At 52.8% G+C, this 110591-nt stretch overlaps 8 protein-coding genes and 1 non-coding gene across 22 annotated transcripts in view; 6 read left to right on the top strand and 3 right to left on the bottom strand.

The window, feature by feature from the left end:
* Positions 1-3197: 3197 nt before the first annotated feature.
* ARPC1A (actin related protein 2/3 complex subunit 1A) lies at positions 3198-26804 on the top strand. The gene is made up of 10 exons (XM_040263199.1): positions 3198-3353; positions 8998-9090; positions 11290-11394; positions 16934-17156; positions 19439-19546; positions 21102-21314; positions 23621-23696; positions 23911-24104; positions 24920-25010; positions 26406-26804. Exons 2-10 carry the CDS (start codon positions 9027-9029, stop codon positions 26442-26444), a joined length of 1113 nt encoding a protein of 370 aa, XP_040119133.1. The 5' UTR covers positions 3198-3353; positions 8998-9026; the 3' UTR covers positions 26445-26804.
* A 4806-nt stretch (positions 26805-31610) lies between these two features.
* Positions 31611-44350, top strand: ARPC1B (actin related protein 2/3 complex subunit 1B). Its single transcript, XM_040263065.1, has 10 exons — positions 31611-31707; positions 38007-38083; positions 38801-38905; positions 39337-39559; positions 40528-40635; positions 41457-41663; positions 41749-41824; positions 42718-42923; positions 43639-43729; positions 44031-44350. Exons 2-10 carry the CDS (start codon positions 38020-38022, stop codon positions 44067-44069), a joined length of 1119 nt encoding a protein of 372 aa, XP_040118999.1. The 5' UTR covers positions 31611-31707; positions 38007-38019; the 3' UTR covers positions 44070-44350.
* A 1305-nt stretch (positions 44351-45655) lies between these two features.
* Positions 45656-55549, bottom strand: PDAP1 (PDGFA associated protein 1). Its single transcript, XM_040263105.1, has 6 exons — positions 55215-55549; positions 51700-51791; positions 50374-50484; positions 48609-48730; positions 47519-47670; positions 45656-46398 (listed from the first exon to the last, which is right to left on the bottom strand). The coding sequence occupies exons 1-6, from the start codon at positions 55225-55227 to the stop codon at positions 46340-46342; spliced, it is 549 nt and encodes a 182-aa protein (XP_040119039.1). The 5' UTR covers positions 55228-55549; the 3' UTR covers positions 45656-46339.
* BUD31 (BUD31 homolog) lies at positions 55313-62674 on the top strand. Of its 5 annotated transcripts, XM_040263133.1 has the most exons (7): positions 55345-55571; positions 55714-55821; positions 56892-57011; positions 57368-57489; positions 60513-60635; positions 60855-61021; positions 62435-62674. In XM_040263133.1, the coding sequence occupies exons 4-7, from the start codon at positions 57396-57398 to the stop codon at positions 62483-62485; spliced, it is 435 nt and encodes a 144-aa protein (XP_040119067.1). In that variant the 5' UTR covers positions 55345-55571; positions 55714-55821; positions 56892-57011; positions 57368-57395; the 3' UTR covers positions 62486-62674. The 5 variants fall into 5 exon arrangements, with proteins under 5 accessions (XP_040119086.1, XP_040119067.1, XP_040119058.1 ...); XM_040263152.1 differs by lacking the exon at positions 56892-57011 and having other exon boundaries at positions 55313-55571; XM_040263124.1 differs by lacking the exons at positions 55345-55571; positions 55714-55821 and adding an exon at positions 55575-55692.
* On the bottom strand, positions 58569-73690 carry PTCD1 (pentatricopeptide repeat domain 1). 2 transcript variants are annotated; one of them, XM_040263057.1, is made up of 9 exons: positions 73586-73690; positions 72090-72570; positions 70538-70678; positions 69112-69330; positions 68297-68398; positions 66888-67574; positions 65667-65783; positions 64850-65032; positions 58569-63272 (listed from the first exon to the last, which is right to left on the bottom strand). In XM_040263057.1, the coding sequence occupies exons 2-9, from the start codon at positions 72546-72548 to the stop codon at positions 63090-63092; spliced, it is 2091 nt and encodes a 696-aa protein (XP_040118991.1). In that variant the 5' UTR covers positions 72549-72570; positions 73586-73690; the 3' UTR covers positions 58569-63089. The 2 variants fall into 2 exon arrangements, with proteins under 2 accessions (XP_040118991.1, XP_040118984.1); XM_040263050.1 differs by having other exon boundaries at positions 73514-73589.
* Positions 73691-73783: 93 nt separating this feature from the next.
* On the top strand, positions 73784-85963 carry CPSF4 (cleavage and polyadenylation specific factor 4). Of its 5 annotated transcripts, none has more exons than XM_040263080.1 (8): positions 73784-74096; positions 76979-77029; positions 77488-77640; positions 79262-79357; positions 79709-79802; positions 80883-80955; positions 82418-82513; positions 85075-85963. In XM_040263080.1, the coding sequence occupies exons 1-8, from the start codon at positions 73994-73996 to the stop codon at positions 85141-85143; spliced, it is 735 nt and encodes a 244-aa protein (XP_040119014.1). In that variant the 5' UTR covers positions 73784-73993; the 3' UTR covers positions 85144-85963. The 5 variants fall into 5 exon arrangements, 3 of the variants coding, with proteins under 3 accessions (XP_040119014.1, XP_040119024.1, XP_040119011.1); XM_040263090.1 differs by having other exon boundaries at positions 73827-74096; positions 82421-82513; XM_040263077.1 differs by having other exon boundaries at positions 73851-74096; positions 82343-82513.
* Positions 85964-86752: 789 nt separating this feature from the next.
* ATP5MF (ATP synthase membrane subunit f) lies at positions 86753-91825 on the bottom strand. Of its 4 annotated transcripts, none has more exons than XM_040263181.1 (5): positions 91753-91784; positions 89357-89484; positions 88258-88365; positions 87556-87672; positions 86753-86892 (listed from the first exon to the last, which is right to left on the bottom strand). In XM_040263181.1, the coding sequence occupies exons 2-5, from the start codon at positions 89361-89363 to the stop codon at positions 86864-86866; spliced, it is 261 nt and encodes an 86-aa protein (XP_040119115.1). In that variant the 5' UTR covers positions 89364-89484; positions 91753-91784; the 3' UTR covers positions 86753-86863. The 4 variants fall into 4 exon arrangements, with proteins under 4 accessions (XP_040119115.1, XP_040119123.1, XP_040119107.1 ...); XM_040263189.1 differs by lacking the exon at positions 91753-91784 and adding an exon at positions 89758-89837; XM_040263173.1 differs by lacking the exon at positions 89357-89484 and having other exon boundaries at positions 91753-91825.
* Positions 91826-100551: 8726 nt separating this feature from the next.
* Positions 100552-100623, top strand: TRNAW-CCA. Its single transcript has one exon. It is a non-coding gene; the product is annotated as a tRNA-Trp (tRNA).
* Positions 100624-105735: 5112 nt separating this feature from the next.
* LOC120879822 (zinc finger protein 501-like) overlaps positions 105736-110591 on the top strand; it is a 6641-nt gene continuing 1785 nt past the window's right edge. Inside the window, exons 1-4 of one of the 2 annotated variants that reach the window (XM_040262828.1) lie at positions 105736-105865; positions 107408-107492; positions 108041-108129; positions 109357-109483. In XM_040262828.1, the coding sequence (XP_040118762.1) occupies positions 107459-107492; positions 108041-108129; positions 109357-109483 (250 nt within the window). In that variant the 5' untranslated portion in view covers positions 105736-105865; positions 107408-107458. Of the gene's footprint in view, positions 105866-106111; positions 106182-107407; positions 107493-108040; positions 108130-109356; positions 109484-110591 lie in introns of those variants that run through there. The other variant, XM_040262821.1, reaches the window with a different exon arrangement.

Genomic DNA, 110591 nt, shown 5'->3' with positions numbered 1-110591 from the left:
TTAGGAACATGATACTTTGTATTCATAAGTATGCTTATATGCTTGCTCTTCTAAGTATGGTATTTGTGACAGTATGCTATTTACATACATCTGAGACTATCTTACATCCCTAGACATCCCATAAACTGGTAAATGAACTGGACCATCAGCCTTTGAACCACTTTGCTGAACACCTAAAACTAACACAACGTTGTAAATCAGCTATGCGTTAGTCACTCAGTCATGTCTGACTCCATGGACTGTAGCCGGCTCCTCTGTCCCTGGGATTCTCCAGGCAAGAATCCTGGAGTGGGTAGTCATTTCCTTCTCCAAGGGATCTTCCTGAGCCAGGGATGGAACCTGGGTCTCCCGCACTGTAGGCAGACTCTTCACGGTTTGGGCCACCAGGGAAGCCATGTGAGACTGTCTTACTTCCCTAGACACCCCATACACTGGTCCCACCCCTGCGCTACAGAAATGAACTGGATGATCAGCCTAGAGTGGAAAAATCTGCATGTGTTTCTCAATCCCTCTGCACTGAACCATATCCAGCACTTGGGACAATATCTAAATCATAAGGATTATTAACACAGAGTATGCATGCATTTATGGTTTTGTCAACTTTTTTTTTTTTTTTTTTTACTTTTTGGCCACATCACATGGCATGTGGGATCTGAGTTCCAGGACCAGGGATCAAACGCACACCTCCTGGAGTGGAATCACAGAGTCTTAACCCCTGGGCCACCAGAGAAGTCCCTGGTAATTTGTAAGTTTTATAGGCATTGATTCAATAAAATTTTTAAGAGTCTTGTGGGGAATAGGTGGCTAGCATTAACCCATGCAAGAGACAGAAGTGGAGGCAGATTGGCAGTAAGTGCTCACTGTCATTCAGCTGGTGGCACAAACAAGAACCAATCTTCTTACTCTCCAAATCCACCTTCCAGATACTATATCAAAGGTTTCCTGAACAGAATGAAATTCTTAGATCTTTACAAACACATAATCTTTCCAACGTATGATTGGTTATGTTCTTGATGTTCCTATCTGTACAAACCCCCTTTCCCATTCACAACCGGGAGTGACCAATTGAAATCTCAAGACTGTTTCCTTTACTCATCGTTTCGTTCAACAGACATTAACTAGGCACTTCCAGGTTCGAGATACTATGCATCTCCTTCTACGTAAGACATCTGTGAACTGGCTTCACCCTAGTCTCTAAGTTCCTTGAGGACAGTGGAATTTCACCCACCTCTTCTGCACACTGCACGAAATGCCTGACGATACGTGGCACTTGGTGAATACTCATTGTTTGATGACTTGAAGCTCGATCGAAACCCCAGTCTAGTCCTATTCCTATGTCCACTGAGGGGGATGGGACAAGACGGCAGAGTAGCAGGACCCTGAGTTCACTGCCTCTAAAGAGCTCATCAAAATTACAACTAATTGCTAAACAGCCATCGATAAAGACGACTGGAACCTACCAAAAAAGAGATCCTACATCCAGACATAAAGAAGAAAGCACAATGAGACAGGAGAGGCGCACTCTTGATAAAATCAATTCCAAATGAATCAATAATGCAAATGAAATCATCCACAGCACTGTCCAACTGCTCCCTTCCTCCTGTTCCCCATTTCTAAGTACCAACTTCCCTGGAATTGATTTTTTAAAGGGCACAGTCCTCATATTGGATACTAGATTAGGGTCATCACAGTAGTCTAAAAACCACACACTAAGAATAACTTGTGAAGTGAAGTCGCTTAGTCGTGTCCGACTCTTTGCAACCCCATGGATTGTAGCCTACCAGGCTCCTCTGTCCATGGGATTTTCCAGGCAACAGTACTGGAGTGGATTGCCATTTCCTTCTCCAGGGGATCTTCCGAACCCAGGGATCGAACCCTTGTCTCCTGCATTGTAGACAGACACTTTACCGTCTGAGCCATCCCAAGGTTCTTACACCAGACCATGATGGGATTAGGGGGCGATGTTCTGGACTAGGAATTATGTCAGCATTGCCACTGATTTCCATCAAAATCTTCCCGGAGTCTCAAAAACCTCTGGCCCTGTTTCCTCAGTTATAGAACATGATGGTTTCACTTAAGAGCCCCTGAGGAACTAAGAGTCTACCATCCAGAATGGCTCATAAAATATGAAAGAAAATGCATCGAATGGTAAGCTTTGTTTAGGCCGAAATGCAAAATATTAACTCAAAAGATAGAATCAATGATGAACTTTAAAATGTCTCATTGTTACTCTTCTGGGGCTAAATTATTTCTTACCTTGTCATTTATCATAGTCTGGTATTACTGATTTGTATGTGTCCCTCTCATTTACCCAGCCTATAAACCCCTTCAAAGAAGGAACTGTCCTTTGTAAAGAGGTGGGCTCTAACTAAAACACTGATGGTATTTTGACCCTGGGTAACAACTCTACATACTTCCGGATTCGTTCAACTGACTTGGAGACATAGGAGGAATCCTCGCTTCCACGTGCGGTCCTTCCCCTGCCAGGATGCTGTCTCCAGGAGGGAATAATTAACTGAAAATGATCTTTCCACTCTCATTGTGCCCTAGAACGCCCTAGGACCAAAGATAACTATTTATTCCAGGGCATTAGCGCTGAATAAACAGCCCCGGAGAAGACAGTATGTGTGGCTGTGAAGCCGGGAATCTGACAAGTTCACTGTGGTGAACATCACCTGAGAAGTTTCCGGGTCAACCGCCCCAGGGACAGGAGAGCTGGTCCATAATTTCTGACTTCAAAGGCAGCCAGTCTGGTGGAAAGAGGGGTTCAGGTCACTGTCTTCCTGAGTTCGGGGGACGGCTGAACTCCCCCAACTCCTAGGTCCTGTGGCGCCAGCTGGGGAGCAGGGAACGATTCTGACCCAAGAAGGGTAGAGAACGTTCCTTGGAGAGACCTCCACAGAGGGAGGGGGGGCTCTGAAGTGAGGAGGGGAAAAAAGTAGGGATTTGTCGGTCCGTTTGGCTCAAAAGGTCCCAATTCTCAGGAATTCATTCCGTGACCAAAGCACTTGTGAAAGCGCCAAGGCTCCACACTTCGGTCCGCGAGTCTCAGGACATTTTGCGAGCAAAGCACTGAGGCCCACGCTGCCCCGCCACCAGCGGCCAGCGGTCTCTAGACGCAAACTCCCGCGAAGCCGCCCGACCCTTCCCCGCAGCGCGCGCGCCCCAGGACGCGCGTGCGCCGACAGTCCGCGCCGCCGCGCCGCGCAGGCGCCGTGGCCACTTCCGGGAACTGTCAGCCGCTCCCTCTGGGCCTCGGTCCTCCGCCCGCGCCCGCCGGAGCCTGTTCGCGTCGACTGACCAGAGTCCGCGAATTCACCGCTCCGAGCCCGTCCGGACGGCCCCGATCCCAGGTAAAGGGCAGCAGGGGCGAGCTTCGGGCCCTGCTGGCCTCCCCTGGCCCGGGCCTCGCTCCCGATCTGTACCTGCGGGGGCAGCAAGGCGGGGGCTTAGGCCGCGGGGCCCGGAGGCGGCGGGGAGGGGCGGGCCGGGGGAGGGGGCGGGGAGGCGGTGTTCTCTGAGCGGCCCGCCGAGCCCTGGGGTCCCCACACGCCCAGATCCATCTCTCAGCGATTTCCAAGCTCCGATCCTCCTCCAATGCCAGCATGAAAGATTGCTTCTCCTGCGCTTCCATTGTGGGCAATTTTCACAGGCGCTAAAATTGTAGTGAATGGGATCACCACCCCCACCCCTATCGCGCGTCGCGAGACACAGTTCATTCCTTTCTTCAGCGTCTAGAATAGGGTCCCTGAGCGCAGTAAGCGCCCCTGGAATGTCTGTTCCTGTCTAGGGCAGCCCTGCATCCTTCAGCTATAGGGGGAACCTTTCCGAACCTGCGAAGAAGCCTCCCCCGAGTTCTTTAAGAATCTCCCCGCTTGAGTGCCGCCTTCCCCTAAGTCATGGTCGACCCCTGGCGCTCCTAGTCCTCCGTGCAACCTTTAGCACCTTTCTCATTTCTAATCCTCGAGTCGGACTGCCCAGCCTCCCTCCCATCCCGGCACCATCACTGCTTGGATGACCCTGGGAAGATTGCTCGTCTGAATCCCCGGTTTCTCATCTACATTAATAAGATCCTTAAGGGGTTTCTGAGGCTCCAGTGAGCTTATTTGTTCCTTAGTATGTGCTCAATTAAGTTTTATTCGTGCTTCTTACATTCTCTGTGTGTCTTCCCTTCCTCTTCTACCCTTCTCCCCCCAGATTTGTGGACCAGAGAAGTGTCAGATTTATTTATGTTTCTGGCCCCAACCTGGTATTGCTCCACTGCTGGGAATATGGTAGGCCCTTTAATACACTGTGGGCTTCCCTGGTAGTTCAGATGGTAAAGCATATTTATCTCCTGCCTGCAATGCAGGAGACCTGAGTTCGATCCCTGGGTTGGGAAGATCCCCTGGAGAAGGAAATGACAACCCACTCCAGTATTCTTGCCTGGAAAATCCCATGGTCTGAGGAGCCTGATAGGTTATAGTCCATGTGGTCGAAAAGAGCTGGACACGACTAAGCGACTTCATTTTCTTTAATACATTGTAGTTTAGAATCTTTTATTATAAAGCCATCTGTTTTCATACTGGGGCTTTAGAACCAGAAGGCAGTGCTAACCTACTTTTATCTAATTCAACTCCTTGCCGAAATTACCTAAATTATGCTAGTTCTGCCCTCTTTCTTTAATCAGTTTTTAAATCTAGCCTTTTTACTAAAAGACCCTGGGTGTTTCAAGTATCTATTAAAAAAAAAAAAAAAAGGAGAGAGTATCATTCAGGAGGATATTTTTGCCACGTGAGGGAGTAGGTGTTAGTGGCTGCTTCTACCTCAAAGTATTTGGAGACCTTCCAAGGTTAATTCATCTGCTTATCACAGTTAAAGGAGGGGATCATCTTGGAAAAATAAATCTCCTGCTAGGAGGGAGAGGATCAGTAATTCCATCTAGTTAACTAATCCTGTGCCGAAACAGGTTCTGCCTAATGAGGTTTAGTCTGCTGGTTGAGGCTGGAATTGGAACCTGTCTCTGAACATTGTAGAGGGTGTGGTGACCTTGTCAGAGTACCTGGTATTGTTGGGTTGGGTGATGAGAGCAATTAAAAACTGGATGAATCACAGTCTTGAACACTGACCTTAAGTAGGGAACTGACATCCCTACTGTACAATTACTTTAAAGCTCCAGGGCCAAGAAGGTAAAGCCTGTGTAGGTGTTTCCAATTCAGAGGGTACTCCCTGGAGTGTATTTCTGGGGCTGGTTCAAAAGCCTTGGGTCAGAGGGAGAAAGGGAACTCATTTACTGAGTATCTCTTTGGCGGTAGGCTTTGAACCGCATGTGTTCACGTGTTTTCTCATTTAATCCTCCTACCACTGGCCTTGCGATGTCAGTTCTATGTCCATTTCACAGATGAAGAAAAATGAGTTTTGGAGATAGCAAGTGACTTGCCCAGGATTTCCTGGCTAGTGTGTGTCAAAGCCAGGATTCAAACCCAGGTCCCCTTGGCTCCACTGCCCATGGCACAGGTGATAGGTGGAGACTCAAGTGGTAGGTAGAGAAAGGATCTGAGGGATGGAGGGGTCCCCTGGAGTCATATCGTGCTACAAAGAAGTCATTCTCTCCCTTTCCATGCTGGCCATTAAAAGGTCATCAGTAGAAGTTTGTTAATATCATCACCTTTTTTGTCTGTCCCTTTTTCTTCTCTCTGTCCTCAATAAGACAAGCTTTTTTTTCACTTAAGTAGAAATCACAGTTTAGAAATGATAATTATCACCCTAGGACAGAAGGTTTCTTTTTCTTGGTGGAAAAAAAAAAAAAAAACCCAACCTGTCATTATTCTGCTTTCACTGGGTTTCATGAACACATGCTGTGTTCACTGGTGGTGTCTTATGAATTGGACGAACATGAATGTTGTCTTGGTCTACAGACTTAAAATAGCCACATGATTATAGAAGTGCAGGTCCTGAGTGTAGGTCCAAATACGGAACCTGAATGATATAACAAAATTAGAAGTGCAATTTTAGAAGTTAATTATGCCATTGAGTAAATGTTTGCCTCTTTTGAAGGCTTTGCTCCATTGCTTATAACCCTGAGTTTTAGAATGAGAAAGCCTTTTTCTGTGCCTTTTCTAACTGTACACAAAATGTGTGCTTTTATTGCATGTAGAGATTTACATTAAATTATTAATTTGCAGGTCATTTTTTTTTCAGTTTACAAATGAGCCTACAAAATGTGCCATATAAACTAAATTGCTTTTAGTTAAGGATATATTTGTTACATATCTTTATATAATGTTATTTTGAGTAACTGAGTAAAGCCTTTTGTAATGGGTAAGCATCAGAGAAAAAGAATTACGCACTGAGCATCTGGAAATTTATTTTTCAGAAGAAATGTAGGCAGTCTCACTTGAATTCATTAAAAAAATTTAATTTTCAGTTAGAGACTTCATCTGTGAGTTGCAACTTGCAGAACATGGACAAGGGGAAAAAAATGAATGATCTTGAACTTCCCCGGTGGTCCAGTGGTTAAGAATCTGCCTGCCAGTGCAGGGGACATGGGTTTGATCCCTGGTCCACAGAGCAGCTAAGCCCATGCACCACAACTACTGAGCCTGCCTGCCACGACGACTGCAGCCTGTGCGCCCTAGAGCCTGTGCTCTGCAATGACCTGCTCCCCTCAACTAGAGAAAGCCCTCCTGCAGCAGTGAAGACCCAGCGAAGTCATAAATAAATAAATAAATAATTTTTATTAATTACCTAAATATGGTCATTCTTAGAATAGAATGGAAAACACTGACATTTCTCAGCCAGTTCAAGATATCAGATGTTTTATTTAAGGGTATATTTATCTCTTTTTGACCCTTGGACTCCTTGACAACAATTAGCAGAGGCATTTCCTTTGCTTTCCACTGAGATTGATTTCTGCTTTGTCTGCTGAATTCTTATTGTTCACCTCATAACCTTCTGGTGGCCTTCCCATTCATTTCCTGCTTGCATCAGAATTCCTGTCTCACATTTCTGTCTCCACCCTAAGTTGACTTGACTTGCACTTAAAGCATAGAATCTTTAGTGCTGTGAGACTGCCTCTTAGAAATGATTTTAAGTGGGGGGCGGGGAGGGGGCCTGGCTGCTTTGAAAAAAATTCTATTTCAGGTAAAGGTTACTTCATCAGTCTATCTAGATTTGGATGCCTGTAAAACAGAGAATTTGATATGATTTTTTATTTAATGACGTTTCACAAACTCTGCTTTTCATTTATTTAGTTACAGTAACAAGTTTAGAGGATAAATAACAAACACCTGCCTAATCTTCACCAGTTGTTAACATGTTGTCACATTAGCTTTTATACATCTACTTTGTTGTCCTGAAGGAATGAAAATAAATTACAGAGGACTTCATCGCTAAAGGCTTCATCTCTATCTCCTAAGAGAACTTCCCCGGTGGTCCAGTGGTTAAGAATCTGCCTGCCAGTGCAGGGGACATGGGTTTGATCCTACCTGTGGCCAACCGTTATCATAGTTGGGCTTCCCAGGCGGCGCAGTGGTGGAGAATCTGCCTGCCAATGCAGGAGACTCAGATTCCATCCCTGGGTCAGGAAGGTCCCCTGGAGAAGGGAATGGCTGCCTTCTCCAGTATTCTTGCCTGGAGAATCCCATGGACAGAAGAGTCTGGCGAGCTACCTTCCATGGGGTCTCAAAGAGTCGGACATGACTGAGCGACTAACACACACCATCATAGTTAAGAAATGGAAAATAATTCCATGTTATGTGATGCTACTGCTGCTGCTAAGTCACTTCAGTCGTGGCCGACTCTGTGCGACCCCATAGACGGCAGCCCACGAGGCTCCCCCATTCCTGGGATTCTCCAGGCAAGAACACTGGAGTGGGTTGCCATTTCCTTCTCCAGCGCATGAGAGTGAAAAGTGAAAGTGAAGTCGCTCAGTCAGGCAAGAGTACTGGTAGTCTAACTTCAAATTTTTCCTATTTTACAAAATATATTTTTGATGGCTATTTTAAAAATGTAGATTTACAGTCAAGTTTCATTTATCAGATTTGGTTTTTATAGCTCATTTAATCTAGAACAGCCACCCCCAGGGACTTCTTTGGTGGTCAGTGGTTAAAACTCCGAGCTTTCAACAGAAGCAGCAGCAGTTCAGTCCCTGGTTGGGGAACTAAGATCCCACTGCTGCGCAGTGTGGCCAAAGAATTTAAAAACTAAGCGTACAATTCAATGACTCTTTTTAAAAAAAGAAAGAATTGTAAAACAGCCACCCAACCCTGACTCCCACCTTTTTTGAATAGTCCAGGTCGGTTCTTTTATAGGATGGCACACATTTCTGGTTTTAACTGTTCCTGCTTTATGTTATTTAAGTCCACTCTCCTTTATTTCCTATAAACTGGAAATTAGGTCTAGATCTTGAATGGATTTAGCATAAATGTTTGGCATAAATATTTCATAGGTAGGTTCACCATCTCTTTTATTACCAAGCTTCCTCATGGTAGCCCTGTGTCCTGTTTTCATGGCACAATTATTAACAGGGCCCGTTCTGCTCTCTTGGAAGTATTAAGTAGTCACTACTTATAAGTGGTGATGTGCACTCCAAACTGCCTCCCTTCAGGAAGCCCGTCAGATTATATTGTCCCACTACTTAATGATATTAAGATAGATTACTTGGCTAAGGTGGTGACTGACAGATTTTTTTTTTTTTGTAAAGGCATGGTTTTTTTTGTTTGTTTGCAGTTAGTAAATAATCCATGGGATGGTCTTTTGAGACCGTGAATATCTCATACCCCAACAGTCCTTAACTCATGGTTTTAGAGTCCTTTGATGACCTTTGACAGAATAAATTCCACAGTGGTGGTTACAGTGCTAACTGTATTTAAATGATTAAGATTTTGAAGTTGAGATTGATTCTCTTTTTAATGAGAGAATAATGTTTTATTTATCCCCAAACATTTCAGGATCCCCAGACAACTTAAATATGGGTTGCCTACTATTTTAAATGCTTTTTTCTGTTTCTTGTTGCAGCTTTCTATCCTTTGAAAACACTAAGAATAATGTCCCTGCATCAGTTTTTACTGGAGCCAATCACCTGTCATGCCTGGAACAGGGATCGTACCCGTAAGTATTCCATTGACTTGGCTCCTTTATCTCGGTGCCACTGATTCTCTTAGATGTTGGCATTTTGAAGAATCACATATTTCAGTGTCATATGTAAATGGGGACATAGATCCAGAGAGCTAGGTCAATCAGCTGGGATTTTGATGAGGATTATTTTGAATCTGTAGCTTCACTATCTCTTTTAAAGCAATTCAGACTTGGTTTACTTTTTTTTTTTTTTTTTAATGAATTTATTTATTTGGCTGGGCATGTGGGATCTTTAGTTGCCACATGTGGGATCTAGTTCCTTGATCAGGCATCAAAACGGGGTGACCTGCACTGAGAGCACCGTCTTAGCCACTGGACCACCAGGGAAGTCCCAGTTTGCTCTTATTTTTAAATAAATCTTTGGCACATAAACAGTATACTTCAGGTTGTTGTTGAATAAAGTGAACACCTAGATATGGGCCTCTATATGGATATTCTGGAGAAGGCAATGGCATCCCACTCCAGTACTCTTGCCTGGAAAATCCCATGGATGGAGGAGCCTGGTGGGCTGCAGTCCATGGGGTCGCTAAGAGTTGAACACTGCTGAGCGACTTCACTTTCACTTTCCACTTTCATGCATTGGAGAAGGAAATGGCAACCCACTCCAGTGTTCTTGCCTGGAGAATCCCAGGGACAGGGGAGCCTGGTGGGCTGCTGTCTGTGGGGTCGCACAGAGTCGGACATGACTGAGGCGACTTAGCAGCAGCAGCAGCCTCTGGATATTTGAACCATGGCGGAATGGTGAATCTAGAGCTTCTGCTTTGTGATCACGTCTTAAAGCTTCACAGCTTAGTTTCCTATAATTCTGTCTCTACTGTCTCATCTAAAAATAGGGTTTTGGAGTATTTCCAATTATGTTTAATAGAAACATAAGTTATAATTTTTCTCATTTAAGCTAGTCAATATACTCAGTGTCTTAAGTCAGAGTTTTTTGTTATGCCACATTCTAATCTGAAACGTAGTTTTCAGGTTTAAATTTGGATTTGGATTTTGAAATCCCTACACACATCTTGGAGATTTAAAGAAATATGTAACTGGCTTCCAGAAAGCACTTAAAGTCTTAGAATTCTAGAGCTAGGTATTTATTCCGTAGTTTCATCTTTAAACAGATGTGGCTTTCCTAAGGAGTGAAGAAAAGGGGATACGATAGATGAGGGAGCTGTTAAATGATTGACCTAAAGTTTGGGTCATAGACTTTAATTTTAAGAAATCAATTTTTATTTTTTAAAAACGGATGAACTAGAAAGGAGAAAAATATTGTATAAGTTCAAAAAGTCCATTATATATGTATATTCTTAATATTTTAGATTGGTCGAAGAGATTTCTCTTAAAAACAGATTTGTATTTTGTGATTTATATTGGCTTTATTGTAAAGAAAAACTTCATTTTATCAGTAGAATCAAAGGTATTTTTCCTTAATACACTAGTGGTTCCTGTTTCGGTTCGTGATAGCAATAATAAGAACCTACAAGCTATTTGCAGTGTTTCAGCAAGTCTACAGAAATTAAATATTTATCATTTGTAACATTGGACAGGTAAACTAAAACGTCAAATATTTTACTGTGGACCAAAATCGTATCAGTTAAGTACAGCAGCATTGTTTGTTTGTTACTGGTTAGAATCCTTAATTGACAGTTGTGTATGTTTCTAATAAAATGAAATTTTTAGTTTCTCTTTAAAACATTTTAAAATATGGGCTCCAAGTAGAGGTAAAAATAATAAAGGAATCAATTCTTCAGGGGCCAAAATTGGAAACCGTTTTCTAGAACTGCCTTCCCATTCCTTCCTTCAGTCTGTTTTTAAAATGCTCACTGTAGCAATTCCCTGGTGGTCTAGTGGTCATGCTCCAATTCAGGAGGTGCCGATTCAGTCCCTGGTCGGGGAACTAAGATCCCACATGCTGCCTGACATGCCACCCAGCGAGGCCAAAAAAAAATTTCTTTTAATAAGTAAATAGATAAATAAAATATCCACTGTAGGAATTCCCTCGTCATCTAATGGTTAGTACTCCATGCTTTCACTGACAAGACCTGGGTTCAGTCCCTGGTCAGGGAACTAAGATCCCCACGAGCCATGCGGCACAGCCTGAAAAAAAAAAAAAAGCCTACTGTAACAGATACCTTTCTTGGTGACAAGTTCAAATATTAACCTTTGACTTTTTTTTTCCCCCAGAGATCGCCCTTAGCCCCAATAATCACGAGGTCCACATCTATAAGAAGAACGGGGGCCAGTGGGTGAAAGCCCATGAGCTCAAGGAACACAATGGACACATCACAGGTAAAGAGAGTGGGCTCAGGGCGGCATTTCCCAGCACTACACACCCTCGTAGACAGAGAGCCTAGTAAAGTAAGTCAACCACCCTACTCAGAGTCGCGCAGCACTTCCTGAGCTGTCTTTAGAAAACTTGAGAAAATGTCCTAATAGTCACCTCGGTTTTGAAGTGTGTCTCTGAGTCCCGCTGGTACCCAGAACTCTGCTAGTGTTACTGAAAACACAACCTCTGGGGACTAAACAGCTTAGATAGAGATGAGACGTGAAAGCGAAAACCAGACAGCACGTCAGCTGGGTGAAGCTGCCAGCCAGGCCGGGTTCGCAAGTCCTGAGGGAACGCCGTGTCTTCCAGGACTTTCCTGTATGTTGTTTTTGGGGCGAGGAAGAGATTCCAAAATATCGAAAAGGACAAAGAGGAGTGTAACAAATACCCATATTCCTGCCACCCAGAGTTAGCCACTGTTTATCTTTTTTCCTGTGCCAGAAAATTTGGGAAACCAAAGATTAGATTATAAGAAGCGTTATTCTAGATAATGGTAACGCACCCTCTCAGCCCCATCCCCATTCCTGTCCCCCAGAAGGCAGTCTGAAGTTTGGTATGACATTGTCCCCGTCTGTTTTTTATAGTTTGACTTGCATGTCTATGTGTTATCGTTCAGTCACTCAGTCGTGTCCACCTCTTTGAGACCCCATGGACTGCAGCATGCCAGGCTTCCCTGTCCTTCACTGTCTCCTGGAGGTTGCTCAGACTCATGTGCATTGAGTTGATGAAAGTGAAAGTCACTCAATGGTGTCTGACTCTTTGCAACTCCATGGACTAGTCCCTGGAAGTCTCCAGGCCAGAATACTGAGTGAGTAGCCATTCCTTCTCCAGGGGATCTTCCCGACCCAGGGATCGAACCCAGGTCTTCTGCATTGCAGGTGGATTCTTTACCAGCTAGGCCACCAGGGAAGAAGTATGTAGGTGGAGGTAGATCTAGTTGATTGCTTTTACCCGCTGGTTAGCATTCCATGCCTCATTTGTTTACTCATTCCTGCACTGAAAAACATTTATTTCCACTTTTTTCTTGTGACATTGAAGTGCTAAATTGAGCGTGCCTAGGAAGATCTCCCGGAGAAGGCAATAGCACCCCACTCCAGCACTCTTGCCTGGAAGACCCCATGGATGGAGGAGCCTGGTAGGCTGCAGTCCATGGAGTCGCTAAGAGTTGGACAAGACTGAGCGACTGCACTTTCACTTTTCACTTTCATGCACTGCAGAAGCAAATGGCAACCCACTCTAGTGTTCTTGCCTGGAGAATCCCAGGGACAGGGGAGCCTGGTGGGCTGCTGTCTGTGGGGTCGCACAGAGTCGGACACGACTGAAGTGACTTAGCAGCGGCAGCAGCAGGAAGATCTCCGTCCAGGAGTGAATGTTTGTCTCTGGGAGACTTGCTGCACCTCAGGGCTATGCAGATCTTAGCCTTGTCAGGTGTCGTCAGCTCGCCTTCATCCCACCTGCCCTGACAGGAGAGCTGGTCTGCCCAGGCTTGATAGAGTCGGACTGGCCAGTGGGTGAGCGGCGGTCTCTCTCTGAGTTGTATTTCCCTGGTTCATAGAAAGGTTGCTGCTGCTGCCGCTGCTGCTGAGTTGCTTCGGTTGTGTCCAACTCTGTGCAACCCCATAGACGGCAGCCCACCAGGCTCCGCCATCCCTGGGATTCTCCAGGCAAGAACACTGGAGTGGGCTGCCATTGCCTTCTCCACATGGAAAGGTTGAGCGGCTGTTTACTAGCCACCCAGGTTTTCTTTTTCATGACTTCACTGTTCATAACTCCTAACCACTCTTCCGTTGAATTTTTGTGTCCTTTTTTCTTGTCAATTTGTAAAAGACTGGATCTTAAAGCATTGGTTCTGAGGCAGATTCCTAAGTGTGCAGTAATGTTCATCTTTGACAAAAACTCTCAATGAATAGCTGGGGAAAGGTAACATCAGAGCAGTGTTAAGAAAGCGTCAAGCAAAGGAGAGAGAAAAATGGAGCATTTTTACAAAGGTTTTCAGAACTTGGTGAACCGTTTCTTGATGCCAGATTTCAAGAGAATGTATTACTGTGCTGGGAAATCCTATCTGACGGCTTTTTTTTTTTTTTTAAAAAAAAAAACATACTTATTGCTGTGTTCGGGAAGAACTCTTTATTCTTTGACCCTTAACTACTGTAGTTTCTTTTTTATCCTGTTTTCTGGCTGAGTGATTCAGCCTGTTTTCTTTCAAGAGTTTGGCTAAGCGCATCCAAACTTGCTCTCCATAACATTTCACGTACAAATTTCTCACGTCTGTCTTGAGTCTCCCTTCTTCTCGCAGTACTTTTTGCACTTAAGTGGGCAGCACAGGGACTGATGGTAAATGTTTCTTTTTTTCAATTGGGACCCTTGAGTTTTGCCTCTGGTTCTGATTAGCATAAAGATATCCTTCCCCCATCAGAGAAAAACAGCATATTTTGACCTTCTGCACCCCTTAGATTGTGTCCCCAGCAAAAACTCATGACTGTCCCTTCTGGCTTTGACCAGTGATTTGTGTGTGATGCCAGTCAGGGGCCAACTGGCTGTATGACCAAACTAGCACCAAAGACATAATTTCTATTTTGGTTGCTGTTTCTTTCCCACGGCCTTATTTCTATGAGGTTTGGCCTATTTCCATTAACTCCCTTTGCCGGTGGCCTTGCAGCCTAAAAATAAGCACACTCATATTTTAAATTGGAATTTTAACATTAGGAAATACTGAAAAAATGAGAAAAGGCCAAGATGAAAGACCAAAGAACTAGCCAAGAAAGTGAAATAGTTACGTCCTTTCTCTCCCCTGCTTCTCCTTTGGAATCCTTTGAACTTGGGCCTGTTTTCTGTCCAGATGCTCAAATGACATTTTTCTTTTTTAGATCTGAAAAAAAAACTGTTGTTGGAAAAGTCTAAATATAACTCTGTGGCAGAAGACCAAAGATCAGACATACTTTCTCAGAGAGATAGTAACTATGGAAAAAGAAAATGCCCCTCTGAAGTTTTTTAGAAGAAAAATCCGCTCAATAATAGAGAGAGGAAAAGAATATGGCATGCATCAAAGGATGGCAGAGTTCTGGTGTTTTTCTTTGAGTTTATTCTTTTTTGTTAAATATTTGATCACCATCTCTTTTTTAAAAAAAAGATTTTACTGTGGACAGTTTTAAACAGATGGCATATAAGAGAGTAAAGCAATGAGCCCCTATATACCCATCACTCAGGGTCAGCAATTACCAATTGGTAGCCAGTCTTGTTCTCAACTCACTTTCCTTCTTTCTGTTCTGTTTTCAAGCACATCCCAGACATTGCCTCATCTCATATTTTCAGTTCCTGTCTCTAAAAGATAAGGATTCTTCAAACAATAAATAACCAGTACAGTCGGTTGTTTTCATTGGCATCCTCATAAGGTACACACATGGTTGTGATTAACTGATGTCCCTCCAGTTTACGGGTTCCTTCTTTCTTTTCCTTTGCTGTGGAAACTTGAGAGATCGGGTTGTCTATCTGCCGTGTTTCCCAGAGCCTGGGTTTTGCAGACTGCAGGCACTCGGTGCTTCACAGGTTTCTTTGTCCTCTGTTTCCGTGACTCAGTAGTTGAGGTTAGGAGATGGCAGGTTGATGAAGGAGGCACGTAACGTCAGGCCACCTTTCTTTCTGTGATGTTAGCGACTGTTGATGATCTTTATCCATTAATTTAGAAGTGGCTGCGCCGTGGTAATACTCTCTAGCATTTCCTCTCTATTAAGCGGAATGCATTTATAAAGGAGACGCTTACCTTCACCTACTGTCTGGTTATCCTGGGATGCAGTTTGTAAAGGAAAGACGGGACAGATGCTCGAGTCCTTTCCTTTTCTTTTGAAGTCTTCTGATGGCAGGAAAACAGGAAAAAAAAGACGCAGCACTAAATTAGCAAGAGATGAGAACTGGCCTTTTACTGACCGTTTGCCTTCCTCACTTTTTAACAAGTATGTGTTTTTGCATTACATTTCTGGGAATTTATCACAGATCATTTTAACCAAAGCAAGAAGGTATGTGCCTTAATCTTCATGCCGATTTTATCTATTCTATTAATAATGTGATTGGAAACCAAACATACAAAAGGATGTTTTGGGAAATTATTGTGATGAGATCAGTGTTCTAACATAACGTATAACCACTGCTAATTTACTGAAAGCAGAAGAAAATGTTTGCCATGATATTAGTGTCATTTGAGGGAGGAACATGTGTAGATGTGAGATGGAGTAGAGCTTTTTTTACTTTCCTCTATGTCCCGTTGTGATGTGTATCTTGTGATAATATGTGGGTTTGCTGTTGTAGTTAAAAATAAAAATTTAAATCTAATAAAGAGGGCTGCAAAGCTAACCTGTAATGAATGGATTTTAAATCAAAAATGCACATCACTGAGAATAAACTCCCCCATCTTTTTCCCTTTAGTGGTATGAATAATTGAGCTGACTACTCCGGTAGGTGAATGAATATAAACTCCTCACACTCCTAAAGTCACTGCGATTTATGACTAATGGAGACTTTGATTCTTATTTTTTCATATAACTGTTAAGAATGTTGATTATTTTTAAGGAAATACCTAAAATAAAAATTTATTAGTGGTATTTCTATAACTTTAATATTAAATTATGTTTATAGAAAATACTTCATCAGTAAGTATAAAATGGCTGAGTCATAGCAGATTTTACTCTTGGTGTATAACAAACTGACCTTGACTTTGGGATCCTTCACAGAGGCTTCCCAGGTGGTACGAGGGTTCCACTAGTGGTAAAGAACTTGCCTGCCAATGCAGGAGACTTAAGAGAGGGGGGTTTGATCCCTGGGTCGGGAAGATCCCCTGGAGGAGGGCATGACAACCCACTCCAGTATTCTTGCCTGGAGAATCCCGTGGAAAGGGAGCCTGGCGGGCTGCAGGCCATGGGGTCGCAAAGAGTCAGACATGCCTGACTGAGTGTGAGCAGTCCTGACTGTTTAGGACTCTTCCTAGTTTAGATACAAAGACACTCAAAAACTCTCACAGAACCTGTATCATATAGGAAAGGTATTTTGGTTAGTTTAAATAGCAGCTACCTTCAGAAGAATCACAATTGATATTTTCCCCTCTCTATACTGAAGGTCGTTCACTCTGTACATTGCTTTATTTGAATGTCATATTGTAGACTTTCAGTTAATAACCGAGGTCTGTTACTGCATAAGTAAAGGTACTTTCAGACCAAAAGGAAAAACCAATCTAGTAATGAGGGAAGACATCAGAATTCTAAAGCCATGGGAGTGGGTGGTAAGAATGCCCCTGCTTGGTTTGGAAGCTCCACGGTTATAGAGCTCTGTTCTGCGTGGCCTCCAGAGGATCCTGAGCCACAGAACTTTGCAGAGGAGCGTCCTTGCCTTGGTGATCAGGACCATTGGTGGGGAAGGACGGGCTGGGGAGGAAGGTCCCAGGCCCACCTGCCAGTGGCCTGTCTGTCGTTGCTGGCCAAGTGGAGCAAGATGCCCACCACTTCTCACTTGCAGGTATCGACTGGGCTCCCAAGAGTGACCGCATCGTCACTTGCGGGGCCGACCGCAACGCTTACGTCTGGAGTCAGAAGGATGGTGTCTGGAAGCCAACCCTGGTGATCCTGAGAATTAACCGGGCGGCCACTTTCGTCAAGTGGTCCCCGCTAGAGAACAAGTTTGCCGTGGGCAGCGGAGCACGACTCATCTCTGTCTGTTACTTCGAGTCTGAAAATGACTGGTGAGCACCATCCGAGTATTTTTATTTCTGTCTGTGGAATTGTACATTTGGACCGCTGTGTCCTCGGTGACTTCTTGAGGCATTGGGTACAGGCTTAACTATAACTTCAGCTCTTCCACATCCAGAGATTTTTTTTTTTTCTTTGAAATTCTCCATTCTGAGCATTTTTCCTTCTTCTGAGTACAAGTCCAGTCTCACATCTTCCTCACGTTAATATCAAGCTGTAGTTCCCATGTTCTGATCTCCTAACTTGTTTTCTTTAAGATGCTACAATTCTTCTCACTCTGCACTGTCTACATTGTTATTTTCTTCCCCTGATGTATATATATCATAAACTTGAAAGAGTCCTCATGCCCTAAGGAATAGTTTTTTTTTCCCCTATCTCTATTAACTTTAAAATATCTAGAATTCCTACAGAGAGTAGTATTCTCCTGTCTTTAAAGTTTGCTAATGAAATCTGTGTCCTGGTAAAACATTTTACTTATCTAAACTGTTGAAGTAAAAATTGACCAAAATCTCAGAAATAAATCAGCCTGTTGTACATTCTTTATACTGTAAACCACTCATAGCTGATCCCGTCAAAATACCCAGGTTTATTTTATGGCTAAGTAACTGATTTTAACTACTCCTTCCTGCTCACTTTGATAAGGAAACTGTTCTGCTCTACCCGGCACGGCACGTGTTCAGAAAGGGTGGTAAATAGCCTCCAACATGGAATTGTCATTTAGTGTGAAACTGGCAGTGTTTGTGTTTGTACTAAAAATAGCCGAGTACACAGTATTCTTCGTGTGTCCCTGTCTGAGACAAGGAAAGGAGGGGATGGTCATGTTACATTTTGTAGTTTAGTAAAACCTCAGAAATTTTGATCGTCTGTGAATCTGCAACAAGACTGAATTATGAATTAAAGACTTGCGGCCTTTCTTTCAAGCCCCTGTTAAAATAAGGATAACAAAATACTACCTGCAAGAAATTGTTCAGAAGGTTCACTGTAACAGAGGAGAAGCAGCATTTGGCATTTTTATTCACTGAAAACCAGTTTCAGTGCAGATAAATTGGGCTCAACTGTAGGACACAGTAGTGTCCCTTGAACAAGACACGTGTTCAGTGGAATGTCTCAGTTATGGCACGATGTTTCACTGGTGGGATGCAAGTACTCTTAAAAAAACCTCTAAAAGCCTTTAATGTAAAATAAATGGCACAAAACACGTCAGAATGCTGTCTGTTTTCCAGAAAGGCCCCTATGAGAAAGATTCTCTAGAAAAGTAACCTAGCATTCAGCTCAAGAGTGAGTCTCCCAGCTCCTGAGTAATAGAACAAGATTGGTTTTTAAGCAGCAGTTTAAGGATAGAAATTGAATTAGGCCAGAATAATGACTGATCTTAGATATAAATAAACTATTTTGGGGTTGTTGTTTATTTTTTTTAGAATCTTTTTTGGCATGTGGAATCTTAGTTCCCTGACCAGGGGTTGAACTCATGCCCCCTGCATTGGCAAGGAGGAGTCTCAATCACTGGAATACCAGGGAAGTCCATACATGTTTTGAGTTGAGCTTCAGAATTAGGCTTCCCAGGTGGCTCAGTGGTAAAGAATTCACCTGCAATGCAGGAGTTTCAGGAGACCCAGGTTCAATCCCTGGATTGGGAGGAGCCCCTGCAGAAGGGCATGGCAACCCACTCCAATATTCTTGCTGGAAGAATTCCATGAACAGAGGAGCCTGGTGGGCTACAATCCATGGGGTCACAAGAGTCAGACATGACTGAAGCAACTTAGCACGCATGCACAGAGAATTAGCCAGAGGCTCATATTCAGCAAGAGGTTCTACTCATTTCTTGACTTTTCTGTGAAAAAATAAATCTGCAGCTTCACAGAGACTTAGAAAGGGAAGGAACAAATCACTGAGTTATTTGTAATAAAAATTTAAGTGATGTCAAACCTCCATTTTTATTCCTAAGGTTAGAGTCACACGTAATCTGAAAGTCCATAGTGGGGGGCAGTGGTACCAGAATTAAATCTACAAATACACTCCCTGACGAGGGTCCCCTGGTAGCCGGGAAAGTTCAGAACCGGATGTTCCGGTGAAAATGTCAAAGGGTGAAGAGGAGCAGAAGGGCCGCTGAGGGTCCCCCTTCCTTGCTTCCTTTATAGACACACCTCTCCAGCAGAAGCCCGGCGGCCCTGTGAGAGCCCTGTGGAGCTGGTTTCACGTGGTGCATGTCTGTGGGTCATCTGGGGACGGTTGCTTGATGTGTGGGTAAACTGAAATGGGTTTTCTCCTTTTGTAGGTGGGTGAGCAAGCACATTAAAAAACCCATCCGCTCCACGGTCCTCAGCTTGGATTGGCATCCCAACAACGTCTTGCTGGCCGCGGGATCCTGCGACTTCAAATGCAGGTGGGAGCAGGCGAGGGTTGGCGGCAACCTTCAGCTCCTCGTTCTCCATCCTTCAGCAAGTGTTCATGTGGTTCCTTTCCTTTGTAAGGGACTGTGCCAGGCCCCATGAAGCACTCAAGAGATGAAAGGAGCTTGTGATCTAGAAAAGGAGTGCCAGCAAGCGCGGAATCAGGAGGCAGAAAGAAGAGGGCGAGGAGGGGCAGGTGGAGGGGCTGCAGGGGCCAAACCAGGAAGTGTCCTCCGGCAGAGCATCCCCGGGCGGCAGGTGGGGGGTGCAGGTGCAGGCCCCCCACCCCCACAGGTCGTTTCTCATCTCACAACCCTGGCAGCAGACTCAGCGCGTTCCAGAGTGAGGCTGAGATGAGCATCAGGTCTGAACAGGGCGCTGCTGGGTTCCTCCTCAGTTGAAGCTCTTTATTTCTCATGAGCATGGGGCTGGAAGAAACAGGGCCACTTTGCTGAGAGCTTTAAGGATCATACAGTGTAATTGCTTTTTAAAGCTGTTCTTTATCAAGAAGGCTTTTTTTTCCCTCCCCCTTTAGCCAAAAGAAAAGCAAATATATGTTGCTTCGTTATTCGCTGGTTTGTGGGTTGGGACATGGGGGTGCAGCTTTCTTTAGTAAGCTGTGTGGAGACATTCCAGAAAACCTGTCTAGTGATTTATATCCAAGAATACCCAAGTTCTTTTGGTTTGTTTTTTTAAGGATGTGTGTAAGAATTCGGCTGTGGGATAAGAGGGCGGTAGCATCAGGTGCTTTGGGGAAAATGCTGACCCTCCTACTTGAGAAGCAGTGTAGCAGTTAGGGTTCGGAAGTTTTCAAAGAGAAGCTGTACAAGGAAATGGCACTGGAGGGCGAAGGGACTAGAAAGACCGACTCCCAGCTGTCTCCAGCCCTTCTGCTTCCCACGTCTGGGTCAGAACAGCCTCCCACACAGAATTAATTCTTGGAATTAGAGGAGACCGATGACCCGAGGCTGTAAAGGACCCGCCTTCATCCCAGACGAGCCCTGCCACCAAGGCTGGATGATGACACTAGGGAGAGCTTGCCCCCTCAGCCTCCCTGGCCGCCCTTGGCTTTCTCTTGGGATGTCCCTTTCTTTCTTCAAATGAGTTAGCACCAGTGGTTTCCTGCAGGGCTGCAAATCGTTTCCTGTCTCCTGCCGTTTTTCCGTGTGGGCTTCCTGGACCGCTGTTGTTGAGAATGATGGTGGTAGCCTCATTTAGCAGAGTCCGCCGTGGGCTGGGGAGGGGCAGGCAGGACAGCAGGGTCCTCCCCCAGATGCCCTCCAGGAGGGAAGGGAAAGGGCTTCTGTGTCCTGCGGATGCTGTGCCCGAAGAGCGTGCCACACTTGTACTGGCATGGAGGCAGCCGGCTGAACCTTCTCCTTCCCGAGAACTGCGTGGGAACTCGCCCGTCGTCAGGGTTTGGGTTTTGCTGAGTCGGCACCTTTGCGTCTTGGGGTGCCTGCCAGCAGCTGCCTGCGGCCTGTTTCTAGTAGTACATACGGATGTTTTAATCCCCTTTTTCCTTCTCTCCCTGCCCTTAAACCACAGAGTGTTTTCTGCCTACATTAAAGAAGTGGATGAGAAGCCAGCCAGCACGCCCTGGGGCAGCAAGATGCCTTTCGGTCAGCTGATGTCCGAGTTTGGGGGCAGCGGCACCGGCGGCTGGGTGCACGGGGTCAGCTTCTCGGCCAGCGGCAGCCGACTGGCCTGGGTCAGCCACGACAGCACCGTGTCCGTTGCTGACGCCTCAAAAAGCGTTCAGTGAGTGTTAGCCTTTGTCTGGGCTTACAGAGGAGCGGCATGGGGTCTCTTCACAGCTGGCCTGAGGCCACCCGGCCCTGGTGCAAGTGCAGGACATGAGCGGAAAAGTCCCAACCGGGCTGCACAGCAGCCTTTAAAGTCACCTTCGCACGTTTAGATGGTCCGTCTGGGGAGATTTTGAAGACTCAGGTCTCCCTTCCAGAAACACTTCTTAATGGAAATGCCCGTCATGAATCCTCCGAAGGAGCCTCCTGGTTTGCTCCTGGTCCCAGAGTTCCTTCGGGTGGCAATTAATCCGTCCCTGAGAATGCCTCACAGCATGTGAGTGTCGTCCCACAGCCTTAGATGAAGTGGGAGATGTGTTCTTCCTCTCTGTGGTCGGTGGGCACAGCTCCATTCACCCGGGGCCTTGGTGACAGCCGACCCCTGGGAGCCAGCCCACCCAGGGTGCGTGCTGGAGTGGCCAGGGTCGCAGCGACTCGGGGTGAGGAGGCCCCAGCTCAGCCCTGAGGAGGGCGTCCTTCAGAGCTCGCGCCTGCTGCTTGTGCCTACTGCTCGTGCCTGGAGGGCAGAGGGGGCGACCGCAGTCCTTGCTGCTTATGAATCTCCGTTCTTTTCTGGCGCATCCTTCCATTGGCAGCTAGAGGGAGCCAACCCATAAGGGTCTCCTGACCTGGCACCCTGTTCCGGGAAGCCGTCACATCTGACTCCCCCTGCCCCATGGCGGCAACAAGGTGATGTTTCAAGGAGAATGTTTTTTTTACTACTTGGATTGAACTGGTTGGTTTTTGTTTTGTTTTTACATTTTTTTAAACATCCCCGCTGCATCTTAAATTACATCGTCTTCGAGACGATTTTTCTGCACGTGTATAGACACACACATCTTTTCATTTTCAGCGCCAATGGGATTATGCTGTGCATCCTGTATAGCAGTTTGCTCCTTGTCCTTCAGTCATGTTCTGATGTCATGGCTGCTTGCTTTCTGTAGTTCACTGTAACACATAATGAGCTCTGAGCAAATGCTCACAAGCCCCTGTCTACCTCCTACTGGCTTATTTGCCTTTTCCGGTGCTGCAAGTCAGATTACATCCTTCACCCTTCTCCATCTCAGACATAAGTATTTCATGTAGTAAGAGCTAGGTAAGCCACAGGAAAGCCTCGGATGAGGTGTTAGGACTTTAATCCAATGCCAGTCATGCTGGCGGAGGAGGCAGTTGGAGGTTGCAGGGGTGGCTTTCACGTGGAGCTGGGTGACCTTCCCTGGTGGCTCAGTGGTGAAGAATCCTCCTGCCAGTGCAGGAGATGCAGGTTTGATCCCTGGGTCGGGAGGAGCCCCTGGAGAAGGAAGTGGAAACCCACTCCCGTGTTCTTGCCTGGAAAATCCCATGGCCAGAGCCTGGCGGGCTGCAGTCCATAGGGTCACAAAGACTCAGACATAACTGAGCACAGCCACGATGCATTTCTGGGGCATTTGATCCTCCGTCAGTCAGCACGTTTGCTGCTCTATCTATCATTTCTTGGCAGATGGCCACGAAGCATACATGTGCCCACACACATGGCCCATTCATGTGTGAGGTCCTGGCTGGCCAGCGCTGTTCTGTTCGTCAGTGGCCATAGCTGCAGCCCCGGTGCCTGACGGGCACAGACTGGACTTCCATGAATGTCTGTGGTCCCCGCCCACTCAGAGCCCCTGTGAGCACAGACGAGGATGGCGTCAGAGAAAGGCCTTCAGTCGTGAGTGACAGTGACAGTCAGCTCTAGGAGGCCAGAGGGGGAGCCCTGCAGGCTGCAGTGGCGCCGGAAAGCTGCCTGTGGGGCTGGTGAGGCCCAGGCTGAGTTTCAGAAATCAGGGTGGACTTCAGCTGGGCAGGAGGAGGGCAGGCGGGTAGTAGGGAGCCAAGGCCAGGGTGACAGAACCAGGAGGGGTGGGCACAGCCAGAGGGGCAGAGGCCCCTGCTGCTGCAGGTCACCTCGGGGCTCGCCCTGCTGGAGATTGCTGGAGGCCACAGGGCTTCTCTTAAAAAAAAAAAAAAAGATTTATTCACTTTAATTATTTGGCTACACAGGGGCTCAGCTGCCGCATGTGGGACCTAGTTCCCTGCAGGGGATCTCATCCGGGACCCCCTTCATTGGGAGCACGGTCTTAGCCACTGGACCCCCAGGCAAGTCCCCACAGGGCTCCTCTTAGGAAGTGTCCGTCCTTCATGCTGTGACGCCCCTTGAGAACATGTCCCCTGTCACCCCCTGTGTCTGACGAGGCTGTGTGGCCCGTTCCACCGTGTGTTAACCGGTGTTCTCGTGCTCAGGGTCTCAACTCTGAAGACAGAGTTCCTGCCCCTCCTGAGTGTGTCTTTCGTCTCAGAGAACAGCGTCGTGGCTGCTGTAAGTATTTCTCTTATTTTCCCTCACGTGCCCTGCGTTTCATTCTTGAGACCAGGAACAGACCGTGCGCTGAGGCTGTGTGCCCTGAGGCTGAGGCACAGGGAACAGCAGCCTCGTGGAAGGAACGCTTCCAGAGGCCTCTGTGGTGGGACCGTGCCGCTGGGGGAGCTGGGGGGCGGCCCCGCAACCCAGCCTGACCGCTCCCCCGTTTCAGGGCCATGATTGCTGCCCCATGCTCTTTAACTACGACGACCGCGGCTGCTTGACCTTCGTCTCCAAGCTGGACATCCCCAAACAGAGCATCCAGCGGAACATGTCGGCCATGGAGCGCTTCCGCAACCTGGACAAGCGGGCCACGACTGAGGACCGCAACACGGCCCTGGAGACGCTGCACCAGAACAGCATTACGTAGGTGCCGCCCGCCCGGCCCGCCCAGGGGGCGCCGCTCCCCTCTGCTTCCTGACGGGTCCCGTGACGGCCTGTGCCCTCCGCCCGGGCGACCCTTCAGGAACAGGGTGACAGGAGGCTGTAGCTTCCCGACTGCGGGCCCTTGTTTCCAGCTGGTCACAGAGAGCCAGCTCCACCCGTACCCCGTAGTCAGCCTGTCCTCCACACGCAGAGCACGGGCCGTGCCCTCAGGCAGCCTCTTTCTTCTGAGTCTCACTTTCCCAGAATCGTGACAGGAGACCGTCCTGAACATCGTGTTCCTCTCGTAGGGAGCGCCCGGCAGGAAGGGCAGTCAGACCCTGTCTGAAAAGTGACTGTACTTGGCATTTCAGTCCTAGATTTCAAGTGATGTGTACAAGTAAGATCATTCCATTAGATTCTCAGCAGCATCACGGTGGACCTGAGGAGCCAGGTAGATTTCAGTCATGCTTCAAGAGGCCTCTAGTTTGTTCAGAAAGCCTGTCCCGACTGTGGCCGTGCCCGGCCGCTGCCCCCCCGGGGCACGCGCTGTGTGGCCCGGATCGCCCTGCTTCTCTTTACATCCCTGAGGTTAATGCCCATCCTTAACATTTCCCTGTTGGCAGTCTCTTTCTTTTCTGGATGCCTGGTAATAAAAGTCATCTGAGCATTTTCTGAGTCAGGTTGCCACAGACTAATAGCCACAGGCACCTTAAAGGAACTGGTGGACAGTTTCCTGGAGACGCCGACGCGCGCCGAGGAGGGCTGGAGTGCCCGTCCACCACGCCCCTCACAGTCTCGCTTGTGCTTCCTTTCAGTCAAGTGTCTATTTACGAGGTGGACAAGCAAGATTGTCGCAAGTTCTGCACTACCGGCATCGACGGGGCCATGACCATTTGGGATTTCAAGGTATTGTTGGTGCCTCTCAGAACACGTCTCATTGGTGCCTAAACTCTTCTTGTGAGAAGACTGTTCCCTGTGCCTTTAACCCAGCCGTCTCCTGCAGCGCAGGGCAGGAGCGTGGCGCGCTGGGCTGCCCCCGGGGGCTGTTAGCCGGAGAAAGCCGCTCCGTCTCACTGAGGTGTCCGCACAGTCCCCGATGGGGAGGCAAGCGCTGCTTTCGCAGCGGGCCTGGGGTTGGGCCCAGCCTGGTCGAACTCTGTAGCTCTGTTTTTATGATCCACACCAACTCCTCTAACCAGCACTCGCTGCCGGCCTTCAGGTGCTGGGCCCGGGGGCTGGCCCTGAGGATTGGCCATGAAAGGCCCTGGAAGGACTCGTCTGGCAGGAGAGAGAGGAGGACGGGGTCGGGGAGCTGGGTAGGGAGGAGTCAGCACCTGTTTTCCCGCTGGGGAGTGTGGGGTAGGGGGTTGCTGCACAGACTGCCTGAGCGGCCTCTTCAGGTGGGTGGGTTTCAGGTAGAAAGTGGTTTGGGCTGCGGGTGTCACCGTGGGCCGGGCAGAGGCCTCTGGAGGAGCCTGGCATGTCTGCAGGCAGCAGGGGCGACTCTGGAACCCACTTGGAGAGGCGCCGCTATGACGTGTGGGCGGCCTGGGCTCCGGGTCTAGTGAACAAGTGACCAGGACGTGCCTCCCGCTATGGTGGGGGGTGGCCAGGAGGTTCTGGACCAGTGAGACTTAGGGGGCCAGATGGAGGGATGTTGTGAGTGAGGGACAAACCCCAGAGGCTTCTGTAGCCTCCAGCTTCGGGGTTGGGCGGGTGGCGGGGAAGGTGAGGAGCCGGGGAGGAGAGGCGGACCAAACCTGCAGAAGTGAACTGTTCACAGAACTCTGCCGCTGCCTGTCGGGCTTCCACGACGATTGATGTTTCTGCCCCTACAAGTCTCTCCCCCTTGTTACCTTCGCTGCTTTGGGGCGGCCGCACCTGTGTAATTAGCTCCACCTGGGCAGGTAGTGCCACCCTCCTTTGATCCCTGCGGCCAACCTGCCTTTCTTGTGCACACGCGAGCGTGTCCTCCTCTGTGATCCGTCCCTCTGTGAGCCCACGCTCAGTGTTGTGTACCCGACTGGCTGCGTGGGGATTACAGACGTGGGAGTGCCTGCCATCGGGGCACTAGAGTGCGGGGCCAGCGACACAGATGATAAGCACATACGAGCCTACTCTCCTGGGGTGTGCCCGGAGCCTGTCCCCAGGCCTGGGGACGAGGCAGCGCACGGCCTGGAAGGACCAGCAGGGGGCGCCCTGCCCTGGCGTGTCTGGTCTCCGAGGCAGGTGGGGTAGAGGGTGAAACGCCAGGCTGGCCAGTCCCCAGTGACGACCCGTGTTCTCCCCGCTGCTCCCCAGACCTTAGAGTCTTCCATCCAGGGTCTTCGGATAATGTGAAGCTGAGCGAGCCTCCAGACCCAGCATGAGGACGGACCGGCTGCGCCGGGGCAGCGCTGCTGTTGCACGGGGAGGGGAGCCCGCCGCCAGGAAACACTGAAGACGCACATGGCGCAAACCTCGTTGTGTGTTTTGTTTGAATATAATTGGTGAAAGTGTTGGTTTTTTTAAAGCAGCAGTGATTTGGGTTTTGTTTGGGGGGTTGTTTTGTTTTGTTTTGCAATTTCATTCCATTCTTGACCAAAGCTTCTCCTTAAGTAGTTTATTATGGAACGTTGTCAACACTAACTTAAAGGAAGGGGTGGGGAGGTATGTAAATTGTCTGCTAAAAAAAAATTAAATAAAAACACTGAATATGTTTCTGGTTTTTATACTGTTTGCATTTTTAGTAGGGAAATGTGGGTGAATTCTTTGTCAGACTAGTGAGTTTGGGGGGTAGAATCTTAGACTTAGTTTCCTGAATTGAGCCATCTGGTATACCCTTCAACCAAAAGAACCATTTCTCTAGTGCAGTCCTTTAGCCCGGCAGGACTTGGGCAGAGGAGGCACCCTGTTCCCAGCTCGTTTAGAGACGGCAGACAGACAGACTGACCTCCCTCTGCCAAGCCGCCTCTTCCCTGTGGGTGTGGTGGGGGCAAGGTGTGCAGTGGGAGAGAAAAAGCACATGTTGTCATTTTGGTTTAGAGATTATTATACCCAAACTCAGTTATCTTCATCATAAGGAGAGGCCAAGTTTGACATTTCAAGGCTAAGACTCCTGAGAGGCGCAACAAAGAAAAAGTGACTGGCGGAGAAAAGGAATACAGCTCGGCCTTGAGTGTGGCCTGGCCGCGGGCCCAGAAGTGGAGCAGTGGTTCCCACATGATGCTAGTACTAGTAACGCGGGTAACTGTGTTCTCAAAGGACATCGTGATGTTCTGAAAAGAGCATATTTTTGCCCTGCTGCTGACCCACGGGAAGCACCACTTCCCTCCCGGAGGGAATCCCGGCCCCTGGGCACCTGCCTCTGTCTGTCTGCTGTAGGAGCTGGAGGAGGAGCCTGGTTCTCCCCTGGAGCCTCCAGAAACCTCTAGCACCCATTCAGCCACCGAGGCAGGCTGTGGGCCTCTGACCTCCAGCGCTGAAAGAGAAGGCACCTGCGTGGTCTCAAGGACCACCCGCCTGTCTCCCCGTCTGTGTGAGTTGTTCCAGCAGCAACAGAGAAGGAGTCCACGGGGTCCATTCAGGAAAGGGGAGGAGGGAGTTCCCTGGGAGTCCAGTGCTTAAGACTCGCACTTCCATTGCTGGGGGATGGGTTCGTATCCTGGTCGGGGAGCTAAGATCCAGCAAACCGGGTGGCGCAGCATAAAAAGAAAGGGAAGAAATAGGATCGGGAGAAGTTTTCCAAACAGGGTCAGAGCCCATCTGGAGGTCGTAGGAGAAAGCATTCTGCACCATGTGGAGTCAGTTCTGTTTCAGACACACAGGGGAGTGGGGAAAAGGCCACAGCGTGTACCCATGGGGGTCGTGACCACAGTACAGTTCGAAAGCCACTAAGGTAGAGTCACTCACGTGAGTGGGGCTTGATGAGGAACCAACACTGCTGGTTCTTGCTCCATCCAACACGGCAAGGTGTGCCTCGCACCAAGGTCCCTGTGCCAACACCAAGGGGAACGGTCGACAGGCATGCACTCCTCACAGCGGGCTTGAAACTGGGACTGCCACATTATAGAGATGAAAAAACTCAAGTCCAGAGAGCGAGTAAGAGCTGGTATCTCCAGAGCCCCGGGGGCAACCGCCAAGCATGCTCCCTGCTGGGCCGGGGCAGGGAGGGGAGCTGCCTGGCCACCCAGCCCCGTTCCGTCACCACATTTGGAAGATGGGTGCTGTCACTGAAACCAGGAGGGGATCTGCCCCCCGACGCCCCACCCCTGGCAATACCTGTGGGGTCTCCTGGTAGACCTAGGTTTCTCATTGAGCCATGTTGATTGATAGGGACAGAATAAAGAGACACAGTAGGTGATTATTTAAATAGTTAATTCCATGAGGAGACTGTAAGTAGAAAAAAATATGGGACGTGAATCTGAGTGAAGTCCCGGAGTTGGTGATGGACAGGGAGGCCTGGCATGCTGCGATTCATGGGGTCGCAAAGAGTTGGACACGACTGAGCAACTGAACTGAACAGCTAGCTCTGTAAGCTAACGAGCAGGTTTGCTTAACCACAGAACCAAGCAGGCTTGCTTGGTAAAAAACCATGTGACAGACACACGAGTCTAGCCCCCAAAACAATGAGACAATGGTGGCGTGAGCCCCACATCCTGCCCAGTGAGCTCAGAAAGGTAAGGATCCCTCGGACATGCTCTCTGCTCACAGGAGAAACAGTCATTGGCGGCCGTGTCGGGACAAGCAACTCCCCTGCCCAGCCTGGAGGGGGAGCTGATGATAGAAGAAACAGGTGTTCTCCCCCTCCCCACTTTCCCTTTCATTATAAACCTGTAGCCCACCAAGTTCTCTGGCTGCAGCAGCCCTTCACCCACCCGCTTGTAAGCCTCACAAGCCCCCTAATAAGTTACTTATTATCTATCACTCTGTGGAATTTTTTATGCACTGAGACATAAAAGGGTGGTATCAGAGCTCTTCAGAGCCCCCAGATGACACCGCATGGCTTCAGCGTGGCTTGGGCTGTGAGCAGGCCCAGGTTGAGGCGCACTTGGCATGTGTACCCGGCCTCCGTGCGGCGTACCTTGGCTGTCCCAGGCTTACCTTGGAAGAAGGCTTAGGGTCTCTCCTCTTTCTTCCTCCCCACAGGGTACTGGGTGGCATCCTTTGATCTCAGGGAGAGACCCAGGGTCCCCATCGGGGTGGGGCACGGGCTGAGACGGAAGGAGAAGGGGGTGGGCGCTGCTGGAAAGACTTGCCCCCTGGCCTCCCACTGCCTGGGCCGGCCCACCACTGCCTGAGCCCAGAAGCCCAGAGCGAGGCTGCCCCCTTGTGACCGGGAGGCAATAAGGGCAGTGCAGCGAGGAGGAAGGAGCAGAGAGCCGGGGAGGAAGGAGTTGGTGAGCCCGAGACCCTGCGCCAGCCCCGGGCCCACAGCCCTCCCTGAGTGGGCCAGCCCTGAGGAGTCGGCAGGGCAGGGCCGCAGGGCTGTCTTCTTTGGAACCCTGAGAAAGCAGAAAAGGGAGTGTATCGCATTTTCATCCCAGGGAACTGGGGGAGGCATATTCCAGGAAGACACACATCTCTGAGTTCTTGGAACTCCAGGTTCTCCCCACCCAAGGACTTGCTCCACTGGAGGCTTAGAGCACTGTCCCCCAATGGAGCCATTTCAAATAACATCCCCCGTTGCTTCCTAGCTTGAGGTGTGTTCCCCGTCTCTTGGGTCTTCCCACAAGGACTGCAAGGCCTGTGAGGTAGGCTAGCAGGGCTTGTTAGGGCTCAGCCTCACTTCACAAATGCGGAAACCCAGGCACTGTAAGAAGAGCAGCCTGAAGCCACACTCCAGGTCAAGCGGCTGAGTCAGAGCTGGGTTCAAACTTCTGGCCCCACGGGTTCCGTCATTCATTGATTCATTTGGCAAATGCCTACCGAGTGCCTCCTGAACGAATAACACAAACACGCTTTCTGCTCACAGTCAGCTAGCATTGGCTCATCAGAACAGCTCAGTTTCACAATGAGGGAAAGGGAGGCCTTGGGTGTGCATATTTGTTAGAACACTGCTGGGGATGAGTAACAGAGAAACAACTCAGAAGTGGATTCCCCGGCTCACGTATCTGAAACCCCTGGAGTCAGGCTGAGCTCAGGCTGCCGTCGGAGGTTGACCAGGGAGGGCTGTGGTCATTTCCTGGGACTTTCTGCATCTCCATCCCCACCACCCTGGCTCTCCCACTCCCCGTGTCATCAGGCTTCATTCCAGAAGGTATTGCTTTCTCCTCTTCATCAAAGAGGATGAAGGATGACTGCTTTTCTCCGGTTCTTCATCCGAAGTCCTGGGCTTTCCTTTGACCAACTCTTAGGTCACAAGTCCAGGACTAGGGGATTGGGTGAGAGCATTGCAGGGGGAGGAGGCCACCATCAGAGGTGGGGCTCAGTCCCACCTGGGGGTGTTCCCTGGGCATCTGCAAAGCTGGGGAGAGGCAAGTGGAATCCAAGGATGCAAGTGTCACCTCGGCATTGAAGTGCACGTGTCCTTATGGGAGGGGGCGTAGCTGGTACAGATCACTTGAAACTTTTTTCTGACTAAAGCCATCACTTATATTTGCCATGGCTGGATGTGGTGGTGTGGAGTTGGGGGTGGGGGTCCTGCTAATAGCCCCTCAGTGTCTGCCCAGAGCCAGGAAGGAGCTAAAGTTTACCAAGCACCCTGTGTGCTCATCTCAAAGTGCTCCTCACCTTTGGACGCATTTCCTCCTCCTGGCCACCCGCAGCTTGGGATTGTGTAATGGGAGCCAGGACTGGTGAGCCCAGGACCCTGTTGAGGGGGTCAGGGACAAAGTGACCTAAGAGACACTGACTCCTGTCCTGCAACATAAAGGTAAGTGGGCCAGGTGTGGAGAGGGCGTGTCAATATTCCAGGCAGAAAGAACAGCAAGGGTCAAAGCCGGGAGACATGTGGGTGCCCGGGACCTCCTGAGACCTCACACCATCCGCCCATGCCACTTAGTGTCTGGCTGAGCGGAACGCTGGGGGAAGGGCCACCTGCCGGTCATCCCCATTGATGAGGCAGGGGGCAGGGATGGAGAGACGCCCCCTGGACCACCTGGCCCAAGACCCACCACATTCAGGCGGCTGCGAGTCCGCTGTGACTTAAGGACGGGAAGCGGTCGGCGGTGGAAAGAGGGTCACGAAGTGGGCCCTGGGAAGGAAGGGGCTGGACCAGCCGAGGGCGGCGCCCCCGTTTTGACGTGAGGACCCCGGCGGCAGGCCGGCGGCTCGGACTGCCCCTGATTGCCCACACGCCCCGCACATGCGGAGGTCTGGTCCCCGCTGGGAGGGGGCCCGAGGCCGACAGAGACGTGCGCCCCTCGCGGAACCTCAGTCTCCCCGCCCGACGCGCGGAGAGGAGAGCATGCCTTCCGGGCGGCCCGGGTGGGCGCGGCCCCAGGCGTGGGGGGAGGGAGGGCGGGCCCGGGGCTCCCCGCCCGCCGCCCGGCCCCGCCCCGTCCCCGCGGGGCTGAGCCCGGAGGCCCCGCCCCCCGCCCACGAGGAAGTGGCCGCGCGGCGCGGCGCCCAGAGCCGGTTCGGCGCGTCGACTGCCCAGAGTCCGCGGCCGCGGCGCCCCGAGGTGAGGGGGGCGCGGGGGCGGCCCGGAAGGGCGGGGTCCAGGGGAGCGCAAGGAGGGGGCGCGTGCAGGTGGGGAAGGCGTTGCGGGGGGTCGCCAGGAGATGGGGGGCCGCGGGGAGCTCGGGGACAAGAAGGGGCCACTGAGGGCCCCCCTGGACGTGAACGGGCGCGCGGGGCGCGGGGTGCTGGCGGGCGGGCGGGCGGGCGGGCGACCTCCTCCGGTCGAGGGCGCCGCAGCGCTCCCCGCACTCCGTGCCTTCGGGGCGCGCGAGCCCGCGCGTCCACCTCCGCGCCCGGCCCTCTCGGCCTCCCCTCTCTCCCGTCCCCCCACCCCTGACTCTGCCCGGCCGTCGGTGTCCCCCGTTATTTCGAGCCGGAGGGCCCCCACGCCCAGTCACTTCCCCTCCATCCTTCAGCCTTCCGGGTTCCTCCAGCGGGGAAATGAGCTGGCGCCCCCGCCCGCCTCGCCCCTCCTCCCTCCCTCCTTCTCTCCCGGCCCCCAGCCCGCCGCCGACCCCGGGGCCAGGTCGAAGGGGTCCGATCCAGGGGGGATTGCTCGGGTCCGGGAGGCGGACCTCCTGAGCTCGCGGGCGCTGGACCGGCGCGTTCCCAGCGGCCCCTCTCTCGCCGGCGGCCCAGGGACCGCGGCCAGGACTGGGGCAGGGCCGGGACCTCGGGGCAGCGACGGTGACACAGAGGTTTACTGGCGTGAAGCAGCCTTAGCGGGCCCGGTGTAGACGCGGAGCTGGAGGGCTCTCCGTTTCATCTGGGCTCTCCTGGGAATCACCCGCACTCCCGCAGCCTGGCGGGCACTGCTACCCGGTGGTTAACAGCACCCTGGGCTGGCAAGGTCTTCCAGACCAGAAGCTGCTAAGAGCGCCAGCGTCTTCCTTCACTGGCCACTGACCTTAGCAAGCCGCCTAACCATCCTGGGCCTCAACTTTGCTTACCGTGAAAATGAGGAACTTTCAAGCTGGGAGGCTTACATGTGATCATGTGTGTAAGACACTTGGCAGCGTGCCAGGCACACACGGGGCTAAATGTGCGCTGTTATTGTCCTTGCTTTTATTATAAGGCCTGCCTATACACTTATCACCTCTGAGATTTAGGGTCAGAATCCCACACTGTGCCGTTGTAGGAGCTGGTGATGGCGCACACTTTGGTTTTTGTCTGCATCTGTTTCTTACTCCTTAAAACAAACACTAGAAGAGTTCTTGGGCTTCTCTTAGGGCATAAAAGAGAATGTATGTCAAAGTCCTGGGTAAATTCTGGGCATTTAAAGAAGCCAAGTAAATTAGGTAATTATGTATGTGTATATAAGCCACACGTTTTATCCCAACGTGTTTGCTGTTTCTCTTTCCATGTTTGTAGTCATCTGCATTTTTCTATCCTGTCACCATTATAAAGAGAGTTACTATGAACATGTTTGCTTTAAAAAAAAAAAAAAGGCAGTGGCTGTGTTTTTTAGCATTTAAATGAATTTATGCCACAAAAAAATGTTAACAATTTTTAAGTTCCTGTTAGTGTTATTTTGTTCCGTTTGTTTCCACCTGGTTGGTTGGAATTGCATGTTACCACACTGCCCTTCAGAGAGACTTAACAAATTAGCAACAAATGAGAATTTCTCCACAGTCTTGCCAGCATCGAGTTTCATGTGTTTGGGGGTTTTGTTTGTTCTGTATTATTTTAGCTAATGCTTTATGGTGCCTTAGGATGATTTTCACTTGTCTTGCTTGACTTGACTTTGCCTGGCTTGTAAGACCTCAGCAGTGGAGTTGGGGAGGAGGGATTGGTTGGTCTTTTGGGGTGGCTAGGGTTGTTCCACACACAACAGGAAGTTGAGTAACAGCTCAGCACGAGTGCAAAATGGCTTGCTGGCAGCTCCCTCGAGTGGCTGAGCTGGGTGGGGACTTCCCAGAGTGTCTGCAGAGCAGAGTTCCTTGCTCCAGGCAGCTCCTGCCTAGTTTAGCCTCAAATGCAGCCAAACCTCTGGATGCAGAAAAGGCCGGGCTGGCGAAGCTTCTCTGAAAGCAAGAAGGAACCTACACCCAGTGCCTCATCCAGCCCCAGCCTTTTCTGGATAGAGATGTGGGGGAAACATTGGCAGGAGCACCCAGTCAATGTCGAGAGAGTCAGAATGTGAACCCAGCGTGTAAGGAAAAGACGTGAGGCCTGAGACCCTTGGCTGAGCAGCTGGGAGCTTCACCTGGTTTGCTTTGCTTTGGAAGGGAGCTGTATTCTCCCCAAATCCTCACAGAGGACCTTTTAAATGAAAGATCTCTGAGCTTTTCGGATCATGGACCCGATCAGGAAAAAACCTTGAGTGCATACTTTCCAGTAAATATTTACAAGTTGCATATATGTACCAGTGAAATAATAGGGCTGGTCTGTAAGGAATAAACTAAGATAGATGTGATTCATTCATGCAATCACAGTCAAGCAGTATTTGCTGAGCACCTGCTATGTGCCGGGCACTCTAATTGGTACTGGGGAAGCACTTACGAACAAAACGAACACCCCTGCGCCCATGGAGTGTATGGTCCCACCCCAGTATGTGGTCCTTGGCACCTCCTGCCTGGACACCCAAAGCTCCTCCAGCCATCAGGCTGCTGTCCTTTCCCTGTACCCTCAAAGCCCAGCCCTGGGTGATACCCCCGTCCATTCGTCCTGAGCACCACCGTATGCTGGACATGGGGGAAGGGCTACCTGGAGCACAGAAAGATCCTGGCTCCAGGTTGGTAGCGGGCAGCTTGGAGCCAGTGGGGTAGGTAGGGGTGGAGTAGGGGGAGTCTGTTGGGGTTTGGCCGTGCTCCCCCAGACTCACTGTTTCCAGGGTGATGGGGGCACGGAGCCCTAGTCATTCATGGGCTCCCAGTCACAATGCCATCCCCAGGGCCCCCTCCTGTCTCTTTGTCCTCGACAAGCAAGTGGGTCCCCAGAGCTGGCTCAGAGGCAAGGTCACAGGGATAAGTGGGTAAATGTCCCCGGGCCACGGCCTCATCCTGCCTTAGTCTCCACCAGAAGACAGCACTGCAGCATTGCCTTGTCCACACCCTTGGGCAGAGCAGCCCCCAGGGCACTTTCCTCAGCCGGGGTGACTGGCAGGCAGTGGCACCCACCCCCAGCCCCTTGGCAGGGTGGAGATTTCCCTGGGAATGATGAAGGCACTGTTCCTATGGCTGGGTGGCCTGGTGTGAAGGCTGCTTTCCTGGGTCTGATCACACGGAATGATCCCCTGATCCAGGAGCCAGGAGGCTGAGCCCCAAGGCTACAGTGGCTGGAGAAGCCACACCCCTCCCTGGGCTCCCACTTCCTGAATTGTAGCCTGTGGGGGATGGGAGGCCCTGCTGGCTTCAACTGCTTTGCAGAAGTTATGAAAAAGGGGAAACACGTCTGTCTTCCTCTCTCCCACTCCTTTCAGCTGTACCCCCTCCCTGCTTTAAGGTGTGGGTTAGTAGACTAGGGAGTATTCCTATCTGAATTTATACTAAAGTGTGATTGGCTGATAGGTGTGCTCTGAACCTGCTTGTCCCACTGTGCTACTGTACCTCCCTCTCACATTGAGAAATTTGGGGTCCCAGGAAACAAATGGCCAGGGCTCCCCGAGTCCTCTCAGCTGTGTTATTTGTCCTCTGCAGACCCAACCTCTCCATCTTCATAGCCTGAAACCCTGAAATGTCACTAGACTGTTATGAGTCTGGCCCACAGGTCTGGACACTGTCACCAAGAGCCCACAAGGGCAGAGGTACCCGGCCACACAGCAGGACTGGGACAGAACCAGGAAGTCAGGTTCTGCTCTGGCTGAGTCTAGGGTCCAGGACCCCTGGGGTTGCAGCCATGAGGCTTCTTTCCTTCTGGGCCACCTAGGGTGAAGGGCTGGGGGATGGTCAGCCTCCCCTGGAGTCAGGGGCCAAGAAGAACCCGGCTGCATTTGGAAGTGGGCATCTAACCTTAATATCCCCACCATGACCGGTGACCTAAGGGAAAGGGGGCCAGATAAGCACAGCTTAGTGGACAGGCCTGGTGCACCCACCCTGCATCTTGGCATCTGCGGTGTAGACACGGATGACCCCCTGCCCGCCCAGCCTGGATGCAGCGGAAGCACTAGGGGAACCCCGTCTGGCCCGCTGACCTAGGCCTGTGGCTCCCAGGCGCCACTTCCGGGGCCTTTGCTTTACACAAAAGAGGCCTTATAAGGAGACAGAGGCTGGGGAGGCAGCCGCCCTGGGAGCTGCGTGCTCATGTGTGTGTGTGTGCAAGGCTGAGCATGCATGTGTGGGGGGGGGCAGTCACACGTGTGCAAGGCTGACCACGCACGAATGTGTGTGGCCTCAAGCCTGGCTGAGTGTCCACTTTCTCTCTTAGCAAAGGCTGCCCGAGGACCCACTGGGTCTGGGGCTGAGGGACCAGGCGAGCCCTGCTCAGTCCTGTCTGTACACCTGTGCGTGCCTGGCCGCTGCTGCCCCGGGAAATTTGCAGGACTTCCTGCTATAAATTAAAGTGGGATTTGTGGTCGCTGAGCACCAGAGTCCCCAGCAGCACAGTGGGTGACACCGCAGCTTGATGGGCCCCAGCTTAGCACTGTTCCTCCCTCAGGGGTCTTGGCTGAGACCCCCGCTGGGGGCAGAGAGAGACCCCAGGGTTCCAGCAGCACCCCAGCAGCCAGGGACATCAGGGCTCAGGCCTGGGCTGAGAAGTGGCCTTCCCAGGGCCCAGCCGTGGGCCACAAACCTTCCAGTCAGATGGGGGAGGTGGCTGAAGGCCTGGGGACACCCAGACATGGTGGGGTGGGGGTGCTGCAGGTCTGGGCAGGTGGCTTCCCCCCAAGACTACCGCCTCCACAGCCGTCATCTGGGGCTCAGGTTGAGAATACAGGAGGGCTTAGAGCTGGTGAGTGCAGAGCGCTCAGGAAATGTTGCTTGGCCTTTTCTTTTTAACATTTAAAAAAATAATTTACTCAGGCTGGACGCTAATGGCAGTAAAAAACTGTTCATCAAATATTTATCGAGCACTTACTATGTGCCAAGCATTTAGGCGCCAGGGGTAGCAATGTGAACAAGATGCTCAGAAGTATATGTCTCCATCAAGCGAGTTACATTCCAGCAGGGGGAAAAAGACACAGCAGTATAAAGGAGAACAATGTAACCTGTGCTCAGTAGGGTTATCTGAGGGGAAAACGAGGGACTTGAGAGTCCCTTGGACTGCAAGGAGATCCAACCAGTCCATCCTCAAGGAAATCAGTCCTGAATATTCACTGGAATGGCTGATGCTGAAGCTGAAACTCCAATACTTTGGCCGCCTGCTGTGAAGATATGACTCGTTGGAAAAGACCCTGATGCTGGGAAAGACTGATGGCGGGAGGATAAGGGGACAGCAGAGGATGAGATGGTTGGGTGGCATCTCTGACGCGATGGACATGAGTTTGAGTAGGCTCTGGAAGTTGGTGAAGGACAGGAAGGCCTGGCGTGCTGCAGTCCATGGGGTTGCAAAGAGTCAGACATGATGGAGCGACTGAACTGAACTGAACTGAACTGGGAGAGTCTGGGGCTGGGGTGGGTGGCAGCCTGGATCAGAAAGCAGCCTTGAACGCAGACTTGAATGCCAGTGGGGAGGGCGGGAGCTGTGTAGGCATCTGGGGTGAGAGCTTTGAAGGCTGAGGGAACAGCTGATGCGAAGGCCTGAGGTGGGTGTGCTCAGGATCAGCCCCTGCCGGGAGGCCCACCCTCCACAGGTGAAGCACGCCGAGGGCCAGCACATCCATTCTAGACCAAGAGCTGCCGTTTCATGAACACCTACTATGTGCCAGGCGTGATGTGTTATCTTATTTCACCCTCTTAAATCTCTGGGGAAGCGGGGGAGGGCAGGATTCCTATTTCCATTTTGCAGATGTGGAAACTGAGGTTCAGAGAGGGCGAGTGACGTGCCGGGGTCACACAGCTGGCAAGCAGTGTGGCTGGGCTCCACCCTGGGCTCCCTGTGACTCTGGGAGGCTGAGGCGGGGAGAGAAGGGGTTCAAGAATGTCCACTTTGGGTCTTTCCAGATGAGTAGGAGTTTGCTGGACAGAACAGGAGGGGGGATGTTTGGCGGCATGGAGAGTGTTAGCACGTGGAACCGGCCTCCCAGGACCATCAGGCTTGACCTTACCTGCAGAGGGAAAAGAGCACGTGCAAAAGCCAGCAGGAGGGGGCCTGGAGGGGGACGGTGCTCCACCCACGGGGAAACTGAGGCACAAGTGATGACACCCTCCCCCGAGGCCAGAAAGGGTGCTGACCTGTGTTCCCTCCCTGTCTTGGGCACAGGAGCCAAGCAGCCATGGCCTATCACAGCTTCCTGGTGGAACCCATCAGCTGCCACGCCTGGAACAAGGACCGTACCCGTGAGTCCCCAAGGCTCCTTGTGCCAGCTGCGCCCCTGCTTCACCCCCGACCCCGAGATCCTGAGTGTCAGGAGAGAAGGGACCCCAAGCAGGGTAGCCAGGCGAGCAGGCCTTGAGGGTTGGAGGCCAGAGGGCAGCCCCGCTTGTGGTGGGCACTACTGGGCGCCGGGCAGGTGGCCTGTCCTCTGCTAGTGAGGGCTTGGGGGTGGGAAGTGTAGCCTGCAGTGAAATGAGCTCCGAGGGAACAAGCAAGGTAAGGGGAAAACGATGGAGCCGGGGGCTGGCTTCGAAAGGGTGGCCCGTGAGGCCTCTCGGGGGAGGTGACATTTGCACGGAGACCCGAAGGAAGTGAAAGTCAGCGTGCAAGTGCAAAGGCCAGGGCGGGTGCAGCGACCCCAAGGTCGCAGAGCCTGGGGTCATCAGGAACAGCCCAGAAACCGTGGCTGGAGCCTGGTATCCCCAGGGGGCAGAGCTGGGGGGTGGGGGGAGGCAGGGAGAGCTCACAAGACTGCCTTAGGGATATTGGGGGTGGTGGACACAGGTGAGGAGTGGCCAAGCCCTGAGGAGGTGTCCCAAGGAGGGGGGGTGGGTCCAGTGAGACCCGAGGCAGAGGAGAGGCCAGTAACGAAGGACAAGGTACTTCCCGGGTGGCCCGTGAAGGGGAGGACTCGTGGCGGGGAAGGGGAGCCTGAGCACGTCTGCCCGTCTCTCCTGCAGAGATCGCCATCTGCCCCAACAATCACGAGGTGCACATCTACGAGAAGAGCGGGAACAAGTGGGTCCAGGTGCACGAACTCAAGGAGCACAATGGACAGGTGACAGGTGGGTTGGGCTTCTGGGATCACCCTCCTGAACGAGGGCAGGGCAGAGCCAGGCCGTCCACCTACTCACGGTGTTAGGTAGGAGAGTTTGGGTTGCAAGCATTGATAACAGAATCCTGATTCAGACTGGCTTAAGTTATAAAGCAGTTACATGGATGGGTTCATGTTACTGAAAAACACAGATGTTTGAGGGCTTCAGGAAAGGCTTGATCCAGCACGTCAGCATTACCAGGGACCCATTTCTATTTTTGTCTCTTGGCTTGGCCTTCGGTGTGTTTGCTGATAGCTGAGAGAGCTGTAACACCCCCAGTGAACTCTAGCAGCACCCCCTGATTCAATCCTGATTGTGACCTCGAAGCCCCTCCTCTGTGGACACTGTCGAGCCACCTCTGCTTGGATGGCTTCAGCCTAGTCCTTCCTCCCCCCCCACAGGCATTGACTGGGCCCCGGAGAGTAACCGCATCGTGACCTGCGGCACAGACCGCAACGCCTACGTGTGGACGCTGAAGGGCCGCACGTGGAAGCCCACGCTTGTCATCCTGCGCATCAACCGCGCCGCTCGCTGTGTGCGCTGGGCCCCCAAGGAGAACAAGTTCGCTGTGGGCAGTGGCTCCCGTGTCATCTCCATCTGCTATTTTGAGCAGGAAAATGACTGGTGGGTGCCCGGGTGGGGTCAGCGTGGGTTTGGAGGGACCTGGGGCTGCAGACCAACAGGTGGTGGGACAGGAGGGTCCCAGAAAGCCACTGGACGGGGAGTCAGGACCCCTGTTCACAGGACCCGAGAAGGGTGTCCTTTCTGGCCCTTGGCAGTGAGGCGAGGGGCTCTCTGCACAGCGCCTGGCCTCCCCTGGCCCCCTCTAGTAATAAGGGCACAAGCCACACCAGGGCCGCTTCTGCGGGCATCACACTAAGCCCTGCACACGTATGCAATGACCCCCACAGCCCCCTGGACTGGGCGTCTGCTGCCATCCCTGGTGGCGGTGGTGGTTTAGTCGCTCAGTCGTGTCCAACTCTTGCAACCCCGTGGACTGTAGCCCACCAGGCTCCTCTATCCAGGGGATTCTCCAGGCAAGAATACTGGAGTGGGTTGCCATTTCCTTCTCCAGGGGATCTTCCCAACCCAGGAATTGAAGCCGGGTCTCCTGCACTGTAGGCAGATTCTTTACCGACTGAGCTATGAGGGAAGCCCCGCTGCCATCCCCACTTTACAGCAAAGGCCCCAAGGCAAATCACCTGCCCACGGCACCAGTCATCACGCACCAGGGCCCACTCACAAGCTCCAGCCATGTCACGACCTTCTCTCCGGGGTCGCTGAGGGCAGAGGCCAGTCGGGAGCTTGGACTGGGATCCGAGAGACTTGCGTTCAGGTCCCACCCTGACCAGTGAGCAGCCTCGTGACTTCTCCTTAACCCACGGCCCCAGGGTAGTTGCAAGGTTGAAAGGAGACCAGGGGTGGCGCTCCCATCCAGGGAGGGACCCAGCTGGCCCGGGCCCTTCCCTCCTGGGACCTCTGCGGTCTGCAGGGCCCAGTGGGAGCCTGGAGCCTGAGGTGCTGAGGTCTGAGGGCGCTCACCTGTCTGTCCCTCTCTCCCCCGCCACCTGTGTGACCGCCGCCATGTCCAGGTGGGTGTGCAAGCACATCAAGAAGCCCATCCGCTCCACCGTCCTCAGCCTGGACTGGCACCCCAACAACGTGCTCCTGGCCGCCGGCTCCTGCGACTTCAAATGCCGGTGAGGGCGGGGGCCCTGCCATCAACACAGGATTCATCGGGGGTCGGAGGGTCAGGGGAGACCTGTCCTGAGAGCCCCGCCCTGAGAGCCCCGCCTTCCAGACCAGCTCTGCTGCCAGCGAGGTGACCTGGGGCCTCAGTCCAGCTACTGTGAGGTTTTGCTCTTTGAAGGATTGTTCCTGGGTCCTCTGTCCGGCCTGTGGGGAGTCTTAGAAGGACATACACCTTTGCCACTTAATGTCAGCAGGATCTCTTTTCTAGGCCCTCCTGTCCTCATTAGAACCTCCCACTCCTTCAGCTTCCTGATTTTCATCTGAGGGGAAAAGAGTGGGTGTTTTTATTCACACTGAGATATAAATGACTGAGGCTCGGACAGTCTCTGCCTCGTCATCTTAAGACCTGGAACACAGAGACTCCAACTGCCTCTGGCTGTTTCTCACTTTGGGCCCAGCACCCCTGAGTCTCCCAAGGCCTCTGGCTCCCAGCTCCAGGCAAGATGGCCTGCATTTCTGAATCGCCCCTGGGCAGTGAGGCTACAGCAGGCACTAGAGGCCCCGGGCATGGAGCGGATTCGGTCCTGAGAGCTCCCAGGACTTGTAGCTGGGAGACCTCCTGGCCCCACTCCATTGCACAAGTGTGCACTGAGGCCCAGACTTCTCCAAACATGAAGACTCAGGTCGTGAAAAGCCAACCCTGGTACCCACAAACTCAGCTAGGTGCTCTGGCCTCAGCAGGCCAGTTTGGGAGAGCGGGCGGGGGCGGGAGTCCCTTCTCGGGTCCCTCCCAGATCCCATCCATCCCCTTTTCTGCCTCTCCCGGCAGGATCTTCTCAGCCTACATCAAGGAGGTGGAGGAGCGGCCAGCACCCACCCCATGGGGCTCCAAGATGCCGTTCGGAGAGCTGATGTTCGAGTCCAGCAGTAGCTGCGGCTGGGTGCACGGCGTCTGCTTCTCAGACAGCGGCAGCCGTGTGGCCTGGGTCAGCCACGACAGCACCGTGTGCCTGGCCGATGCTGACAAGAAGATGGCGTGAGTACGGGTCACTCGAGTGGGGTTGTGCCCCAGCACCGAGAACCAGGAGCCGGCGTGGCTGACACTGTGCTCTCTCTCTCAGTGTCGCCACTCTGGCCTCTGAAACGCTGCCGCTACTGGCCGTCACCTTCATCACGGAGAACAGTCTGGTGGCGGCGGTAAGGAGGGGGTCCGGGAGAGGGGCTGGTGACAGCAGGTCTCCCAGTGGCCCCAAGATGCCCAGGCAGCCCTCAATTTGTCCCTGCTCATGCCTCTCCTGCCTCCCTCCCTCCCATCCGTCCGTCTCTACTCGGAATAGGTGGGGTTACACTGGGGTAATGACAACCACAATCCCCAGTGGCACCGACTGCGGTGGCCTAACACGGGAAACGTTTGTTTCTTGCTCACTTTGTTCGGTCTGGGTGCTGGGAGAGGGGCTGTCTCCCATCTGGAGACGGGGGACGTGGGGAGCTATGCCCTGGGCCAGACCTTCCTGCTTTTACATTTTATTGGCCGATGGAAATGACAGGGCCACACCACACTCAAAGAGTGGGTGCTTGTGGTGGGCGGAGGCAGGTGGGGGTCCTACCGTGTGCCCAGAGAGGTGCCACTCTTCCTCCGCCCCTCCCGCCCAGCTCTGTCAAGTCTCTCTTCAGGCCTCAGCAAACTTACTGGGGTCCCAGGGGGATCAGGCCCACTTTGCCTAGGGAACGGTCCAGCCGTGTCTCCCCCAGAGCACATGTGACTGTCTGGATGGGACGGAGCTGCTGGCCTCCCAGGGAAGTCCCAGAGCAGCTTTCTCAACCAGATGCTGGCCTTGTGGGCGGAGGGGGCCGCTCCTAGGTGCTCAGCCCCAACATCTGGCCCGTTACTATACGCGGGGTCCCTGAGCGGGCATCGGCTGCCTGGCACTACACCCATGCCCTGCCTCCGGCACCGCCCGGATTGGTGGCCAGGGGTGCCTTGGCCTTGCACCTCCCCCGGGGCCTGGGGCTCCCCTAGAAGAAAGTGGGGGCGCTGCGCCTCCGCCGGCCAGCGCTCTAGTAGCACCCCGCCCTGCCCCTCGCCGCAGGGCCACGACTGCTTCCCGGTGCTCTTCACCTACGACAGCGCCGCGGGGAAGCTGAGCTTCGGTGGGCGGCTGGACGTGCCCAAGCAGAGCTCGCAGCGCGGCCTCACGGCCCGCGAGCGCTTCCAGAACCTCGACAAGAAGGCGAGCTCAGAAGGCAGCGCGGCGGCGGGCGCCGGCCTGGACTCGCTGCACAAGAACAGCGTCAGGTGCGGGCGGGGCCCGGAGGCGGGTCCACTTAGGAAGGCGGGTCCGTCTCTTCTGGCGGCGGGACTAGTATTAGGCGGTTGGCGAGCGGGCAGCCTCGCTCTGCAGCCCTGGGACGGTGTGGGACCGCCGCAGGGCCGGGTGTGCGGGTCTGGCGGGGGGCTGGCAGCGACCCACGGACTCCTAGCGGGCCGGGGCCTGAGCTGCAGCGGCTCTGGGGCTAGAACCTGGTGGGGAGGCGCGGAATGAAGAGTGTGGCAGCGGTCTCCTCGAGAAGCTAGGGTGGGATCGGAGCGAGAGACCCTGAATCCTGCCAGCTGTGGGTGTCCGCCCCGTAGCAGATGAGCACGGCCAGGCCTTGACCCTTGTCTGTTAAGCCCTCCTGTGGCCGCCGGTCCCATGTCTTCAGACCAGACCGCTTTGCTGACTTTCCAAGGCTCTCTGGAACTAGCCGTGCCTCCTCCCAGCCCCACCTTTGGCTGTTTCTCCCCATCACACCGTGTTGTCACTGACTCCCTGGGCGCACGTCCCCTGCCCACGCCGCCCTGTGTCCCTTGCATACAGACTGCTGCTTGCCTCTAGAGTAGACTCGGGAGCCCTGTCCTCTGTGATCCTTCCCAGCTGGGCGCACACACCTCACTGGAGCGGGCTCCCCCAGCAGTCAGGGGGCTCCTGGAGGGGAGGGTGGGATCTGTAAAGCCCTGCTCCTCTTTGCAGCCAGATCTCGGTGCTCAGTGGGGGAAAGGCCAAGTGCTCGCAGTTTTGCACCACCGGCATGGACGGCGGCATGAGCATCTGGGATGTGAAGGTGAGGCCTGACCTCCACCCCTGCCTCCCCCAGGTCCCCAGGGCGGGCCCCCTACCCCCCACCTTCTCCCTGGCAGCCACCTGGACACTCTAGCCCTTTGTCCCTGCAGAAGGGCCCCTCAGTGGAGTGAGGACCCCTTGGCACCCTCTGCAGTACGTTCCTTCAGGGCCAGGATTCAAACCCAGGTCACCTGACCCCAAAGGGCGGGTTCTGTGTCCGGCGCCAGGTCCCTGCGGGTGGTGGTGGGGTGTCTGCAGGACAGCTGAGAACCAGCCTGTCCTTCCTGCTTGTCTCCTCCCAGAGCCTGGAGTCTGCCCTGAAGGACCTCAAGATCATGTGACCTGCGAGGAGTGTGCTGCCCTCGGCCCAGCTGCTGAAGCGGGTCGGGGAGGCTGAGGGCCGCTTTGCTGAGTTTCTAGGGTACCGGGTGGGGTCCCCACCAGGGCTGCTCCCACAGGAGGGGAGGGACGGGGAGGGATGGGAGGCTGCTGCTTGGCTCTGGAAGGAACGATTGTTTTTTTTCTTGAAGAAATGCTTTAATTGTAAAAGCTGTTCTCAAAGCACTCTGGTGCTCATGAACTGCTTCAGAACGTGGAGGTAATAAAAACGCAACTGTAGACACGCCGGCCTTTGTGTCTGGAGGAGGGGTCAGTCTGGGCAGGGCACTGGTAGCTTCCTGTCGTTTGCCAGCACAGCTGATCCTCACACAGAGGTGGCTCCCCTGTGGTTGCTTCCCGCCGTCCAGCCTGGGAGCTGCCAGGACCCGCCGTCTGTCACTGAGCAGTCAGATGCCAAGACTGGGGACTGTACACTCTGGGCTGGTTCTGGGCTTTGAAGGAAATTACTGTTTCTCTATTTGATGTTTGCGGTTGGTTTCTCTAATAACTGCTCATTTTTTAAGGATAATCCCCCCCCTTCCTATTTTACTGGGTTTTTTAAATCACATGGTTTTTAGTCTAACTAGGTAATGCGTTACATCAGTAGATCTTCTAACAGTGAGCTAGGCTCACATTTACAGGAAAAATGGTACCTAAAGGTGGCTCCTCTCCTGCTGTTCTGGGGCCTCTCTGTTCTCAGGATAACCTCCGGAGTTGGAGACCCACTGATTCTTTTTTAAATCAGGAAATAAAAACTCTAAGTCCCCAGGAGACAGTTCAGGCTATATGGATCCCTATGTGCCTGTGCGATCAGCTGCATCTGACTCTTTGTGACCCCATGGATGGTAACCCTGTCCATGGATGGCTCCTCTGTCCATGGGATATTTCAGGCAAGAGGACTGGAGGGGGCTGCTATTTCCTTCTCCAGAGGCCCTTCCCCACCCAGCGATCAGACCTGCATCTTTGGCATCTCCCACCTTGGCAACCAGGTTCTTTACCACTGCACCACCTGGGAAGCCCTCCAGCTCCCCATTATTCTTGAGCAAACCTGTGCCTGGCACCTGTTCACCTCTCAGGAGGCTGCTGTTTGGGAAGTGGCATCCCTTCCAGAGGGCTGGCTGCATATGTGGCGGAGTCTTCAGGAGCCCACGTGACTGAGCCAAGCCTGGGTTTCCCGACCGCCACCCACCGCGAACGAGGTAATAACAGGTAAGGGCCAAGCAGCAGTGCTGGGTGTTGGGTTGCTTCCTCCCAGAACTGAAATCCTGGGGCTGGCACCACCAGGGGGCACCAGGAGGACAGGACTCAACGCCGCACGCAAGCCCCTGGCCCCTCTGGCTTAAGGTCCCTGCGTGGTTAAAGGAGAAGAGACGGGTGGCTCCTGTATGCTGCGGTCCTGGATCCTGGCTCGGATGCCCGGGGTCCAGTCCCTGTGCCCAGGATTGGTGGCACCGGAACCCTGTGAGGTGGGTCTGAGAGGGACACAGGGTCCTGCTGGGTGCAAACAGCTCAGGCATGGGGGCCCCCAAGGGCGACCACAGAACCAGGATTACGATAATGTCAAGTTTAATTTGCCAAATATACAAGTTGGATTTGTGGAGCGTGTTGTGCCTGGGTGCTGCACAGTAAACAGGTTTCTCAAAGTGATCCGTGGGCAAGGTTACGAACCGGCCGGGGCCTGGCCAGGGTAGGGGACAGGGAGTGGGGTGGGAAGGGCAGGGAAGCGTCCGTCAGAGGGGACTGGCCAGGATAAGCCGTGACCCTCAGGGACCCATGGGCACAGGCTGCCAGCTGCCAGCTCCTCTGAGCACCCAGGGAACACAGACCGGGGGGTAGGCAGACAGGCCATTGCAAACTCGTCAGCAGCTACGGTGGCCCCATCCACCCCCCGCCTCTCAATCTACCAGACGAACGGAAGCTCCTCCTAACCTACCTCCCAGGTGCCCCCCAACAAGGGTTCTGAATTCTAAAAACAGCCAAAACATTTGAATGGTTACATGTGAAATGCTGTCCTGCATCTTTCTGTCTCAAAGATAGCAGCTGCCCCCCCCCCCCCCCCCCCCCCCCAATCCCCCCAAACGATTTCCGTGCCAAGATGAAAAGGAGGTCCCAGGCCGTGGGGGGCTCCTTGCCACGAGGGGCTGCTGCAGCGGCGCCGGAGCACAGGGCGGGTGAGACGCAGCAGAGGTCCTGGCAGCACGGCCCAGTTCCCTGGTCTCTCCTCACACAGGTTCTACTTGTTCAGGGAGAGAGACTGCATTCGTTTTCCTGACAAGGTCGCATCATCTTTTGCTGAGAAGCAGGAAGAGAGAGAGTCACACAAAACCACCCCTCCATACACATAGCCCTGCACACCCCAGAATCAGCGAAATGTAGGTCCAGGAGGCCTCAGACAACAGTCTGTGCAACTGGCTCAGCTGGCAGATGTGGAAGAGACCCAAGAAGGGCCCTGTCTGACGCCCTCCCATGGAAGCCACCGGACCCATGTGTCCAGACATTCTTGCTGAGTTTGGGTGGCTACCCGCCTCCACAAAGGCCCACCAACACGCAATCTACTGGGCAAACAGAACTCCTCCTAGCCCGCTCCCAGGAGAACTCTTAATTCTAACCTCTCCCTGTGACTTCTGAAGTCTGAAATCAGCAACATTCAAGCAGTCACACACGAAGCCCTTTCCTGCTTGGGGTTTGTGAAACAAGCTCCTGGTGGTCAGCTGAGATCACCTGGTATCTCCAAAGTGGTGATAATGCCCTGGGGCGTCTCCAGGCCTCTAGAATGCAGGACAGCAAGATGCCCAACACTCATGGCTCCCCCACAGATGGAGAAAGGAATGCACAAGGCCAGAAGGTCCTGAGACAAACGCTCCTTTAAACCAGACCAATTCCTCACAGCCAACCTGGCCTGGGAGAACCCTACCACCTTCGACCCCACTGGAAGGCAGGCATGGGGAAGAGGGACACCTGGGCCAGATTTCATCCGGGAAGCCCAGCCCACCACACCCTCCCAAGCCCTCAGACATACAGTGGTGATGCCAAGCAGGTCTCCTGGCTATACAAGGCACCAGAGACTTAGTGGAACCTTCTAGCCTCGAAAGCAGGTGCATTCTGAGGCCTCCCTCAAATGCTGCGGACATTGCTCTGCTGAGATCCAATTCTCCTGCTGCTGGACCCTTCCAGAATCCTGGGAGGTGGTAGGCAGGAACGCCCACCTCCATCTGACAGTGAGAAAAATACATACACACACACAAACACACACACAGCCTCCCGAGCAACACATGCACACAGCCTCCTGAGCAATCTGGCCCAAACCCACCTCACAGCAAGACATCGAAGTACAGGGCTTCACTCCATCCAGAGCCAGGGTCAGGCAGCCACACCAGTGGCTCAGACGGCCACACCAGTGGCTCAGACTTACCTTTCCTCTCTTCTTCTTTCTTCCTGGCAGCCTCTTCCCGCTGTTTTCGGATGATCGCCAGCCGGGCAAGGTCGGCCTTGGCTTGCTCTGTCTTTCCCGCTAAATGCATCTTCATGTAACGCTCTTTTGCTTTCTGCTTCTCAATTTCCTCTCTGTTTAGATAAAGAGGTGTCACAGGGGACATCTTCCCCACCAGTCAGCTGAGCTGGAGGCGGGAGCCAGAATCAAGGCCAAGCACTGGGGCTGGGGCCAAGTGCCCCCTCCCTGACGGACACTCACAAGCAAGTTAGTAAAGGCCGTCTGTCACTCTGCTACCTTGGGGGGTGGGTGGTCCTCAGTGGTGAGAAGGCAGTTGGAGGGGGAGGGTCTTGGGCAGCCTTCAGTCACACCCCAAGCTGATGGGCCTTCCCCGTGGGGTTTACAGAGACCCTATTCAGCTCTCATGGGGTCAGCACAGCAAGGTGGATTTAAATCAAAGAGCACAACCAGGAGAAATCAGGGTGGCTTTTCCTAGCAGCCCACAACCTCCTGTGAGACCCTAGACATCACCAGGTAGGCATGAAAACAGAGATGAGCCGTGTGCGGAGCACTTTAGTCCTCAGGTGCGAGCCTCACACCGCCCACAGGGAGCTCTCTGAAGCCTCATTTTCACCTGAGATGAGAGAGGACTGGGCAACTGGTGGGTCTCCCCACACTGCCCATCAGCACAGGCCCCCAACCCCACAGCCATGACGTCAGGGACGGACGCAGGTTCAGGAGGATCCGATCAGGCTGGATAAGGGAGGTGACCTGGAGCAGAGCTTCCTGAGGGAGGGGCTGTAGCATGACTGTCCACATCCCCAGGGATTACCTCAAGTGTAACGCTCAGGTCTGAACCTGCTGTTGCATTTTCCCTATGTTTCCACTAGTGAAAAACTTTTTTTTTTTCCTCCCTTTTTCGAGAAACTTCTAAAGGGCCTTTAGGGAATGAGATCACATAGAAATAAACACTGTAACTGGAGCCCCCACCCGACCACTGGAGACCTCAGGGCCCAGAAGTGAGGGCAGAGGAGCTGGGGCCTCAGCCACGAGGCTCAGAAACAGCAGTTACCTTTCTCTCCGTGACAGTTCCTTGGGCCCATCCAGGTCCAGCTGTGTGACCTTTTTGGTTGTCTGTGCCACCCGGTTGGGGTTCTCAATGTCAATGAGCCCTTCCACGCCTTTGCGCTTTTGCTAAGATAGGACAAGAAGCCGGACATTGGAGAAGCTTGGTCCTGTAGTGCCCGAGGGTCACCCCCATCTCCACAGCCTGCCTGGACTAGAACAAACTGCTCCTCCCCAGGCTGTGTGACGCTGGGCCCAGCCTCACGGTGGGAACAGCACTCAGGTGTGTCTGCACCAGCCCAGGAGATGCGCGGGAGTGTGTGTGACCAAGTCCAGCCTGTATCGTGTCCGGGCCACCAGGGACCATCACCCTAGTTTCACAAATAGCAGAGCAGAGACACAATAAAATGCCTGACATCAACCAAGAAGTACATGGGAGACGTGAACCCGAGCCCAATTCACAAGCTCTCAGCACAGAGGTACTCCCTCACTTTGAGCTCAGCCTCCGAAAGCCGTTTCCATGGAACCTCACACCTGGCTGCTAGCCATGCTGGGTCCCCAGAGTAGTTGCTTGTGGGGAAGTGGGACCTGGGAACGAGCTCAACATCTGCAGACTGGGGAGGCGGACCTGCACCCTGCACCTCCCAGCGGCCCAGGGAAAGTGTAGAAAGTACTGAGAGCACAGGTGTTTGATGCAACAGGTTTGATCAAAGTTTCAGGCCCTGTCAACCCAGCTGTTCTCTTTAAGAGACCAGAGAGAGAGCTTCCAAACACCTGTTCATCAGAGCACTGTACAGAGCTCTAGGCACCTCTACCCAGCCGGTACGTGTATATACCTCACCTAGATACCTGACATCCCAAGTTTAACTCATCTAAAACAGAACTGCATACTCAGTGCGTTCCTCTCCACGAGCCCAGGCAAGGCCTTCTCTCTTTCCCCTTAGCCCCACCACCCCAACCCCGGACAAATTCCAAAGAGTTCATCTCTAAAACACAGCTTGAATCTGCCCACTTTTCTCCACTGCTATTGCCACCCCCTTAAGGCAAGTTACAATTTCTTGTCTGGATACCTGCTACCAGCTCTTGGCTTCTGCACTCAACATTGTACAACTCACTCTGCAGATAAAAGCAAATCTAGCCCATATTCCTGCCTGGAGAATCCCATGGACTGAGGGGCCTGGCAGGCTGCAGTCCACAGGGTCACAAAAGAGGCAAACATGACTGAAGTGACTAAGCACGCACGCATTGGTCCTCTCTCTCGCCCACACCCCACTTTACCAGCTGCCCACTACCTACTACGATTAAACCAAACCCCTTCACAACCGCACAGGTGCTGCCTTGCCAACCGCTCCTCCTTCATTCCTAACTCCACTTCTTACCCACCAAGTCACAGCCCCACTAGCCTGTTCCCTGGACCTGCCTAGGTTGTTCTGACCCCTGGACTGCACTTGCTAACCTGGCTGCCTCAACGACTCAGCAAAACAATTTTCACATGACTGGCTCCACCTTGTTTTTCAGACCTCAGTTTAAAAGTCACCTTCTCGCCATGTACCACTCCTCAATCCTGTATCCTCAATCGTGGGTCATCTTATTCCTGATACTTCTGGCTACCTGAAATTACACTGTTCGTGGACTTCCTTATTGTCTGTATCTTATTACAGTGCAAACTCTGAAGTGTAAGGACTCTGCACGTACCACGGGGACTGGGAAACAACTGACGAACGTTTGCTGAATAATGAGTCCAGGACCCAGGTCCCCATCAGACTCAGTACCTGGTAATCGTCTTCTTCATCCTCGCTCTCATCAGAATCTAGGGATTTCTTCTCTTTTTTCGGGTCACCTGCAGCCCCATCTCCACCTTCTTCTCCTTGTTCCTCTTCTTCCTGTTTCAGAAATGGGCAATCTGAGGAATCAAAAGATGCAAACCAAACTCCCAAGACCATGATCCTCCCATCCCTCCTGCCCCAGATTGTGAACCTTGAGAAATTAAGCCCCCAGAAGGCTAGGACCAAGCATGATAAGAGTCCTACTCTGCTACGCTGGCCCCCATGGGGGACCTGGGTCTCAGGCAGCCTACTCACTTGGCTCCACAGCCTAGAAGCCTTTCCCAGTCCAACCAACCCCTCACACAGCCATGCGAGGCCCTGCTCCTCTTCCCAGCCCAGGTGCCTGGGGCCGCCTCGGTGCGCTCGTCTCCCGGAGTCCACAGGACTTGGCTGTGGGGCTGGAAACCACAGTCCTGCTCGGCTTCCCTCCCACTGCCCCTGCTTCCACATGCAGCTGCCAATTTGTACTCATTTTCCCAGGCAAGCCTCCTCCTGCCCCTACTTCCCACTCCCAGTCAGGGGCGGGTCAGTCACTCCAAACTGCCCACAAAGATGCCCTGCTGTGCCGCCTCCCTCTACCTTTCTTGCCTCCCTCCTAGAAACATCCTTTACAAAAACCGTAAGCATTTTCACCCCCTTAGCTCTTGCCCACACATTCTCCAAGGTCCTGCTCAGCCGCAGGCTGCTCCAGCAGACCCTCCCCGACCGCGGCTTCTCCCTCACACGTCACACTTCGGTCATCTGCACTGACAGCTCCCTGTGGCCCTCATCCACGTGAGGATCTAATGGTGTGGGAGGGTCACGGACACCAACAACGGAAACATGCTCTGTTTCCTGAGAGTGGGCTGGAAAAAGCACCGAGGGACAGAGGGACCTCCTAAGCTTAGACTGGAGGGGAAGGGCGGGAGTACCAGTGAGGGGGGCAGGCAGGAGGGGGTGCTAAGCGCGAATGGCACTCTTGTCAGTGGCGGGAGGGGGAAGGCAGGGTGTCAAGTCCCAGTGGGGCTGGCGGAGGCCGGATCACACAAGGGGGGTGCGGAGCGCCTGCGCTGCAGACATGCAGGGCCGTGGCGAGGGAGAGCCCCCACAACACAGAAGCAGGGACCCACTGCTGAGGAAACAAAGCTCCAAGAGGTCAACCAAAGGCCCACCGCCCACCCCCTCCAACCACACCCCAGGTGTTGACTTCCTCCAGAGGACGGGTGGTCCTTGCCCGGCCTCTCTGAGTGCCACCCTGGGCCACTGGAGTGGCCCGAAGAGTCGCGTACTCACCCTGGCCTTCTGCTTTTCAGCCTGGAGCTGCGCATCGATCTCCTCAGGGCTCGTGTACTGCCGGGCCCGGCCTTTGTGGCCTCCCTTTCTCCCTGCACAAGGACCGGAAGTTTACGAAGGCAACAGGAAGGCAGCTCCCTTGATTGCCCTGAACTGCAGACTGTGTCCTGCTTGAGGTGCTCTCAGCAGAGGCTGCCGACCTCCCTTGCCCTCACCAAGACCACCCACCCCTGTACCTCCCCCTCACCTGTTCAAAGGGACAAAAGAGGCGACACGTGATCACCTGATGCAGCCCCAAACCACATGCCGGATGCGGCTCCCACCCCTGAGGCCTGTGAGGGGATCCTGGTGGGGGGCACCACAGAGAGGGATCAGCTAAGTCCCCTGGTCCCTTCATCCACACACAGTGGACTCAGATGCAATCACGAGAAGGGGTAACCCTCACCCCTGCTGTCGCTACAGTGCTCTTTACTTGCAATGCTCTGTCACAGCCAGGGGCTCATTTGATCCCCAGATTAAACCTAAGGTGTACATCATGTCTGGTCACATTTTATAGACAAGGAGACTTAAGGCTAAAGCAGAGTGGCCAAGAGCACAATGTTGGGGTCCAATCCCCGGGTTCAAATCTCAGCTCTACCACTTAATAGTTTTGTGACTCTGGGCAGGTACTTAATCTTTGAGTCTCAGTTTCCCTACCACATAGGATTGTTGTGAAGATGGATTTGTTAACTTATGTGAAGATGTTGGAGCAGTGTTCGGCACTAGATGAGCACTACAAAATAAGTTTGCTATAATTGTTACTCTTCTACTCTGTATATATATTGGGTTGACCAAAAAGTTCAATCAGGTTTTTTGGTAAGATGTTACACACCCACCCACCTCCCAATAATACCTGGTGTTGGGGGGAAAGAAAAAACAAAGCTACTGGTCACAATGACAATTTACTACAGATGCAGGGAATATAAGCTACTTCGTGATTATTTAAGTGGTATTTATGGTAGAAAGGGAAAACTTAAAACCTATACGGGAAAACTTAAAACCTATACGAGAAAACTTTCTGTGCTTAGAGTAGAAACACAATTGCCAAACAAAGGTAAAGTTGAAAATAAAACTGATTACCTTCTAAGAGTTAAAAATGTGACTAGCAATTTAAGTTCATCACAGAGAATCAATTTTATAGCCTGACTCTCTCGACACTAGACTGACCCCTGCGCCACAGGCTTCCCAGGTGGCTCAGTGGTAAAGAATCCACCTGCTAATGCAGGAGACACAGGTTCGATTCCTGGATTATGAAAATCCCCTGGAGGAGAAAATGACAACCGGCTCCAGTATTCTTGCCTGGAAAATTCCATGCAGAGGAGCCTGGCAGGCTGCAGTCCATGGGGTCGCAGAGTTGGACTTGACTGAGCACACACACACACAAAGCCAACAGCCAGCTTCATAGCAGGGCGGCACCTCCTCAGCTGGTTCTGGAGGATGCTGGGGGCTGTGGCCTGGATCCATTTCACCTCTTCTGGAAGCTGCAGCCCACCTGGTTTCTCATGACTCTCTCTGAGAGCAGAGAATCTATAATGAGGCAGCCAGAGCTGCTCTGAACTCCAGAGACAGTAGCAGAGATACTAGCCTCCTCTAATTTCCGAGACAGCAGCTGCAGAGCCATAATTGGGCTGCTACAGACCACACCACCCATTTTTAATGACTACCTGGGATTCCCAGGGGTGTCTCAGTCAAGGATCATCAAAGTCCTATTGTGAGAGATCGTTTGCCATCCAAAACCCCAACATCTTTTCTTGCCCTCTTAATGTTCTAAGGAATAGAAACAGCTCAAAATTGACTACTACAGGCTCTGACCCTGCACGTCTGGCTGTGGGACACTGATCTTAACTTGGTCTACAGTAACTTTTATCAGAAGCTCTCCACACCTTTGAAAATGTTTCACAGGTTTCATGACAAAGACAAAAGTTGGTCCTTGGCTCTTAGAGAATTTTACACTTTTACATCTTTATGTTCTCTCTTACTTTTCAAGCAAATTAACACCAGCAAGAAATGTAAATGTCATCTGCCCATGAAGCTTTCAGAAGCCAAAAGGCCAAGTCATTTAAACAAGTATTCCTATTTAGGATTTTCTAATTGTAACCGCCAACCTTGGCTCAAAGCACCTATTAAGTAGGACTCTTAGAATTCTGGCACCAGAAGTGAAAGTTGCTGTCGTGTCTCTTTGCGACCCCATGTACTACACAGTCCATGGAATTCTCCAGGCCAGAACACTGGAGTGGGTAGCTTTTCCCTTCTCCAGGGACTCTTCTCAACCCAGGGATCGAACCCAGGCTGGTACCCCTAATACCCCTCCTTTTGCAGAACATAAGACTGAGTGACACAGAGGAGACAAAGCTCTTCCTACCACGGAATAAACCACTAGAAAACTATGCTTAAAGAGATTCAGCTCTGAAAACCCCAGCATCTCTGGGAGCAGAGTCAGGAAGTCATTTAGGTTTGAAAAAGCTCCAAGCAGATCTTCCTGTGGGCTGAGACACTTAACCAACATGTCACAGAAGAGACCAATATTAACTTAACACCTCTTCTGCGCCAGGAGTAGCCAGGCACGGCGAGGGCTCTATGTATTTACGACCCGGATCCCAACTCTCCAGGCTAAGGGTTATTAGCTAGGTGTTCCAGATGGGGAAAACAGGCTGGGAGAACTTGTTCAAGGCCATAAGGCTAGACAGTGACACAGCTGGGCTTCAAGTCAGGCACTCTTGACTCAGGGGTAAGAGGGTGGAGGACGGTGTACAAACGTACCGGGGAAGCCATGGATTCTTTACTTTCTTGACCAAGGAACTGGCAAAGTCTTAGGAGCAACAATAGAAAACGCTTACTGGACACTTAGCCACTATCAGCACCATACAGCGCCCTCCACGTGGATCACCTACTTCGAGACTCGCCATCAGTATTATGAGGTAGATACAATCATACCCCTATACTTGCAAAAACACAGGGAGGTTATGCGGCCGGCTCAAAGGCCCACGTCTAGCCGCTCGAAAAGGGCAGTCAAAGCTAGGTCGGCCAGGCTCAAGAGCATCCAGCTAGGTCGCAACAGGCAAGCCTAGCTCGCCCAGCGCCCGAGAAGGCCCACGTATTACGCGCGAGGCAGGCGGGCCCGGCTCTGGCGCGGGACGCGGTGACTCAGTGCCCGGCGTGCCCGAAAGGGCTAGGAAACTCCAGACCCCACCCCCCCAGGCCCGGAGGAGCGCGCCCTAGATAGGCCATCCGGGTGGGCGAGGACCCAGAGCCTCCAAATCTCCTCAGACCCCCGAGGGAGCGGCTCGAGGCCACCACTACGATCCTCGGTTTCTCCAGCGGGACAATTGGGCGTCGAGGCCCAGGCCGGGCCCTCAGCCGGAGCGGACGTTCTCCCTCCGAGTCGCTCTCCGAGGCGCCCGCGGGCTGACTGGACGGCGGAAGCCGGACTCGGGCCGCTCCTCGAGGCCCGCGGGCGACACGCGCCCGCCCCTCACCTCCTTTAGGCATCGCGGCTCCGGCGGCTGCGGCGGCGGGCGCCTCGAGCTGACACCGGAACCGGAAATTTCTCGGGCTCGACTTCTTCCGCCCGGCCAGTTTCCCGCCCCCGGCCCCGCCCCCCGGCCCCCTCTCAGCGGGCCGCCGCCGCCGCGAGAACCGCGGCCCTCAGGGAGGCCGGGCGGCCCCACGCACCGCCTGAGCCCAGGCTCGCCCGCGCGCTGCTGGGCAACAGAGCCCCTACCAACCCCGCCGTGCGAGGCGCGTGAGCCTGCTAGCCCACCCCGCCGGGCAGTGCGGACGAGAGGAGACCGCGGCGCCGGAATTGTGCGCAGGCAGGGCTGCGGACACCTAAGGTGACGCAATCGCCGCGCTCCGTGGGGCGGGGCTCCGCGAGGACCTCCTCGTGAGGAGAGACTTGGGGAAGCTGAGGCGGTGGATACGGAAGGGGTTTGTTGCCTCGCGACGGAGGGCCTAGTGAGTGTTTCCCTTCTCTAGGACCTTGGTAACGGCTGGGGGCCAGGGGTCGGACGTCTGCGTTGGCCCAGAAGGCGATCTGAACACCCGAACTGGGACAGGTTCGGGCCCCTGGACCCGAAGGTCGAAGTGAGTTCCCGAGACTAGGAGGCATCTTGCTGGGTCCGCGGAGGGCATGGGAAATTTGGGGGTTCCCTTGCTTCTAGGCTTCCCCGCCCTTATTTTTCGCTCATTTCCCCCCTCGCCTAGAACGTTTGTTGTCTAAATATTGCTTTTCCTTGTAATCCCGGTTCAGATGCCGTAGTCTCCCTGAGCCTTTTTACAACCCGGGTTGTAGCCTTCTTCACTCAGCTTCTTCCGAACGCCTTTCGGCCCTCCGCCCCTCCCGAGCGCTACCACCTTTCTAACACCGCCCCACATCTCTTTCTTCCTGACCAGGTTGCTTCTTAGCTGTTACCTCCCATGGGAGGCGTCCACCGCCTCCCAAGCTGGGCCAGGCCCTCAACTCTCCGCGGGTCTTAGTTAGCAGAGTGGTCGTTCCCTTGTCTTTGTCCAACCAGCCCGTGCTCCTTGAGACAGGGACCAGATTCCATTCGTCTCTAGCTTCAGAGCAGGGGAGACAAGTGTAAAGACTCGGATTTGGGAGTCAGGAGCCCCCGATGAGTCAAACTCTGCCGGTTCCCAGCTCTGTGCGACCCTGAGTTTGATCTTCTGTAAGGTTGTTGCTGAGAATTCACTTGATAGGGCCAAGAGGGCGGGGCTTCGTAAACAAATCAGGAGGGAGGAACTGAATGAGCGTGGGAAAGGAGGAGTCTGCTCTGCTTAAAGATAATTAACATGAGTTCTCTTTTAGTGTATTTTTTAAAATATTTTGAAAATATGTATTTGACTGCACCGGGTCTTCGTTGAGGCATGCAAACTCTTAATTGCGGCATGTGGGAACTAGTTCCCTGACCAGGGATGGGACCCAGGCCCCCTGCATTGGGAGCTCAGAGTCTTAGCAACTGGACCACCAGGGAAGTCCCACCCTGAGTTCTCTTTGCTGGCTATGAAATGCCTTGCGGTTTGAAAAATGACTTGCTAGGTAGATCTGGGCTGGTCTTGTCTTTGGGGTTTACATGACTTCCTTTATATAGTATGTTTGTTGGGTTTAAAAGAGACCTTGGCAATCCAGTTAATAGACTGTCGTCACCTTATAGACAAGATTGAGGACCAGAAAGGGAATGTGACCTCTCCAAAGTCATAGCTGGACAAGAATCTGAGCCTGTAATTGAAGAGACCTGAGATCTTTCTATTACTCTTGGGAATCAGACCCTAAGGTACTTTGGTTTCACTCTCTTTAAACACTCAACTTTGCTCTCCCAATCAGTCTCCCTCACACTGTGTTGTAATTCCCTTTCCACTTTGCATTTCCTTGCTAGAATAGCACCTTCTCAGGGACAGTGTGTGTCTTATTCTTAGTATGATAATAGCAAAACTCTACTAAGCACACATTAAATACCAGGCACATAACATACAATCAGGCCCCACATGGCTCCATAAGTAGATTCTCCCCATTACACAGATGAGGAGACAGACGTCTGGATATGAATGTGCACCAGAGTTGTGGCTTGTGAAGTTCTCTGGGGATCCTGAGGCTCAGAAACCAATTCATTTTAATTTTTTTTCCCCACAGATTTTTGCAGACTATCTTCTGGGAAAAAATGCCTAAAGTCAAAAGAAGCCGGAAAGCTCCCCCAGATGGTTGGGAGTTGATCGAGCCAACACTGGATGAATTAGATCAAAAAATGAGAGAAGGTGGGTTGGGGAGTTCCTGTCTCGGTGGGCTGTGCCCCAAGGATAAATGGGAGAGACAGGCTGCACCACCGAGGCCGCCCGACACTGGCATATTCTGTTTGCTTTTTAACTGATAAGTGAAGTCGCTCAGCCGTGTCTGACTCTCTGCAACCCCACGGACTGTAGCCTAGCAGGCTCCTCTGTCCATGGGATTTTCCAGGCAATAGTACTGGAGTGAATTGCCATTTCCTTCTCCAGGGGATCTTCCCAACCCAGGGATTGAACCCAGGTCTCCCGCATTGTAGACAGACGCTGTACCGTCTGAGCCACCAGGGAAGTAACTGATAGGAATACCATAAATGCCAGAAAGTAAGATAATACAAATGAGAAGGTCCTCAAAAATGTTTTTGAGTATATAAGACCTTTAGGGAGTATAGATCGAATAGTCTACTTAGAATTATTTACTGGTAGAAGTATATTTAAAATCATACAAACTATATTTACTTGGAAAATCCTGTTCTTTTTCACTCCGGATTTTCTGAAGTGTGTGTGTTTGGACTTCGCTGTGGGCCTGTCTTCTCGCGCTTTGCTCCGCGTCCTCTGCCAGTTGTCCGGAGCGCACAGTCTTCCCTTCCCCCGTGTTAGGTGGTCCTGCACTCTGTGAAGCCGTGTAGTGTGCAGTTTGGGGAAATTTAACCTGAAGCCACAAGCACTGTTGGCCCTGTTGTTGTTCAGTCCCTAAGTCATGTCCTACTCTTTGTGACCCCATGGACTGCAGCACGCTGGGCTTCACTATCTCCCGGAGTTTGCTCAAATTCATGTCCGTTGAGTCGGTGATGCCATCCAACCATCTCATCCTCTGCCATCCTCTTCTCCTGTTGGCCCTATCACAGTGTTAACTACTTACTGAATTGCTTTTTAAAGCAATCTTTTTTTTCTTAAAGGTTTTTGGTAATTAACCCTTGTTATTCTGAAGTTATCCCTTCAGCAATAATTAGTAAGTGGATGTTAACTTTGCTTCCTTTTTTTGAAGCTGAGTATATTGGGTAACTTCTATTAAATACCCAGAACTTGCAATAATCAAGGTCATTTGGGGCTGATTTTTTTCTCCAAACAGATCTTTATTCAACATAAAGGAATTTAAAGAGATTGCTGTAATAGAAGAGCTACTTTGTGAGTCCTTGGAAATAAATCTCTTTTTAAGGGATGACTTCTTGAAGGGAGAGCATTTAGATAGATAAGATGTTCTTTACTGTCAAAAGTGTTCTTTTTCTTTAACCATTTAGTTCTTCTCGGCTTTCCCATTTTTGATATGCAGGTTTTAAGCCCCAGTTTCCTGTTGCTTTCACTTCCACTATAAAGAAAAAGAGTGGCTGGCAGGTGGTGGCAGAGCTGATTCAGTGCTGGGGACAGCAGCGAGCTCTGGGGTGGGCAGAAGCTGCTCCCCACCCAGGCCCTTTCTGCCATGTCAGATGCAGCCTCAGCTTTTTCAGATTTGCTGCTTTTTTCCCCCCCAAGATGAGCCAGAAATCCAGGTTTTCTATGTGAACTCTTCCAGTTTAACATTCAAATCTATAAAAAAGCGTCTATAGGGGATCCAAAGCCTGCCTCCGGGCCGGCAGGGGCTGCCAGCCTCCAGTTTGTTGCCTTCAACTCAAGTTTTGCCTCTGGGATTTGCAGCCACACTCTGAGGCCACAGAGGACCAAAGCCAGTGGCACTGCTGGCCTGTCTTTCTGATGTGAGTTGTTACAACTCACACTTGTTGAAGCAGTTGGCACTGTTATCTTAGAAACCAAAGTTGCTGTTTTCTCTTTTAGTTTGTCCCTGGTATTTACTAGCTCAGCACAACTGCCCAGCTCTTTGTATATTTCCTAGCTTACTACTTAAGTTTTTGTACAGCCACTATTACCCTAGAAGTCCCTAGACAAAAAGAGCCTGATTATAGGGACTGAGGAACAGAGGGGTGTGGTGGGGGTTTTATGGGTGACTGAGAAGTATAGGCATTATCTCTGTGGACTGTAACCAGGACTTGTAAATAACTTTGCTTTTACAAGTACTTTAAACTAGTTGAAAGTCAAGCATAATCAGTACTTGAATAATGAACATGTATTTAGACTTTTTAAGAATGGCACTTTAAAAGAACTGTTGCTCAGGTTCTGGAGTTAATAGGCCATTTGGGGCATTAACTAAGAGGCTGAAACCTGAGTCTACCCTGAGCCACGAGGTCCCTACCCCTGGCCTCTTTTCATACCTTCCCAGGGGCAGGACTCCACATTGCCCACTGCAGGCTGCCTTCCACTGTGTGTGTGGACCTGTCCAAAATGATATCCAAGATTGTTCACATGACCTTGTGAAAACAGGTCCAAAGAGAAATGCTGGGATTAAAACCTTAAGAGATGATTCCAGGCACAGGCGCTTCTCTGGTGGCTCAGTGGTAAAGAATCTGCCTGCAGTGCAGGAGATGTGGGTTCCACCCCTGGGTCGGGAAGATCTCTTGGAGGAGGCCATGGCAGCCCACTCCAGTATTCTTGCCTGGAGAATCCCATGGACAGAGGAGCCTGGGAGGCTACAGTCCATGGAGTTGCAGAGTTTGACATGACTGAGCAACTAAACACCACCACCAAAGCGTGGGAAGGTTCCGATTCCAGGACAGCCAGGCCTGAGGCACTCCGTGCTCCCCGCCGCCACCTCCCTGTCATCCCATCCGGCCATGTGGCTTCCCACACTAGACTCACCGCCCCCGTCCGTGTTTCCTTCTCCGTGGCCATTACCCGCACCACCAGGGGCTGGTCTGCCTCCTCCTCCCGAGCTTGGCTCTGTGGTCTGTCTTGTTCACTGCTGTTCACTGGGTACCCGGAGCATGCTCTCACCCACAGCAGACACGCGGTGCTGCCAGATCCTCGTACCTGCCTTTGGCTTAGATCACGGACTCCTGTTTGTTGAGCTGAGTTATAAATCCCCGGTGATATTACAATACTACTATATCCCGTGCAGACTAACCCTTGTCTCCAAAACAAAGCAAACAGCCGTGTTTTCTCTGCAGCTGAGACAGAACCTCACGAAGGAAAGAGGAAAGTGGAATCTCTGTGGCCCATCTTCAGGATCCATCACCAGAAAACCCGCTACATCTTTGACCTCTTCTACAAGCGGAAAGCCATAAGCAGAGGTAACTGGCCAAATGTTCTCTTGGCCTTTCCAGCTTGAGTGGCATCCAGTTTAAGTAATTCTTGAAACCTCAGCAAGTATCATGATGTTTCCTGTTTCCAAAAAATGAAAGGGGGCCAGTGTTGACTAAACACTTTTTCTCAACATGGGCAGTGATGGGCTACAGGCCGGAGAGCTTTGTTACACTGTGGTCTGATGGCCTTTCCCTGTCTTTTTGCAGAACTGTATGAGTACTGTATTAAAGAAGGCTATGCAGATAAAAACCTGATTGCAAAATGGAAAAAGCAGGGGTACGAGAACCTGTGCTGCCTGCGGTGCATTCAGACACGGGACACCAATTTTGGGACAAACTGCATCTGCCGGGTCCCCAAAAGCAAGCTGGAAGTGGTAAGGCCACCCCCTCTCCTGTCTGATGGTTGAGCGTGATGCTAGCATAAGCAGTTTAGCTGACCTAGCTGATCACAGCGGGTTTTATGTTCTGTCCTGTGGCTGGGTGTTCTGCTGGCCCTCGCTGTGGGAGGGAGCCCCTCTGGTCAGGGATCTGTGCCAGGCAAGTTACTGGTTCCTATCCTCACACAGGAAATGCGGGTGATGACCCCCACCCCAGCGTGGCTGGGAGGGCTAAGCCAGGGGAGGGTGGGCCAGGTGGCAGGGGTTCATCCCTCTTTTTCCCCTGGCCTCCTGTTGCTCCCACTGACACTTCAACTTGAGCCTCACTGCATTCTGTGCCAGAACTCTCCGGGCGGCTAGGGAACGGTACTGGGCATGCAGTGGTGAGCTCTGTGCACAGGCGCCCCTGAAGGGGAGCAGCAGCAGGTGCAGAGGAGGGTCACTGGGCCGTTAGCGGCCTGTGAGTACAGCCCCTCAGCTGCCCGCGAGTGAGGTCAGGCCAGATGCCCTCTTTCTCACGGTCCCTTCAGGCTGCAACACTGGTTAGCTTCTGTGGAGAGCCTCAGCTCTGGCCGACGGGCTTCAGTTCAGCAGGCAGTTCTGTCCCCGAGTCCTCTGGAAGCTCAGGATGGGTGTGCGGAGCAGTGGAGGGCGAGCACAGGCTGCCTTCCGAGGAGGCTTTGCAGGTTGGGGGCGGAGGAGTGGGGGGGCAGAGCCGCAGGAGCCCCAAGGCGCACTGCCCAGAACAGATTTAGTTGCGTTTCACCACTGGATCCTGTTTCCTTAGACCAGTTTTGCTTCTCCAAAAAAGAGGGAAACGGAGAATAAACCCCTTTTCTGTACTGGGCAGGCCCTCGGCCGGACACTAGACCACACACCTGGCCCGGGGTACAACTGTCCTGCCACCATACAGATTCAAGGACACCCCGTTCTCCCCACACCCCTACTAGAAAGTTGCCCAGCCCAGAGGAGACTGTGAGGCCCCTGGCACTGAGCCCCGAGAGCAGCAGCCCATTTGCCTCCAGATCATTGAAGGGTGTGTCATGCTTGCTTCACAGAATAACAGGAATCACTCAGAGATTTTTTTTTCTTTTTGGGAGCAAGTATGTACACTGAATTTGTTTAAGTTAAATCCCCATAGAGATGTAACTGTCAACAGCAGCTGTTCCCATCGTCACAAGGGAGTCGAATTTTCCCCATCTTGCACCATCACGCAGGGTTTCTGAGGAGGGTCCGTGGGGAGTGGCTGTCCCGTGGCCATGCCTCCTTCTGGGGGGGTCCTGCATGTGGGTGCCGGGTCTTGGGTCCTCTGTCTGCAGGGTCCGTAGGGAGTGGGTGTCCGTGGCCACGCTTCCCTTGGTGGGGGCTCCGGCGTGTGGGCGCGGGGCCTCAGGGGTCCTCTGTCCGCAGGGCCGGATCATTGAGTGCACGCACTGTGGCTGCCGGGGCTGCTCTGGCTGAGCATCGGGCCCCGACCTCCACCCACCCCAGACTCTGGGCCGCGCAGGACTCCGCCCGTCACGCCACCCTTTCCTGGGAGCAGCTCTTCCTCAGAGCAGTCCCCAGGCCCGACTAGGGGCATGGTCTCTCTGTGGGAAGGTTTTGGTGTTCATCAGCTGTGATTTGTAGAAATAAAAAAACTAAAGCTTTTGGGCTTTGTGTCCGTTCTTAGAGCCAGTGGTCTGGCATCCGGGGGACAGCACCAGGCCCCGGAGACTAGTCGCCCTTAGGACTCAATCCCGACTCCTCCTCATCAGTGCTGTTACCTGGAGCGAACTCACCCTCCTCGTCGTCACTCTCAGACGGGGATGGCCTGAGATGACGGACCAGGGTAGCCCACACTGCTCTGGCATTTGCCATGAACTTGTTGGGCACCTGGGCCAGCATTCGTCCTCAGACTGATGCCTAAGTTGAAGCTCTGATCCTGGACTTTCCCTCGTGCTTGCAGCTGCCCTGGCACGTTCAGTGTCTTTCATGTGAAGGGGACTCTTGGGGTTCCCACAGAGCCCCGTGAAGGCTGTGCACTTTGTTCTGGCTCTGCTGGGGGTCCCCTAGGACCTCCTCCTCACCTGCCCCCAGGGCCTCTGTCCATATCAGCCTCAGTGATGGTGTCCTGGTCTCCTTTTGGTTTTGTCTGGAACTTCTGCCACGGGTGGGGGGTTTCCTCCGCTGGCATCCCTTTCAGCCACTGCTTGTAATAAGCCCGGAAGCCGTCAATCTTCTCCAGGTAGGTGTTTTTCCCCTTGTACTGTAATTGAAAAAGCATGGAGTTCAGACGGGCCACAATGAGACTCTGCCTGCTACCTACAGCGGACCCCCAACCGCGGCGGGTGGCTCAGGCCTCAGGGAAGCTGTTCTTGCTTCCAGTTGGTCAAAAGGAAAAGGGCAGAGAAGCTGCTCAACACAGAGTAGAGACTTCCTAGTCTGTGCTGCGGAGCCCCTCTAGCCAGGGATGGAACCCAAAGCTAGACTCGCCGGGTGCCACTGCCCTGCCTCCGCTGCTGAGCACCTCCTGCTTGGCACAGGCACTGCCGCCCTCCCGACTGTCACCTCTGCACTGCTGCAAGGGCCTCAGGAGGAAAGGAAGCGAGACGTGGCCGGCAGATACCGAGAGAAAGCTGGCAGAGGAGCACATAGATGAAAAGACAAAGGGGAGATCAGCACTGCTACCACATGGTGATGAGCAAGTTGATTCAAAAGGCTGAGCAGTTGTGAGCATGTATCTGATAGAGCCTGAAAGCTTGTGCAGCAAAAATTTGACAACAGACACAAGCTCCCCATCATGAATGAGTGTGAACATATGAGTGAATACAGTAAGGTTTGGGCCTGTGGTAATTGGTGACTCTTGGTTGAACTTGAGAAGACCCCTAGTGGATCCTCCATGGAGGACTTTGCAATATGGAACCAACAAAAGCCTAGTCTATAGAATATGTAAAGAACTCTGAGGACTCAATAAAACAAACCATCAGGCGGTCAAAAATGCCCAGCCCCACCCTCTGCCCGGTACACTCTCCGCAGCCATTACACTGATTCTTCCTAAGCCTTCTTTTCAGCAGCACTCAGTGTCCCCTCTGCACAGCCGTCCCTGACCCCAGCCCCACGGCTTGGTATGTCCTGGCTGACTTGCTCCCTACCCATCAGGCCACAGAGCCTGACGCAGTAGACCTCAAAACCAGAACCCCAGAGCCTGACACCTTCGGAACAGCAAGGAGACAAGTGGCTGCTACAGAACATTCTGTCACCACCCTCCTGCCATCCCCATTCACTCAACGAACAACAGTCTGTGCTGGACATCCGACGACAGGCAGTGACCCGGGACCCTGGTGAGCAAGACAGTTCCCTCCTCTAGGGGTGTTCACTCTCCTTAAAGTGAGGGTCACACAGGAGTACATGTGAGTACGTGGGCCGTGAAACAGGATGAAGAGGAGCCGTGATATAAGGTCTGAGGCCAGCGGGGCCCCGCTGAGGAAGAGCCACCTGAGCTGGGACCAATGGGATGAGAAGGAAGCAGGAACGTGAAAAGCAGGGGAGCCTGCTGGGAAAATGAGAACCCTGAGGCATGGAAGAAGCTGGTGTTATCTAGAAGTAACCACAGGCCGGGGGCTGACAGGGTCCCAAGGGGAGAGTGGCCTGATGGGAGATGAGTCACGTGGATAAAGACCGGCCAGCTATGGTCTGAGGAGTATGGGATCCTCCCCAAGGGAAGCCACGGACAGTTTAAAGCGAGAGGATGCCAATCCCAGGAGGTTAGCATGGGGGTCGGGTGGGCGTGAGGGTGATGCCGGCTAGGGAGACGATGGGCACGTCAGAGCCGGCTGCGCTCACCCGGTCAAAGCTGGGTGGGTACTGGGCTGCGAACTCCAGCTGGCGGATGACCACTTCATTCACGGGAACTCTGTTCTGCCTCATGTCCTTCAGGATGTCGATGAGATAGGCGTAGTCCAGCTTCTTGACGGCCGCATTGATGAGACTGCTGTAGATGTGAGCGTTGGGGCTCATCTGGGATTCCTGGAACATTCAGCGAGAGGATGGCAGCGGTACGGCCCCGTGAGGCACCTCATACTTGGGGAGCCACCCTGCTGCCTGGGCCTGCTCTGCAGACCAGCCCCCAGGGGCGAGAAGGGCAGGCAGGACCTCGCAGCAGCAACATGCTGTACTCCCCACTCCACATGCTCCATCCCAAGGAGCTGGAGGCCCTGCCCTCTCAGCCCTGACGAACTTGGAGACAGAGCAGAGGGTTGTTCTGAGATCAACACACTCAGGCAGTAAACCATGGGCAGGAGATGCCTCCTGGGGGTTCACTACACACCTGTCCCCAGAAAATTCTGGCCCTCCCTGCTCCATCACGGCCTCCATGCCCCTAGAGGGTTGGGGCCAAGAGCCATCCGCTCCGCTCAATCTCACCCCACGGCCACACCTCAGTGAGAGCACCCCGGGCTCAGTGTCCATGCCTGCGGCCCCTCACCAGGGTCTCCTTTCTCCCAAACTGGACTAATGACCCTTCTCACTTGAAGCTCGAGACCTCACTCTCCCTGCCATGCTCCCCTGCCGCTTACCCTGAGGACAGAAGCCTGGGGGATTCGGGAGGCCCCCACGCCCCCCACCCTCACCCCCGGGGCCTGCGCGGGCGGGGCCCACTCACCCTCATGTCCGAGAGCAGCTGCAGGCCGTCATCTGACCTGCGACACCCGATGGCCAGGCTGCAGAACGTCTGCAGGTTGGGGATAACGCCCCTCTTTGCCAGGACGGGCAGCAGGGCCTGTGGAAACAGAGGCAGTGTCACCGTGAACTGTAACCCATCAGCGCAGCGAGAGCCTTCTCTGGTGAAGCCTGCGGCTGGATGCTGGAGATGCCAGGGCACAGCTCTTCTCCGAGGCCTCACGGCTCCCCCTGCTGACCACCCTGGGCGCTGGCCTCGGCCCAGCACTCGAGGCCGGGGGTCCTGCCCAGCACCTCACTGCCTGGCTCCCTGGATTCAGCTGCTCTGTGAGGACACCCTGCCTGCTAGTCCCCAACAGGCCATCTCTCCTCTGGATCCTCCATGTTCCTGCCCCTCCTGCTCCTCGACCAGCCACCATCCACCCTGTGCTCAAGACTTGGACGTGGATCAAGCACCAGGGGCCTCAGGGGATGGCAGTCCTGCGGTCCAGGGCCGGAGACAAAGCCAACAGTGTGTGCAGTGCAGGCCGAAGGAGCCCCGGGTGAGAGGAGAAGAAAAGGATGCCTGCTCAGGCCCGCTGGGTCAGGGCAAGTCCGGGGAGGGGCTCGAGAGAAAGCTGTGATCGGCACAGAGGGCCTGAAGACAGAGGCTGCTCTGTCATCTTTGATGCTCGTAAGAGCCCAGATCAGAGCTTCTAGCAAAAAGGGCAGCGCACAGAAACACGTATGAATGGACAAAATCCCGTGAGGACCCTGGTGTCCTCGTGTGTGAAACGGGTAAAGCCATGGGCGGCAAAGCTTCCTGCTGTGGTCAGTGAAGACACAGATGATGCAAAACTCAGGACAGCATCAAGCAAAGTGAGTGGGACAGTGGGCGATGTCATTGAGGCTGGCGGGGGGGAAGGGTGTGGGGGCTGAAGGGTGGGGACCTCAGGAACCACCAGCCTCTCAGGCCACGTGTCCCCAAATGCTGCGTCACTGTGAGGACTTGTTTGGGGTCTGCCCCCATCACTGGGAGCCCCCGGGAGGGCTGGGGGTATGGCTGGTCCACCACTCGATTCCTAGTTGTCACCCAAGCCCAGGCCTGGAACAGGGGCTCTGGGCACTCTGCCCACCTGTGGCGGGAACGACTGACCCGCCTGCAGGAGAGTCCAGGGAGGAAGGAGGAGGGAGCCCTGGGTGCCTCCTCCCCCGAGCCCCTCACCTTTGCCCCCTCCAGGTCGCCTAGCTTGCTCTTCTTCCTCATCAGCGTGTTGAAGAAGGTCAGGTCAGCCTCCACTCCGTGCGCGTCCAGGATGCTCAGCAGCGAGGACTCTGCGGGGCTCCCTGGCTCCACCACCTCCGCCAGCAGCGTGAGGGTTTTGATGTCAGGACTAAGCCCGTGCTTCGCCATATTGCCGAGGAAGCCCTCCAGGCCCCCCATCAAGGCCAGTCTGTCAGCGGGGGTGCTCACGGTCCCAAAGGAGACCACAGCCAAGGGGGCTGCCCCTGGGGTCAGGAGGTTGACCTCCAGCCCCCAGGGAGGCGGCTCCAGGGCCACAGAGGTGAGGCCCACCTTGCGGTCGGGCTCCACCTTGATCTCCAACCCAGACTGGGCCTGCTTGGGGGCTCTGGCCTCAAGTGCCTGAGAAGGTTCCAGAAACAGCTGCCTCTCCAGGGCCTCCACGTGCAGCTTGGCTGACAGGGTGCGGTCCGCCCCGACCTGGGCTCTCCTCCTGGTCTGCTGCCCCCTAGCCGGGGGCTGGAGCAGGGCCGTCTCCTCCCTGGGCCTCAGGAGCACCGCTGAGGCCACCGCCGGGTCCCCCAGCCCGCAGTCCCGAGCTGCCCCTAACAGCAGGTTGTAGCCGTGCCGGCTTGGCTGGAGCCCCAGACTCAGCATCTGCCTCCACACCTGCCGAGGAGAGGCAGACTTCAGCCCCCAGCCCCCTCTCCGAAGAGCCTTCAGCAGAGCAGGCATCGGGGCAGCAACCAGTGGACAAATGGGGCATGATAAAGACTCCAGGCTCTGGGCAAATGAGGACCCAGGAACCTGGGAGCCCCAGGACCCCGCACAGGCACCCCCCTCCCCTCCTGTGTGTGTGTTAGTCGCTCAGTTGTGTCTCATTCTTTGCGACCCCATGGGCTGTAGCCCGCGAGGCTCCTCTGTCTGTGGGATGCTCCAGGCAAGAGTACTGGAGTGACTAGTCCTTCCCTCCTCCGGGGGATCTTCCCAACCCAGGGACCACACCACGTCTCCTCGGTGGCAGGTAGATCACTAGCCCACCTCCCTTCCTGGTTCACCCCAAACTGTGTCGCATTTCCACCCCTCTGCTTCTCCCAGCCCTTCTCCCTACTCTCAAGGGAGGAACGGCCAGGATCTGGAAGAGTCGAGGCCAACTTAAGGGTTGGCTTCAGCTGCACTTTCTGAGTGCCTGCTGTGTGTCCATCTGTAAAACTTGGGGAACAGTGTGCTCTGGGAAAGCCAAAAGATCACAAATATAAAAACACCCAGCACGGGGCAGGAGCAGGTGCTCAAGAACTGCACCCAGAATCATCATTTGCCCCCAGCACAGGCATGTGGAGGGGGAGCGAGCAGGGCAGCGAGTGACAGGAAGCACAGCCAGGGGGACGGACCTGCAGGGCATACCGGAAGCCAGTCTTCTTGTCCTGGATGCAGCCCATGAGCAGGTAACTGAAGGTCTCCTCTGTGACCACGTGCCCTTTCTCGATGATTTCCTAGGGGAAGGAATGAAGCAGGCCTGCTGGGACTCTGCAGGAGAGCCGAGGCCCAGACTCGGGCCCACTGGGTCTGGCTCAGGCCCGACAGACACCCCACGGCAGGCCCAGGGCTGCGTATCCTGAGCAGTAGGGCCCAAATCCGGCGTGGGCCGGCTCAGCACCAGCTGCGGAGCAGAGCTCCCGCTTTCCCAGGCCTCTCTTCCTGGCTCTGCTCCTATCACTCCTGCGCAGCCCCTCCACGAAGATCTGCCCAGGAGCCACTTTTAACCCGTGCACACGAAGCTTTGGAACTGCCCAGAGCTGGCTTCACTTCCCAGCTTCGCTGCTGGCCTGCTGTGCAAATGTGGGAAGCATTAGGCGCCCATCTCAGTTTCCTCATTGGTGAAGCGGGGGCCACAGGACTTGCCTCGTGAGATCTTTGGAACGATGCCCCAGCGGGCACCAATTCCTCTTCAGCGCTGTTCATCTCACCAGCGAGCGCCCTCAGCGGGACAGGCAGCACACAGGACCCCCTGCCGTCATGGGGCGGGGCCTCCCTGTCCCACCCAGGGCTCTGACCACAGGGATGCCCCGGTGAGCCCCAGAGGCCGACGGGACCTGTCTCATTGGCGCTTGAACCTTCCCACGCGAGGAACACAGAGGGCACATCCTCAGCCTGGCCTCGCAGGACTCACTCTGAGTGAGGAGCAGGAAGGAAGGGATGGCCCCACCTTAAACACATCCAGGCACATCCTGAGGTCCGCACAAAGGGCGGCCATCTTTAGCAGGGCGTGGTACGTTTTCAAGTTGAGCTGGAAGTTTCTGGCCTGAAGCTGCTGCCGTAGCTTCAAGGCACTCTGCAGTGCGGAGTCCTTCCAGGGGGACTCAGCGCACACGTTGAACAGGGCTGTGTAGGTGGCGTCTGAGGGCTCCAGGTCCCGCTTCTTCATCTGCAGAGAAAGGGAGAAACTTGGAGGTGGCTCTGGGATCAGCTGGATGCACGGGACATGGGGAGAGGAGGCTAGAGAGGACTCTGCTAAAAGGGAGAGCTGACTGACACACAGAGCTGGGCTCTCCAAACCCCGACTCAATCTGAGGGGCCCTGAGAGCTGTCCTTGCTTGCCAGAGGCACCAAACAAGAAAGCATCCTCCCCAAGGTACTCAGCAGCCCACCCTGGGCCTGAAGTGCTCTTATGGCAGGGTCTTCCTGACACTCCTGCCCTCTGGCCGCCCAGGCTGCCCTGACTGTTAAGATCTGTGGGATAGATCTGATCTGGGAAAGGGCAGGAGGGGTAATCAAACCCCAGCTCCAATGTTTAGCAACTGAGGGGTCGTGGGCAATCAGCTTGTCACTGGAAAAATGGGGGTGATACGGTCACACTGGAAGGTTGTTACCAAGGAGACTGTCTTGGGAGAGTGGCCCCTGGAGCGGCAGCCGGGAGCACGGCCCTGCAGCACAGCTCAGGCCTCCCCAGCCCTCCTCCTGCCCGGCTGACACTGCTTAGCAAGCCCTCCTGGTGACGGAGCTTGAGAAGCTCCTGGTAAAGCCAAGTGCTCGCTATTTCCCAGAGAAGGGCCACCTGACCAAGGGCGGCAAGCAGCTGCTGCAGAGCACATAGGGCCCTGCTCTCAGGCCGTGGCTGGGTTCAACTCCAAATCAGCACTCGAGACAGGTAACCTTAGACACAGCACTCCATCTCTCCAGGCCTCAGTGTCCTCACTGGAGAAACGAAGACAGTGATCCCAGCTTCGAGGATGGGGGGACGCTCTGTATGTGTTCACATATTCCACAGACGTGTACTAAGGCCAGGTACTGGCCACTGGGGTTACCAGGACAGGCAAGGCCTGTCTTCACTGAGCTTACTCTCTAGATGGGAGACACACGACAGGCAAATAGGTAACCACCAACAATAAGAAAGATGTGGAGGACACTCAACAAAAAGCAGCTGGAAAGAGCACCTTCGTGGTGGATAAAGCACTCGGCCCCAGGTGATGTCACCTGTGATAAAACCACAAAACTGAGGCTGGAGAGGTGAAACTGTCCACCCAGGGTAAGGCACTAGCAGGGAACACATTCAGGACCTGCACCCAACTCTTCTGGGGCCCAAAGCCCGAGTTCTAGGGCGCCTGGCCCGCCGCCCCCTGCCCCATGCTCACGTCGTTGTAGAGCCTGAAGGCCTTCTTCAGGTAACCGGCCCGCCCGCAGCCCCCGATCAGGACCGTGTAGTTGCACTCGAGGGGCTGCAGGCGCTCCTCCTTCAGCATCTGCCTCTCAAACAGGTCCAGGGCCTCAGCCAGCTGCGGAAGGGGTCGGGGAAGGGAGGACACAGGGAAGGGGGCTCAGCAGAGGGAGGGAGACCGAGGCTAAGCGACCCTCCCTGAGCTCAAGCCCAGGCTGGCCCAGGAACCAAACACGCACCCTGGGCCTCTGCCACCAGCCTCCCGGTCCCTGTGCTCCACTGCAAGGGGACTGCGTGGTGGCCAGGAAGGAAAGCCCACCAGACTCCCACCACCTATGAGCGCTCTTGGCCCCACGACTGTGGGGGACCTCCCTGGGCACAGGGGCAATGCCCAGGTAAACGAAGATCTGAAGGAGGTGAGGGAAGGAGCCAGGTGGCTCTCGGAGGGAACAGCCGGTGCAAAGGCCGTGAAGCAGGAGTGTGCTTGGGAGCTGGGGGGTGGCTGCAGCGGAGAGAGTACAGAGGGGAGGCGCAGGCACACAGGGAGGGGAGGCTCAAGTGGGACAGGAGGCAGGTTTTGCAGGCTTCACACGCTATCACGAGGACTCTGGCTTCTCTTTATTTCTCAACTTTTCATTACGGAAAATCTCAAATATACACAAGTAGAGAGCTGTAATTACAACAACTATTAATGTTTGGCCAATCTTGATTCATCAATATCCAGCGCTCCTCCTTCCAACTCAATTTTTTTTTAAAGCAAATTCCAGACATTTTATCACTTCATTCACAAAAGCTTCAACATATACCGCCAAGAGATTTTTAAGCCTAAATGGAATGTCATTATCAACATCTAAGAAAATGAACACCCCCACTGTCACTGAATACATGGGGAGTGCTAGAGGGAGGAGAAAGCCCACCTGCTCTCTGCTCACGGCTCCGTGTTTAAGTCCACGTTGGGGTAAGAGGTGGAGAGAGCCTCTGGAAGACTAGTGACAAGTGTCATAATAGCTGACGGGGGTGGAGAGGTGAGAGGGGGGTGGGGGGTGGGGAGGAGAAGGCTAGGCCTGGGCATTCAGGGGGAGGGTTGTGAGAAGTTAGGATGGGAGACACTTTGAAGGCAGAGTTGGTGGGTGAAAGAAGACTTGGGGTGAAGGGATTTGGCCTGGACGGATGGAAAAACCGGGTTACCAATTAGTGAGATGAAGAAAGTGTAGAGAAATCGAGGTTGGGAACAAGAATTCCAGGCCACTGAGGGTAAGTATAACAGAGATGGTGAGGAGGCAGCTGGACACACAGATGGGGAGCCCGTGGGATGGCCGGGTTGGTAACAGGAAGATGAGAATGGCATCGAGGAGGGGGCACACGAAGCCAGGAGGCTAGAGGGTCGCCTGAGGCAGCACTGGGGGGAATGAAGACAGAGGGGAGAGGAGCCCTGAGCATCCCACCAGGACGGCAGGGTGGCCCCTCACAAAAGACTGTGGCACCGCGGAAGCAAGAGTCAGGAGCAGCAGAGTCCAAAGTTTCCTTACCTTTCCTTCCCTGATCAGGCGTTTGCACTGAAAGAAGTACCAGTAAGGGGTGTTTCTGGGGCCCCGCCATGGTTTTGGTTCCAGCTCCCCTTCCTCATCTTCTTCAGTATTCTGTTCCTTGAGCCGCAGGTTATACAGCTGGGCCGTCGATTTGTGGAACATTCTCCGAGAGGAGTATTTGTCGGAGAGAGTCCCAAAGCTCTCTTCCTCCCCTTCCTCCTGGGTGGCCGTGGGGCTGGGCTGGCCAGGGTCAGAGCTGAGGCTGCCTGTGTTCTTCTGGCTCTGCGAGCTGAGGGGCAGCTGAGAGAGAGAGCTGGAGAAGGCTGCTGGCGCTGGCCAAACACACCCTGCAGCCCTGTCTCCAGCCCACCTGGCTCTGAGAGGGTCAAGGTGGCGCAGGATGGACAGTCTCACGGGGCGGGGGCTGGAGAAGAGCCAAGCAAGCCTCAAGAAGTCCATTTCTGGCGTTCTCCTCCGGGGCCTGGCATAGGTCAGCAAAATAATGAAAGTCAACTTCGTTGTCTCAAAAGGCAGAAATAAGTGGTACAAGCACGGGTCCTGAGGTCAGAAAGCCTAGGTTCAGACTGCAGCTCCACCAAACCATCCTTGTGTCCCTGAGCACTCGCTGCTCTGGCCTCAGTCTCCATGCTTGTAAACCAGTGACCCATAACATCACCCACACAGCACCATGGCAACGATCCAATCTCAAGATATCAGGGAGCAGGCACAGGATGGTGAGCACCGAATAAACTACTGATCTGGACCATTCTGCACCTGGTGAGGCTCCAACAGAAACACAGTGCGAGCCTGTAGGTAATTTTAAATTTTCAAGTAGCCACATTAAATAATGGATTTACACACATTAATCAAAAGACAGAATTGTAATTACTGATACTGAAATCGCTACCAGAATGCTTTTAAAACAAACCCATGCTCTATTACTATAGAGTCTTCTTTCCCAAGTATTAAGTAACAAGGTCCTATCGATCCGATGAAGCAGCGATGACTGTAAATGAGTTTGTAGCAGTTGTGGGTACTCTTATCTCCATCATTTGCACTCATCCCTATTTGCAATCGAGACTTCGTTTTGGGCACAGACAACGTCAGGTGAGGAAAAAGTTGCTAAATTTCACTTATGACATTAACGGTGTAATCTCTTCCTCCCCGAGTTGTTCCACCCGCCCGGGGTTAATAATCCCTGAATCAGAGACCCGCTGCCGCCGTCCTCCCCCCGGGGGACTCACCCCTCCCCAGACCCTCCCGGGAAACCTCAGGCCGACCAGAGCCCTCTCTCCACCGGCCTCCACCTCCAACCCTTGCAGCGATCCTCGCAGCCCCTCTGGCCCGCCTTCGCTTGGCGCCCGGGCTCCTGAGAGGGTCAAACGAGAAACTCACTCCAGGAGCCCGGCCCAATGAACACGCACCTCGGCCCCCGAGCCCGCGCTACCCCTGCCCCGCCTCGCGTCACAGCCAGTCCCGACCCAGCCACGCCGCACCGTGTCCCCAACGCGCTCTCCCAGTGCGACCCGGCCGATCTCGCGCACGCGCGCTCCGCGTCGCGAACTCCCGGCGCGGTTTCAGGTCGCGCACTGAGGTCGGCGACGGGGCCAGGGGGTGGGGGACGGGGAGGGGTATGCGTTCGGCGAGCGGCTAGTCGAGCCTAGCTGAGCGGCCCGCACTCTGCGCTCTATTGGCCGGGCCTGAACAGGCGAAAAGGACCGGCGCGGGCTCCGGGAGCTCCCGGCATCCCTCGGGCGGCGGCGGCGGCGGCGGCGGCGGCGGCTGCGAGGCGAGGCGAGGCGAGGCTGCGGGGCGCCTGTGCCGCTGAGCCGGCAGCGGGTAGAGGTGTGAGGGCGGCCGGGGACCTGAGCGGGAGCCGGGCCGGTGTGGCCGCCGCCGCCACCATGCAGGAAATCATCGCCAGCGTGGACCACATCAAGTTCGACTTGGAGATCGCCGTGGAGCAGCAGCTCGGGGCGCAGCCGCTGCCCTTCCCCGGCATGGACAGTGAGCGCGGGGTCGGGGCGGGCGGGCGAGGGGCGCGACCCACTCAGCCCCGGGACCTCCCCCCTCTGGTTCCCGGACGCCTTCTCCCTCCGCCCGGGAGCTCCTCCCCCCCTGTCCTGGGACTCCTTTTCCCCCGATCCTGGGACAACACCCCTCGTCGTTATTTTGACTAGGGAGTCCCCGTTCCCGGGGGCTTTTCTAACTTAGCCTTCAGAAAGGCAGGGCGACGTCGGGCCGTTCGAATAACTCTTGAAAGAAGGCGGGTATTCTGGGTTGGAAATCCTGCCCCCACTGGCACACACTCCCCAGCTACAGAGACGTACTAAGATAGCCCCGTTTCCCACCTCCAGCCCCACTTTGAGCCCCTTCTTCTTGCTTTCGTCAAAACTGGGCAGTTGGAGGAGTCTTGCTGCGGAAAGGACCCACTTTCTCCTCTCTGTAGGAGACCCCCTACAGAGACTCTTTCCATCTACAGTTCCCGGGCTGTCTCCCATAACTACCTTGAGAAGACTCTCAGGCTCCATTTTTCTCCTAGGACTCGCGCTCCTGGGAGCCCATCTCTCAGTGTTTCTCTGGACCACCTCTGGGTCTTTCATCCACCCAGGCAGCTACTTAAGTTCCCTTCACTTCACTCTCCCGCATCACACGGTGACTCCTGGCTTCCCCTGTCCCACCCCCAACTCAGGCGGGATGTCTAGCACTTGACTTTTATTTATTTACTTTGGTCACCCCACCGGGCTTGCTAGGATCTTGGTCCCCTACCAGGGATTGAGCCACGGCCATGGCAGTGAAAGCGGGGAGTCCTAATCACTGGACCACCAGGGAATTCCTTGAGAGGTCTAGCACTTTAAAAGAAAGGAGCAGTTTCCTTTCTCCTTTCCAGACGTACTTGAAATCTAATGCTATAACATTACATCTCAGAGGGCTCTTAAAGATCATTGAATTCAAGCCACAGATGGGTCATCTGAGGCCAGGGTTGGGGAAAAGGACTTGCCAAAGACCACTGAGCTCCAGATGGAGCCAGGTGAGCTCAGCAGGGCTCTTCATCTTTCCATCTGCAGTTCCTGGGCTGTCTCCCGTAACTGCCAGAGGACATGGGCCGCAGGCCCCCGTTCTTCCACCTGTGCCTGGGCTGGTTGAGTCTGCCTGCAGCCTCATTCCCCTCAAGAGGCCACACTTCCATGTGAGATAATGCTCACACCCCAGAGACATAACCCAAACAGCCTTACTTTACACTGTCTCCATGTACACAGCTTATAAACTGCTGCTCACATTCAGACACTCTTAGACACACTTGTCCATGCGCGTGATCGCTTCCTGTTTGCACATTCACGCACACATGTGGCCTTTTCCTGGGCCGATGGCACCAGCTGGAGGCCATCCTCCTCCATGCAGGGGAGCTCTCCCCCTCCCGCCCCACTTCAGCTTGGAAGGATACTTGACTCTGTGAGGGCAGGTGCATGCAGGGCAGCTCCCCCTCCCGCCCAACTTCAGCTTGGAAGGATACTTGACTGTGAGGGCAGGTGCAGAGGTGAGAACAAACCTGTTCTTAGAGAGGGTCCAGGACACACCTGGCCACAGGCACTGCCTCCGCCTTGGGAAGCGCCCTCAGCACTCGCGCCGCCTGCCCAGCATCGCGGTCAGTATGTTAGAGTCCAGGGAGGCCACGGCCCTTCCTCTCTCATCCCTGTACTGCATTCTGTCTTTTTTTTTTTTTTTTTTTTAATATTACCCAGCTGTCAGGTCTAGTTGTGGCAAGCAGAATCCTCATTGCAGCTCTCACGCTCCAGAGCACGGGCCTAGTTGCTCTGGGGCATGTGGGACCTTAGTTTCCTGACCAGGGATCGAACCTTTGTCCCCTGTATTGCAAGGCGGTGGATTCTTAACTACTGGACCACCAGGGAAGTCCCCATTCCCATCTTGATGTGGAGTAGACATATCCATTCTGTCCTGAAGGCAAACTGCTTTATCCTGTCCGCCTAAAACGTGACCCCCAGGACAGTGGACTTTAAGGAATGAAACAAACTTAATGATGAAGACCCAGAAATACTCTTAAATGGTACTTTTCTAATGTATTAGTAAGACTTCTCAGACTTTCTTGAAATGTAAACAGGTGACACCTCTGTGACTCCTACTGTGTAACCTTAAATCTGTCCTAGCAAAATCTGCCTGCTTCCAAGAAGCCAACGAGTCTCTTGCAAGTTAGCAAGCAGAGGCATGCAAGTAGTCTGTAGTGTCGGTGGGTTTCCTAAAATGCCTGCTAATAGAAAGCTGAGAAGCCACAGACAGTTTGTTCTGGTGGCCATGGCAGGCGAATTCTCGGGCTCCTTGGGACAGCCCTGGACCCCACTGGCTTCTCAGCGCTCAGCTTTTATTCTCCTGCTCCCCTCACCTGAACCCGCTGCATCTGTGGGAGCGGAAGTCCATGCTCCTTTAATTATCCCATGTTGGCGTTGCATACCAAAACCAGTCCTGCTCTGGTGTCTTGAGTGAGGCTCTTCCCTCCAGAATAGCGTCTCCGAGGCACTCGCCTCTTCTCTGGGGCAAGTTCCTCCTGAGAGTTCTTCTTAGGAGATCATTCCATCCTTCTGCCCTCAGGTTAAAGAGCCCCTGAATCGCCCTCTGGAAGGTCTGGGCAGGGGGTAACTAATCTCTGTGACCTTGTGCTCCGTCCTTCCTTCTCCCATCCACTTCTGACTCCTGGAAAGCATTTTGCTTATAGGAGGTCCTGGATGTTACAGTGGGGAGCTTTTCTCCTTGCTTGATCGGGTTTCTATTTCCTGTACCTTGACTCCTCTGTGGATTAAAGGCCAGAAGGGCCCCCACCCCCGTGTTCAGTTGTCACACCTCGCCCTGTTTGACACCTCTCCTTCTTTTTCCAGAGTCAGGGGCTGCTGTCTGCGAATTCTTTTTGAAAGCTGCCTGTGGCAAAGGTAAGAGACTCGGGCTCCCTACATCCCCACGAGGTGTCCTCCACCACCCTGTCCCTGGGCAGACCCACAGGCTCTTGGATCCCTGGTTCGCCCTGCTTTCTGCAGACTCACGGTGTCCCTAGGTGTGTTTCCCCATCCCCAGTCTTTTACTGCTCCTACAAATGTTGACGTGTCTTCATATCACCAGAACTCTTCTTTAAATTAAGAAAAATGCCCCCCTTCTCCCCACCTCCCTTAGGCTTCTTAAGCTTCCGTCTTACAGAAATAGCTGTGATACCTCAATTGGATGTTTTAGATTTTCCCAAGACACGTTACAATAAAATCCACAACTATTAAAACCTGAAGCGTGTGCTCACGTGCAGCCTGAAATCACACCACCGTCTGCCGGGGCAGCTGCCACGTTCCAGGACCCGCGGCTCGCGGGGGCACTGGCTCTTCACACCCATCTTCCCCGGCAGGGGGCATGTGCCCGTTCCGCCACATCAGTGGTGAGAAGACGGTGGTGTGCAAGCACTGGCTGCGGGGCCTGTGCAAGAAGGGGGACCAGTGCGAGTTCCTGCACGAGTACGACATGACCAAGATGCCCGAGTGCTACTTCTACTCAAAGTTCGGTGAGGCTCGGGGCCCCCACCAGCCTGGCCCCCCGGGGTAGGGGTGGGGAGCCCCCGAGGCTCCACAAGCACAGACTCGGGGTGTGCGCTGCTGCTCCGGCGCCCACGGTGCCTGCCAGCCTCAGTGGGCCCTTTGGTTGTGGGAACTTAGGGTGATTCTCTCATGGCCCCCGCGTCTCTGCAGTGCTTCCGTTTTCTGAGCACTTGCGGGTACTTTGGGAGGTTAAGGCAGATCCGGGTCTCACGGTGGGCACAGGAGCAGGGCAGCTGGCTGGGGGCCTTGTTTCTGCCCCAGTGAACCTTCTCCCTTAGTCAGCCGTTGCTGCCGGAGTGGTGACTGGAGGCCTTCTCTCTAGAAGTGTGATCCCAGGTAGGAGCTGGTCTGTCCTTGGTTCAGTTCAGTCTCAGTCGTGTCCGACTCTCTGTGACCCAATGAATTGCAGCACGCTGGGCCTCCCTGTCCATCACGAACTCCCAGAGTTTACCCAAACTCATGTCCATTGAGTCGGTGATGCCATCCAGCCATCTCATCCTCTGTCGTCCCCTTCTCCTCCTGCCGTCAATCATTCCCAGCATCAGGGTCTTTTCCAAAATACTCCTTAAGAATAGCCGGTGGGGGGCGCTGTCTTCTGGTGGCAGGAAGCCCTCCTCTTTTCATGAGAAACGGAGATTGCCTCCGCCTCTGCTCAAGGGACAGTGGCCTCCCCTGAGCTAAGTGAGCTGTGTGGAGAAGCCAGGGTGGTAGGGCTTGGTCAGGGCTCGGTGGAGCTGGCGTGCTCCCCTACGGAACTAGACTCCCGGCTCTGCCCTGGACGAGGCTGCCCAGGAGGAAGCCCTGTTGGTCAGGACGAGGCTGGGCTCTGGCCCTGGAACTGCTAGCCTCAGGCAGGGGGCTGGAAGCCTGCTGTGCACTGTTGTCTGAGGAGACTTAATTCTTTCAGCAGCCCAACAGGTAGGCCTGCTGGCTTGTTAATGATAGTTGTAGCTTTTTTTGTAGAGGCAATATAAGCTGGTTTGAGTCCTGGATGGGAATCAATCCAGAATTCTTGCCTGGGAAATCCCATGGACAGAGGAGCCTGGCAGGCTACAGTCCACAGGGTCACAGAGAGTTGGACATGACTGAGCAACTAAACGGCAACCAGAGGGCCCCAGCTGTGAGTTCCCAAACCTTCCCTACTGTTGTCCTGAGAGGCAGTCCTCAGACCTTCTCCCTGTCCCAACATGAAGAGCGCATCAAAGCAGACTGGTAATTCCCTGCTGGTCTCAGCTGGAGCGTTTGCACATCTGGACCCCCCCAACAATGCCCAGGACACCGCCTCTGGGTGAGGGGTGGAGCCGGGAGCTGTTTGACGAGTTTGACGAGGTGTATCCTGTGCCTGCCTCTGTCAGCGTCTGTGACCCTCGAGGCAGCACAGACTGTGGGGGAAGGACCGTCCCAGCCCAGGTACAGGCCAGGAGACTGAGGCTCTGAGACACACTGCCCTGGGTCTCGGGGCTCGCTGGGCCGGGACAGGGCACCAGAACCCCCAGCCCTCCCTGCTGTCCTGCAGCCCTGGCCTCCAGAGAATCAGGGGTGGGTCTGGGTCCAGCTCCCCCAGACCCACCCGTCTGGTCCCCGCAGGGGAGTGCAGCAACAAGGAGTGCCCCTTCCTGCACATCGACCCTGAGTCCAAGATCAAGGACTGCCCGTGGTACGACCGCGGCTTCTGCAAGCACGGTAGGTGTGGGGTGGCGGGGCCCCCGGCCAGAGGACCATCCTCCCCAACTCTGCCCACATCCCGCCTGTTCCTACAAACATTGTGTTAGGCATTTGGGAGCTGGTGAGGCTTTGTCACACCCTCAAGTCCCTCCCCAGGCCAGGTGCCCCTGGACCGCATCCTCACCTGGATTTCTGACCAGGAGACTATAGTGTTTGAGACCTGTGTGTCCTGCCCGCCGGCCCTGCTGAACACGAGGCAGAGCCAGCATCTGAAGCCGTTTTTGCACTCTGACCCCCCGGGCGGTGGTGTGGGCAGGGCTCTGACCGGCAGAGGGGATGGTCTGAGTGGCCCTGTGCTCGGCTCTGCAGGCCCCCTGTGCAGGCACCGGCACACGCGGAGAGTCATCTGTGTCAATTACCTCGTGGGATTCTGCCCGGAGGGGCCCTCGTGTAAATTTATGCAGTGAGTACCAGGCCCTGTGCCCCCGTGTCTCTCCTGGGCCCACCTGGGCTTTGACCACTGGGCAGTGTCATCACCGGGTCTGGGGAGGGGCCACTGCTGCTTCTGAGCTGGGAGGTGGCTCTACCTAAACCAGGGTTTGACCTTTACTGGGTCACAGCCCATCTTGGCCTCAGATAAAAACTCTGGTCCCCGTACTCCAGAAAACCTCATATACACATGACCTCAAGCCAAGAACCTGTGCCCTCAAGGAAAGAACTTCAGTTTCCAGCAGGGCATTCTTCATGAAGGCACTGGGCTCAGGCTTCTCTGGACATGGGTTCATAGACCCTCTTGTGAAAGGAGGTCCCCATTTCACACATGGGAACATGGAGGCTCCGAGCCCCGCCACTGGCCGGGGGCAGGTCGGGGCAGGTGGGGGCGCTCGGTCAGAGGCAGGTCTGTGGCCTCTAGAGCGCAGCCCTCCTGCCAGCAGGGCCCAGCGCCCCTCCCCTGGGCCTCAGGGCCCATCTGTCACTTTGGGTGGTCATGAGTGGCGGCACTGGGACCCAGAGTAGTGTCAGCCCACCCCCACCCCTCGCTGCCTCCGCCCACACTGCTGACACCCACATGGCAGCCGTGTCCTGCTCGCTGCCACATGGTGGGCAGGTGGTGGGTGCTGCTGACTTGGTCCTCGGCCCGAGATGCAAGGCCAGGAGCCTACAGGTGACCCAGGGGTTCCTCTGTGTGGGCAGGGGGGTGGGGGGCATGTCCACCAGGACTCTGGGCAGAGGTCTGACGCGGCCCCTGCAGCGCAGGGTGTGTGCGGGGCTGGCCTCTGTGCCCGCCAGCCGTGTTTCCTTCCTCTCTCTCAGCACCACTCACCGGGGCGCACAGCTAGGTGTAGGCAGAGCTGGGTCTGAGTCCAGACGCCTCAGATCCGTCCCGAGGCCCGGCAGAGCTGAGTGCCAGCCCCCGCCCTCCGTCCAGGTAGCTCGTGTGGCCCTGGGCTCAGCGAGAGGCCGGCTGGGATTTTTCTGGGGCCAGAATTTGTGAGCCCCACCTGCCTGGCTCCTCTCTCACCTCCTCTTCTCTCGTGACCAGCCCTCGCTTTGAACTGCCGATGGGAACCACCGAGCAGCCCCCGCTGCCGCAGCAGACACAACCACCCACAAAGGTACCGTGCCCCAGGCCCGCGGTGCTGCGGGGCCTGGCCGCGCCCTGGCCGCAGTGCCCTCACTGCCTGCCTCAGTGTGGGGTCTGCCGGAGAGCCGGTGGGAGACCGCGAGAGGAGGGTGGGGGTGGGGGCCGGAGCAGAGGGGAGTCCCCCGGGTTCCAGCAGAAGCTCCGGGGGGCAGAGCGGCCGGCACCTTCTCGAGGTGGAGCGTGGCCTGCTGCAGCCAGACGCCCGCTGGGCTCCTCTTCCCATCTCGCCTGTGGGCCTGGGAGCGGCCTGGGCGCCCCGTCTGCCGCGCTGGCTGCAGGCCCTTCCCTCCACAATGAGACTCGCCCGAGGGGCCCGGCGGGGTGGGAGCAGACCTGGGAGCAGAAGAAGGCCGCCTGGCTCTCTGGCCGGGCCTGAACGTGGGAAGGGCTGCTGGGCACAGAGGCTGAGGGACCAGCTGGCACCAGTCTCCTAGGTGAGGGGCCCCACTCCCACCCCGCAGTGGGCCACTTCCCTCGAGCAAAGGAGAGGGAACTGCCCTGAATGCATGGGAATCTGCGGCAGTGCCCCCCAAGCCAAGGGCACTTTGGGTTTGGTTACGGGAGGTGGACGGGTCCCGGAAGAAGGCCGGGTGGGTGTCCCCGGCAGGGTCTCAGCAGGCCGATGAGCTACCCAAGCCTCACCTCTCACCTGGCTGGACTCTGAGCCCGCTGTTGGGGCCCGGCCTGGCCCTCCGTCTGTGCTGGAGGTTGAGCCGCTGGGAGGGGACGCAGCCACCCTCACCACCCTGACCCCCACCCTCCCGTGGGTGTGGGATAAACCAGCAGAGCCGGGCTTTCCCAGTTCCCAGCTCAGGGCTCCTGCGCTGATGGGCCCAGAGGCAGGGTCCCACTGGGTCAGGCAGTGGCCACGCTGTCCAGGCCCCGCTGAGGTGCCCCGTCCCGTGCTCCCTAGCAGAGGGCCCTCTCAGCCCCTAGCCCGCAGGTCAGCATGTCAGCCTCCGACTCTTTTCTGTGACTGTTGCCCGCCGTGTAGGCTCTAAACAGCTGGCTGAACCAAGCGTTCATCCTGACCTGAAGCTAGAACCTCACAAACCAAAGTAAGGCCTGCTCATGCCCTCGCCCTGCCGCCCCGGAGGCCGCCTGTCTCTCTGGTGTTTTGTTTCCACTTTTCTTTTTCGTTTCTGTGTGTCTGCATGGTGTTTTCGGGCAGCGGCTCCTGCCGTCGTCGCCAGGCGTTTCTTTCCTGCCTGCTCTCCTGAGCGGGGCGCCGCGGAAGCCCTTCTTGGCGCTGGCCGCGGTCGTGCGGGAGGAGGCCCGCCCTCTTTTTTCCTCTCCCCATCGGTAGTCTGCCTGCACGCGTTTTCCGCAGTAAAACCGTGTTGTGTAACTCTTTCCAGCAAAGTAACAATCCGCCATTACAAAGGTCGTCCTCCTTGATCCAGTTAACGAGTCAGAACTCTTCTCCCAACCAGCAGAGAACCCCGCAGGTCATTGGGGTCATGCAGAGTCAAAACAGCAGCGCGGGCAGCCGAGGACCCCGGCCACTGGAGCAGGTCACGTGCTACAAGGTGAGTCCCGGGGCCGGCGGGGGCGTCTTCCACAGGCCACGCCATCCCCTCCTTCCCCAGAGAGTTAGCTCATGTGGAAGAACGAAGACATCTTTGTTTTTGCTAATTGGAAGAGAAAAACGGGGCCACTCCGGTGAGCTAGACCATGCCACTTCTACGACACACTAAGGCCAGGTTAACAACTAAACCCCTGCTGTTGAATGAACGGATTGCGCATGCAAGAAAGGGATGGCAATCTTCCAGAGCCCAGGAACGGAGTGAGCCCTGAACCTCTGGGGGAGGTGGGGTCCTCACACCCCACACGGTGCACCCGAGGGAAAGGGGCAGAGCTTTAGATCTGCCTGGTGAGGAATCAGATTAGGACACACACACACACACAGTGGGATGTTCAGGGGAAGGGCACGCTTTTTTAAAAAACTTAGAAAACTGGTCTCACTCTTGGCTCTGGGTGGAAAGTGGGGGAGGAAAAGTCCTTTCAGAGTTGGTCGTCACTGGTGGGCAAGCCCTTCCTCCTTGAGTTTGAGCCTTGATGAGGGCCGAAAAGCCACAGGCTGAGTTTTCTAATCTAAAACAGCCCTCTGGTAATGTAGCTTCGAGATATTTATTCTCAACCCAGCCCACACAGAATTCCCACGAGGTTTCCCAGAAGAGAGCTCGTGACTAAAAAGTATAGAAGGCAACAAGCACCGGCGAGTGAGTCAGCAGGAATGACCAACAGAACTAGGTTCACAGAGGCTTCAGACTGGGGAGGTTAGATTAGTGCAGGCTTCTTGTGAAGACTTCCAGATGATGCAGAAGAGTGGGGGCGCACAGTGGGTGCTGTCCTTTATCCCCGCCTTTGCTGAGGGCAGCCAGTGGCCTGGCCATTCGCCCGCCACCCTGTTTGCTGTGCCCTCTGCACTCATAACTCCTACAGGGGCTCCACTCGGAGACGTGCTCTTCTGAACTTACTCGCACCAGCACAAGGACAAGACAGACTTTAATGTAAATAGGGCCCTCAGGTGGACAGTGTCCTCTGATCCCTTTTACCTTACATTCTGAGTCTGCGTCAAGATAATTACTCCAGTGTATCTCACTGGCTGCGTAATTCTACCAGTTTTCTGTTAGTAGTTATAGTTTTTGCTGCTAAAAACAGCACTGAGCCTGACAGACATTGGTGAGCTCTCGTCTGGTGTCTGGAGCACCCACAAGTAGAAGGGCCGAGTCAAAAACTATATGCTTATATTGTTCCTAGAACTCGCCTTCAGGAAGGGCTGAGCCACTATGGCCATCAGACACTCACTGAGCACCTCCTCTGCCGTTGCTCCTTCCCAGGATGGGCTGTGTTCTGAGGGAGGGTCAGGCAGGTGCCCACGTGTGTAGGGGAGGCCTCACAAATCTATGAGCTTGAGCCCCGACTGGTGAGGAGAATGTGGAAAGGGGGCTGTGGAAGCAGGTGAGTGGAGGGGAGGGGGGAGGTTGTCAGATGGCTTCCGACCAGGCAGTTCTCAAGTAGTGGGGAGCCCCAGGCGTCCTGGGTCAGCCGCGCTGTCACCTTGCCCCTTCAGGACTCATCAGCAGGGCCTCTGAAGAGCCAGCTTCCATAGAAAGACGGGGCTGGGGGACGAACCTAACCACCCCTTCCTGCCGCGGGCACAGTTGATATAAAAGCCACCTCGGGAATCCTGGAGGCCAGTAGACGTGCCAGGTGCTATAAGCAGAGGTGCTCAGTTCCTCCCTCTGGTTACCATGTCTACCAAAGGCCCAGCTGACAGCTATACAGGCCACTCGTGCACACGACTTAACACCTGCAGATGAGACAGGCTTGAGAACTTGGGGACTGTGGGGTCAGGGGATAGAACAGGCCAAAGCCCCAGACCGAGGAAGTGAGGACTGAGAGGGCACTGGGGCTGGTGCAGGGTGGGTGCCCCTACGTGCCTCCTGACCCCTTGTTTAGTGGTTGAGGCTGCCTTTTCCTTCCTTATTATCCCCTTCTGCTGAGGAGTAACAAGAATGAAGAGAAACTAAGGAAGGGTCTGGATCAGCAGCAGCAGGGACAGGAAGTCAGGCTCAGTGCTAGGTTTTTAAGGGGATTCTACCAGATCTGTTGGCCCAAGTCTAATCAATTTTCCTGTCTCTCTGATCCCTTGAGCAAACCTGGCCCAGGGGTAGCTTAGACAAGTATGTAGGAGACAGGAGGGAGAGCCCATTGGGTGCAGCCCACCCTGTCCACGCAGTTAGTCCCTGAGTTGAGGGAAGAGCCTGGGGGCTTCTCCCACATTGCCACCTCCCTGTCCCCGGGGAGTCCCAGAACTGTGCCTCAGAGGTGAGTGGCTGGCCAAGTGCAGAGGGGCTTGGCCCCTGCTCAGGCAGGGTGCTCTGGTGCCATGGGCTTTGCTTCTGAACCCTAACACTGGAGGCTGCCGTGGCCACGTGCTTGCTTACGCCTGTGGTCCCTTTCCCCACCAAGTGCCAGGCTTCCGGCGTCCCTGTCCCCAGCCTGGCGCTTCGCGGGGCGCTGCTCCAGTTGAGAGCTGCACCTGAAGCAGCGTTTCTATTTGTTCCCTCCCCGCTGTTCCCAGTGTGGTGAAAAAGGACACTACGCCAACAGATGCACCAAAGGGCACCTGGCCTTTCTCAGCGGACAGTGACGGCAGCTGGAGCCGGCTCAGAGCAGCCTGGGGGGCCCCGTTCTGGGGGCTGCTCTGGGCCATTCCTGGGAGTGTGCATTTAGCCGTTTCATGCCAGCGTTGGTGCAGCTCTGGCTGGAGGCGGCAGGCAGGCACACTGGGTTTTATTCTTAGGGGCTACGTCTTGTCAGTATCCCTATCATTTTGCTGTAATCTCTTTTTAAAAGGGGGACGTGTGTTCCAGTCTGGCCCCTTGGGTTGGCCTCATGTCTGTCGAGGTATCAAAGCTCCTGGGGCCCTGCACACCACCCTCAGGAGGGAGGAAGCTGCGGGAAAGGCCTTGTGCTTACAGCAGTTGGGTACCGCAGGCAGCCCTTCCCCTTGGGCCTCCTTAAACAAGCTGCAGCCAGGTCACGCCCACTTCCTCCCTGTCCTGCCGCATCGGTATCTGTTGGCGGGGTTTGGACGAGCCAGCCCTTCAGGGCAAGCTCCAGTGTGCTCGCTGCCTCAGGGCTCCCTGGTGGCCAGGGCTGAGGAGGGGTGGGGCCAAGGCTGTTGTGCGTGATGACCTGTCCCTCTGGGCGCATCTTGGGGCACCTGCCTGCTGATGGTGTACCTTAAGCTGGGGCCGCCAGCCTTTCCAGACACGCAGTTCACCCATGCACCTACCTCCCGCGCCATTGAGCATCTGTACTGTCAGCTACCTTGGGCCCAGAGGAGAGGCACTGTCTCGGAGCCTGGAAATGTGAAACTGGCACCTGCAGCTTGCGGGGCACATGGGCCTGTTTGAGTTCAATTACAGGAGCCATTTTTATGAAGTTGATTAAAGCTTGTTTTGTAAGCTGTGTCTCATTACTTCAGGGACTCCATGACAAGGAGAAGGTTCTTGCTGCTGGCTGCATAAGCTTTGACTTTGGTGCTCCCTTTTCCCTTTCGTGAAAGTAATCACATGATAGGAAGTGACGCTGGGGCATGGGGTGGCGTTCTGGAAGCCTGGCCATGGACAGTCGCCTGGCAGGTGCCCTCCTCTCAGGTGTTAGGAGACTGGGTCTTTCAACTCAGATCCTGCGGGAGGTGATCAGCCATAGCATCTCACCCTTGATATTCCACGTGTGTGTGTGCTCACTACACACCCCTTAGTAAGAAACGGATTCTGACCTTGATGTCACTTTATCTCTGGTGGAGTGTAAGGAGGCTGCTGAGCACAGCAGCCTGAGCTCCTGTCGGGACTTCTGCTTTCCCTTCCCACCTGTGTCATCCCGCTGACCTTCCTGCAAGTGAGGCTTACTCACCAGGACCAGATGGGCCCACACGGCTGGTTCCGAGACCCCAGTAGCTCAGGATGGTGCAGAAAGATGGTGGAGGGGAGAACATTCTTAGGAACTAGGGCATCTGCCTTATACTGTGAAGTCTCAGCTGACAAAAGACCAAAAGTGAGGCAGAAAGAAGGAAAACACCTTAGCACTGTTGACTGGGCACTAGGTGACCTCCAGGACACTGGAGCAAGATCCTGAAGCTCAAGGTTCAAAGTCCTGGGCTGCCTTGCCAGCCCCCTCTGGAAGCTGTACAATCACCCCACCCCAGCTTGTGCAGCAGGAGCTACAGGGGAGCCAATTGGCTGAGCCAGTGAGGCAGTCCAAGTACCAGTCATTTTTTATTGGATGTTAATTCTCCATTAGGATGTAAAAGGATTCGGGGGCGCCAGCAAAGGTGGTGGTCAGGAATGCAGAGTGCGCCCTTTTCAGTGGTACTTGCGGAGTCGCTCGTGCTCTGGAGTCAGAAAGGCAAAATGATAGAGAGTTCTCAGGTGTGGAGAAAGCACAAGGCAACAGGGAGGGCAGCGGGCAAAACTGCGTGAAGCCCTCCTGAGAACTCCTTTCAGGAGACGCCCTACAGCCCGCTTGAATCAGGAGCTCATCTGCCCCCTGAAGGCACTCCCGCTCAGAAAAACCACCCATGTGCCCACCCTCAGGGCCAGCACTGCTTGGGATGCCCCAGGTCGCACACCGTCCATGAAACCCAGTCAGTGGCCACTGCCAACACTTCCTGGCCTCTCCCACCAGATAAGACTCCTCTCAGATCTCAGAATGGGAGACGCCACGCTTCACCAGAGCCCAGATAGCGGACTGCAGCCTGCAACCCACTGCCCTCTGCACACTGGCTGCTAGGAAGATGAAGCCAAGATTCCCACCACCCTCTGGCAGAGCCTGCAATATCTGATAGAACGCTGCCTAAATGTTTTCACCTCACATTCACCTTACTTTTCCTGACTTTCTCTTTGCCACAGTTTTCTCCCTTAAAACATGCCATATTCTGGTAGGTCCCTGCAATTCTTCAGCTGTCTGTGGGGTGACTTCTAAATGAGATGGTGAACCAATCCCACCCTGTCAGGGGAGACCCCACCAGAGGCAAAGCAATCCAGAAGAGACTCACTGAGCTCCTTGTAAGAGCGGCAGTAGTTTAAAAACACGTAGGCCGCCAGCACCATCGAGAGCCCCGCGATGCTCCCTTTCTTCACGTCCACGTACTTGTTGTAATACCGATAGTAACCTGCAAACGGGGGAGGCCACTCCTCTGAGGACACATTCTAACAGGAGAGAGCAAAGCTGAGGACAGGCCTCAGTGCAGGGGGAAACAGCACGCAAAAGACAGCAGAGGGTGGTCAGAAGTAGGAAAACAGTGAGCCCCCAGCCCACCCCCCGGGGGGCTGGCGACCACACAGGTCCCATGACATGATGACACAGGACTGATCTGCCTAGTCACGCGCTGTAAAAGGACAAACTCGAAAGACAGACCCTTTCAAACGTCCATCCTGGAAGTCTGGGCTCGCAGGGAGACGAACATCGCAGACTAGCATCCCCTGTGCTTCCAGCCCATTTTCCTCTTAAGGCTTAATGACATTTCTTTAACAGAGGCAGTGGTGCACATTCCAGACAAGAGAAAACATATCCTTATCTGAAATATTTTCAAGCCAGCCTTTCACAGGACCCATCAAACATGGAAATTCGAGGCCTAACAATCTCTGTACTCTACATAACTTACAGGTCTAAAACTGGCCAAGTTAATTCAGGGTGAAAAAAAGACCTGAAGATCCAGAGGCTTGCTCTTATTTACACATGCCCATAAGGCTCTGACCTCTTTGAAATGCTCCAGCGATGCCTGAAGGGGTGAAATCCCGCATCAGTATCCAGCTTGGCAGCTCCCCTAGTTTGACTTCCAGGAGCTTCTTCTCCTTCAGTGGTACTGAAAAGGGCAACACAAAAACACACCCAGTGAAAGGGTCTCCCGGTAACACAAACAGCATCTGTCTGTGTCACGCCAACCACTCGATGATGCATTCAGTAACATCACTAAACAGAGGCTGCACGTAAGTAATACTATGGGTAAACGTGTCACACCAAATATATTATCTTAAGCCAGAGTCTATATATCGCAGAACAAGATCCTGAGTAACAGCTTGGCTAGGAATAACTATAAAAAGAGAACTAAGGGCCATGAAAAAGAGATGGAGGATGTATGCCTTTATTTTGTAAGGAGGAGTGGGGAAAACACTCAGAGAAGTTGGCAAATCCTGAACAAAGGCAGAGAGCCTGCAGGCAGGCAGTGGAGGCACAACTCGACCTCAGGTCTGGTTCCCACGCTCCTGAAGCCCATCTGACCCTGCCTCAAGCATCCCACTCAGACCACAAACGTCAAATGACTTAGTAAAAGCCATTCCAGAGACCCCCATGGGCCCCAGATCATTTCCCAATGAGAATCTGGACACAGGAAGGGCTCTTGTTTGAGGCCATACTATATTCATCTCTGGGCTTAAGAGTAACCTAGGAAAGGGGCCAGGGAGGGGCTGGCCCTGTGAACGCTCATAAAAGGAGGGAATGGCCTCTCCGCTGTCCTCTTCCCAGACGTCAACCTTAAAACGTTGTTTGGCAGGCGTACTCTTCAGAGCAAGGAGTCAAGGGGCGCTGCTTCTTAAAGATGACCAAGAGGAGCCGGATTTAACCATTCCAAGGTGTCTTCTCCATTCTCAGGATCTAAGGAAAGGCTTGGGCTCCTTAAGGACTAACCTTGAGAGTTCACTGCGGGGGAATCCCACCGTGAGCTCTTATCAAGGGCAAGGGCCATCGTCAGGCTTAATGGCCCATTCACACAAACTATGAAAACATTCACATTGTCCTGCATTCTCGTTCAGGGGCTGACAAGTGCCTTGGCACATCACAGGAGAAAAAAAGCCAACCGTTCATTTTTCTTCATAGTCACGTGTCTGTTTAATGGTTTAGTCACTCGGTTGTCTGTCTCTCTTTGCAACCCCATGGAGAGTAGCTCCAAGAGTTATATATCTGTACTATGAAGAAAAGAGCATTTCTGTAACCAAAACCAAGAAATGTATAAGCACAGAAAAAAAAGCCACACACACACATTAGCCTTAAGGAGAGCCAAGTACAGCACCATCACAAAACTCCAAGAGACCATCAGATTCATCAGAGATGCATGTACACTCACTCACTCCAAGAGTTTCTCTCTCAGCGGAACACAAGGGCATTAGTCCTTGGCTGCATACTGCCCACCCCCCCCACACTCCTCTGCAGTGGCTGCCTCACGCCAGTAGAGCGTGGTGATGAACAGAGCAGACGCCACCATCAAGTATTCTGGGTCTAGTGCCACCTTGAAGCTGTGTGCCCTCAGGCAAGTTACTGCCCTCTTTGTGCCTCAGTTTCCTCTTCTGTAAAATAAAGTAGGAACAGTACCTACCTTGCTACTGAGCTCCAGGTACTATGTAAATAGGAATTATTATTATCTGTCTTCCTGCCTGTCTGTGAGCTATCTGAAGTTGAGAGTTCCCCACACACAGTTCCTGGTCATGACAGAATTTCACTGAAGATTAAGAAAGGACCACAGGTTCTTGGGAGGGCAGGTGACTACTTGACTTGATTTTATGATTTCAAAAAGCATACTGTCCACCTATATGGAGGGACATGGAGAGACACAAGTGTCTTCTGTATGCTAAATCCAACCAGAGAGTGAAAGGTTTTAAGTTTTGCAGGTCACACAAGGTCTCTGTAACACAGTCTTAAAAAAAGAAAAAACAAAAAACAACTATTTATGCACACATGCTGCACTGCAAGTCAGGCAAGATCTTAGTCCCCTGACCAGGAATGGAATCCAAACCACCCCCCCACCACCACCCCTTCCCCATAGTGGCAGCACAGAGCCTTAACCACTGGACCACCAGGGAACTCCCTGAACAAATATTTTTTAAAACACATAAAAACTATTCTTGGTTCACAGATCATACAAAAAATAGGCCACAGGAAACCCAGCTGATTGGCCACTCTATCAACCCAGATCTCATCTATCACTGTTGGTACTCCCATCACTTTATCTGCTACTGAATTCGTGGCTTTATGCTCTGGTGACAGATGACACCTAAAAGCTCATCAGTACACGGACTCCAATCCCTTCACCTGGCTGACTCTGATGGGCCAGATGTGACAGGACCTCACCCAAAGGTCATGCAGGGAAAGCCGGATGGCAGCACTCAACAGTGGCCCAGGCAGTGTTCCGAGCACCTCACAGTGCTCTCCACAACGCTCTGCTACAATAAGAAACCAAGACTCAAGGTTTTCTTTTCCTACGCTGTCCTGTTTACACAATACAACCACCCTGGATAAATATTCTCATGTCCATTCTTACAGATGAAAAAAAAAAGCATCGTTATCTTTTTTGACCCCCTTTTCATGTCTCCAGGCTGAGATTTAAGAATATAGAAACTGAGGAAAGACACAGACCCATGAATCAGAATTCTGCCATTATCATGCAGTGTGACCACAGGCAAGCCGTAACACATCTCTGACCCGTTACATTCCTCACCTTTAAAATGGGATCAACGTTCCCAGCACTGACCTCCTGACAAGGTTACTGTGAGGATCCAGAGCTAAAATATGGTGGTTTCAGTATTTCTTAAAAAATCAGTGTGGACAGTCTGGTGAGTGTAGAGATTTATACACGCACATCATCGAAAAGGCTGATGGTCATACGGTCACTTGTGTGATTAAAAGCTCCGTTTACCACAAGACCCCAGAAGCCTAGGTTTGAATCCCAGCTCAGCCCACTCACCACTAGTGACCTTGAATAGGTCACTTCACCTTTCTAAGCGTATTCAACACATTCAAGCGTCGACCCTTCCGTGGTGTCAGGCTCTGGCCCGTGCATAGCTCCTCTGGGGAACTGAATTGAATTTCCGCTTAACACGGAGGGCTCAGGTGCAAAGAAACTGCCAGAGCATGGATAAGAGTGCCATTCCTCAGCGAGGAGAGGAGGGTGGTCAGAGGCGCGCATTCCCAGGCCCCGAGGCGCGTCGCCGGAGTGCCGTCGCCCTCCCCGCCGCAGCCGAGCGGCGCCGGCTCTGGGCAGCCGGGAGGCACCGCTGGGCGAGAGGAGGAGGGTCGGGCGGTGCTGGACCCTGAACAGAGGGTCCGGTAGGCCTCAAGTGAGGGCGCGGCGAAGGTCCTGCGCGAAGGGGAGGCACTCCTGCACTCTGTCCCTCTCTTCCCTGTGCGACTCTGGGCACTGGGCCCCAAACCCCGACTCCTGCCTCCACCCGAGTAGCCCTAAATGGACCCGGAGACTCACCGACTGACGCCATCTTGGAGTCCTGGCTGTCCGCTCGGCGGGGCTGCGCAAGGACTGCTGGGTAGGGAGCATGCCCTCTAGAGGCCAGAAGCAGAGGCTCATGGGAAGCAGGTCGAGAAAGGGAGGAGGCTGGGCTTGCAAGTGCGCCATGAGTTGAAGGGCGAAGTAACGTAGGCAAAGTCCCGCGACCCCGCAGTGGCGAAGACGGGCGGGAAGCGGGCGGGAAGCGGGCGGGGGTGACAGGGTAGGAGTGGAAGTGGTAAGGCTCACCCTGGGCTTCCAGCCCCAGGAGGAGATTGGAAGGAACCAAAAAAACGGGGGGCAGGGGGAATAGGGGAACAGCATCTTAGCTTTCTTACTCTGTCGCCTTAAATTTGTTGTGAAGGATGACAGGGGCATATTAAGATCTTTGTCCCAACTGTGCCTGATGGGAGATTCAAGGAATCCCCGGTTACCAGGAAAGGTCGGTGTCCAGGCTTAGATTCCAAATACGTTTGATTCCCTCATAGCTCAGTCAGTAAAGAATCTGCCTGCAATGAAGGAGACTCGGGTTCGATTCCTGGGTCCGGGAGATCGCCTGGAGAAGGAGAATCCCATGGACAGAGGAGCCTGGTGGGCTACAGTCCAAGTGGTCGCAAGAGTGGGACACGACTGAGTGACTTTCACTTTACTTAGGTTTGATTCCAGAGTAACTGTGTATCCACGCTCTGGGACTGCACCCTAAGGTCCGAAATAAGCAATACCCTAGGGATACACAACTCCTTCCTGCCCCTTCTCCAGGCGCAGTGATGATGCCTTACCACCACCTTGATCTTCCTGGAAAGGTGGCGATAACCCTTTCTGGTTAAGAAATTCTGACTTGGGCAAGATGCTTCAATAGCCTGAATCCTAGTTTTCTTCTCTGTGAAATAGGGATACAGTGCTTACCTGGCATCATTGTTGTAGGATTTAAATGAAACACTGTGTGTCAAAATAAAAATAAGAACTGAGTGGATAGTAGGCATTGGACCAGTGAACTAATGGCTTCCTCAGGAAAGTGACTTGGGAGGAGTTGATTATCAACCTCATTTTTATCAGTCACTTATTCATTCACCAAATACACATTGCTATGTACTGAGCGCTAGAGACTCTGAAGTCAGACATGGGACTTCTCCCGTGGTCCAGCGGCTAAGACTTGGAGCTCCCAATGCAGGGGGCAGAGCACAGAAGATTTTAAGGATTTTGAAATATTCTTTATGCTGTTATAATGACGGATATATGCCACTATACGTTTGTCCCAAACCCATAGAATATACGTTGAGTGAACTCGAAGATAAACTGTAGTTCAGGTGATTATGATGTGTCGGTGTAGATTCATTCTTCATAGAAAATGTAATAGTCTGCTGAGTGGTGTTGATAATCAGGGAGGCTATGCATGTAGGGTGGGCAGGAAGTATTTGAAAAATCTCTGTACTCCACTCTCAGTTTTGTAGCAAACCTAAAGCTGCTCTAAAAAAATGGCTTTAAAAAGATGTATCACTCATAGCCTGTGCTCTGGGACAACCCAGAGGGATGGGGTGAGGAGGGAGGTGGGTGGGGTGTCCAGGATGGGGGGACACATGTACACCCCTGGCTGATTCATGTCAATGTATGGCAAAAACCACAATATTGTAATTAGCCTCCAATTAAAATAATTAATTTAAAAAGGATGCATCAAGTGCCAGCCACAGGTTATAGCTTGTATCATCTCCCTAGAAAGAACTTGAGCTGCAACATAGAAGCCATGGTTTTCTTCCTGAGTTACCTGCCTGGGTTTGTAGGAGTACTAATTTTCTGGTACTTGAGTTATTTTTTTTAGACAACGTCACCTCCTTTGATCGTCGTTACTCACTTTCACCCCATTCTTTGTTATGGAAGGAGTCTTTTGCATGTTTCTCCCCCCAAAATGATTTTTTTTCTTCTTTGACTTCCATTAATATTCCATTAATATTGTAAAGACCTCTTGCAATTCATGGATGTATTTTGAACTAAATGCTGGTTCCAGTGTTCAGTTTTAATTGGTGTCTTAAGTTCCTAAGAATAAACTAGAGTCCTGGAAAATTTCAAGTTCAAATTCTGGCACATAACGAAATCACCCCCCACCCATCTTACCACGTTTCCTTAACAGAAAAGTCTTCACTTTCCACACCTCTAAACCTGGGCTCTTTTCTAAGCCATGCCCTGAAGTTTTAATGATTCTTAGCCAACACTAGATCCAACAGACTGCCTCCCTGCGCCTGTGAAAACTGTCTCTAGACATTCATAAGACGTAGTTTCTCATTCTCTATTCTAATCTCCCTCTGTGACCCGCATTTCCTTCAGTCACAGTTATCTACAATACTGGATGGCTTTTTTTTTTTTTAACATGGCACAGTATCACTTGATATAAAATGACTGCAGGAAACAATACACATTTGCAAAAACTATAGAAACAGAGGATGACTGTCACATTCAGGATGGCTTTAAAGCTGTCTTTTGTTCATTTAATCTCAAACATTACTCTCCAATTGTTCAGAAGTCTTCATTGGGACACCTTACTTTTCAGGAACACCAAGGCATCGGACACACCTCATTTCTCAACCCTACACCTGTTCTGTTCCCTGAAGCCCCAGTCCCAGCCCAGTTTCTAGCACTTAGCAGCTCCCTCTGGTGGCCTCAGACGGATATGCATAAGAGCTCAGGATCTGCAGTTGTTACCCCGCCCTCAAGCCTGGTACTGAGCCAGGCTGGCCCCCGGAGATGTGAGCGCCGGGTGCAGCAGCCCCAGCCCTGGACAGAGATGGGGAACAAGTGGAGGAGGGGACAGTGGGCGCAGGAGAGCCGAGGCCTGAGTTTGTGCCTGTAAGACGAGTTGGGGCTTGGGGTAAGGGCAGATTCCTCACCGGGGTCACCTTTACAGAGCTTCTGGAAGGAATCAGCAGAAGGCACAGAGCCAGAGACCCGTCTCTCTGCGCCCGGACCCTCTCTGTTTAGTATCTGGCCTGCACCTGGGCTTTTATCGTTGTCTTCCCCAAATCTTCCCAATCGGAGGGCATGGCTTCTGGAGGGAGTCTGGTTCCCATCTCCCGTCTTTACATGGGTTGAAGGCCCTCCAGAACTGCTCCTTGTCTCTGTCCCTCAGGGCCCTGTCGTGCCGTATCCTGCCCCTTGCAGGTTCTGCCTCAGTCCCCTGGTCCTGCCTGTTCTCTCTCCAGTCCTGTCATCTCTCGCAGAACCGGGAGATGCCTCACAGTTACCAGAGAAATTGCAGCAGCTCAGAGACAGCAACTCGCAACTATCATGTTTGGTCAAAGAGGGGAAACACCCCCAGGAAACCCAGGGTCCCCGGGGCCACGCTTCCTCCCAGCACTGGCTGATTTTGAGGGAGAACAGAGCACATGGTCAAGCCTGAGTAGGGAAGCCAAGCAGAAACCCTTCCTGGAGTCACCCTTAGGAGACCTGGGAGACCTCCTCTTCCATCTGGGTCCAGGACCCTGACTCCACTGGCAGTTTCCATGGTGACAGTGAACAAGCCTCAGCGTGGTCCTGTCCCCTACCTTCATCTGCACAAATGAGGTGACCCAGCATGACAATGGAGATGCTCAAATGGGAGGAGCTGGGACCTCGAGAAAGGGAACCCACGTGGGGGCAGGGCCCTTGGATGGGTGGCCTGGGGTTGTGGGCACTGAGACCTCGGGCTCTGCTGGGAGGTCTGAAGACTTGAGCAGCAGCTCCTGGGAGAACCAGGAATTGGGCTCCAAAACGTGTAGATGGAGCCCAGATGTACACATGGCACCCCACAGCAGAGCTGAGGCAAGTATCAGAGGCGTCATTCGCAGAGGAAGCATTTCAGCCTCAGAGGAGCAGTTCAGAGACGAATCCACTCAGGAAGGTGGATTGTCACCTTCTCAAGTTCCTCTAAACCCCCCTCCCCAAAGCAGTCTCATCGAGTGACTGATTTCTAGGAAGTTGCAAACAGTTCAAATTGGCCTCTGCAGATCCTCTTTTCAAAACCATTGAGTTTTGTACAGACGTAGAAAGAAATCTTAGGGTTACCAAAGGGGAAAGCAGGGAAGAGGAGTAAATTAGAAGTGTGGGACTAACAGATATACACTTACATATATAACAGATATACACGTTAATTGTGTATCAACAACAATGACCTACTGTATAGCACAGGGAACTATGTGCAATAGCTGTAATACCCATTACTGGAAAAGAACCTGGAAATACATATCTGAATCACTTTGTTAAATACCTGAAACTAACACAATATTGTAAATCAACTATGGGTTAGTCACTCAGTCGTGTCCAACTCTTTGCGACCCCATGGACTGTAGCTGGCTTCTCTGTCCCTGTGATTATCCAAGCAAGAATACTGGAGTGGGTTGCCCTTTCCTTCTCCAGGGGATCTTCCCAACCCAGGTATCGAACATGGGTCTTCTACATTGCAGGCAGACTCTCTATGGTTTGAGCCACCAGAGAAGCCTGTAAATTAGCTATACTTCAGTTTTTTAAAATGGGGGAATAAAAACTCATTGAGTTTTGTAATTGGAAGTGAAGTCCAATGAAAGGGAGAAGAGAGATGAGAGTCTAAAGCAAGCTCTGCTAAGTGGCTAATGGGTTATCTCAATCTGTCGCCAGCTCTCTGATCCCATTCCTGTGGGTGCAATTAAAATAATCTTTTTCCTTGCTGTCCAGCAACACGACCTGCCTGCCATTGGGTGCTCTGGGTCTCCCTCACCTGGGAGCTTCCAGCAGCTTCTCCATGAAGGTGAGGAACAGGATGGAGGCAGCCAGCACAGAAGGGGCTCCCCGGGTCTAATCCAACACATGTACGGGACTACTGATGTACCAGCTTACTGATATCTGCAGTTTTCTTTGAAGTGGATAAAAATAAGATGGGTTGGTGAATGGGGGATGGATGGATATGTGCTAAAGTTAAGTGCCTTTAAATATTAATGATAAATGTTTGCAGGATACAAGCATAAACTGTAAAATTCTTTCAGCCATCCATTAGATTTCAAATTTTCCGTATTTAAATGCTGGGAAAACTATGAGGTCTTTCCTCCTTTCATGTTTTGCGGAGGTCCCCATGCAAATGATGTGAATTTTCAAGGTAGCTGGACCTGGTGGGATGCTAAGACAATGGGAGGGGGGAGCCTGTTCAAAACAAGACCATAATAAACCATTACCCAGATTCCTTGAGAGATTGCCAGAAACTTCTCACCCTCAGTTCTTGGACAGGTGGAAGGAGGCCTCCCACAGCTCAGAAGGGAGCCACGGGGCGCAAGGAACGTGGACCTCACCCCACAGACACACTGCTCTCCAAGTGTGGCTGGTAGGAGTGCATGTTAATGTCACAGGTGGGACAACCATTGTGCTGGCAACTCCTCCATGAAGAAGTCGTTAGTGGGGACTCACATGCTCACTCATCTGCTTTGATGGAAAAGAAAATGCACTAAATGACGCTGACTGCTCAGCACGCCTTTCCTTTTCTCCTCCTGCAGACCCTGAACCCGATGATGGTGCTCACTCAGGCTCTGATGTGTTCCAAGTTTCTCCCCACATCTTCCTCTCCAGCTGGTGCTTCAAGCAGTGAGCACCTGTCATGATTCAGCCTCCTCCAGGTTCATCCAGTACCTGCCCACCTGACCTCTTCCATCTCCCTGGTCAAAGAGGTCTGCAGATTTTTCAACACTGGAAATGACTTGCTGTGACAAGCGCCTGACATCTATCCCTTCTGAGGTTCTCTTTTGCGCTCTGGTGTCCTGAAATTGGATCTCACTGTCCACAGTACTTTCACACCCTCATATCTCTTTCCCTTGTCAGCCAGAGTTCCTGAAGCTGGTTGAGATTTCCCATAATCTCGTGAGGGTCACTGAGCTCCTGGTGTTCATCCTGGTGGTGGCATCCTGTTGCCACAATTCCACCAGCATCAGAATAATAGTTTTTCCTTCCAAATCCAACGGGTCTCAGCTCTTCTGTGTTTCTCTGCGTTTGTTTTTAGCTTCCCCAAGGGGTGAAGAAATGGGAGACCAGAGTCCATGACCGAGACTCTGAAGAGGAGCTGCTGCCCTGAGTTGTCACCTCGGTAGCGTCATCTTTAGAAGGTGCCTGGAAGAAAGGGGCCAGCAGAAGGAGCAGGAGCTGAGGGGCCTCCTCTGGGCACCAAGACTGTGTGTGTCCAGTGCTGGCCCTGGCGACCAGGGCTTTATACCCACCCCACACCCCACGTCCGCCCGGCCAATCCCCGCTGAGGCTCGGGACGTGTCACAAAGGGGAGTAGTGCCTGTCCCCGTCCCCACCCCCACCTGACTCCCCAGGGGAAGTCACCCCGAAGCAGCGCCTGTGGGCCTCCCCCGCCGCGGAGGGTCCCTCCCCTCCTTCACCCCCACCTACTATCTGCGCAGGTGAGTCACGATACGTCCCACAGTTCGCTGGTGAATTTTTTGGAGCTCAGAGACTCTGGTTGTTCCAGGATCACAGCGCTAGCTGGAAATGAAAAGCCTGCTGAACCCAGGACCGCCCAGCAAGGGTCTTAAAAGCCCAGCAGAAAGCTGCTTAGGGATTGGTAGTCGTTGGGCGGGGCCACGGAAGCCCCGCCTCAGAAAGCCCCGCCCAGCACTTGGTATCCTTGGTGATGGTAAACAAGCCTCAAGATGTCCCTTTTTCTTTTTTCTTTTTTTCCACATTTTGCATTTTGGTATTTAAGGAAGACTGTCTAACTAAGAATTAGAAGTTTAACTCCGCCTGCAAGCGCGCTGATGTTCCCCTTGGAGGCTCCTCCGCGACTTTCGTACTTCTGTCGGCATTTCAAGACCAGCCGCGTGCCGAGGCCACGTCGCCGCCAAACCTACTCCCTACTGTCCACACCGGCCTCTCTGGCCCACAGGTGACAGTCTCCTGTCCCTCCTGGTGCCCCCGGGATGGGGATAGGAAAGCGGGACGTGGGAAAGGCACCCACCCCACCCCAACCCTCTACCCCACCCCTCTGGGTAACAGAGGCTAGGGTGAGAACCAGAGTGTATATTTGGGCACTGAACACCAATAAATTAATATTTTTCTAATGACATTATTTTCCCTGAAACCCCGACATCTATAACCAACCTGCTCTGTGTTCATCTGGCTTCTATTCCCCCTTCTTTCGCCTGATGTGCTCAGTCGCTCTCCCCACGGACTGGGTAGCCCGCTAGGGCTCCTCTACACATGTAATTTACCACTACTGCCACAGACCTCACTGGGCGAGAGAGGAGTCGTCCTCTCACCACCCAGAAGTGAAATAAAATTATCCATAGTATCCTTGTTTAATGCATTATGGGAGAGCGTCTGTCCCGCCTTCTCTTCCTAGAAAAGTCAAATCTGAAATAAAAGACTTAGGATGCCTCCTTTGTGGTTCAGCTGGTAAAGACTCCGCCTGCAAATGCAGGAAACCTGGGTTCGATCTCTGGGTAGGGAAGATCCCCCGGAAAAGGGAAAGGCTACCCGCTCCAGTATTCTGGCCTGCAGAACTCAGTCCATGGGGTTGCAAAGAGCGACTTTCACTTCTTACTTCAGTCTCACTATATATACGTCTATGGTACAGTGGTAAAGAATCCACCTGCCGATGCAGGAGGCACAAGAGACACAGGTTCCATCCCTGGGTCGGGAAGATCCCCTGGAGAAGGAGATGGCAACCAGCTCCAGTATTCTTGCCTGGGAAATCCCAGGGACCTAGGAGCCAGTCTCACTGTGAAAGGGATTTGCTTCGTTGGTTATATGGTTATCTTTCTTTCCGGCATCTTCAAATTCTTCTTCAGCATGCTAACATACATTGATCTATCACCTTAAACAGTCTATTTATGCCACATTGCCCTCTTCAAAACTGCTTTTCTGTGGGTTATTTTGGAGTTATTAAACTTCTAATTTTTAATGTTTTTAAAGGAAGTATAATTGATTTACAATATTTCAGGTTGCAGCAAAGTGATTCAGATATATATACATCTCTGGCTCAGTGGTAGAGAATCCTGCCAGTGCAGGAGACACAAGGGACACAGGTTCAATCCCTGGGTCGGGAAGATCCCCTGGAGAAGGAAATGGCAACCCGCTCCAGGATTCTTGCTTGGGAAATCCTATGGACAGAGGAGCCTGGTGGGCTACAGCCCATAGGGTCACAAAGAGTCAGACATGACTGAGCATGCATTCTTTTTCAGATTCTTTTCCATTAAAGAATAGTGCAAGATATAGCACAAAGTTGAGTAGGTCCTTGTTATTTATCTATTTTATATAGTGTGTATGTTTTAATCCCAAACTCCTAATTTACCCCGTCTCCCATGTATGAATATGTTATTTTTTAAAGCAAAAAATTTCTAAGCCCCTTTTTGTTAAAGGGAAGTTGTGTTCCTCCCTAGGTGTGACACCACCCCCTCAACATGCAAATCCTCCTGGCGTTCCGCCTGCAGAAGGACTGGAAAAAAAGAAAGCACCCGGAGCGCCAATCAGCCCACCCCGCCTTCCCTGACAGCCGAACTTCTCATTTTCCAATCTCTTCCCAAACGTCCCTCCCGAAAAAAAAAAAAAACTCTGTAGGGAGAGTGGCTTTCCCGGAATGAGAGGAGTCGAATATTCCTTGAGCCCTAAGCTCCTGACCCTGCTTCATTTACATCTCATTTTGAATAGACTCATTATAAAAGGGGCAAAGAGCTTACAGTCATTCCTAAATGGTAGTAAGAACAGTAAAAGAAAACAAAAGCAGAACAGAGCTTACACCTGACAACCTCTGAAATTGTCCCCCTAAGGCGTTACAGGAGGAGTTGCCACCAGGACCTCGTGGCGCAACGGTAGCGCGTCTGACTCCAGATCAGAAGGTTGCGTGTTCAAATCACGTCGGGGTCAAGGTACTTTTTTCTCTTGCGCCAAGAGATAAATTCGGTAGTGAACCAAACAATTGTCTGTCCCGCGGGCTCCCAGCAGAAGATTTTCTTCTATTTTTTCTTTAGTCCAGAGAGACTTCTTGTGAACCATTCAGCAATAGACAGGCATTAACTGAGAGGTAAGAAAGCCTTGAAAGGGAAGAAAAACCCAGGTGAGCCGAAATCTCAGTTGTTTGGTTCTTTTCCTTATCGGGACTAAGCTTCGGAGGGGACATCAGATGACTTCAGATGGGACAGTAAAACAGGGCATGAGGCGACTTCGCTAATGAATTCACCCTGGTGTGAATATAGGTACACAGGTATGGTACAGTCTCCCCCGGTTGATATTTGTGTCACTCTGATGAAGTCAGGTTCTCTGCCCTCTCACCCCACCCCAACCACCACCACCCCACAAACTTCATGGTTTGAGGTCCCTCTGTCAAAAGACCCCTGAACATTGTGGTTAAAGACAACATACTGTGAAGCTGATTAAAAGTTATTATGTTGATGATGGAGTTTTTGAACTCTATGGGAGTGGGAAAAAAATTACTCTGGAATTTACCATGCTGTTACTTAAATTTCATTTAAATGCGTGTCTCCCAGAGGGATATGATTCAATCAAGTTCCAGATACATGACCTGAGCAAGAAAAAACCCAAGTTAAAGGAAATGAAGACTGTTGTAGACTTACCAGGATTTAGCTTTCACTTAATTAATTAAGCTGGCCCCAATCCCCCTTCAGTTTGAAAGTCTGTCAGTTTCTGAGCTTAATAAATGAATAGGTAGGTAAACAGTGATTCGGGCTCTGCGCTCTCAGAGGTGAGGGCCAGGAGCTGAGGGCCAGGTTCCATCCATGGTGAAAAAAAATGTTAGTTGCTCAGTCTTGTCGGACTGTGACCCCCGTGGAGTCCACCAGTTTCCTCTGTCCATGGAATTCTGCAGGCAAGAATACTGGAGTGGGATTCTCCAGGCAAGAATACTGGAGTGGGTAGCCATTCCCTTCTCCAGGGGATCTTCCCCAGAGACTGAAACTGGGTCTCCTGCATTGCAGGCAGATTCTTTACCATCTGAGCCTCCAGGAAACCCTTAATCAGTGATGGGGGAATTAAAATGTCATAAGCCTTGCCGCTGAGCAGGAGGAGGAAGAAAAAAAAGAAAACCCCCACCTACAAATTGTGGGTGGGGGTTTTCGCTTTTGAATGTATATTTATTTGGCTGCGTCGCAGAGACCTTAGTTATCGAACGAGGGATCGAACCTGTGTCCCCCGTATTGTAAGGCAAAACCCTTAGCCACTGGCCCACCAGGAAAGCCTGCAGGGTGTGGCTTTTAAAAGGTTAATAGTTAGTGAAATCTCAGGATTGAGGGTATAACAGTTACCCGGATGACAAGGTAATGTGTTTTATGTATTAGTCTGTTTCATATTTTATGTGCTAACTTCCTCACTTCTCCGTCGCAAAATTCAATATTTGTAATCCATTGCGTCCAGAGGGTTTGGGATGTATTAATAGTACAGGGAAGCTTGGCGTGCTGCAGTCCATGCGGTCGCAAAGAGTCGGAAACGACTGAGCAACTGAATAACGAACAAGCAAGGTGGAAAGGTGGGAAAGGAGAGGTAGACAGAGTTGGGGGAAAAGGGCTCGGACAACACGAGCCTCGCCTGCTGAAAGAACCTGCGGTCCCTGGACTTTTGAGGATCCGCCCATCCTCCGAGCAGCGATGCTGGTCCGGCCCCTTCTCCCGGACCGAGGTTCCCATGGCGCCTAAGCCAGAGGAATGTGTGTGTCTGTGCGGGTGGGGGTGAGGGTGGGGGTTCCCACTGACACAGTAGCTGCCTCCGGATCAGCAGGTGCCAGGGGGAAGTTCCACCATCCAGGGAACGCGGAGGGCAACTCGTGGAAGGAAACGCTGAGGTCAATTGTCCTCCCTTCCTCGCACTTTAACTGGAGCTAGTCCTACTGCGAGGGCACGAAAGTGGCTTGGGGACCAGACCTGTGCTCCCCCTCCTTAGGTCCATGTTCCTGCAAGACTGACTCTCCGTGCTACCTGCCTGAGGCTGGTCATGCTTGACGTTTCCTCCATCCCTTCAGCACCTCCTGCTGCTGCTGCTGCTAAGTCGCTTCAGTCGTGTTCGACTCTGTGCGACCCTATAGACGGCAGCCCATCAGGCTCCACCGTCCCTGGGATTTTCCAGGCAAGAACACTGGAGTGGGTTGCCATTTCCTTCTCCATGCATGAAAGTGAAAAGTGAAAGTGAAGTCACTGAGTCGGGTCCAACTCTCAGCGACCCCATGGACTGCAGCACACCAGGCTCCTCCGTCCATGGGATTTTCCAGGCAAGAGTACTGGAGTACCTCCAGGTGCCTGAAACTTACTGACCTGCCCCACTGGCCATGCACCGGCTTCTATAAAGAGAAACGGGCGCTGCTGGGGGAGTCCGCGGTCTATGCCGGTTGCTTCGCTTCTGAAGGTTTTCTCCTCTTAGGCACCCCACTCCAGTGTTCTTGCCTGGAGAATCCCAGGGACGGGGGAGCCTGGTGGGCTGCCGTCTATGGGGTCGCACAGAGTCGGACACGACTGAAGCGACTCAGCAGCAGCAGCAGCAGAGTGACTCTAAAGAACGGTTATGGTAATTGATTTCCCAAACATTTGCAAAATCATAACAGGATTACACTCACACCCACACACACCCACATAATGTTCCAGGGTGTTCAAGCCCCCTTCTACGAGCTGTGGTCAAGAGAATAAAATAAATCGGGCTCTCAGGGAAGTCCCTGTCTCCTAATCAATCTGAAGAGATTTTGACATATGAGAAGCAAAACACAAAGCAGAGGCTGAGGCGACGATATGATCAGAATGGAGACCCTGTCCCTCCCAACCTCCATGTACTTGAGTCACAACTCTGAGAAAGTTTTTATTTTGCCCCAGTTTGTAAAAAATGCAATTACTAGTTGTTGTTTTTAAGAGTAAAATATGTTTTTTAAAAGAAATTTTGTCAAACACAGGACATTCTGATGAGAAAACTTAACATGACCCAACTTCAAACATCTCAGAGAAAATCAAGGCTCTTGTGTGGATGGACAAATTTGCTAGGATTTTTCTGTCTCTACATCCTTACACATCTTATGAAAGTCTTCCTGTAAAACAATTTCCCTGGTTATACCACTATAAATTTAATGTGTTTTAAAATAGCTCTACTGAGATATAATTCACTCTTTTAAAGCATATGGTCAGGACTTCCCTGGTGGTCCAGTGGCTAAAACTGTGCTTCCGCTGGAAGAGATTCAGGTTCAATCCCTGGTCTGGAAATTAAGATCTTACATGCCCAGTTCAGTTCATTTCAGTAACTCAGTTGTATCCAACTCTTTGTGATCCCATGAACTACAGCACACCAGGCCTCCCTGTCCATCACCATCTTCCAGAGCTTGCCCAAACTCATGTCCATCGAGTCAGTCCAACCATCTCATCCTCTGCTGTCCCCTTCTCCTCCGGCCTTCAATCTTTCCCAGCATCAGGGTCTTTTCAAATGAGTCGGTTCTTCCCATCAGGTGGCCAAAGTATTGGAGTTTCAGCTTCAGCATCAGTCCTCCCAACAAATATTCAGGACTGATTTCTTTTTAGAATTGATTGGTTGGATCTTCTTGCAGGCCAAGGGACTCTCAAGAGTCTTCTCCAACACCACAGTTCAAAAGCATCAATTCTTTGGTGCTCAGCTTTCTTTATAGTCCAACTCTCACATCCACACATGACTATTGGAAAAACCGTAGCTTTGACTAGATGGATCTCTATTGGCAAAGTAATATCTCTGCTTTTTAGTATGCTCTCTAGGTTGGTCATAGTTTTTCTTCCAAGGAAAAGGGCAGGACAAAAAAGTACAGAGAACTGCTTTGGGTATGTTCAGAGACTTGTACAACCTTCACCATAGTCAACTTTAGAACAATTTTTTTTTAATATATCACCAAAAACAACCCTTTATCCATTAGCAGTCATCCTTCATTCCCTTGTGCCCCTGTCCCCTCTAGCCTTAGGGAATCACGAATCTACTTTCTGTTTCCAGATTTACCTATTCTGAATACTTGCTATAAATGAAATGAAACAATATGTTACCTTCTGTGTCTGGTTTCTCTCACTTACATGTTTTCATTTAATTAAGTTTACATTTTACTCCAGGGCAGAAGGAATTATTGAAGAGTTCTGCGAAAAGTGACAAAAATAGATTTAATTTTAAAATCTTCATCTTGGCTGCTTTGTATAGCACGGATTGAGGAAAGGCAAGATTAGAGGTGGAGAGTGTTTAGCTGACTATGTATGGTGATTTGGACTAGAATGCCAATTGAGATGCAGCGGGTTTCTCTGGATTTCTGTGAAGAATTAGAGCTAGAGCCTCCAGTGTTCCTGACACTGAGGATAGAAGTATCTTTTGCCTTGTTTGATCTTAAACTCCAGGGAGTGGCCCTCCCCATACTGACGTTCCTCAGTTCAGTTCAGTCGCTCTGTCGTGTCCGATTCTTTGCGATCCCACGAACCGCAGCACGCCAGGCCTTCCAGTCCACACCAACTCCCGGAGCCTACCCAAACTCATGTCCATTGAGTCGGTGATGCCATCCAACCATCTGACTGACGTTCCTAGGTCCGCACAATTCTCCCTGTTTGCTTCTTTCTGACATCTTTTTCTTGCCAACTCCTTTATCAGGAGAACGGCTTCTCATCCCTTCCAATGCTTTTTAAATCAGCCAGAATGCTTTCAACCAAATCAGCGTTGGGATTCGGTTTCCAGAGTTGAGACTATCATAAGAAAGAAATAGTAGCAAAAAGACTTTGTGTCACAGCGCCCCATCGCCCACCCCCAGCGAATAATCAAACGCTAAAATCGCTCGGAGCTTCTCAGTTTATTCAGAAAAGGGATCAAGTGGAGAATGAGCTCCACTTCGCGAGGCCGACTGGGAAGGCCCGCAGTTCTCGCCCCTCGCTCTGCAGCCGCCCCAGAACAGACACCGCTGTCCCCGAGCCCTCTGGGAAGTGGAGTCCTTCCGCCGGGACCCCCGACCCGGCGCGGTCGCCTCCAAGTGCGCAGATGCGACTCCAGACAGAGCCTCGGGCTCGAGCCTTTTGTCTCCCCGCAGCTCGGTGGGTCCAGAAGGCGACGGTGTCCGCCTCCCCCGCCCCTCCCAGAGCGCAGCCCGGAGGGGATCCAGCCCTGGAGCCGGAGCCAGGTCCACAACGAGTCCGTAGGTAAGAGAAAGCCGGGTCGGAGGCGCGAGTCTCCGCCACCCGTCCGTCACGCGCGCCGCTCTGACGCCACCGGCTGCAGCGCGGGCCAGGCTCTCAGGTTCCGGCCGCGGCGGGAAAAGGGCTGGGCCTTGCCTGCCTCCCGGCCCCACCCACCCGGCGCTCCGCCGGGTATTTCCGGCTGGGTAGCGAGCCGGCTACCCTTGTTCTGAGCTGAGGGGCGCCGCGGAAGCGAGTCCAGGAGCCTGAAGGGGGCATGGCCGACGGGGGATTTGGGGAAGGGGGCAGTCGGGGTTGGAGGGCTCGGCTTCCGAGGTTCAGAGAGCTAGAGCGCCTCCCGCTGGTGCTGGCTTTGGGTCCTGTCACTCCACTGAAACACTACAGGTTCTGAACTTTGGGGACAGATAGAAAAGAATGGAGTCCATGTCTTACTCATTTCTCCTCTGTGCTTGCGCTATTAGAGTTTGGTGGTTTAGCCATTAAATCGTGTCCGTCTCTTGTGACCCCCATGGATCATGGACTGTAGCCCACCAGGCGGCTCTGTCCTTGGGATTTCCAGGCAAGAATACCAGAGACGGTTGCCATTTCCTTCTCCCAGGGACTGAACCCGAGTACCGTGCATTGCAAACCAACTCTTTTAATAACTGAGCCACGGGAGTGGGGGTGAGGGGAGGGAGGATGTCTGGATTAGAGTTTTCGGGGCTGCCTATATTTGGGGTCCAGAGTAAGGGGTTTGACTCTGAACGTGCAAGGGAATCCCGGCCTGTTTTATTTTCAGCGTCTTAAAGAGCGAGCGAAGAATCAGATGTATGAGGATCCCACCTATCAACTGCCTTGTGTTTTATGAGTAGGAAGGATTGAGTAACTGTGGGAGCCCTACTTTTAGTTACTGCGACGTTAATCACAGGCCAGCTTATAGCCATTTCTGTGCTTCAGGGTCTTAGGAGAATTTGTGCATCATACAGAACCAGTGTGTGACTAAGGCTCACAGTCACTGCCCTGGCTCTCTCCTGGTTTTGCCTTGGTGTGGAACGTAGTGACTGGCCTGAGGACTCCAGAGAAGGGTCTTCCAACTGTGAAGTTTAATCTAGGCTAAATTATGAAGGTTCTAAGTAAAACAGAGTTACTACTGAGGCCCTAGGACTTAAATGTGTAGGAATAAGCCGCCTAGGAGTAGAGGTAGAGGGAGATGCCCCAGGGAGCGTAATCAATTTCAGAGTTCAGTTCAGTTCAGTCGCTCAGTCATGTCCGACTCTCTGCGACCCCATGAATCGCAGCCCGCCAGGCCTCCCTGTCCATCACCAACTCCTGGAGTTCACTCAGACCCAGGTCCACTGAGTCAGTGATGCCATCCAGCCATCTCATCCTCTGTCGTCCCCTTCTCCTCCTGCCCCCAATCCCTCCCAGCATCAAAGTCAGCGGGGTGGGGCAAGGCTAACCCCAAAATCTCTCCCTGAAGCTTCAGGGTAGAGTTGAATGATTTATACAAAGAAGTGGATTATATATTGCTGAAAAGTCCATGTTTATCTCATCTGAAACAGTGAATTAGGAGGAAGTCCTAGCAATAACAAGAGGACAAGGAAAAGCTGATCATGGATTATCTGACCATTGAAGTTGAGGAAAATGGTAAGAATTACGCAAATAAACATGGAGTTGAAAGTGGGGACAACTGGAGGAAATACCCTCGATAAGAATAAAAAGGTTAGGTGCCCCTGCGTGATGGGAAAGGGAAACAGACACATGTCAGGAGAAGACCCCAAAGTAGAGAAACTCAGTAAGCCATCATGTTTGGAAATCACTAAGAAGACTCCTTGTCATACATTCCCTTCTCTCATCTTCCTCCTTCAGCGCTTCTGTGCTCATGCACATTCCCTCTGATGCTGTGGAAGGGAGAATACTCCACAGTGCTTGTTTCTGTGGTGAAGAACAGGTCACACTTTTCCACTCCCATAGGAGTGTACCAAAATATTGACACACTATGTGTGCATTTAGCTTTTTGGTCAAAGTGCTTTCATGTTATTCTCTTCCTCTATCCTTATCTGATCCTTTTGAGTTAAGTAGAGTAGGTCTCGTGTATATCATTTCTCTGGCTTGTGCTAGCTTTTGTCTTTGTGAATTTGTAAGTGGGAAGATAGAGTTTATCCCCTTCATGGCCTTACTTCTGCTCCTTCCAGCTACGACTACAGAAGATGTTTCTTTGTCCCAAGAACAGAGCACGGAAGACATGCAACCGACTGGAGAGCTTCCTCCTGTTGAGTTCCAGGCAAGTTTGAGTTTCATTTCCCTCCCGTGAAATCTCAGTTTGGTGTTCAGAGTGTGTCCTCATTTTTTCCTTTCATCTCACTTTGGAGGTTCATGGAAATCTCATCTGGAGACCTGAACCAATGTAATTTTTCCTTGAAGACTTGAAGCTCTAGGAGGAGCTCAGGCTGGAGCTTTAAATTCGGGAGGAATCTGTGTGAACGGTATTTCAAACTATGAAGCTGTAATCACTAGCAAATAAATGTAGGTGGAAAAGAGATGAGATCTTATTACTGTAGCTTCCAACACTTTGAGGTCTGGGAGATAAAGAGGAAACAGCAAAGGAGACTGAGAAGATGTGGCCAGTGAGGCAGGGAGGGGAGGCCAAAAGTGTGGCATTCTGGTAGCTTTACAGACTCACAGATGTAAAATTGGTAGTTACCAGTGGCAGGGTTGGAGGGGGATACAAGGTTGGGGAGTGGGAGGTACGAACTATTGGGTGTAAAACAGGCTCAAGAATGTATCATACAGGGTGGTCCAGTGGTTGAGGATCTTCCTTGTAATGCAGAGGATGTGAGTTCAATCCCTAGTCCAAGAATTAAGATCTTTTGTGCCTCATATAAGACCCTCAACTAAGACCCGACACAGCCTAATAAATATTTGCAAAAAGAGAATGTATTGTACAACACGGGGAGTATAGCCAATATTTTCTAATATTGGCTAGTAACCTGTAAAAATTATATAAAAAATAAATTTAAAAAAAGAATCTAACTTTGATGTCAGACTGCCTGGGTCCAAATCTCAGATCTGTCCTTATATCTGTAGATAATGTTAATAATGGTACTTACCTAACATAGTTATTAATACAAGAAGTTGTTAAAAGGACTTAATACATAGAAAAAAAAGATAAATGTTAGCTATTATTACTGTTTTCCCTAACACAGACTAATACTTAGAAAATTTAGAATATTCCATTAAAATGGTTAAAATAAAGTTTTAACGCTCAGATTAAAAAGAACTTCCTATTCCAGATTGTTCTCTTCCCTCAGTTCAGTTCAGTTCAGTCACTCAGTCGTGTCCGACTCTTTGCGACCCCATGAATTGCAGCACGCCAGGCCTCCCTCTCCATTACCATCTCCTGGAGTTCACTCAGACTCATGTCCATCGAGTCCATGATGCCATCCAGCCATCTCATCCTCAGTCATCCCCTTCTCCTCCTGCCCCTATAAGAATGTAATTATTCTTTCAGGAATTGACGACAGTCAAGGATGAGGAAATGGACTTCACCTGTGTGGAGGAGGAACAGATGAATTCTGCCCGAAGGTACATGGGCATGGATATGAAGGTGGAGAATTGTGGGAACCTGGTATTTTGGGGTAAGAAAGTTATTTTTCAATGCATACTGCTTACTGTGACATAAAACTTCCACTGTGACTAATGACATCTAAATGCCATAGTTTCGCTTATGATCCAGAGAGCTCTGATCCCATAGGGGATCCCTGATCTCTTTGAGCTCAGAGTTGGGCTTCTTTTCTCTCCTGGCATGTAAAAGTTCACCATCTGTGGAACTGAAAAAGGACAGCTCCTTTACATATATATATATAATTTTGCTTATTTATTATTTCTATTTTTCTGGCTGTGCTGTGTCTTTGTTGCTGCTTTCTCTAGTTTCGGAGAACAAAGTCTACCTTCTACTTGTGGTGTGTGGGCTTCTCATTGCAGTGGCTTCTCTCGCTGTGGAGCATGGGCTCTAGGGTGTGTGGGCTTCACTAGTTGAGGCCCGTGAGCTTAGTTGCCCTGCAGCATGTGGAATCTTCCTGGAGCAGGGATCAAACCCATGTCTCCTGCATTCTTAACCACTAGACCAGCGTAGTGAAGTCTTGGATGATGTCTTTAAAGGACACAGTGGGAGGGGGCAGGGACCAAAGAGGGGAGCCTAAGACAGAACACTGAGAAGCATCAACATTTCAGAAGAAACAGCAGGAAAACTTCCAAATAAGTAGGGATCAGGAGAAAAAACCTGGAGAGTTTAGTAATACAGAAGTCAAGAGAGAATGTATGTTAATTCTATCTCAATAAGATGGAGAGAAAAGCACCAGGAAAATGTTGTTAGGAGGGGCACATGGTGTCAAGTGCTGTTGAGAGGCCCAGGTGATCTACAGATGAAAAGGATCCACTGGATTTAGGTGACATATAAATGGTTAGTGACTTTAATGAGAGCAATTCCAACTGAGTGGTGGGGAGAGAAGCCAGACTGTGGTGAGTCAGGAGCAAGTGTGTGATGAGATGATATCCAAAATCTGAGAAATCTGACTTTGGCAATAAAGGAAGGAAGAAAGAAAAGTGAGAGAGAGGGAAAGAAGGAAGGGAGGAAGAAAAGAAGGGAAGGAAAGAATGAAGGGAGGGAGGGGGCAGTGGTTAGTGGAGACACAAAATCATAGGGAAAGCATACGCTAAACAAACAAACAAAAAATCTGCTTTTAA

This window comes from Oryx dammah, unplaced genomic scaffold (assembly GCF_014754425.2).
Source record: "Oryx dammah isolate SB20612 unplaced genomic scaffold, SCBI_Odam_1.1 HiC_scaffold_2, whole genome shotgun sequence".
NCBI classification, from domain to species: domain Eukaryota; kingdom Metazoa; phylum Chordata; class Mammalia; order Artiodactyla; family Bovidae; genus Oryx; species Oryx dammah.
Note: the sequence above shows the minus strand (reverse complement) of the source record. Positions and strands in the feature narration are given on the sequence as shown.

Bases quoted from the DNA above. Each gene is read 5' to 3' on its own strand.
- ARPC1A (XM_040263199.1), top strand. From the start codon at position 9,027: ATGTCCCTGCATCAGTTTTTACTGGAGCCAATCACCTGTCATGCCTGG. The intron at 21,315-23,620 runs GTGAGTGTTAGC...TCTCGTGCTCAG, and splicing joins GACGCCTCAAAAAGCGTTCA to GGTCTCAACTCTGAAGACAG. The intron at 24,105-24,919 runs GTAGGTGCCGCC...GCTTCCTTTCAG, and splicing joins CTGCACCAGAACAGCATTAC to TCAAGTGTCTATTTACGAGG.
- ARPC1B (XM_040263065.1), top strand. From the start codon at position 38,020: ATGGCCTATCACAGCTTCCTGGTGGAACCCATCAGCTGCCACGCCTGG. The intron at 38,084-38,800 runs GTGAGTCCCCAA...TCTCTCCTGCAG, and splicing joins CTGGAACAAGGACCGTACCC to AGATCGCCATCTGCCCCAAC. The intron at 38,906-39,336 runs GTGGGTTGGGCT...CCCCCCCCACAG, and splicing joins GCACAATGGACAGGTGACAG to GCATTGACTGGGCCCCGGAG.
- PDAP1 (XM_040263105.1), bottom strand. The intron at 50,485-51,699 runs GTGAGTACGCGA...TTTCTGAAACAG, and splicing joins CTGAAAAGCAGAAGGCCAGG to GAAGAAGAGGAACAAGGAGA. The intron at 46,399-47,518 runs GTAAGTCTGAGC...CCTGCTTCTCAG, and splicing joins GAAAGAAGAAGAGAGGAAAG to CAAAAGATGATGCGACCTTG.
- BUD31 (XM_040263152.1), top strand. From the start codon at position 57,396: ATGCCTAAAGTCAAAAGAAGCCGGAAAGCTCCCCCAGATGGTTGGGAG. The intron at 57,490-60,512 runs GTGGGTTGGGGA...TTTTCTCTGCAG, and splicing joins AGATCAAAAAATGAGAGAAG to CTGAGACAGAACCTCACGAA. The intron at 60,636-60,854 runs GTAACTGGCCAA...GTCTTTTTGCAG, and splicing joins GCGGAAAGCCATAAGCAGAG to AACTGTATGAGTACTGTATT.
- PTCD1 (XM_040263057.1), bottom strand. From the start codon at position 72,548: ATGGACTTCTTGAGGCTTGCTTGGCTCTTCTCCAGCCCCCGCCCCGTG. The intron at 65,033-65,666 runs GTGAGTGGGCCC...TGAATGTTCCAG, and splicing joins AGCTGCTCTCGGACATGAGG to GAATCCCAGATGAGCCCCAA. The intron at 63,273-64,849 runs GTGAGCGCAGCC...TTTCAATTACAG, and splicing joins ACCCACCCAGCTTTGACCGG to TACAAGGGGAAAAACACCTA.
- CPSF4 (XM_040263077.1), top strand. From the start codon at position 73,994: ATGCAGGAAATCATCGCCAGCGTGGACCACATCAAGTTCGACTTGGAG. The intron at 74,097-76,978 runs GTGAGCGCGGGG...TTCTTTTTCCAG, and splicing joins GCCCTTCCCCGGCATGGACA to AGTCAGGGGCTGCTGTCTGC. The intron at 77,641-79,261 runs GTGAGGCTCGGG...TGGTCCCCGCAG, and splicing joins CTACTTCTACTCAAAGTTCG to GGGAGTGCAGCAACAAGGAG.
- ATP5MF (XM_040263166.1), bottom strand. The intron at 87,673-88,257 runs GTCAGAGCCTTA...CCCCGTTTGCAG, and splicing joins CGCTGGAGCATTTCAAAGAG to GTTACTATCGGTATTACAAC. The intron at 86,893-87,555 runs GTGAGTCTCTTC...TTCTGACTCCAG, and splicing joins CCGCTCTTACAAGGAGCTCA to AGCACGAGCGACTCCGCAAG.